Source organism: Cyclopterus lumpus, chromosome 12, assembly GCF_009769545.1.
Source record: "Cyclopterus lumpus isolate fCycLum1 chromosome 12, fCycLum1.pri, whole genome shotgun sequence".
In the NCBI taxonomy this organism is placed as follows: Eukaryota; Metazoa; Chordata; class Actinopteri; order Perciformes; family Cyclopteridae; genus Cyclopterus; species Cyclopterus lumpus.
This window is the reverse complement of record NC_046977.1, coordinates 9,045,373-9,189,551: the sequence shown is the minus strand read 5'-3', so window position 1 is coordinate 9,189,551 and position 144,179 is coordinate 9,045,373. Positions and strand designations below refer to the sequence as shown.

Here is a 144,179-nt window from a genome sequence, read left to right as displayed (position 1 = left end):
CGGCAGAAGAGGAAGTCCATTTCCGCAAATACACACACTTCTGAGGTCAGAAGACAGCACAAGCACCTGTGACATTATTGTCAGTGACTGCACGTGTTTGCGAATGAATGTAGACGACATAGGGACAAGAGGTTTTCGAGGAGCAAATTGGATTCATGTCGGACCTTCTGCTTATTGCTAAAGATGACAGATGCTCGCATAGGCATGGCGGGCCAGATTCAGACGTTAACACAGTTAGCTGCTATTTGCTCACAGTGCTATTATTCTAAATGGCATTATGGTGGGATGTGTGGCTGCAAGACATGCTGGTGTGCTGCTGGTGTGTGTGTGTGTGTGTGTGTGTGTGTGTACAAGTCTTAATGTCTGAACTAGGAGCTGCTGGTTTCGATATTGAATGGGTATACAGGGCAAATGGAAACAGTGGCAGCTGATTGAAATAAATGGTGTTGAGGCCTGATGTCTCAACTGGGAGAGAGAAAGAAAGCAAAAGATGGACACACTGTGTAATGATATCACGCTTGATAAATGCCACATTAGGGCTTTTGTTGCCTACAAAGACATACTGAGACACACTTTAAAAAGATAGCTAATACTCATAGGATCATCGAAAAAAAGAACATAATTACTTTGAAAATGTAACCTAAAAATGTACATATTTCACTGATAGAAATCCTCAAACAAATAACGGCACAATCAGATAAAATAGTTTGCGTCTGGTCTTGTGTCTTCGGGGCAGATCAAGAGATGTCTACCATGTTTACGTGGAGTGACCCTCATTCTTCTCGTCCATCCCAAGGGCTCTCCCTCTCTGTCTCTCTTTGTGTCTGTCTCTGCCTCGCTCTCTCTTATCTGACTGTCTGAGCTTGTTGACCCTTCCTGAGTTGGTTAGTCATCCTCTCCAGGCGTCACTAAGGCAATTTCAGGGATGACCATAAATCAGCTGACAGGCTCCCCTATCAGTGAGTGACACATTCAACATCCAAGCAAAGTTTAATGGTGAGCTATAAACATTTATTAGTATACCTTTTGTGTGCATTGCTCTGCTCGAGTATCTCTTTGGACCTGTATCAGTACCTCCTTATCATGCACACGGTGTCACAGATACAGTGAGTAGAGACAAAATGGGCTCACCTGAATGCTTGGACCCACGTAACCTGTTGGTTAAGATCAGCGTCTTTTCAGTGAGTATTGATTTTGTCTGCCTAGGTGATTGAATTGTTGAATACTTGTGGGTCGAAAGGCACTGATAAGGAAACAGAAAGGTGTGAAGACACTGCTTTTTGATAACAGAGAGACACGCGGGTGCATTTGTTCTGACTAAGAGAAATATAAAATAATCACAGAAATCTGTTTTTACAACACTCCCACTTTGTAAACACTGTAATCAGATAAGGGTGAAGAAAAAAATGTTGAGTGGTGTGGACTCCCCTCCCCTTGAAACTATTAACCAGAGCTGTCAAAGGCACGTCTTATTGTAATATGGTTGCTGAGTAGCAATACGTCAGGATTTTAAAAAATGTTTTATTGCACCAAGTAACAGCATAACAAATATTAGTTTACAAAATTAAAACATTTCAGAATGTATAATGTAACACACAATGTTTATTTTATATATAAAATATTTTTAGCACGGCTCAAGCCTTTTATTCAATATTACACTAGTTACTCCTTTTCAAGGTCCAAGAGGAAATTGGTGGATGTTGCAGAGAAGACTTTTTTTCCAACATTATCCCGAGATGCTGAAACAAAAAAAGAAAACAATAATGATACAAATTCTACAAAAGATATGTCCAAACTCAAATTACATCCGTACAAATTGAACCAAACCTAAAGATCCATACAAATTCTGAAACACAACAATACAAAATGTATATATACAATTTCTAACATTTGAGCGAAGGCAGAGGGAGATTGTATAGAAAGCTCATCAGTCCATCAGAAATCTACAGACCTGCTGACAAACATATCAACATATTCACACCTCAGGGCCAATAGACTATCATGGCAAAAACTGCAAACAGATAGGACACTGGTAGTGAGGCACTGAGCTAATCACTGATTTGAGTTACAACCTTGTGTTTCTTCCATTTCTTGAACTCCACTGTAAACAATCACTGCACCTATATGGCTTGCTGTTTTCCTTGTATTTGAATTAAATGCTATTATAGTATGTCTGTCTTATTGTGCTTTATTTCCCGGCCTATAGTGACATTGTGCACAGTGCAGTACACCAACTAGTATACAATTACAATAATACATGGCCATTTTGTGTTAATAGAAAGCGTGAAGGGAAATAGTTCCCTGTACTGTATAGTAGAGAACTTAGTGGAGTGACAATGCTAGGATATGGGGGGGGGGGGGGGGGGGGGGGGGGGCAGCAGGTGTGACCGCGTGGGTTTAATTAGAGCGTCAACACCACCACGCTGCATCGACTAGCTGATAAGGACAGCAGACAGATGACAGGAGGTGTGTGCAAGGCCGGTTGGAGACAGTCTTATCTCGGGGCGGAGAGAGACTGCAGCCGCCCTGGCTTCCTCACGCGATGGAGGGCGGGGCGGAGGAGGAAGATGGGGGAGAAGTTGCGATAGGCCAATTACCTGTGAGTCATCGGTCTCTTCTTCCCATGCTTTGCAATAGTCGAGGCGAACTGGCACATGTCATGTCGGTGTCAAAGGTTTATACTCAGTTACCTACGAGTTCTTAGTGCCACCTTGCGTTGTGGGACTGTCTCTTTATCTGCTGATTGAGGATTAGCTTTAACCCACAAGTGTCGAGGAACCTTGAATTTGAGGTAAAACCCAGCCTGAGCACCACTGTTCTTGTTATCTATTGAAACGGCCCTGAATCAAAAAGCTTGCTGCTCCCTTAAAAAAAGAACATATTGTATTCAAAAATATATTTATAGACCTACAGCTCTATCCAGGCTGATTACAGATGTTCAACCTCATATCAGAAGGGTCAAAGGGTTATGATGGGATCTTAGGGTGGGGAATAAGTGAAAATAAAAAGGTGAGACAGATGGTGAATCTGTTTTGTATCTATTCTGGAAGAAAGGCATCAGATGAAGTGGGGGTGAGTAGATGACCATCTATTTCTGTTTGTGTATGCTAACGTTTATGAGGATATTAAGTCTGTGAGTGAGATATCCATAAAAGAGAAAAAAGAATCCATAGTGTGCCGCTGCTATGACTGTGTGTGTGTGTGTGTGTGTGTGTGTGTGTGTGTGTGTGTGTGTGTGTGTGTGTGTGTGTGTGTGTGTGTGTGACGCTCTGGCTCCTAGCTGTCTGCGCCTTGCTCCCCGCCGCTCACTGCACACCACATTATTTTTAACCCACTGCCTCCGAGAGGAAGCGGGAGACGCTTGGGCCTCTGAAGTCCAGCACAATGAGGAATAAGCTCACACACATACAGTCACCGAGTCGCACACGTGTGCCCAAACACCTAGACGCACACACCAGCTTCTGATATCTGCCGACAGACACTGCTAGACACATACTGGTACCTGCTCACACACATGTGCACACAGCCCGGCGTTACACACTTGCCTTCAGCACCAGACATCCATCCATCCATCTGCTCTTCGCAGACGCACACGACAACACACTCTAACGCAAACAGCCCGCCTCACCTTGCACCCCACCCGTCTCCACCGTGGCGCTGGCTGTCCCTGTTGACCCAGATCCAGCAGGTCACCCTGGGTCAATAGGCTGTAAATGAACTGATGCTAATCACGGTAAACAGCAGCACATCGGAGCGTGTCTTCCTGCGTGTGTGTTTGCATGCATGCATGCGAGTGGTTAGACTGGAATAGCTTAATTCACGGAAAAGGGAGGTCCGCACATCAGCCCTGAGCAGGCAATCAAGAGTGTTTAATTGTTCATGTTGATCATCTCGGGTGGGGGCTGTTTTGCTTTTAGGCTGAGGCCTCCCATATATTTCCTCACTTCCTCTCCTGAACGCTTCATCATCAGCGTGGTTTGTATTTGGGTGCCGTGGGCTGAGGTACCGGTAACTTAAATATATAAAATAGATATAGTTTCAACACCATATTCTATCCTTATGCATACTTGCATTTGTGGTTGCCGTCACCTGATATATTTTGATGAAAGCCGTGAGCCACCTGTTGATTTGGCCTGTGATTGCATGATTCCTTCTCTTCTTCACCCACCGTCTCACATGACTCCATGCTGTCTAATTGACTCCACTCTCTGTAACTCACCCAATCAAACGCTCCCATGATGCCTCACTAGGAACGCGACTGACTGACTGAGTGGTGCCTTGTAAGTATTTAACCTCCTGCCATGGAGACACACACACACACACACACACACACACACGCACACACACACACAGTCACTCAGTCAAGGCAAAATCAGATTGACTCAACCTCTAAAGGCAGTGCTATTGAAATCAGATTACAGATGAGGGAGCCCACAATTTCCAGAGCACCGCATCCACCACAAACGCTTTGGCCTTGAAAATGTACACCTCTTCCACCTTCTCTCACACACATATTCACTCAAGCACACACACATTCACTCGAAGGGAAAAGTGATCAACGGGGAAAGTGATGGCTGGGGGAAAATTGAAGGTAATTAAGCCCAGCCCTGCTTGTCTGAATCGATGAGATGAGGGGTCGCAGGCCCATCTCATGTTGCACTTTCCTGTGAGACCCTTTCTCAGCCCCTCTCTCTATTTCTATATACCTTTCTATATAAACTCATTCATGGATGCATTACATTTGTATATCTATACATAAGTTCCTCAAGTGTGCATCTTGCCTCGTATGCGTTATTGTAGCAGCCCTCAGTTCTCTCCATGAGGGTTGATGTTGACATCCTGCTTCACAGCCTGTCCAGCCGCCACAGTGTGTAGCCAAACGCCCTGAAAGTGTCTGCCACATTGTTCTCCCACTTGAAAGTCAGCAAAGCTTTGTCAGCGTCCTCTAGTGTAGTCCTTTATCGTATTCACACGCTGTGCTGTATTTTTAGCCCATCCAAGTCCGTTCCCTTTGTTCCGGCAATTCTTGAGCAATCTTTCAGACCTCCCTGCCTCCTCCATTGTATTTTTAGACAAAGGTGAAAAATGGCAGACCTGACGGGGAATTATGAAGGACCTTTCCCTTGATGAGGGCTGGGTCTGTCTGAGGAGATGGAGGGCGGGGGACTAGACATCATGGATCCAAATATTGTATATACAGATAATGTAGAAGATTATTCCATTTATTTCTAAGAATTGATTCAGACCAACATTTGTACTCCATTCTTACTTAATTATAAATGTGGCTCCGTTTGTACTGAATCTACTGGAAATGTTTGACCTTTTGGGAAATAACCTTGATGAGAAGACAAATACGTGTACTGCATATAACAGTGAGCTTAAATGGCACAGGTTGGAGGATTTTGTTACATTTTGACAGAGCCAGGCTACCTGTTTTACCTCATTTCCGGTCTTTATGCCAAACAGAATTGGCATGATTAGTGTACAGACAAAAGAGTCTTATCAATCTTCTCATATAACTCTTGGCAAGAAAGTGAATAAGTCTCCAAAATGTCAAACGTTTCCTTAAATCACGGACACCGAATGGCCGTTGTTAGCATGGACACCGGCAGCCTTTACATTAAACAAATATTCAGTTTGGTAAGTGGACTGTTTTCAGAGAGATGTCAGAAAACATATATACATTGATTACCAGAACCACTATTGACACTGAAGCAGGAAATCTGAGGTTCACCCAAAATGCACTTGCCTGGATGATTTTTGGCCTTTTTGAAGACTTCTTTTTTAGACTATTTAAAGTGGGATGCATTTTGTATCCCAGTAATTGTGAAAGTGCATCAACAGGTTGGGTAATGACATATCCACATCATTGCTAAGATATTAGATATAAAGCATGTCCATGTCAGGCCTGTGTTTTCTCAAACAACTAGCATAATGACAAAAACTACTATTGTAAAAATGGCACCCAATAATCTGGCAAACCATTAAAGAGTCAATGGGGCTTGGCCTATGAGCAGGCAGCCTGCCCAATTAAAGAATATGTATGTGCTGTTTCGAAGCTGTCATTGTATTTGTGCATATGTGTATGGGCATTTGCCCATATGGATCTGAGTCCACTGGTTTGCTTATTGCATACATAGTCACGTGTGTCCATGGGTTCAGGTCCAGCCAGATACTTTCCATTGAGAGCATTTTACTCACAGGCTTAATTATTATATTTTTCGTTAGCCATGGTCCTGACTTGAGCGAAAGAAGGAGAAGGGGGTGTGGGGTATGGGGCATGGAGGCAGTCAAGCCACTACTTCAACAATCCATGTTAAGGCGACCGTGTTTCATTTCCTGGTGCCTGCCTTAGTTCCCCTTAAATAGCATTACCTGTTGAAGCCAGTTAAATCACCGACAGCATGATTAGAGGGCCACTGAGGACCCAGAGTCTGGGCAACAAAGCACGGACTAGCCTTTAATTCAATTTATCTTTATAAACATACACATCTGCCTCTGATTTACCACAAATTTTCAAAATGTTTTTTACTGCTTTGACAGAAAAGTTTGGGCTCAATTTACTTTCATACTGAAAAACACTCTCTCTTTCCAGAGCCACCTTTATCTGGATATTGATCATTGTGCTCATAATAAGGTCTATGGTAGTGAGTGCTGCATAAAACAGTACATAAAGTATAGTCCTAATGGTGCATTAATGACTAGGATCAAAAGACAACTGTATTATCCAGGATGATATAAATTTCCTGGGTCAGTTCATGGTTAATGAGGATATATGTGTTCTGAATTTATCAGAGCAAATATAGTAAAATATAATTGTGATGAATTTGTGCTCATTGCTAGTTCATGATATTTTTCAGAAAATCATATGAGCAATGGATTTTTATATAATTGTAGACAAAGGTTATTGCATGCCAGACTTTTTATCCACATGTACGATCACAACTATTATGTGCATAATATTCCAAATTCACTCTTCCATTTGCATTTGAAGCATTATCCAAATGCTAATTCGCTTCACCTTGTGGTCATACCTTTAAAACAACAACAAAAAAACACTTACAGCTAAAGAACATATTGTGTATCTTGTTCATGGGGCTATGACTTAGCTAATATATAATTTACCATGTAAATAATACCTACATTCTGGCCTTGTTGCTACATCCAAACATCTTCACCATATGGGATGTGTGTAGGTGAAAGAAACAGATGTGTGCTGGAGGACATCAGCTGTGGCCCGTTAGCCAGGTCACCACGCTCGCCATTGTCACAAGCAGACTCAAGCCTCATGTCTACATTCCCAGGTCATGTTCTGGAAGTGCTGGGTCATGCCCCTTCACCTTCACCCCCACCAATGAATTAGGAGCCAAACACAATGTAATTACACCCATTTGGCTGGGGACTAGTCGTAGGACTGGCAAGTGGTCTGCCTGTCTCCCTAGACAAGGTTACTCAAACAAGGGACATGACCTACCTTTGTCCAGCACCGACCTCTGAGACTATTGGGTGATCAGACAGAACTGCATCCTTTTATGTCATACAAATTTGATTTATTTATTGTCCTGCACTTTTATCTAGTCTAAAAATAATTCAAAGCCTCACAAAAATGCACGTTCTCTAAAAAACGCTTTTTAAGAGATAACATGTGGAAGACAGTTTTTTGATATAACACCACATTGCAACGTGCATGGTGAGCCGCAGCAATGCCACAGATCATAAGGGTGTTATCAGTGGCTGCATCAAAGGATGGGCAGAGGGAGAAGTATAACAAATCCTTGGTGCTTTGAGTATGATAAGCATCATTTATCACTGAGAGTGCTGCTGGCCCATTAACAACCAACGCTCCATTAGCACTATCTGCAAGGCTTTTATAATGCCTTGTCTGCCCACATCTTTACGTTTGTATGAGGAAATCATTAAACATTGTTTGTGTGAGACGGATGCAGCTTTTAGGCAACTAACAGCTAGGCCGTGTTCTCTGGGGTCCTGGTAGGTGGAGATATGGAAACATTTTGTATTTATTTTCACTCATAATAGCAGTGAAATAAGTTTTGAGTTGATGCTAATTTCCTTTGCCATACACACCTTGGTCCAAAGACATGCAAGTCTGATGGTCCATAACTGTGAATGAGTGTGAACTGTGAACGTATAGATTACTAAATTACTAAATACTGGAACACAAATGATAAAATATGACCTATGAAAGCAGCCTTCACTGATTCTGGGATTTAAATTCCAGTAGGGGATGATTGCATCTCCAATAATAACTGAATCAAGGAAACCGAATGTTAAAACTAAAATAAATTGTTACCTCAACACCATAGACATGGGTAACCTTCAGTTTCTATTCTTTCCATGTTTCTATACTATGTGTCTCTGTTGCCAATATGCAGCCTGCGTTTGGCTGCATATTGTGTGCTTGTGTTGGTTTTTATTGCATGCTTATTCTTAAATTGCAGTGTATTAAGCTCACTGTAAGATAGTGCAGTGTAGAGAAGTCATACATTTTATTATTGAATAATTGTGTAATAACTTTCTTAGCCACGTGTGCATAAAAACTGTGTTTGAATTGCGTCCCAGGTACAAAAGGTAAATAAATCTGTCTGGTAATGTAAAAAGGTGCTGTTTTGCTCATCACATGATAGATGTGCAGAAACAAAATCATAAACTAAAATATTGGCTTATAAAAAGTTACGTATTTCACCTTAAATGTGAGCTGATAGAGAGAGAGAGTGACTTCAGTGTTTCATTTTCGGTGGATGAGCCCTGGGATCTGTGATCAGGTCCTGTCCGTGTCCTGAAGGAGTTGAATAGGTTTTAAAGGGAGGGGCTGAACAGTAATTACCATCTGACCCCTGCTCTGGCTAATGGGGCAGTGGGGGTGTGGGGTTTATAAGTAATGGGTGAGGGCTGGGGATTAAGGATAGGGGAGGGGAGGCCTCTCTCTCAGACCGAAGATGAAGACAGTTATGTTTGTATGAACAGACACTGGAGTTCATTGTCCTCCACACTTCCTGCACCCCCCCTCCCCGCCAACATAAAATGACCCCCTATTCAATCTGGTGAGGTATCTTCACCCGTGGATATATGCACAGACACACACCCACACACACACACACACACACACACACACAGCATTCTGTACACACAAATACACATAAACGCACACATCCTCTTCTCCTGATCAGATGACATCATTAACAATCATTACTGGGACACCAGGAAGTGCAGAGATCTCCGGCTCGGCGTCTGGCTGCACGGGATCAGGTTAGCCTGCTTGAGATGAGAGATTTGAAAAGGAAAGCAACCACCAAAGCTATTTTACCTCACATTTCATTAATACCTCTGTGCTAACAGAAGACTCGAAGGAACGATGGTCAAATACAAGAGAAATTCCAACCCACCATCGTTTCCTGTGTTCTTTGTCCACATGGATTTCCTATGAATTTGTTAAAAATGCTGTAAATAGGTTTTCTTCTGTATTCTGTGTGAAAATCAAAAACATGCTTGAAGCAGTTTGTTTCTGATGGTTTTAAACATGTAAGCAAGACATCCAGATGGCGGCTTGATCAAATATTAAAGCATGTTTATAGTATTACACAAGCTCAAAGTTCATATGTATTACCTTTAGGGCTCCTCTGATGTTGAATATTGCATTGAAGTTGGATGATCAGTGTTTTCTTATTCTGTCAATTTAAACTGGATACAGGGCTTTGTGGTTCCTGTGGCCAGGTTAGTGATTTGGCCTGGGGCTGGTGTTTGGTGTTTGTTGGAGCCATGGTTCCTCGGAGTGAAAGGACTTCCCTTTCGGGCCCAGGGAAAGCTGACACGCCAGGCCTGGGTTAGTCAGTGACAGGCCCCTGGCAGGAAGTTTGTCTGAGTCCATGGACGTCTCAGTAGCGGTTCTTCTATGACACTAACCACAGCTACCACAAGACAAGAAGTACTGCTGTTGCTGTCGGAGGCCATGTTACCGTGATTCGTTGCATGCAGATCTTTCCGTGGTGGGACAGGGGAGAATAGCGATTTTAATTTATGTTTGTGGCAGCGTGCATGCATGCATGCATATGTGCGTGCAAAGCTGCAAACACATGTACATGCGTGTGTGTATGATTGAATCTTTGCCTGCCAGTCTGTGTGTGTATCAGGACTCTGATCTAAATGCTCCACTAGGGAGGAGAGAAGAGTGACCCCTACTGTCAAAGAAACTATACACCAGGTCCATAGTGTGCGGGGTACATGATAACACCACACTGACACAATGAATTACACTAAAAATAATCTATTGAATTAAAGGTCATCATGATTACATATTATTTATAAACACATAATTGCACTATTAATGCAATATAACAGTGTGCAAATGTTGAATCGACGTCCAGAATTTCCAAAATAAATCACAGTATTTTTAATGTGGGTTGTTTTCCTGATAGCCTTTACCTGAGACAACAATCATCAGTAAACATCACAGCCAGAGAAGGACTTTTATATGTTCCATCACCAGCCACTTGAGCTTTCAGTTTTTTTCTGAATAGGGGCTATGATTGGAGCACGGAGTGCTGGAAATCCTTTGAAAAGGGAAAACAAAAGGTCTCCTCTGCTGTGATGAAGCATCCCTCTCAAGAGACCGGACCTGGGCCTGACTCAACCTTTCACACAATCGCCGGCCAACAATGCAACAAACCCTGCCCTCGCAAACCTGCTATTGTACCGGAGCACGCCACAGCTGTGGAGAATCACATTTAGGTGTCAGAGGCAACAAATGTTTCTTTAATTGGAATAGTGGTATTAGCTCATGTTTCCTCCCGGTGCTTTATGAATCCCCTGTGCCTATTGTTTGGAAGTTCGCGTTGACGTCGCCTTGGCGGCCCCGGCAGCCCCGGCTAATTGAGAGAATGTGTGTTTGGACCAGGTTCAAGAGGAACAAGCGTCTCCTGGTTGTGTGCGTGGGTACGAATAATAGTGTGTTTGTGTGTGTGTTTTTTTTTTGTTGTTGTTATATCCAAGGTTGTGCCTGTCAGCAAGTCTACGTGCAGGATCCTGGTTCTTAGACTCTCTTTGTGTTCTCTCACTGACAGTGAATGTTTTCCATTGAGTTTATTTTAAAAGAGCCTCCACACACTGTGACTCTGACCCTGATTAAAGTCATTTAGTCATTTCACTCCATTTGAAGAAACACCCCCCTTTTCACCACCGCCACCTAATCTGGTTTTCAGACAGATTAAATCAACAGCCGAACACAAACAGTGACCACATTTGAATCCAAGTGTTATTTGAAAAGATCCCGGACAAGACAAGATTAAATGGGTTGTCAGTTTCATATGCTTAATATCCAATATAAATATTTGAGCATGGTCATCGATCTTACCGCTGAGTTTTGAGGGGCACAATCAGTGTTTGATTTACAATGCTGAGAAAAAGCAAGTATAATAGGAAATGACCATGAAATATTCCTATGTATAATTTGACCTGAATTTTTTAGGACCTTAGTTTAAAGTCGGGAGCGATTCCCTATTGGCCCGATAAGTACCCGGTTTTTGCACTCTCCTGAGCGTTCCTAATCTAAAGTAGATACGATTACTGTTAATCTAGGGCATCAAAGACACACCAATCTTTTTACTAATATGGGATCTTAACACTGGATCGAGACAATTTGCCACAATCCAGGTCACATGGATTGAAAGATTAAGAAAAGGAAGAGCTCTTGATTTTACAACTTTCACTTATTCAGTAAAAGTGTTATGTGGAATGTTTTGCTAATCTTTCTGAATCCAATGCTTTATGATATCATAACCATTATACTGTAACCACAATGAATGGAACACAACATTATTACAATATCTGTCAAAATATCATATATATATATATACTCATTCATTGTTAAAACCATACATTTCACACAAAGAAGGTCAGGGTTAAAGTAAATTACAATAAATTAAATGGTTATCTCAAGCCCTCCAATATTCAGTCCAAACCTAAACACTTGTTTTGATATTAGGAGCCAGAAATAATAATATGCACAGAACAACAATGTCACTGATTAAAATACTGTACTGTTTGATGAAGTTACTGGACAAATCACATAATCCACATATTTTGTCCAACATTACATTTACAGCATGCATCTTTAATCTTTTGTTTCAGATGAATAACAAATTCAAGTCATCACAAGTCTGCACTGTGTGTTTTCTCTCATCTTGAGAGGGGCCAGGTGCTGCTGGCCAAGATTGGTGTCAACTGGGGCTTACAGCATCGCGTCGGTCGCGGAGGGACTGTAAACGCAACTCAAGGACTACTGTCGTAGGAGCGGAGATTACAAATATGGATTAGGAGCAGAATAAGACGCAAATAGTGCTAAATTCACAAGATAATCTGTCAGCAATGTCTTTGACGAAAATATTCCTTATGTGAAAACAGAATTAAGACGGCTTTAGGGGTGTGCATGTGTGTGTGTGCATGTGGACTTTTTCACATGTTTGGGTGTGTGTTCGGTGAGGAGTGGTTGGGATTATTGCAGAAGCGGATGCACTTGAAGGCAGTGCTTGAAGTGAATGTCTATCCTCAAATTACAGTATAAAAGTATTTTCTGAAATACACAGCAAATCGACCTTTAGGCCTTATTAAGTTCTTGATCTATCTGTGTCGATCTGTGTGTGTGTGTGCGTGTGTTTCACACATTCTTTTGACTGTGACCAGATATCTGAGGTTTGCTTGCCAAAACTAATGTGATCAGAGCATAGAGAGAGTGTGGACTGAGTATGTGTGCATGCAGCAGTGGGCCCAGAAGTGAGTGGTTTGGAGAGAATTCATTAGCGTGTAGACAGGTGGCTAGAATTACACTCCACCAGTGAAAGTCAGCAGCCATCCTGTATCTTTCTCTCTCTCTCTCTCTCTCTCTCTCTCCTCTCTCTCTCTCTCCTCTCTCTACATTTTAGATAGAGATACACCAGCCTGGATGACATTTCCAAAGACAGCAGGCCACTGATTAGAAAATGGTCTGCACTGAAACAACAGCCTCCGATCTTTATCAAAGTGTAACATCCCCCCACACACCACCCTCTCCCTCTTTTTCTCTCTCTCTCTCCCTCTCCCTGTCCAACCTTGCTTGCTATCTATCCGTCTCAAAGGCCTGTCTCTCTTGGGAGCCAACTATAAGTACTCCATCAGGCAAACCGCATTAGTGTAATTTTGTCCCAGGAAATTAGCAGAGCAGAGCGGCGCCAATTAGAAGTCAATAGCTGGCTTTATTAATCGAGCTAGCCATCGCACTTGATTAGATTAAGCTGGGGCTGAGCTCTGTGTGTGTGTGTTTGTGTGAGGGTGTCTTTGTGTGTTTATTCATCTGTGTTTGGGTCTGTCAGTGAATTGCTCGTGCATCCTTGGCTCTGTGTGTGTGTGTGTGTGTGTGTGTGTGTGTGTGTGTGTGTGTGTGTGTGTGTGTGTGTGCGTGCGTGTGTGTAGGTGTGTGTGTGTGTGTGTGTGTGTGTGTGTGCGTGTGTGCGTGTGTGTGTGTGTGTGTGCGCGCGTGTGTGTGCGCGCGCGTGTGTGTGTGTGTGTGTGGCCTCATGCAGAGAACGGCAGGTGCTGCTGACTTGCTGATCCTGTCTCATTGTGACTGTCTGCGGCTCTGTCAGAGCTCAGTAATATGTTGATATTGACCCTCTTCGACTGCCGGCTCTTAGGAGACACACTGCAAAGGGGGCCGTAGCTATAGAGGCATCAGTTAATTCAGAAACAAGCCAGCCAATTGGATAAATTAAATTGACATTATTATATTCACTGCTGTAATCATATAGCAGCAATTAGCAGGCCACATAAGGAGCACAATATCATACTATCACTGTGTAAACCATAGCGAACACATGGATTTGCTTTGGCACTCTATTGTACATGTATACCTGTCTGCTGTGCTTACGAGTCAGTTCCTGGGATGATGTGCGAAGATGTTTACAGTTAGATCAACAAAGATCAGTGGATTTGACAGCTTAGGTGGCATATCTTGAAAATGTGGATATATCTCACTAGTATATCCCCTTGGTTGATCCTCTACATGCAGATTAAAGTGGGAATTTCCTGTTTTATCACTGCCTATGCCCATGTGTGTAATCTCAAAATCTGAGGCCTTACAGACTATCCTTCACAAATTTGTCCTAATCCGTCTGGCATATCTGCTGGCTAACACCTGTTCCTGAAGGAGCTCAAAGTGGGGAGAGAGGCTGTAGAGAACAGACAGGATGTGGGAAACAGCATGTATTGAAATGTTTCCTTAAAAAGCATAGCCTTTTGTGTAATTTCTGTCAATCTATATATTTCAACTTGTACTTGTGTGTTTTTTTCTGTCAGTCTGTTTACGTATCAGTCAGTCTTTTGTCAGTTTGCCACTTTCTCCCTCTCTCCTAAAATAAATCTTTACAATCCATATCCTGAGAAACGCTGGCCTAGCTTTAACCAAACACACTTCCGACATGTGTGGTGAAGTAGCTTGTATACAAATTATACATTCAGAAATGGAACGGAAATATACATTAGAGTGACAACATTGTAATTTGCTTTTAAAACATGAGTCTCTTTACAGAGGTAAAAGATCTAATCACAGTTCATTGCAGCCACTGAGTAAAAGGCTCAGAGTGTTACATTTCCAGCTGAAAACACTTGGAAATCCAAGGCCCCTGTGTGTCTTTAAAACATGGAGTTAGGGGACCACAAAATGGTCTACACAACCAAACCACCGAAACCCCACTCCCTGTACACACACACGCACCCACACCCACACCCACACACACACACACACCCACACACACACACACACACACACACACTGGCACCACCACTATGATACGGCAACGGTGAAGCCAATCTGTAGACGCAGCGATCATCAACTTTCAGACACTCTTATGTTAGAGTTCATTGCAATCTGTGCTAGAAGAAGGTGAAATTAGTCTTTTTACACCGATTCAGCCCATCATTCCATCCAGCTACAGATAATGCTAGCATAGCAGAGGGCCCAAAACAACATCAGGCTTCACTGGCCCAGAAAGCACAGCTCCCTCTGGGCCCACGTCAGAGAGGCTGGTGGCTAAGTTGCTCTGACAGCTACATGCTTTAACAGATGCAGTTCCCATCCAGTGAAACAGCCTCTTTGGGAGCAGATACGCTAAAGAGAGTTTGTATGGCTGTAGTTGCATGGGTTAGGGAGTAGCAAGATGTGACTGAGGGTAGCTAGTTGCTAACTGTAGCTACTGGACAGAGCTTGTCCACTGTGATCGAGCTCATGAATATTATGGCCGGAGACCTCGCAGAACATATAGTGTCAGCAAAGGGGGTCACTGCAAGCGAATTTCAGTGCAAGTTCAACTGCTGATCTGGGAGGACATCGGTAATTGTATCATTGCTGTAAGTTGCTGTAATTGAAATTAAAGTGAAAAGACAAACTTAAACATAGATGGTCTCATTACAACTAAACTACTGTATTCTATTAAAGGGTATTAATTGCCACCGTTTCAAGTCTTAACTTGCTGGGACATTTAGGACATCATCTTTTTGAAACCACACCAATCCCTTCTGTAAATCTCTTTTGCTAAAATGGCTCAGTCAATATAAATGCCAGCTGGATCCATAGGAAACACATGCCAGCAGCTATAAACTCAACTGCAACAGCAATCAATTGTGCATCATGCCAAGGTACTTTTCTAAAGGGTGGCAGTCTTACACCCCACCTACAGATCATCTTACGGGGCACTTCAATCTCAAATCTAATCACAGAAGCAGCAATAGCTGTGAAGGGAAACAAAGCAAGAGGCATTTCATATTCATCTCCCTTGTGTCAGGTGGACTAAGTGCCAGCTGGACTGAAAGGGGCTGGCGAGGATGCAGGTAATGTTGCTGACTACAAAACAGTCTTAGGTTACCAAGCAAAATTATCGATCAGTGCCGCCACAGGGGAATTGTAACGGTGCTGTCTGAAGACATAGAATTTAAATGTTTCTGACAAGGGGAAGTGAAAGAATGCAAAATGATTTTCAAAAAGGTCAGTAATGAATAGTTGAAATACTGAATTATGGCAATAAAGAAACATACCGGAATTGTTTGTATCCACTCTAAAAGCAAAAGGTTGCCTCTAGAACCAGCTGTTAAGGTGTACAATGTACAATTGTATTACAGTGAAGTGTGCAAAATAGCAATGAAATACATTTAACATTTAGTTTCTTAGAATATAAACAACACACGTGCCCACAGAGCATGTCAAATAAAAGTCTTGAATGATTTGTTAATCTCTTTTAACCAAACATTACCACCTCCTCTCGTAATTTTTTTATTATGCCAAAACATTCCTATTTGTTGCCTTATCCCAAAAATCCCCCAATCCGGCCAAGGCCTATTATTAACCCATCCCCAACAATCAGCGGCATTCATATTGGCTAAATCATGTGAAGCATCGCAGATGTGACCAGCTGCTAACCTCATCTGTGTAGACTCAAATGTGCCTCCGGACAACAATGTGAATGAATAAAACCCAGCATAAACAAACAAAACCATAATCCAGGGTTTTTCAACACGATACCCACAGAGTTGTTGATATTCCCAATTCTTTCCTTTCATTCATGAGGCTCGGTGAGGACATGTAAATATAAAATCAAAGAGTGGAATCAGATAAAATAGAAGTCTGTCAGTGAGGCTGACTGTTTAAAAGGATCATGCAAACAAAAATGACGAAAGCCAAACTATTTCCATGCTACTCAAAACATTACAATATGGAGGCTTGAGGGAGAGAAACTTTCCGATGCTTTCACAAACTCCTTTTTCATCTCTTGCCACCAAAAACTCTCCTTTCTGTTATTATTTTTGAAACCTTTCGGCCTCATGAGTGTTAGTGTGTTTGTTAGAGAAAAACACCACTTATTAGGTGTCACGTCGTGTTAGAAGCCGTGAGCTGTCGGGGCTCGTCTCGTTACTTATCTGTCACCACCAGCCTGTTCAGTGTCTGCGGGTGGCTTGGAACACTGCACCTCAATACACATATTTGCTGTTCAAGCATGACCTGAACAACAGAGAGGTCAGCCATCAAGATGACCCTAGTTGTCAAACACCAGAAAAGACAAAGACGTTTTAGAAGCTTTCCAATCCTCGGGCTGAATGGCCAGACAACAAGTATCCTGCATTTTAACGCAAATGACTACAACCCAGTAAGTGAAGGACATTGTGATGACTTAAGGAAAGTCATTAATTTTAGCATGAGTCAGTACAATATGAGGTTGCCTAAGAAGTAAAAAGTGGAGCCCAAGTCATTTTCCAAGCTATAAATCATGCTGGAGATGGGGCCTTGAGAAACTGGAATTTGAGAGTGTGACAGTGATGGAGGTGAGCTGCCAGACGTGGCGTCAGGTAGCTGCCACACGAGGTTGATCAGCTCTGTGACAAGCCAAGAGGCCCGGCCTGTGACATTCTGTGCTGTCCAGCAGGTTATGAAGGAAGGCAGGATGGCGTTGGGGTGACAAGAACCAGGGGCTGTCAAGAGGAAAACGCCAGGACGAGATGTCATGTTCAACGTGTCGACCGGGGCTCCACCATCTTTGATTTTGCTCAGCTGAGACAGCTGTGAATGCGTGCGCATTGGCGCTGATGGATGTGTGTGTGTATATTGCATCTCAGGGATGAGAAGTGTGTGTGTGTGTGTGTGTTTTGAACTCTTTAAGAAATGTTAGCAGAAAGCGGCTCATAACAATGTTTCTCATACATAAGAATACATTTCTTTCTGCTAAACAGTAGCTTTGCTGTTCTATCCAGATATACATAGAGTTGTGTGCTTGCCAATGATTCTCATGATGTTGAAACATTTTAAAAGACGCCTTTGTTTTCCTACATTCAAAGGAAGCATTCAGAGTTTGTTGTGTTATTGTGTCAGGCCAGAGAGGTTATTTAATGATTCTGATTCAATGACTACATGCAGGATATGTGGCATGTAAGCTGATCCTGCATGCGTTTATCCTATGCATTACTAGGTACTGTACTTGTGTACTAGTCTAAGTAAATTAAAACAAGTGAGTTCAAAGCCCAAACATCTGTTAGTACAGAAAATATAATTTTTTCATTGAATTCCATCCTCAAAGTTTAAAATGTCTTTCTAGCTTGTTTCTGTCTCTGGTGTGCTGTGTTGGATGATTCATGAGCCAGGATGAATGTGTGCACATTTACACTGTCAAAAGTCATGTTAGGTGTGATCCAGCTACCCCAGGCCTCCAACAAGACAACCCAATGCAATCCTTGGCGAAAGACATGTTTGTGTTATCAGGACCATCTGTTGGACATACTCCAGACACGGCAGAAGTAAAGTCATCAAGGGCCCCAACTGATCACAGCACCTTAGGGCCATGTTTAAGGCGACGTGTGAACTTAAGGGTGAGGGCGTCTCATTCCAGAAATGTTCTTTTCAAGGCGCGCACTGGTAAAGACCTCACAAAATGTATCTTAAATGGATGAATACTGTACAGCCCAACCATGCACAAACAGACAATACACCCTGAAATTTAGGGTCAAATACAGAGCAAACCCCACCCTCTCCCAGCTCCTTCCGTTTATGATAGTGTTTACCCAAAAAACCATCCTATGTTAAATCGCAGCCTCCTGCTAACTGAAAAGTTTAATGATAGCTGCAGGGCCTTACGCATCTTCTATTGGCAGTGATTAATTTCTCTCTTCTCAGTCTTTCCTCATCCTGCCTCTGAAGGATCAGGGTTGAAGTCCCGGTCAGGACCTCTAAATGGGGCTGTCGTTCCTGTCTTTCCACCAATCACAAGACCTGCTTTCAAGAAGGGTTGGTCAGATGACATACAGCAGAGGCATGACAGTGCTCTGTGCCAACAGTGCAGCACACACACACACACACACACACAAACACACACGCATGCACACACACACGTACGCACGCACACACACACACGTACGCAACACACACACACACGTACGCACGCTCGCACACGCACGCAGACACACAAGCACACAAACGCACACAAACTAATACTGTGCTCTAAATATATTCGCTTTTATTTAAGTGATACAGCATCATGTCATGTGCATCATCGTGTCGTATTTCACATTCATCTACGCACTGACAGTACTTGTGTGCAAACACAAGCACCAGTTGGGCAAGTTTATCCATGAAACTGCTTGGATGATTTAATTGATTAGTGAAACATGCATGCCGGAAGTATTCACTTTAACTAAAGAATCCTTTCAGGACAATTTTGAGACAGCCTCTGGGTTCTTTTTGATATTATTTCAATAAATATGTCTTGTATGGAAGCATTTCCTCATTACTAAAATGGCCTTTAGATCTTGCCTGTGGCTCTGTATACTGTATGTCTCATCTTGTCATATTTGAACTGTTGTCTCTATGTCAAACAGCCCGATGAATAGAAGAGGAGATGAACAGAGAAAAGCTAGAGGGTGAATTAGTCTGCGGCAGACTGCTTCATGCAGCAACACACAGAGATCAATATTTACAGACACTCCCCTGCTTTAGACAGCATTCATGTCAGAACGAACAAACAATCCTCACTGCAAAGGTAATGTCCAGCCCACACACTACACACTCACACTGCGTACATTCTCTCTCTTACCTCGCCGATACCTCCCCCCACCCCCATACAGAGACACTCCACACTGAGACAAAAGCACAAGTAAAGGTTGACAAAAGGTGTCTATGGATCTTTTGAGTCACACACGGCGCAACCACCGTCTACATTCACTCTGCAATTATCTCCTTACAGACCTAATCCTGGCAGTTAAGTGGCTGGCTAAAAGCATGTGTACACAAACAGGGCTGGAGAGCACGGTGGTGCATGCCGTTTATCTGCTGGCTCCATCAAACACCTGATGTACGGCTATCGGCAAACCTGACAGGAAGCCACTCAGTTTGACCTTATGGGAGTGCACATAATGCATGCTTACATACACACACAAACAAACTGGATTAATACATGGCAAACTGGTAAATCTGAATAATAATAGACAGCTGAAGGCGAATTTTCATGTTGTGATTTTCTGTAGTTTGCCGTTGGCAATGTTTTTTTGACGTGCTAGAATCAACAACCTCTTAAACCAATGGGAGTGTTTGTTTAAACACTGAGGGCAACTTGGTCGATTTGTGGTCCGATTATTCCGTTAAGCCCCAAGCGAAATCCTCATTGCAAGTTTAAGCTGCTTTTGGAAGGAAAATACTGGTGTGTTGCGTGTCTGGGCATTCAAGGACAAATTGGTGTAACTGAAACGATTTTTACCACCTGCTTTTATACAATTCATCAACATCCTTAATCATTTGGATACATCCCAGTTCCCCTACTTGTTCATTCCTCGCGTGACCCATGAATTGTTCAGGTCGACCATCATGGATGTTATTCTAAATCCCCTATTTTTGCCATCTATCCATCCATCCATCGCTGTCTAGCTCTATCAATCCATACCTCTCTTTATATATCTATCTCTATCTAAAATGAACAGGAAGTTGGCAAGATGGCTCCGCAACATCCAGCATTCAATCTGTGCATGACCCTTGCTAAAATGAGCAAAACCAGCACTAAAGGGAAGGGTGAGAGAGGTAACTTGAGCCAGTGTGAATGGACTCATTGTTGCTTTTGGCTTAATTAGGCGTGACAAGCGAGGCGTGAACAGATTCCCATCATTAGGCTCTCTAAAAAGCCCATTAGAATCAATGGGCCACACTCCGGTCAGACTTTCTGTCTACCAGCCAGCCAGCCTCCTGCCCCTTTAGCAGGACACTGGATTTAGTTACAGCCACCCGGCCACAGCTAACTCAAACAAGGCAATTCTATAGCTGTGGCCATAACACCCAAGGTAATGCAATTGACGCCACGTTCGAGAGAAAAGGGGAGGACGATGAGAGAGGTAGGGAAGTGTGTGAGTGGTGATTTTGGGGTAAAGTGCGAGGATGTGTGTGTGTGTGTGTGTGTGAGAGAGAGAGAGTGTAAGAGTAAGAATAAGACTGAGAGTAAGAGTGAGAGTGAGAGTGCATCCACAAGTGTAAGCCTGTCTGCTTCACAGAGAACTGGACCAGCCAACAAATCCCAGCAGCCAATGTGGCTGATAAACTACGGGGATTAGCAGGCACTTCTGGAGCCCAAGTGGCCCTATCAATACAGGACTGGGCCCATTGATCTGTTGTCTGGACGGGTGCTGGGGCTAATTCCTGGACCTTGGCTCTGAGTGCTTCTCGCTAGGGAGGTGGGAGGAGGGCAGAGGTGGGGGAGAGACTGGCTGGCTACTGGTGGCGCCATCCACAGACCCTACTGGATTTGAGGCTCAGTGCTTATCATATACCAACTCAATGGGCCCATTACACAGCACGGCTCATCAGAAAGAAACGGACAATCCAACACAGGTGATTTTCTAAAAGTTACAAAATATTTATTTTCCATAAACATTTCCTGACTAATGACCTTAAGCAGAAACATTTAAATTGAAACAAAAATATATCTACTTAACTTTGAGTCAGCCTTGGCCATAGAAGTTATATCAGTTGTCATGTGATTCCGTATTGTGTGTAATCCAAACAGCGAGGTTGTAATTTAGGGTGAAATAAGAAAATAAACGTTTATAGATGAATATATTTGAATTACTATTTAATAGTTATTATCTAAATTAGTTGTTACTATGTCAATCATTTCATTAAGTATACAATTTGTTGTTTACTTAAGTTAAAATATAAGAGATTTAACTTAAAGTAAGGTCCGATTACCAGTAATTAGGTTTTTACTGTAAACAAATTACTCACTCAAACATGTGTCAGTGTCTGGTATGTAAATTGCAGCATGTTGACAAATGGAGCTTATCTATCGTAGAGTAGCTCGCATTAGCACCTCCATGTAATCCCTGTCCGTCAAAGATATGGCCAGTGGAGGAGAAAGAAGTGAGGAAGGGAGAGTATGCTAAGAATGGGAGCTAGAAAGAGAGAGCTAGCCATACCTGCTGTATTAAGTGAGTGTCAAAAAAAGATGGGGGGGAAAGAAACAGAAGTTAAGTAAGGATTGAAAAATAAGTGAAGAGAAAGTGTTGGGCAAAAAGGATAGGAGATTCTGCACAGCAACACGCTCTCTTTTAAAATTCACCTATTTTAATCTGCTTTTAACCTGTGATGCTATGTATATCTTTCTTTAGTTTCTGTCTGTTATAATGTCACTTCTCTCTGCTTTGTTTATACATGAACAAAACAGGCTGCTACTGATATTGCTCAACACTCACTCATCACTCATGAATCTGTGAATCTGCCTTGCAGCAGAAGAAAAGGGTGGTGGGAGTTCTTTTGTGCAAAAGGGAGCTGGACATTAGAAAAAGAAAAGAAACAATGAAACAGACGTTAAGGTTAACGTAATATTTTCACTTTGGAAAAAGAGACTGGGAGAAGATTGAATGACAGACAGGGTTAATAGTGCTGCCTCCTTCAGTGGTGGTGAAGCCAGAAGATAGAAGCACCTACTGCTGAATATTTCATGGTATGACTGTCTGCCTGCCTATTGAGTGACAGTCTCATTCTGGTGCTGAGGAGCATGGCATCCTCTACAGCACCCTGAGATACTGGAGCACTCCCACATACAAGGAGGAATATACTGTATTGATTAATACCCATAGCACATGTGCATGCACATAATCTGATAAACAAGGCTAAAGCCTTGATCATACTTAATTGCAGAAACAGACATAAATTGGCCTTAAAAGTTAATAGCCACAATATTGAGGCACTGATGCTGAACTTTGCCACAACAGTGCTTTGGGCTAATGTAACCATACACAAATGGGCACAAAGACAATGCTAACGTTGCTGTGCTGTTAAGCATATGTTTACCATAGTCGCCATCTTAGTTTAGGTTATTTAAATTTGGGCCTCATGATGACATAAAAAAGATTAAAGGTTAGGGGATCACAAGAAGAAATTGTTAATGTCTCTACAAAATGTGGTGACATTCTAGCAAATAGTTGTTAATACTTTTACTTTTAACTCAAAAACAAAAATGCCAACCTCCTGACAGGAAACCCCTAAAAAAACCCAAAGTGGGTAGGATTCATCCTCTGGGGACCATCTATGTCAAGTCAATCCATTTAATAGTTGTGCAGCTATTTCTGGACCAAACATTTGTCGTCCTTAGGACAATGGCTAAAGAAAGAGCTGACAATGAAGTGGCCCATGAGATAAACTCAACACCTAAAGGGATATTTGGGGCCACGCGTGACAATATCACTTTGGAGAATATGTGCCGCGAAAAGCAAAATGATACACACAAAATAATGATTAAAAAAAGAATCAATTATATGACCAAAACTTACTGCCTTATTGGCCAGAATCCTGTCCAGTCCTCGAATGTGACCGTAGAGCCTTAATGTGCTGTGGTCTACCTGTTCTTCTTCCAGAGCTGCACTCACCTGTGCTCAGCTGCAGAAAAATAGCGCCTTATTTTATGAAGTGGAGAGTATTGACCTGTAATTGCTAAAGGTTTGACCCAAATGTGGGAAACATCTTTATGAGACCTGACGAACATAACATGTATGTTTCCTCATTAGTAGATCTGAGTGCGACAAATAGCACTACACTGCTAAATATGCCATGTCAATTTTGTTGAAATATTTATTATGAAAGACAGAATTGGCAGTGAATTATTTCTTGTCACACGCTCTCACACACACACACACACACACACACACACACACACACTCACACGCACACTCACACACACTCACACGGGAAGATTTATGTCCGTTACCTCATGTTTTACCGTGAGTTGTGATATCCAGATATCCTTATTGATATTTCAGCATTTGTGAACGGATATGTGGCGAGTGAATTTGAAAGTTACATTCTTTAACTATTACAAGAGGTGTTGCTTTGATATAAAGTCTAACATATACTGCTGAATGTTACTTTATGAATAACCTTTAGTCAGAAGTTAAGTGTGTGTTCTCTTATTTCAACCCCCCTTCCTCCATGTCATCACTTTCCCCATCTCTGCCCTAACTGGGGCATCTCCATCGTCTCTCATCTTTCAGTAGAACGTCTCCCCAAAATCAACTCAAAATAACGTTTCACCTCCAAATTCCTTCCAGAGACATCTGTAACCTCGCTGTGCCCTTCAGAGAAAAAAGTCATTCATATTTGATACACGTCTGAGCAGAAATGTCAGTAATGTCTCCTATAATCGTGACGAGTGTAATCAGGCGGGCTTTTGATGGGCTAACGGTTGGACGCGCACTCCACTACTGTGGCAAGAGTGATATTATATTTGGCAGCTGTGTCACATTTTCCTAAAAAGCTTTTCTTTGATTTCCAGACAAAAAGCTCTTGAGATTCCATTGACTTTTAGATACATTTTCTTTTGTTTCCCTACTTTTCCGTCAGAGAAGTGGAAAAGGCCCAGTCTCTTTTAAAAGGCAATTTCATAGATTCCTTAAATTGATTGTTTTTATATATTATCTTGAGACAAGAATTGCTGATTGCTCCCTCCAGGTGGGGGCAAACTGCCTACCCCAAGCGAAGGAGTTCAAGTATCTCGGGGTCTTGTTCACGAGTGAGGGTAAGGTGGAGCGGGAGATCGACAGGCGGATCGGTGCGGCTGCAGCAGTAAAACAGGCGCTGTACCGGTCCGTCTTGGTGAAGAGGGAGCTGAGCCGGAAGGCAAAGCTCTCCATTTACTGGTCGGTCTACGTTCCAACCCTCACCTATGGTCACAAACTCTGGGTCGTGACCGAAAGAACGAGATCTCGGATACAAGCGGCCGAAATGAGCTTCCTCCGTAGGGTGGCCGGGCTCAGCCTTAGAGATAGGGTAAGGAGCTTGGACATCAGGGGGGAGCTTGGAGTCGAGTCGCTGCTCCTTCGTGTCCAAAGGAGTCAGCTGAGGTGGTTCGGGCATCTAGTCAGGATGCCTCCTGGACGGGCTCAGCCTTAGAGATAGGGTAAGGAGCTCGGACATCAGGGGGGAGCTTGGAGTCGAGTCGCTGCTCCTTTGTGTTGAAAGGAGTCATCTGAGGTGGTTCGGGCATCTAGTCAGGATGCCTCCTGGACGCCTCCCATTAGAAGTTTTCCGGGCACGTCCAACTGGTAGGAGGCCCCGGGGAAGACCGAGGACACGCTGGAGGGATTATATCTCCCGGCTGGCCTTGGAACGCCTCGGGATCCCCCAGAATGAGCTGGAAAGTGTTGTGGGTGAGAGGGAAGCCTGGGTCGGCCTGCTGATCCTGCTGCCACCGCGACCCGACCCCGGATAAGCGGGTGATAATGGATGGATGGAGACAAGAATTTATTCAAATATACTTATTTGTATATATTTTGTAAAGCAGGAGCATTATTTATATATTCATGTGAATGTGGACATTTAAACGTATTCAGTCAGGCTTACATGAAGTGCATAAAATGCTGTTTACAGACCTATTTTGGGGTCAGAGTGTTTTGACTGATATTTTTATTTTGCGTTGTTGTTCCAAACTATTTAAATGACTCATTGTAATTTTTCATAAATTTGAATCTCATCTCAACCTGTATTTCCTTTTTTCCGCTGAAAATAATGTGAAAAACGTTGCACACTTAGGTGCCTCTAATTTCCCGGACTGTACAAAAGAGAAATGAAAGATTCCATTGAATTGCATCAACAAAGAATATTAGTGAGTGTGACAGATCGGGTTGTAAGATGGCCGAAAAAGCATAACATGCTAAAAGTAGCAACTTCCGACAAACAAGTACAGACTGTTGCATTTTTACTTTTTTTACTTTACTATTTATGACCATAGTCTAACCATTTTTACTGTCTAACATTGTGTGTGTGTTTGTTGTTAGCATACCCTCACTTTGCCTAGCTGCGCTGGATGGAGCTACGCCTCATTTTAGTCTTATGCAACTTTTTAGTATCAAAAAGGAAACCTTCTGCAACGACAGCGGGTGAAAAAAGGGGGGAGAAGAACATTTCCGAAATGGCTTTAATGTGTCATGTAATCGCGACAAGTGTGAGATCAAGCGGGTTTTGATGGGCTAACTGTTGAAGTGCTCTCCACTCACATGTCATGAGTGAGATTACATTTGGCAGCCTTGTCACGTTTTCGCGTAAAAGCTTTTTCCCTGATTTGCCGACAAAAAGGTGCTCTTGAGATCATGACGACATTTCCTTCCATTTCCTTTCCCCTCCTATGTTAGGGGAGGGGGCCTTCACAGCCTTCAGTTTAGCACATTTTCAGACACCAATGTGTATTAATTTGGGGATGGGATCAAAGGTAAATCAATGAGAATTCCTTCATTGGCCTCATCATGCATCATCTTCCTTTGACTCCGGTTGCTTTGAGACAATCCTTTCAGCAGAATCGCCGATACTCTTCTCCAAGCAATGTTCTGAGACAAGCTCAATCTCCGCAGATTGCTTCTCCATGAGGCCCTTGGCACCATGTCCCGTGTACATGTTGTGCGCATCTGACCATTCTAGCACATGTGTACGTTTTTGGTTGCACGCTGGTTGCAGTGTGTCAGGGGCCCAGGATCCTCCTAATCAGGCCTGACACTGTACCAGAGGCCCCTCATGCTACCCCTCACTAATTTCAACCTCACCGGTAACCTCTCTCCACTATCCCTCCACCGGGCTGACAGGAGCCAGACTGTGGCTCCAATCAATCCACGCTGATGGCAAATAGCTTCCAGAGCTGTGCCAAGCCTATTATTTCCCACCCAGAACCCGTGCAGGCTCAGGTGAAATTAGCCAAGCTAAAAAAGAAGGACGGGGGTCATCCTGGGGCTGACATGTTTTTTAACAAAATACTCAGAAACACACACACACACACACACGCACACACATCAGAGCAATCACACAACCACTCTTTGATATTCTGACAGCATAAGTGCAGTCATAACCATATACGTTAATGCTATCATATGTATTTAAATTTACACAAGAGGAAGTGAGGGCTCCGGCCTAAACAAACTCAGGATGCCAGCGAGTGTGGGTCTTACAGCACACTTCCACAACTTCCACAAGGGATCAGGTGACTTCTGATGAGAGCTAGTTATGGTCTTGGATATCCTCCTCAAATGCATCCACATTGCCTGGATAATCATGCAGGGAAGTCAACCAAAACGTTGAGCGAAATATTACGTCAGTTTTCTGTGATTAATATCAGTGAAAAAAGTCAAATTGACTTAGGAATGTGGTTATTTTTTCTGCACATGAATGATGAATTCAACATTGCTAAAATGCCATATGAAGTGACTCAGTAGGATAGCCATAACAGATCATTTGACTACTGAACTTCAGGCTCAGGCTGCATCCACACTAATATGTTTTGTCCACATGGGGAAATTTATCATCCACGTTGAAGTGAATCACTGGTAGACATGGCTGTTTGTTTTCTTCCGGAAAAGGGTCATGTGATAAGGGCGTGACAAATCAGGGAAGAACACGTGACTGCTAAGACCCAATCGAGTAGCGAACGCGGATGTCTACGTCATTGTTTTCAAACCCATCCATTTACGCCCGTCCACACTAGGACGTAACCCCAGTTTCCAAACGTATATGCCCTTGGGAGTGTTTCCAACCGTATCTCTAAAACTTCGGCGTGGTGTGGACGCCCAGTGTAAATATGCATTTTAAAATGGAAACGTCGTCATGTGGACATGGCCTCACGGCCAACAGGAGGATGATTGACTATTCAGTGTTCGCTTTTCCATCTCTGAAGTGTTGAGGCATTTGTCAAAAACACAATATGTGCCTGCAAGCAAGACTCAAATTGACCCCGCTATGTCTTTTTCTCTAAATTATCATCTCAAACTCTGCTCCCTTGTCAGAATAGACTGACATGTTTACATGAAGAGGGAATGATCGTTAACCCCCCCCCCCACACACACACACACACACTCTGCTGAGTCTTCCTCTCTCTTTGCTGCCTTCTGCAGCCTTTTGAAGAAGATGCTGATGAAGAATTATGTTTTGTTCGTAGATCATAAGGCAAGTCAAATTCTATGTGGTGAGGAGAGGAAATATGAGCCTTTAAAACTCTTCAAGTGATTCCCTCACTGTCTTGGCCTCTGGGCGAGGTTGGACTTGTTGCAACACACCCAAACCGAACTAGGCCCAAAGCTGACAGGTTCTGATTTGTGAGAAGTTGTTGGGGCAACATGTGTTCACAAATTGAAGAAGGGTACGAAATTCTCACTGGCTTATTGTAAGAGATCAAACAATGATCAAGGGACTCTTTTTGTTGGCATCTTCTTCTAAGTCAAAATATTGTGAAGTAAAAACATGCTTCCACATCACATTTATGAAACCCTCTTTCTGTATGTCCCTCTGACACATTCACAAACCTACTGTCTCCTGCTCCAGCCTGATCAGAGTCTGAATATGAGCCAACCCAGCTCACCTCGACAGATGCCTGTTGCCAAGTACATGATGATCTGTACCAACCAGAATCTGAATCTGAATAGTTTTCTTTCATTATCTGCTACTACAGAGTTAATTTTAGGGACGTGACCTTCTGAGTGATAAACCACCACTATAACCTTACTAGGAAGTCTGGGAAAGCACAGTTGGGGCTTTCCTGCTACAGCGGTCAGAGGTACACAAAAACTGCTTCAGAGTTGTCAAAAGACAAGAAAATTATACAAAGATGTGGTTAAAGAGAAAATATGTGACTGTTGTGTGTGTGTGTATGTGTGTGTGTGTGTGTGTGTGTGTGTGTGTGTGCAAGCAGAATCCCTTGTGCCCATCTTGGCACCCCTCCAGTTCAACTCAGCTGAGTTCTTGGACAAATAGGAGATAATTGCCACAGTGATCACTGTATGAGAGAGATTTAGTGTTGCTAGGAAGCAACAAATGTCAAAACAACCCTGATCCGTACAACCCGTTAGTTGTTCCTCTTCTGCTCTCAACTGAGAGCCTTGTGGTCAGCTCATTAAGGGAGTTCACACATGTGATTATACAATATGCAAGGGAATCTTTTCTGAGTATGAGCGCAAAAAAGTACAATCACTCTCTCTATTGCTCTCACTCCCCCCCAATTTCTGCTCTGCTCTCTGTCTCCTTCACCTCATCACCTTTCAGTGTCTCACCACTGTGAAGGAAGGAAGCCATGAAGAGCATCACAGCCTGATTTGTTTAACGTACCGACTCCTTCTATGTGGTGCGCGTGTGTGTGTGCGTGCGTGTGTGTGTGTGTGTGTGTGTGTGTGTGTATGTGTGCACATGTGGGAGGCAATGAATCAGTCAAAGGAGAAGAGAGAAGAGACTAGATATCTTTAATAGCGCAGCACCATTTGACATGAGGTCTTGGTGAAGAGGCGTATAGGCTGGATGAAGTCCATGGCATATTGAACGCATAGACAAACACACATGCACACACTGGAGTGTGCCCCTCCTTGTCAACCAAGTGGTGCTACGCTTTGATCTTGACACAGTGGGGCAACCCAAGCCCCCATCTCTTAGATTTCTTTTTTTTGTCAGTCTCTCTTACACTTTCTCTCTCTCTCTCTGTCTGTCTGTCTCTTTCTCTCTCTCTCTCTGGCTCCGTCTCCCTCCCTGCAGCCGTCTGGATGGCTGGCCCGACAGCCTTGGGGTGTTTAGGCTCTGGAGGGATCCCAATTTCCTCTTCTAATCATGACATCATCCTGCTTCAATAGGTTAAAGATGTGGCCAGAATATTCCCTGCTTCCTTGTTCTCCAGCCTCCCATAAAATTACACATATTACACATTGCCAGCCGCGGCAATATGAGTTTCCAAAAAAAAGCAGGAGCTCATGCAAATTCTGAAGGAATGCATGCAAATGTTGTTTGGCTGCGGGTTAAAGTCATGTGAACATAGTTGTGAATTTTGTGAGTGATGCGGAGTCCAGAAATTTCAGTGCACCCCGTATTCAGGTCATGAGGTAATCCAATAGGGCCGTTCATCAGTAGTTTGGAGATTGTGTCCCAGGCTCAGACTTGATTAAAGGCAAAGGATGATTGGAGGTGAAGAGTAGCCAGAGCCTGCCTGGCCTGTCAATAGCTGTTAACTTCACCTCCACCAGCTACACTAATCACACCAAGTGTGGCTCATCTGGCCAACTCTCTACTGAACTGTGAACTCTTCTGTTCTCTTCTGTTCTTTTCTATGTTTTGCTTTGTTTCAGGTCTTTGCTTTAACACTTTACTGCATTAAGTGAGAAATAACAGAAGCGCAGATTACAATCAAACTCTTTATTTTCTGCCCGGCCGGCATAAGCCCAAAATGACACAATATTACTGGAACAATTCAGGTCAATATCAGAATTGTCATCAGGAGGGTATAGCTCCAGTCATAGCAGCTGTTCAAAATGATGTAACACTTTTTTGAAAAACGTTTTTATCTGTGTCTGGACTTTATTTTACACCATACTGGTATCGGTGCATACCTATTTGTAATAATGGATTTTCCATTCTCTATTAGATTTTTGGCATATGCTCTTTAATGCAGACAGAGTTTATGTTTATAACAAACAGATCCAGACTTTTGACCAGAGGGTCAGTGGTATGATAATTGTATCTTTGCATAGGAAATGCTGTTAGGGAAAGTAGAGTGAATGCTATTCCTTATCTACAACAAATCTCAGTACACTTAAAGGGTCAATCTCAATTACACTGGGTAAATAACTGCTGTTGCACTGTACTTTTTTACTTTCCAACTTGTGCATGTTGCACTTGTCGATTCAAGAAGAAAACGTTTCTGCCTTGCCTCTTGCACATCCAACAAAACGAATAAATTAAAGTCTAGCACAGCATCTCTGTCACCTGCTGCTGTTTTATCGTCAGCTCGTAGAGAGTTAAACGCAAACCTATTTCCTCATATTCTGCAGACACAAAAGTGGCACAACAGCACGACCAAATGGAGCACTGTCATGGAAAACACCTGCACTGATGCAATGTGTCCTCATACAATGGTTCATATGATAAAAGTTCTCCAGCAACACAAGCGGTCAGTGCGCTTATAGGCAACTAACTGGTTAGGTTGAGGAAAATATTGTGGTTTGTGTTCGAATAAGTATATTTGTAATGTAAAAAACCTACATTCGTAAGGGTAACTTACGTAGCTGCAGGATTATGAACTGCTGGGTGAAAGGCCTGTTTTTTTTCACCCGTCCATCCACCCCTGATCGTCTCCCTAAATGCCTACGTTTCACCAATCCGACTAAACTAACTAAAGCAATGAGTACTAGTCAATCAGAGGCAGAGTAGGGCACGTCTTGCCTTCGCCATCCAAGGAATTGCAAATTAGCTCCCTGCAAGTCCTAGCATACGAGTATGTGGTTTATATTTTAATTACACTGCAGTTCTTAGGTACAAGTACAAACAGTGGATTAGAACAGCCTGATTCACAAAACTGTTGAAGGAAATGTTTAACACACTTTGATTTATTGTGGTTTCCCTTTCAAATGTGTAAATGTGTGCCGGTGGTGCAATGAAATGATATGAATATTCATTAGAATTGCTTAGGGGATCAACAGATGCAACCACTTCTCAAGATGAATGCCAAGTGCTGCAGGGATGATGTATTTGTGTTGGCCAACCCCAGAAGTTATTATCTGGTTCCGTCAACAAAAAGTCAATGGGACTTTTTCATTACATTTTGAATTGTGCAGAAAATACGTTTTTATTCAGCGAGAAGACCACTTTTAGGATTTCTGGGTCTACATTTTGTAGTCTACTTCAACCACTTATCAGCAACTAACTTTTTTAAGACACGTAAAACCTTGAATAGTGTTTCACTGATGCATTTTATATCGTAGATCAAAGCGTTAAAAACTCATAAGCATTCGTTAACCACAGACCTTATTCCATGCATTAAACCAAAAATCCATAACAGATATATTTTTTTAATTGACCTCGAGACGAGGGAACCGTAGTGCAAAAATGCATTTCTGGGTTTTAGTACACATTCCTGTTGCACTCTATACTGCCAAGGTCAGCTGTAATGTATCCTTTCTAACACTCCTTCTATCATTAATCTTTTAACAAGGAGTTTGTTGAAATAGTTGACCTATCCTGTAAAAGAGAGACATTGCTACTGTAATGGCTGAAGAGTCACCAACTATAAAGAAAATATCTACTGACTGATGTCACATCTGCTGCAAACGTTACAACGCAATCCTTAATATCGTATTCACTGTAATAATTTACTCTCTTGTGGTTTTATTAATTTTATCCAAGATAGTGCTGACTTTATCCCTGTAAACTTATGGTGGCTTAGCTATAGGGCTCTGATTTCAATGAGAAATCCACCCACATTTTAATGACATTTAGTGGACAATAGTCTAGAAGCTGCTGACACAGCAGTCTCCCTCTGGTTGCTGTTTTGGTAGGATTCAAAAGATTGCTGGGATTTGGCATCACATTTCTATTCGATATCAAACTAAAGACCCCTCATTTTAGCTAAAACCACGCAGCCTTCGTACGCAGCTGTAAGGCTTTGTACGTAGCTGTAAGGCTTCGTACGCAGCTGTAAGGCTTCGTATGTAGCTGTAAGGCTTCGTATGTAGCTGTAAGGCTTTGTACGTAGCTGTAAGGCTTCGTACGCAGCTGTAAGGCTTCGTACGTAGCTGTAAGCCTTCGTACGCAGCTGTAAGGCTTTGTACGTAGCTGTAAGGCTTCGTACGCAGCTGTAAGGCTTCGTATGTAGCTGTAAGGCTTCGTGCATAGCTGTAAGGCTTCGTGCATAGCTGTAAGGCTGTGAGGCTTTGTGCGTAGCTGTAAGGCTGTAAGGCTGTACGACTTTGTACATAGCTGTAAGGCTGTAAGGCTTCATACATAGCTGTAAAGCTATACAGCTTTGTGCGTAGCTGTAAGGATGTAAGGCTTCGTACATAGCTGTAAGGCTGTAAGGCTTCGTACGTAGCTGTAAGGATGTAAGGCTTCGTATGTAGCTGTAAGGATGTAAGGCTTCGTACATAGCTGTAAGGCTGTAAGGCTTCGTATGTAGCTGTAAGGCTGTAAGGCTTCGTACGTAGCAGTAAGGCTGTAAGGCTTTGTGCGTAGCTGTAAGGCTGCATACATAGCTGTAAGGCTGCAAGGCTTTGTACCTAGCTGTAAGGCTGTAAGGCTTCGTACGTAGCTGTAAGGCTTCATACATAGCTGTAAGGCTGCAAGGCTTTGTACCTAGCTGTAAGGATGTAAGGCTTTGTATGTAGCTGTAAGGCTTCGTACGTAGCTGTAAGGCTGTAAGGCTTTGTGCGTAGCTGTAAGGCTGTAAGGCTTCATACATAGCTGTAAGGCTGCAAGGCTTCGTACGTAGCTGTAAGGATGTAAGGCTTCGTACGTAGCTGTAAGGCTGTAAGGCTTCGTACGTAGCTGTAAGGATGTAAGGCTTCGTGCGTAGCTGTAAGGATGTAAGGCTTCGTGCGTAGCTGTAAGGCTGTAAGGCTTTGTGCGTAGCTGTAAGGATGTAAGGCGATGTAAGGCTTTGTGCGTAGCTGTAAGGCTGTAAGGCTTTGTGCGTAGCTGTAAGGCTGTGAGGCTTTGTGCGTAGCTGTAAGGCTGTAAGACTGTGTACATAGCTGTAAGGCTGTAAGGCTTCGTACATAGCTGTAAAGCTATACAGCTTTGTGCGTAGCTGTAAGGATGTAAGGCTTCGTACATAGCTGTAAGGCTGTAAGGCTTCGTACGTAGCTGTAAGGATGTAAGGCTTCGTACATAGCTGTAAGGATGTAAGGCTTCGTATGTAGCTGTAAGGATGTAAGGCTTCGTACATAGCTGTAAGGCTGTAAGGCTTCGTATGTAGCTGTAAGGCTGTAAGGCTTCGTACGTAGCTGTAAGGCTGCAAGGCTTTGTACCTAGCTGTAAGGCTGTAAGGCTTTGTACGTAGCTGTAAGGCTTCATACATAGCTGTAAGGCTGTAAGGCTTTGTACCTAGCTGTAAGGATGTAAGGCTTCGTATGTAGCTGTAAGGCTTCGTACGTAGCTGTAAGGCTGTAAGGCTTTGTGCGTAGCTGTAAGGCTGTAAGGCTTCATACATAGCTGTAAGGCTGCAAGGCTTCGTACGTAGCTGTAAGGATGTAAGGCTTCGTACGTAGCTGTAAGGCTGTAAGGCTTCGTACATAGCTGTAAGGATGTAAGGCTTCGTGCGTAGCTGTAAGGATGTAAGGCTTCGTGCGTAGCTGTAAGGCTGTAAGGCTTTGTGCGTAGCTGTAAGGATGTAAGGCGATGTAAGGCTTTGTGCGTAGCTGTAAGGCTGTAAGGCTTCGTGCGTAGCTGTAAGGATGTAAGGCTTTTTGCGTAGCTGTAAGGATGTAAGGCTTTGTGCGTAGCTGTAAGGCTGTAAGGCTTTGTGCGTAGCTGTAAGGCTGTAAGGCTTTGTGCGTAGCTGTAAGGCTGTAAGGCTTCGTACGTAGCTGTAAGGCTGTAAGGCTTCGTACGTAGCTGTAAGGATGTAAGGCTTCATACATAGCTGTAAGGCTGTAAGGCTTTGTGCGTAGCTGTAAGGCTGTAAGGCTTCATACATAGCTCTAAGGATGTAAGACTTCATACATAGCCGTAAGGATGTAAGGCTTTGTGCGTAGCTGTAAGACGTCCTGTGCCCTATAACTAACCATCCAATGCAATGGCACTAATATTGCAACCGTTGCCATCCACCTGTTACTGCATCAGCTAATGACAAGGTCCCATGGGCTCAACTTAAGGAAAGGTTCATTCCACACTCCTACCCCAGAAACCCAAGCCCTGAATTTTAAGTCCACGGAGGGAGGCTTTCAACCCAAAGCGATCCAAAAAGGATCTACAGCTCTTAAACTGATTTCAAGCTCGGAGGAGGAAGCATGCTTGTCAACCCTCAACACTTCCACTACCCACTGGCCGGTCTTGCAGTCAACATTCCTGACTGCTCAATATATATATATATATATATATATATATATATATATATATAAGGCGATTGGTACATCGAATATAATTCAAATTGCAACAACACGCATGCTGGCCACAACCAGAAAGTATTTATCACACCGGTCCTTTCCATTGAAACTGATATGCAATTACATTTCCAAATTGAATGTAATTGCATATCTCTTCATCAGTGCTTTGGTGTACATGATCAATGGTTTTTTTGGTCATTCATCATTTGCACATTGCGTTGGTTATGAGTGTATCTGTTCACTTGCCATAATTTCAGCCAAGGCTCTCAAAATAACTTTTATTTGCATAGTGGCAATAAAGGCTTTACAGCTCTTAATTAAAAAGCAATTTGCAAACCTTTTTGGAATTGTTTTCAGACGATATTGTAAATATAATTAGTTTAGCTTCAGTGCATGTTTGTACTGTAGTGGACTGATTTCATAAATTTATTGTCAATATTGTTTTAATTTAACAGTTGATAGTTGCAAACTGTATAGTTGAACGTTGACTGTTAGATTTATAACAGAATAATCAGTGAACTAGATAACTTCAGAGGAAACTCAAGCTCCGGACAGTTTCAAAGATGACTGGAGAAAGCCTGGGACAGTAAGACCTGTAACGTTTAGGAGGCTGGCTAGAACACAGCCAGAGTGTGTTTTACATTAGGAAATAAAAGAGTGATACTGTGCTTGAACCTGGCAAGTAGTAACCTTTATGATGGTACGAGAGGCGGTTGAAACTCACACAGCCGTTTTTCATTCTTTTAACTTTTAGGTTTGCTCTCAGGAGATTATGTTTTTCTCACCATTTCCATAAAGTAAAACATCTATCACCTGACATTTGTGAAGGAGACATTATACTGACAGTTTTTCGAAAACATTCCCGTCCAACAAACAACATACCTTGCATTTGATGACCGGTTAGCATGTGTACTCAAGCACTTACGAGCATATCTCCTCTTTTATTTGCAAAATGAGTAAGGTGGGAGAGGTGGGGAATTGGATTCCTCCAACCCTGCTGTTCCTAGTCAGTGCTGCTGTAGACAGCTGGGCGCCCACTACAGTTAAGATCAGAGGCCTTGATAACCTGGGCTCTGATTTATGGAGAGCAAGCGGCCTCTGCAATCACCTAATGAGGTAGAGAACGCAGAGTGTTTACATGTTTATTAGATAGCCAAAAGCAGCTGGGGACACTACTTTCCTCCACCTCTTTCTCTCTTTTTCTCTCTCTCTCTCTCTGTCTCTCTGTCTCTCTCTCTGTCTTTCTCTCTCTCTCTCTCTCTCTCTCTCTCTCTCTGTCTGTCTGTCTCTCTCTCTCTCTCTCTGTCTGTCTGATGAATGGATGGATAGATGGATAGACAGACGTCTGTCCATCTATCCATCCATTCATCCATTCATCTATTCATCCATTCATCCATCCATCTTTACTTAAAGTTATAAATGATCGTATGCTAAGAAACTGTACAAAAACAGCAAACTGTGAGGAGTGAATGCCTTTTTTCAAGGTAATATCACAAACTATGCAAAAATAAAAACTATGCTTCAATTTTAAACTTTTGTACAGTATATATCAAAAATAAAATGTTATATATCTTGAACCCTATTAATTAAACACTCAAAGCTCCATGTGTGCTACTAGTACCACCTTTAAAGATGTTATACTGATTTTGGGTAATCTTTTTAGTTCCAAAGTTATTTTCATCTCCATACTTTCCATGTCCATTCATTCTCTATTTAATTTGCTTCACCTTCAAAGATAAAAATAATAATAAATCAATGAATACAAATAACAATTAAATAACATACAAACACCATTCAAAAGTCCTCGCCTTTTCTTTATATCTCGGGCAAGATTGACTCCATACAAAGATATAACATGTTGATCTTAAAACCCTTTGAGGTCTCAGCCGTTTTAGCTATTTTTGGGCAGCCTGGTCTCCTGTTGTAATAAAGCATATATAACCTCAATGCTGCAATCATGTTACCTGCATTTCTTTTTTCAGGACAAACTGAGCTCATGAATGCTTCAGTGATGTCACAAGACTATATACATAGTTATATTACCATGAATACAAAAGACAGACGGAAATGGAAATGGAGAGATATGTATTCATGTATAGTGTCCTATATGATCAAATTTTTATGAAACACAAGAGAGAACAAAAATAAATGAACATTGTTGCCAACACATATCAGATAATTGGCTTTACAAAAGCCAAATAGTATAATATACAGTATATCCATAGATTGGGTGGACGCCTTACAATACCCAGATAATTAGTCATTACACTCAAGAAATGCAGTTGCTGACCACCCAGCACTGGTTTACATTATAGGGGTGTCATGTAATTCCATTGTGCATATAACTTTTTTCAAAACATTATTATTTGTAACTTTTTTTGACATATATTATGGCTTTTTATGACTTTTTTCAACAAAAGTAATAGCATAGCTTGTTGAAAAAAGTCAATAAAAGCCTTTTTTGTTTTATTAAAAAAAATGTCTACTACGTAGAAAAAGTCACAGCATATATAGTATGTCGAAAAAAGTAATCGCGAAGTATGTATAATAAAGTCATATATATTATATTTTCGACATACTATATATGCTATATATTACTTTTGTATGACTTTGTTTGAACTACTTCAATCACAACCCTAGAGCTTGGGCCAGTGCAACAGTCCAGCTGCCACTGACTGAAGCTAAAGAATTAATACTTTTAATGTATCCTCTGAATAACAAGTTGTATTTGTTCCAAATACTGAACTGATATGTCCTTCATACTTGAAGATAAACAAATGAGAAATTAAGGATACATTCTTTTCACGAGAAACATAACTCAGTACAGTTGCTGAATTGGTCCAATTTGTGAATATATCCAGCAGGTACGACGAAGCTAAGCCTATAATTTAACTTTTAGTCGATACTTTGAAGCTCTCTGTTAGTTTTTTTCTCAACGGAATGCCCCCTGGAACTTGTAAATGACTCACACATGTATTTCTTTGACTATTTTTATATTTTGTACTGAGGGTTTAACTTGTACGTCTTTATTAGTGTTAAAAATATCTGTAAAATCGGACTAAATACATGTTTTTTTGCTTTCATGCTATCAGATTCCTGTTGTGATACAGTGTTAGTTGAATAAAAGTCATAAAAACCAAGTGGATGTCTATATTTTTGTGGCTTCTTTTACATGATTTTGTATGAATGATTTGTTAGGGAGGATAAGGATAAGGAATAGAAGTAATTTCCATGTGTCTTCTTCCTCCAACATTGTAAGGATGTACATTTCTTCCATGAGACAATTTAGATTGCATATTGCGTCATTGTTTCACCCTTTCATTCAAACTTTTTTCATGAATTTTATCGCAAAGGTTTTTTTGCTAAACTATGACTTTTTACGACATGCTATAATCTAACTTTTTTTGACATGCCAAGTCTTTGCTATGACTTTTTTTAGGACTTTTTAGATAGGCTATACTATAATTTTTAATGGACGTTTTTCAACATACTTTACTATAACTTGTTTTATACATACTAAACTAGGATTTTTTATGACTATTTGAAATACTATACTATGAATTCAAAATAACTTGTTTTCACTTGGTTATGACTTTTTATGACTTTTTTAAACATGCTGTAATATGACTTGTAAGCCTTTAATCGAGATACCAAACTATGTCTTATTTCAACCTGCTATACAATGACTTTTGCATTACTTTATTCAAAATGCTATACCATGATGTTTTTACATAATACTCTACAATTACTTTGTTTTAACATGCTATTAAATTACTTTTCTACATACTAGTATATGACTTATAAACAACTTTTTTCAACAAACATACTTCTTCCACAAAAGATTCACACATGCTATACTATGACATTTGATTAAAAATCTTTCACATATTTTACCATTACTTTTTTCATTACTTTTTTTGACAGCCTATTCCTTTACTTTTTAATTACTTTTTCAATCTAATATTTTAATCACCTTTTTTAAAAATACTTTACTATGACTATGTTAAATTTATGTAATTGCAACTCTATAATTAACGTGGTATGGTCAAGTGGCTCAGGTAGTTAGTGGACTGCTCAGAGGACCTGATGTTGTGGATTTGATACTTATGTGCTGTTTAAGTTCCAACACCCAAAGTGAAGAAGTCAAAGAAGCAACAAAACAGCAGGCAAGCATGTCAGATCTGTTGGTCAGCGTGATAGAAGACAGTTCTGAGGAATGGAAGTTGCGGGTTTGATATTTATTATAATTCATAAAATGTTTGAGGTGAAATACCCGAAATGAAGAATTCAAATATACAAGGAGAATAGTTGTGGTTTTGGTGGCATGGTTGGTTAGTTCCCATTTATGAGTGTCTCCGCCCATTGTTTCTGATAGATAGAAGGGAGGAATTAAAAAAACAGGAAACACCAAATTGTACCTGTTTTTTAAATGTGGCAGACATGACACTGAAATGACTCCATTGAGTACATTTACACAGTGAAAGAAGAAGACGTGGATGAAGTGAGTGATGAAACTCGATCATCCGCATTTTTGGTTTGGAAACTCTGCAATCATCGGGGTGAGAAAAGAAGACAACGACAAAATCAGAATTTCCATCATATTCACATTCATCTGTGCCTGCTACTACAACTCTGACAACAACTATAATGACTACAACTACAACTACTACAAACTGCTACTACAACTATAACAGCTCCTGACACAAGCTTTCTCAATGTTTTGAAGACTACATGCTAATTTATTGAGCTAGAATAATGAGGGTTGCAGAGGAAAAGTGTCCTATATGATCACATTTTTATGGAATATTACAAATGAGTAAATTATTTATTTTGCCAACAAGGTGACTATGACTATTTTAGACATACTATTCTATGACCTTTTTGTTATTCTTGTAAATGGACTATACTAGGACTTTTCACTTTTTCCATCACTGTATACTATCACTTTTTTTCAACATGCTATACTATGAATTTGAATTTATATTTTTCTATGAAAGAAAATAAGACCGTTTATATATACTGACTTTTTCTACATAATATACTCTGACTATATTTCAACATATGCCACATAATGGCTTTTTAATATTTGACATATTATTTCTTTTGAAATGTTTTTTCCACATACTTTGTTATGACTTTTTTGACAAACTATTCCTTGAGTTATGGATGATTTTTGGAAATGTTTCACAATTTTATACTGTGGCTTTCTTACTTTTTAATAAATCTTTACAACAGAATACTATGGTATTTGTGTGCCTTTTTAGAAATACTAAACTATAATTATTTTACGTATTACAACATAATTATTTTATTGATATTCATTTTTATTTTTTATTTGTACCCTTCACAGTAGCTTTTATCACACTGCAAGCAAAACAAGAGACAACCATTAGCAAAATCACCCATTTAAGATCAAGCAGCTTTGTTATTCAAATAATTTTTAAAATCTCACATCATTTGGGTGAATTGGGACCGCTGGATTGTTTCTTCATTTGCCCCAAACAGCCAATGATGTTAACATAAACTAGCTAGCTATGGACGCAATGACAGATATGTCAAAAACCAATGTATCCGTCTGACAAAATACTTCAGGGACTTTTTGTCCACGTTAGTATTGTGAACAGGCCAGGGACCAGCAGCAGGAGAGACTTGGCCAAGGGGGATTTGTGTTAATCTGCCCGTAAGTGTTACTCACATGTTCTTGCACACACACACACACACACACACACACACACACACACACACACACACACAGTACGGTAAGGAGGTGTTAACCAAAGTCTTGTTTGTATCTCGTAGGTCGCCATCAAAGATTCCTAAGCATTCATTCCCAGAGACACAGTTTTGAGCGACCACAAGGTGAGTTAGCGACCGCTGCTGCTGTTGAGATCTGCTGTATTCAACGCTCTCTTTCTGAATGTATTGTGGATGAATCATGGTTGTCTCTCATCCTTTAACTCTGTTGTGATGTTTTAGGACAATAATGGGAGGCAAATCTCCGCAGAGGTCGCCGTCATGTCAAAACTAGGGGCTGACTCATAGGGGCCATCAGCACCCGTGTCCCTGCTTGTACAATCTAGACCAGGAGATGATCCTGGTGATGGAGAGACAGATTCCTAGCGTAGACCTTTGGCGCTACATTGGAGTAAAGGGAGGCTGCTTAGAGGAAGAGGAAGCCAAGGTAAGCTGCTGTACTCGAGTCTCAGCCATGAAAACATGTCAAAGCATACTCCTCTCTGGTCAGATTATACTGAAACAGCTGGTTGATGCAGTAATTGATCTTGAGGACAGAAACATTTTCCACCGGGCTATTAAGGCAGAAAAAATCCTAATTCAGACCGACTCGGACGTTCCGCGAGTTCGCCTAATTGACTTTGGTCTGAGCTCCTTTGCCAAGAAAGGAGACTCTTTTCGGAGGTTCATTGGTAAGATGTCCAGCTTTACTCCTGCTCTTCTCTAATTTACCCATTGAGGACTTTTACAATGAAGCAAAGCTCCTCTTCCTCACTGTCTTTTTATTATATTTGTATATTCTAGGTGCTTACGTCGCACCAGAGCGTTCTGATGGATAACCGGATCCGTCGCCCTCTCAACTTTCTTCTCCTTCTTTCTCTCCAGATTGCAAATAGTTCTTAGTTTGACTGAGGACCCGGATCAGCGTCCCACCCTGGAGCAGCTCAGGGATCACCCATGGCTGGGATGAAATAACACCACACACACACACACACGTAAACACATCTACACAACTACACACAGGTAAACACACTTACACACACACACACACACACACACACACACACACACACACACACACATCTACACAGATACATATATCTAAACATAACTACACACATTTACATTTAACATCTTTAAATAATAACACATTTAAATACATTAATCCCAAACTGGACCTTTGCTGTTCTCTCTTTGACGGAAGGAGGACGTGAGGAACTCCTGCTGGACAGATTCAAGGACTCATGGATTATTTAGTATCTACAACACAGGTATGACGAATAGATAGATAGATAAATGTTTTAATTGGACACGAAACATGATCTAATAATTGTAAATTTTTCAGATCCTGTAACACGCCCAGCCATCCGAGGAGAGGGGATCTCTCTTTGAATTGCCGTTCCCGAGATTTCTTCCACTTTTCTGTCTTGATTTTGGGGAGTTTTTTTTCTCGTCTTCTTAGCGAGCTTGGGCTGGGTCAGGAGCTGCTGCTGATTTGGGCCAATAAAACCTAATTAGCATGTATGTATGAGATGAAGTTATTTTAAATTGTACACCATAATACATAGCGATTAAAATGAGCTGAGGACTGGTAGAGTGAAGCTTCTCTCAACATGTGGCAGACATCTGAAAAGACAAAAATAACAATGTTATATTACGTGTACAAGTAAAAAAATCATTCAACAATCACTGATCAATACTCACATCAGCAAGAATCAATTGTTCATCATCTTGAACACACATGCCTTTTAAATAATCTATAATAGGTCATGGTTTTATGATAGTACCAGTAAGCACCAGTTATGTTACTAACGTTACATCTTCACTTGTAATTGGTGATTAACTTTAATTCACATTAACTTTAACCTCTACAGAGCTAGCTACGCCAATTTTAGAAACCTGATGTAACGAAACAGAACCAAAATAATCTGATATGTTAACATTTCAATAATCATACAGACAAAACAATACTGGAGTAAATAGTCGTAACTTTACCTCTGCTCAAATGTCACCTTCAGGAGCAATCGATCACGGCTTGTCACTCAAACATTACTCGTAGGCAATGAGCGGTTTGAATAATAAAACTATTATATCGTAATAACAGACACATTAACCTACAATTATGCTGATAAATTACACTAGTCTGCTCTTATGGTTAATTGACAGTAGTAAGCTGTTTATTTACATACGAGGGCTGAATATTTAACTGTATGTTACAGTTATTGCGAAATACTGTAAGATACTGTTTAAAATCACCATCATATTTACAGCAATTTATTTTTAGCATTATATGTATGCCAGAGAGCAAGTTAATAATGTCATAATGCAAAAGAGAACATTTATATTACAGTGTAGGTTCCAAATAAATACAAGAATATACCAAACACATGTTTTCAGCACAATCAGTGGTGCCTGTATATTGTAGATGTCATGCCTGATTACTAACTGCAAACACTTGTTTGGCCACAATTGTGATTATTCTGTAACGTTCAAGTTTCACAGAGGCATACTTTAGCTATTACTACAGCCATACAGATATGTGTATTTTCATGTCTTGGGTGTTCGGTCCAGATAAAAGCAACTGTAGACCATAAACTGGGTAATACATTTTAACAGACTGCAAACCCTCAGCAATCACTTTTTGGCAAGACAGAGCAAGCTGTTCCCGCTGACTTACAAATGCAATATGTGATTTCCAAAAGGTAAAAAAACCTTCATGAATGCGTTGAGTGAAGCGGCACAGTGGTAGTCTAAATGTGCCCGTTGGAAATAATAAAGGGGATGCCAATATTCCAACAGAATCTTGTTTGAAAAGCATCTGTGCCTCGTTTCTGATCCTCACTTCAATTGTATGTGTGTGTATCACATACAACACTGCTAAAAACAGCTGATGCCGAAATTGTGTTGAGAAAAAAAAACAACCTTTGTCTACTCCTGCCAATAAATAGTAGCCGGTTAACAGAGATACACCCATGAGCATGTAACAATGAATTTCTGCTTTCTTCCTAATCAGTCCGCCACAGGCTATGATCCCCAGCAGAACCGATTGTCTGCTTCCACAACCAAACTGCACCACATACTTCCCCGTTCTCATTACAGGGGGTCATAAAAAGTATCCTCATGAGGGGCTCGTCTGCCTCAGGGCTTTTTAATTTTTTTCAGCTATAGCAGACTGGAACTTACATGGCACTGCAGCTTATCGGCGTCATACACTGCACGTTTAACAGTTTTATTACCACCATAAACAAGCAACTTACAGTATCTTCGCCTATCTTTGTGCTGGTAATTCAGTAGATGTGTTTGTGTATGCATGCATTCATATGTAGACATTTTACAGTCACCCGTGCTCGCTGGAAATTAGATCTTACAATCCTTGCTGTTGGCCAGCCTCTTAAAAACTAAAAGGAGGAACAACTTATCCTTTCACATATTATGTCCGCTCGTTTAACAATGTTCTCTAGGTTACAGTGATAAATTATTGAATAACACACATGTACGCACACACATAGACACAAGCACAAAATAACACACTTTCCCATCAGCATTTCTGGAATCCCTCAGCACCTGGGAAAAACTCTTTGTTGTCTAAAAAAGTTAATGCATAACAGGCCGCTTTCTCTCTCTGTCTCTCTCTCTCTCTCTCTCTCTCTCTCTCTCTCTCTCTCGCACAATCATTCTACATTTGGCGTTGTAAAACCTTTGCAAATCAAATCAGCTTTCCATCAGGGTTTTGTATTGTTGTTTTTGTTAGAGAAACACTGGTTGAGAGGGCTTTCAGAGCTTGTCTCTTGTAACTTAACTTGGTTCTTGTTATCTGCTGCTGCGTACTGGTCACATTGTTGTCAGAACCCTTGCTCTCCAAAGGAGGTGTGTAGCTCTCCTGATTGGTGACCACAGCTGTAATATCACAGTTTCAAGGTCTTCTGCTTTTCATCTCTCGTTCTGTTGCCTTTTTCCAAAAAAAGAGGGGAACATAATCAAGCATAGTGGCTAGAAAATGAACTTTTATCAAATATAGGTGTTTATTATGCTGAAGCAAAGGCACTTTTTATGTGCCACTACCTTAAAGTCACAATCCTCTGTTTGGTTTCTCGGGACATGTATGGGTTGTACCAGCATAAAGATGCACAAATATAAAACATTAGACACGCAAAGACATTTTGTTGCTTGAATTATGCCGAACAGCTGAATTCCTTAAGGAGTTCACAAACGCACTTTAAGCAGCAACAGATTTGCGTCCCATTCTGGTTATGCACAGTTGCAATAACACAGGAGCTCTTTATCACAAGTCACTGTCCTCTCAACTTCTATCTTTACTCTACTCCTTTGCCCTTAAATGGTGAACGGCCGGTGCTCCTAAACAGCCCCGACCTCAACAAATCACTCATTTTCATACAATTACCTCTCGCTCCCTTCCTGCACATGGCTGGGTGCAAGTGTCGCCCGTCTGCCTGCCATTGTGTGCTTATTTTAGATCCATTATTTGCTGTAACAAAAGTGCAATGGGCAGAGTCACTTTCACATTAATAGTTTGCACCCAGAGGGGAAGTCTTCCCCCTCATCATGGATCAAAGGTCTCCTCTATTGTATCTAACTTCCTGTTTCCCTTTTTAGCTCCTGTATGTTGTTTTTTCTCACTCTCTCAACCTGGACTGAACTACACGGGCAGTTTAGGGCATCACATTGAACACTGCTGTGAGCGACAAGCACGACAAGGAGCCCTTTGACCCTTTCTGTGATTACGAGAGAGCCGACAGGTGATGTGTGGAACTTGGAGTAGGATCAGAAGAGATGCGTTAAGTTAAAAAAAATCACGCTCTCGATATCACGTGTCGACAGATGGGAGGTGAAATCTGTATTCCATTGTTGTACTGTCAGCAGAGGTGTCTGGATTTGATAAAATGCCTCATCACCTTTCTCCGGTTCCACTCCCATGGGTGGTAAATGATAGAGGGTGAGCAGGTGAGTTTACTGTAACCTCGGTCTTCCAAAAATAAGCCTTTTCAGAGTAGAATGGGCAGTTGTGTGCTCTGATGATCCTAGCCCTTTGTGCAAAGGGAATGACGACTGCAAAACGGTTTCTGCTTTATCTTAATCACCTCCAATGATTTGCTACTTTGGATGACTGATGAAACTATGTATCACAAGAAGCTGGCCATGTTTAGCACACTGAGAAGACCCTCGTGTCACAAAGCTAAACAAATCACATCTCACTATTGAACTGTGAACATCGTGGTCAACACATGTCTCCTATGAATTGGATGAACACGTTCGTAGGGGAGATAAAAGACAATAAATAATCAGGCAGGTAAAGGTCACCATTACTGCGTCTAGAAACACACTTACATGTAAAGGATCATTCTAGCGTATTCATAATAACAGGACAAGAAAGACAAACAGTCAGACTACAATACATTTAAACAAACTTTTAGCAAAACATATCAAGTTTGTCAGGTCAGGTCTATTGCTTCAGTATTGTCGTCATCCATCTTCAATAATCAATGATTATGGTGTAACCTCTCTCAATGTTGGACCATTAATTAATGAGGCAACATCTTTGAGATCTGTTTACAGCATGCAGCATTGTTGTCTGATGAGTAAATACTTTTAGAAAAAAACACTGCAAGCTTGGCTAATGGATGATGTCGAGGCGCACTACTCTTCCACAGACCCATCAGTACCAGTTTACACTTGTTTCACCGGGCTTTTTCCTAAAAAATAAGCCTTTAATAAATAGAAACTGTGGAAGCACACACACACACACACACACTCAAACATGCTTTACACACAGTATTCCATAACCATATACACTCACAGATGTGATCTGCAGAACACACAGCAAAGCAGTCGTGCTTTCTGATTTAGTCATAAACAAATATTAGAATAGGACTGAGCAGAAGTTCCAACTTGGCTGAGTGAGGAGGCATTTCCCTGAGCCCAGTGATCCTGTAATTATTGCCACACAGAAGGTGAAATGATTGCTGATTGCTGAGGGGGTGACCTCTTGGTGGGGGATGGACAAATATAGTAGCTGAGGCCAGTTCCGCGGCTATTGGAGTGTGTCATCGTGCACCATATGACGTGTCTATGCTAATGCAGACTGTCCCCCGTGGGACAGCAGAGGGACTGAGCCCTGCAGACTCACAGAATGAGCGGTTTGCTCATGATACCTTAGGTCAAATATTCTCCAGCCAGCAGTCAAGGCTGATGATTTCACAGAAACTGTTTCGAGAGCCACAGCTAACGCTATGATGTACAATACAGACAAACAAATATTGATTCATATCATCAGTGTTGTGTATATATAATACTCAGAACAAAATACAAAACAGTTTGCATTTCTCCTTCAATGCTGCTTCATCGTGGCATCTGAAGCAAATTAAAAGTATTAAATTATAAGGAATAGAATTTGTTTCGAACATTTTTGAGGGATTCTGTTAGTTGTGGTGACATTACTAGCAGAAACAATGTTGAACCTGCTGTACTGCAATCCAACAACAGACAGCTCTTTTCCCCCTCTTTGGTAGTTTTAGCACCGCCTTCCCCTGTGCAGATAAAAATACAGCTCTCTTTTTGCAACATCATCGAAGTCACAGCCGATAATAATCAGTCAATCAATCAAACTTTTATTTCAGACTCAAGGTCCAGATAGTACAAAACATTAAAATTAAAAAACATACAAAATCAAAAAATAAAATACATAGAACTACGAATGCCTTATAAATGGACAGCTGTACCAATGTCTCCACAGCTGCGACTGATAGCGCGTAGAACTAAACTTTATGTTTGCTAAAACCATGATTATTTCATTTTCGGAGTCATTAACCCGGCAGATAAATGTATACATAAGATTTCTTAAAACAGCTTGGAAAGTATTAACTCCTGCAGCCACAAACATTTCACTGGCACAACTCCATCTCGGCCTCTTCAATAATATTCTCATGGCATCATTATGAGCTACTTGAAGTTTCTGTAAGTGTGCATGTAGAGAGGTGTACAATAGGCTCTAAACAGAGACATCTTCACTCCATCTGTACATATACTAAACCTGCGTGAGAGAATGTTTGCTTGTGCATACATCATACGACATTGCCTATAGATATCTTCATCATCAGTCATCTGTGCTGTAATAAAATGTCCAAGATATTTTACCTTATCTCAGACACTGAGGTAATTATCAGACAATTTGAAGTCAGGGAATTTTAAACTTTTGTCCTCTTTGGTTCTACAGATCAGGATAGCACTCTTACTGGCATTGTATTTGATGTCATGTTCCACACCATATACAGTACATACAGTAAGGTGCTGCTGTAGACCAGCACAACAATTCCAAGTATTTGGGATAGTCGTTTGTTTGCTAGGAGCTACTCTGGTTTCCCCAGTGAGCAACTGATCCATCCTGTTTCTCTTTGCCTACTTTGCCTCTACAGAGAAGGATCTGTCTGCTGATTAGTATGAAGGGAGTCAAACCCATGTGGATCGAGAGAATCCCTCTCCTTGTCAGTGGATTTTCCTTAACTATGACCATGAATTGAAATTCATATGCTTTGACAAACCACTGAACTCCAAGTGCTGGCTGGATGTTTTCAGAGGGCCATGTCTGGACCCTTAGTTTGGGCATGTTCTTCAAGCGACAATCACTTCTTTGTCTATGGATTCAAACTTGTGCTGCAGGTGGTTTCCCAGAGGCATGGCTGCATTGCAGAGCAGGTCATCGTCATAGTAAAAACTTCTCTGGATGAAATTGATGTACACCGAGGGTTTAGAGTCAAGATCCTCTTTGTCCCACCAGAGGAACCTCAGGAGATTTTAGCGACTTCAAACTGAGAAAAGTCCACTTCTCATAAATTATTCTATACTGATGTTGTACACGCTTAAGCCTTTCTTCATAAAGTTCTCTTCACCTTCTGTTGGGGTTCCTTCACTTCTCCATAGCCTTTGCACTTTGCACATATTCGGTGGTCTCTGTGCTTGAGACCAGGGCTGCCATTAACTAATGTTCTAAAGATTAATCTGTAAACTATTTTTCAAATTAGTGAAAATGATTCAATTGACCATTTCATTTAAGTTAATAATTGTATTTTGACAAAGGTCATTGTGTAGGCAATACAGCCCAAAACAAAAGGAAATACATTAACTCTGAAATTTTAAATAATGATATTAAAATTGCCTATCAAATCATGCATTACGTATTATTACAGTACACTTACCCATTTGTAATCGAACTCGATAGACTGGCTTTTTTTCGACGAACGAGCAGAAAACACCAGCTCTGTGTCAGGAGCTTACATGAACGACACCAGTCGGCCTCAACATAAGCTTATCTGGGACTTTTCGGCAAAAATTAAGAACATTTGAAAAGTTCTCTTTAAACAGCACTTAGTAGCAGGAAGATGACTTTGTAACTTGTTACTGAGTGTACTTTGCTGTTACAGTGTCAATGTCATTGATTATGAGTATTCGAAGCACTGCGTGAGACGGATATTTTAAGATAACCTAAATGGCTCAGGACATTTGTGACTATTGAGCTTGAATTAGCTATGTGTAAACGTAAGCTACAGTAAGCCTTTTTTTTGATTGGCCAGAAAGGTTGTTAATCACTGTAGGAATTCTTTGACCTAAGAAAAACTATGAGGGAAGCCCAATTTCTAATACTACACCATGTTTATACTTCAATATTGTATAAAGATAACTATAAAAGCATTTCAATTTATCTAAGGTTAAATATAAGTAGATTATAAATTACTTTGGCACACATATTCAAACACACCTGTCCTTCACACAAAAAAAAGAAAATGCACTTCAGTGGAGTTACCCTTTAGTTTAAAGGTATAGTTTGGGTTTCTTGAAGTGGGATTAAATGAGGTACTTATCCATAGTCAGTGTATTACTACAGTATGTGGCAGTCGGAAAACCCCCAGTTTGGAGAAACAAGAGCAAAGCAATATACAGTAATCCTGTGGACAGGGACAGCAGCAACATGTATTTTAGCCACCAAAAGATATATCTGTTGATGTGTATACTGTTGAAAGTATTGTGGTTTTGAAGAAAGCATAGAGATAACTGTTCCATAGGACAGGCCTGCCTAACAGTAAGATAAAGCAGTGAAAATAATCTCTAATGTGTTCACTGCTTTAGCGTACATTTAAACAGATATTGATTTTTTTGTACTAATCTTAATTTCCATTCATGTCCTTTTTACAACATTGCTTATGTGCGAGTAATATGGAGTAATGTTGCTGTTTAAACCTTTATCATCCCCAAACATGGAGGCTGAGTACAATAAGCATGTTTAACAGTCCTTAGTTACAGTTTACAAGTTGAACAACTTCTCAACACCACTTTAACTTGGAATTGGCCTGAAAACTTGGTTTTCAACACAGTCTAATCCCCATTGCAGTCCTGGGCGATGCTGATCAACACAGACACAGGTCAGTTCTTTGAAACGGGCATTTATTGCTTTGGGACATCTTGTGACTGATGCTTTCCACGCCTTAACTCTATAGTATGTAGCATGAAAAAAACTGAAAATACTGCATCGGTGCGAACATGACATAGATGGCATTTACAGGTAGTTAGAGCAGAATAGCTTGTTGGCTGCTTGTCATGAAGAGGCTCTTCGAAGTTTTTCAAAAGTCTCTTTGACAGTCTGCTTTGAGGCTGCTTCAGAGGTCAAGAATGATATCTTTGAATACATTATAACAGAGGTGCACACGGGAGAGGTTTGCCTTCAGGGCTTTCTGCCAGAAAGGAATTGTCTAAATGGTCTCAAATGTTATCTTTTCTTAAACCTAACCATGTAGGTTTGTTTCCTACGCATAATGATATTTCTGTCAGAAAGACAAACTTGTCCCTTCTGCGACCTCAGTGAGAGGCATCCGCCTCTTCGTTCTCGTTGGGTTGTTTACAGTGCATCAACAAATTCCATTGTATGGGTACTAAACACACATTATTAGTTCCGGGATGGAGCGTGATACACAAACAATGCATTAATGCATTTTAATTTTAATTTTAACTCATCAATTAGATTATTTATGTGTTGCTTATGGAATCAATTATCATGCATCATTAAAATATTAATGCAAACATCCCTTGCAATGTGATTATTTCAACTGAACTTTATAATGGTAGCTTGATCAATATTATGCCAAACAAACACAGCAGCTTGTGTAGCCCTTATTTTAAATGACACCTGTCCTACTCACACTATTATCTGGTGTTCTAGGTGTGATGTGACTACTGCAACACATGTCTTTAGCAGGCGCCATGAGCCTCATTTAAAGATGGACCGGAGATCATTCCAGCCCAGTGTACCCATTAATTCATCATTCATAATATTTCTCGGTTGCCACAACTCCACTGAAAGGGAGATTTTGGCAAATAATCCACACCTTTTTGTACACAAACTATAATAAGCTGTATAGTTAAAGAAGCTGTATTGAATCCACCTGGACCTGCATTTCTTCCCCCTTTCATATGCTATAAGTTGTCTCTGTGCTGGACACTGCCGGCCTCCTTCGGCCCCGGTGCCAAAGACTGCATGTCGTTCTCTGTTACACATAATAAGCTGCGCCTGGAACGAGCACAGACAAATTGACTTTATCCTCTTTTGTAAAGTTCAGGGGTCTGACAGACAGACAGAACACACAGATGGGGAGGACTATCTCTGAGCATCTGTAGGCTATGTCAGGGAGTCATGAGGCATCTCGTGGGGCATGTTTAGAGAGTATAGAGTGGGGTTGAGGGGCAGTGGGGGTTAGTGCTGTGTGGAATGGAGCAGGCTGAAGGGGGGCAGGTCACTGTGCCTTCAGGCAGGTGGGGGTGGGCTCAGGAGTTAATTGGTAGTTTGGGGTTTGATGGTGAACTCTGCTGACAAGTCTGTGTGGCCAGACCCAGTGAGCCCCGCTGCATATTCACTGTGTCGCAGGGTATTGCGGCAACTGTCACAGCTCAGCAAGCCAGAGAGATAGAAGTAGAGAAAGAGACAGTGAGGGGAGGAGAGGGAAAGATGTGCAGGAAAACGACTCGAGAGTAAAGATGATTCACTTATTTATTCCTCATCTTTCTTTTCTTTTTTACATTTTCCTTCATGTTATACAGAAAGTGTCCAACGCTGAAAGCTGGCATTTGGTTTATGATAATTATAAACTGTTCACTGGGACAGCTATGGCTGTTTCAAAGCCAGCTATAGCAAGTGGGAGAGGGGGAGAGTTGGGGCCAGAAAGAGATGATGCTGAAGTGACTCAGTGAAGCCCTGGTCCTAATTGTGGCCCAGGGAAACTATTGTAGCCGGGGTGCAGGTCACTCCGGGCCCCAGGAAGGTTACACTGGCCCTCTTAAACCTGTTGTTGCCTGGCGCTCACATAAAAATTACACCTCGTAAATATGTACAGCTAGGGAGTGTGCGAGGCAAGACGGGGTCAGTTACTTTTGTGAACCTTGACCTTTAAACTTGCAGTCACCTTGGTCTAGTTGCTGACTGCCTGTTAGGTTGTTCTCTCACAGCCTGCGTGGCAGAACGGAGACAAGCAGCTGTGTATTTACTGGCTTGTCTTTTTACTCAGTAGTTTTTTTGGCACCTCACGTTGCTCTTGAGTTGAACCGCACTGAATCATGTCTCCTGTGTCTAGGATTATGTTTGTACATATCAATTATCTCTCATACACGCTTATCAGACAAAAATACTGTTGCTTCCACCGTCATGTGAATCCATGGCTCAGATACTCTTCATATTGCCCGCTTCTCATGTTGGTTCATTTATACCAGTGGCAATGGGAATGAATTGCCAGGAGGATATACAATTTTATACCAATTCTGGCTACGGTGCCAATAACGGAGAACTCAGCCAATTTAGCGTTCCACTTTTTTCATATTTGATGCAGCTGGACCAGATATATCATCTCTTTGTTGCTATCAGTGTCATTACACATAAGACTAAAGTTGCCGAGAGTTTTTACCATGCTGTTTTTGCATACACAAAACATCATATGGTAGTCTTCAGAAGTAATTTACAATATAACGATTATGTTGTTTGCAAAAATGTGTGATTATGTCTAATAATGTTATTACGTCTGTAATGCTGTGGTTTTATTTGATGAATTAGAAAAAGCATAGCATGCAAAAAGTTAAGATAATCACAAACTATATTGGTTAATCTTGCATAATAATGCAACAGCCTCTCCCAAAATAAATCTCTAAATTAACATTATTGGATGATATTCGTAAATACCCATATCATTTTAAGTCCAGAGGGGAAATCCGATGCCGTCAATGAAGTTTCCCCCGACTACGGGATGGACTACTGTATGTGCATACATGTATAATATGTGTAGAGCAGGCTTGCTGCAATATGGCCGCTTTTGCTATGAAGGGTGAGTAATGGGGATACAGGCACCAGAGAGCCCAGGGGAAGGCATCAAAACCTTTGTCAGTCTGATATTGTTTTAGAACGTATTAATCCAGCCTGAGCTTCATTTCTCTCTCTCTCTCTCTCTTGCCAATGTTCCCCTTCTTTGGTTCCCAGGGACCTAAGTGGGAACAATAGATGTATAATTAACCTGGGCCAGGCACGGGAGAGCAATCGTTTGATGTTCCTTTGGAGTGGCCTCCTTGCTGAGGGTAGAAAAGCAATGTTTGGCTATGCTCAGGCTTTACTATGTGTTTTCTGAAGCATATTAGCTCCCAGATTATTAAAATTCAGGCCATAAATAGGCTGATGGAAGCTGCAATATGCCAGAAATAATGTGTACAAAGGCAAGGTCATCATTATCTCCCCAAGGACCTAAGTAGGAAGACAAGGGGTGGCAGAATAAAAGGAAAACAAACAAAAATGCTTTTAGCACCCTTGATGTTCACGTTTATTCTGCTCTTCTTCACTCTCATTTCCTCATGTTCTCCTTCCTCTCTCATGCAGTGTGACGATCAAGACAGATATAGGTCATGCCAACACCTGACTAATGCTAACAGCAGCATTGGAAATCAACCACACTAGTTCCTGGTGCATATCGGTCAAAAACTAAAACCGATAAATGACAACAATGAGGACACCAATAGGAAGGAGGCGACGGACCTATCTGTATCGTGTCAAGACAACAATCTCTTCCTCAATGTAGGGAAAACAAAGAAGATAATTCATAATTGAATTGATTTTATGATGGCCAAACTGTACAGCCATCAGTTTAAATCAAACATGTGCCCGTTGAAATTGTGGATAACATCAGAATCGTAAATATTCAGATCTCTCCTGGTCTCTAAACATCCGTTGTGTCATTGCGTCATTCAAAAAGGCACAACAGAGACTACACTTTCTGGGATGCCTTGAAATATATTACATTTAAAATATAAAAGGAGATTCTCATTCCTTCCTATTAGAGCTCGGACCAGCCCCCTAAAAAATGGTTTCTACCCCAAGGCAGTTAGAGTACTTAACAGCAAGCACTTAATAATACAAGGATTGGTTTAATATTGTACAATTTCTTGTTGTTGTTGGATCAGAAAACAAGGCAGATGCATTTCTTTGCATTTGAACTTTTTCAAATCTATGACAACAACTTGAACTTGAACTTGGACACAGCCCCATGAATATGTTGGACATATTCTCACGAAGGAAGAGTATATTTATAGTTTACATTTCTACAGCTAGTTGAGTCTGGTCGTAAACGTAACCACGGAGCACTAAAGTGTAGCAAATCGTCACTGTCAACAATGGCAGATAAAGAATGATTGTTGAGTCATGAATTGGTTTAGGTTGGGAGCCACGAGAAGTGTCAAATGACTTTTCCACAAGCACACACTTGTCATTACTTATCATTACTCTCATAGCTTCAGAAATACAAAATCACATGTTATGGGTAATTGTTTAAGTATTCATTTAAATCAGCTGACATCCCGAATGGGGATGTGTGTCATGGCTTGAGCTGCTGCAACAATGAGAAGATGCAATTTGGGCAACACAGAAAACACAATGTATCATATGTGTGCATAGTAAGTGCAACTCTCATAAGCACACGCACACACACGCACGCACACAAAATAGTGCAGAGCACACTTGAACACAAACAAATCATGAAACAAACATGACGCATACACTTTCGACACAGTGGTGGAAAAACAGATGGAATGAAGACTGAAGTGTGAAGTAATGATGACGGTGTTGAATCTTCTCAGGGAAAGAAAATGTGAATCTGCATTGAACCAACAGCGGATGGATTGAATAAACAATCTTAAATATGTACAAAATAGGTTGAGTTAGCACTCATTTACACTTCAAAATAAGTTTTGGAGGAGGACCCTTATTTTCATTTTTCACATTCCAGAAGTGCAACATCCCAAAACCTCGGAGAAAACATAGCAAGGAGTTCAGAGGTTGCTTGGGTGTCCAATGCACAGGACTTTTAGTTTAAAAATGATACACGTTAAACATTTGGTTAAAGCTTAAGTTTGACATTTTTGGGAATACACTCATTTATTCTGTGGCCAGAGTCATATGAGAGGATTGTTAGCACTTTCATGAGAGTGGTATCAATATTCTCATAAAATGCTAGTACAAAACATCCAAGTCTGGCCACCTACAATGTCACTGAGTCAATGTAGAAGTGTTGCTCAAGATTTCGTTGACATAGTTACGTTGTTAAATTGCACTGGCTGATAACAAGAATAGGATTTTCTTCCATTTTTTAGAAGGAACAGGACATATATTGTGGGGAGAGAAAAGGGGATTGGATATGGTGAAACAAAAACATATGGGGATGCTTCACCGTGTCATTGGAGCGCTGGGGGAAAAACAGAGAATAATTGAAAATAACTTAGTAGTGAAAACTCAGAAAGCAAACGCGTGAATATAACAAAATGTTGAACTATTCTTTATAAGGCAGGAAAAGATTGTGGTTGGGGTTGTATTATGAAAACATCAATGCATAACCATAAAACATGCATATAGATAGATAGATAGATAGATAGATAGATAGATAGATAGATAGATAGATAGATAGATAGATAGATAGATAGATAGATAGATAGATAGATAGATATACTTTATTCATCGAGGGGAAAATGTGTTTGTAACAGCAGCAAGCAAAGTTACATAGTATAAGATAAAAATATTAATATTAAGTATGAACAAATGCACAATACATACAATACAATAACATGCAGGACATATTACATTTAAGAAAAATTAAATAATAAAGAAAATGAAAACATGCCTAATATATACAGTGTATACAAGTGTGTATAAAGTGAAAGTGGTTATTGATGTTGATTCAATTGTTGATTCAATTGGAGGAGGATCTGGCCAGAGGTGATTTATTTAGTATTCAGGAGCAGATATTATGAAGAACGCTGAAAGTCATTTACCGGTTGGCAGATACAGCACTTTAGTGTAAAGATGTGTTGTTAGTTCACAAATGTAATCAAATGATTAATTAAAATATGTAATCTAAGTGGCAATGTGCCTGTTAGGAGGGCCACATAGAGGCTATAAACATACGGGTGAATGGAACATTATTTGTATATGAATGTAAGTGAAGAGCTTCATGGCTGCGGTGAGATGCTTTCTCCATTGTAAAATCAGAATTGTACAACTTTACAATGTTAACGAGAGGGATTACTTTGAACGATTTCTTTTCTTTTTTTTTAAAACACAAAAGCACACAAAGAGTGGAATTTCATAGATGTAAGGATTTTTTCCCCCTTTTTCTTTTGCCGTGGTCCATGTTTTTAAGTGTGTCTAAGACTTTCCATTTGGCTGTCACTTTAGATCTTCTTCTTATCTTCTAAGAACTCATCTACTCCTCTTGGCAGCTAATGGAAGTGGTGTGGATGTGTGGCACTAAGATGGCATAGCAGGGTGGCCATAGCGTCACAATGGAGCAATACCTTCCAGTGATGGCTTTAAGTACCACAGGTCAAAATAAAAAAGAGTATCTTTAAATGAGGGTAGCAATGTAGGTCACAATGTAGCAACGTTGCTAACATCTGTGCATCAAATGACAACCAGCGATATAATTATTCATTCATAAAATATGGTTGCTCTGACAAGGTTTTCATATTTATAATAGTGTTTTTTTGTATTAAGGAAGCAGAAGTAAGAGGCAAAGTGTTTTCTCCTGTAAAACAAACAAACTGTGTTAGAACGATAACAGTACAGAAGAGTGGTGACATTTATCTTTATGGTGCCGAAAGAAATTGCCGAGATGGAAAAACTCCAATATACTTTGCATGGGATTTAATGAAACGGATACCTCTCATGGAATTGCTGCCAGCTGCAGAGCACCATTTACAGTCGAGAGGGAGAGGGAGAGGATAAATCAGAAGTCAAATGCCAATACGCCATCGGCCAATTCTCTCAACCTGATGAAACACAAGGATAATCAGATTTGGAGACGGTTTTTGGGAGTGGAAGTTCTCGGGGAGTGGAAGAGTTGGGTGATGATAGGAGCAGAACGGACAGAACAAGGAGCGCTTTTTTCTGACTGATTGACAGTCCCAAACAAGGCTGTTCTAATGATGGGGTGAATGGGGTGGGGGGTGGAGCCTTCAAGCTTGAGGAAAAAAAACACAGAGGAGATAACATGTTCTTTGTGGAGGGCTGAGGATGCGTTGGTTGATTTGTGGGTCAGATAGAAATTGAGATGCTGACGGATGAATTATTCTTGTTATACAAGGTTTTATGTGCTTCTTTGTTTGCTTTTTTTTGTCCACGAGGTCAACTGAATGTGTGTTTGTGCACATTTATGTTCTTCTTTTAGTACTTTTATTTACATGCATGATTATATGATTATGAGTTTTTTAGTGTGTGTGTGTGTGTGTGTGTGTGTGTGTGTGTGTGTGTGTGTGTGTGTGTGTGCGCGCGTGTGTGTGCGTGTGTGTGTGTGGGTGTGTGTGTGTGTGTGTGTGTGTGTGTGTGTGTGTGTGTGTGTGTGTGTGTGCCTGCAAACACATGCTTGCAGTAGTTCTCTGTGTGGTTGTTCGCCCTGCTGACAAACTTATGTGTCTGAGTTGCCTGTCGCAGGTATTTCATCACCTTGTTCATCAGTTAACAAAGACGTGAACAGAAAAGCCCGAAAACAACAGCAAGCTTCTTCTCTGGCAAGCCGAACACGAGACACCGTTGTGACGTTTTACAAACTCTGCATTTGCTCTCTTATTGCCATCACATGGTCAGCTGTTTGCATACTGTTTATAGTGGCATCCATTTATCTGTTAAGAGTAAATGAAACATGAGATTGGTCCTGAACCGGGTGTGTAAGAATTCATCCATCACAGGCAGAGCATGTTTAAACAGGAGACTGTGTTACACCAGTCATAATATTCTCTGAATGCAATAAAGTTATTCAAATTGATCATGCAATATCTGTTATAAATAACTGGCAAATATGTGCAGTTCAAACAATAAAGCATAAAAAAAGCCAGCTCACACACGTTTTAACTGTAGGTGTTGTCTATGCTTGTTAATCTCAAACATCTCAATAGAATCTGCGCTATACCAAACATTTTAGTATTTGCTCGAATACACTGGTTTAATGACAATAAATAGATCATCTTATCTAAAAGGAGACCACATATATTAATCTATAACAAGATGATACATTTGTTTTCCTTCATTAATTCCTAATTATTTACAATAAAACATATTAAAGATGGACTATTTTGGGTGTATATTACAATTTACTTTGTTCAAAAACCTTATATATTATCTGGGTTAATTATTAATTATTGGCTCCAACTTTTCGTTAAATGAATACTTGTATCAATTGACTTTCATGTATTCGTTGGTCTTGTATGTTTACCTGGAGTTATTATTTCGTCTACAGTTGAACTGAAAGCTGTTACACCTCATCTTCTGATAGCTTTATGGAGTGATTGTTATTTTTACTGGAAACCCAGTGTCACAGCGTCACGCCGTTGGGGCTTTCAGATGATGTCAACGGGCCGGTTGTTTGTGTAACTCTTACTGATCCATAATACTCAGCTCTCTGGTGGAGAGAGCAGCAGTAGCCGCGGAGAGAGAGAGCGAGGGCGAGAGGGACAGCCGGCTAATGTACCGCTGTATTTCCAATAAGGGACGTCACTTTGCTGTGATGGTTCCTTCCTCAGTAGATCTCTGATGTTTTATTTATTTTGAATATGGTGTTTGGATCTGCAAATGCTTGTGCGTGCGTGCATGCGTGTGCGTGTGCGTGTGCGTGGGAGCATGTGAGCCATACAGTATGTCATACTACAGCAGCGCCATGACGGCAGCACCCATCCCTGTATTTCCATGGAGCAGAGACAGACAGCAGGCCTGAACCCAATAGAGTAAGAACATTTAAACTAACAGCAGTATTCCTTATTTAATTTGTATGATTTGAAAGACTTACTAAAAATAACCTATTGTATAGCCGACTAGCTCAGAATATTCAGAAGGGATTGTTGCATGCGTACGACTGCCAACGCGCCGTTTTTAGTAGTTATTTACTATTAATTAAACTTGAATTATTATTATTTGAAATACAGCAAATGCATTTTAATATTTAGCCTAAACTTAAACTGCACGCATGGCTTTATAGGTGTGACAAAAAGGTGTTTTACAAATTAACTTCATATATTTTCAAATCAAAAATCCAAAGACAAGAAAAACTGAACTTATTACTTATTACTTTGCCACTGGCTATGTTGCGTGTAGAAAAAGTTAAGTGATATAAATATAAGTAGTATTGGTATCCTTTTAAATTAAAGTCAAAGTAAAGAAGAAAATAAAAGGCATTTTGTCTTAATTATACATTGTTTATATTATGACGACATTTATATTTTTAAATGAGTTGGCCTCTCTAATTGTATTATTATTATTATTATTATTATTAATAAGAATAAGAATATGAATAATAACATATCCAAACTATAAGTCTAAGTGCTGTGTGTCCCTAGCGCCATGCAGTGGCGGGGGGGATATTTTCACTGCTATTTCATCTCACTTTGTGGGATCCTTTTTATAATATATGATTCCTTTTTTTTCCCACCTAACAAAAATATGAATACATCCAATTCTGTTTCATAGCATTTGTTATTAGTGTTGTCGATTGTTAACTTAAATTATTAGACAGTTATACGATATATAGCTATTATCCTCCGACTTAGACTATATGCATTTTGTCAAAAACAAAATAAACTTTAGTTTGAGTCAACTTTGATGTCTAGAATCAAAGGCATTTTAGCCCAAATCCGTCTCAGGAGGAAAGGCCTAATAGCCTAATTGGGTCTATCAAGTAGCCCACAATTGATAGAATAACATCCCCTCGCGCGGCCCAAAGAAAACTGTGACACTCTTTCTTTCTTTCTTTTTCTGGTCTAATGACCCCTGCAATTTTCTTCCACCCCGACTCGTTTCCCGGCCAGGGGAGTAAATATGACATGGGTCCATGAGAGGATGCTTTTTCTTTGAAACGGTTTCTGCAGGTCGCTCCTGAGGGGAGTTTGAAAACATGTCTGCCCTAATTAGCGCTTCAGACATCACGCTCGTGTCCAGCAGTTTTTCCTTTTTGACAACAGAATTTTACCTCTTTTTTTTAAAATGTAAAATGAATCCGTTTTGAAGAGTAGATCATTTCTGAACATGATTTCTAACGCTATTTTACAAGCCTATATGTCTATTTTAGTATTGTTTTATTCTTAATTTCGCTTGACCTTTATTCCCGGCATGGTTTAAAAAACTAATTTGGAAATGTTGTTGAATACTTTTTTAGTGTAATTGATTATGTATTATTCGTCCTGCCCAAATGTCTATTGCTAAACATTTTCTGAATGTATTTTGAATCTTCTAAAAACTAAAATATAAAATATTTGACGAAGTTTAACACCGTAAAACCAAAATGGCATAATGTAGTGATGAGAGTAAATATGACAGAGCTAAGCTCTAATTAATATTTCCCCGCTGATCATTTAAAAGAAGAGAGAGAGAGAGCAGAATTGCGTCGCTCTTTATTTCTGTCTTTTTGAAAGTGTTTTACCAGTTTTCTTTCTTTCTGTCGTTTATGTCAAAATAAATAGTTAAAAACTATGCTTAGCCCACAGTAAAATATCATTAAAATGATTCTAAGTATTATTATTGATCTAAATATGTTTTTATTAAAAACTTTAACAAGCAGGTCTGGTAGTTATTTAGCTTACATTTATAAAATAGTTTTTTTAAGTGAATATCAAGGCAAATTTAACATAAATTAATTCTCAGCAAAACACAATATTTCAATACCAGCTATATCACAGCGATGTTTGCTGTATTTTACACTTCGTATTCATCCCTGAGCAAAATGTTATTCCTAGGAAAATGGAATAAACAATGCGTAGTGGCCATTTCAGTCGCATCAGTGATGATACCAGTATCATAGCAATCATTTATCCGAGTTGCCTATTAATCACCTTCCATTAGTGTCTTTTACTGGGCTTTCAGAGAGCTTGCAGTCCATGTTTCAGGATAAATGACTGAGTCATCAAGCAACCACAAACATACTATACTGTAACTAACTGCCTTTTGTTCTTGTGTGTCACTCAGGCGTATTTCTTTCATTTGGTTTCAGAACACAGGCATCGATTAAAATATGTTTTCCCACCATCGGGATTGGACAAGGTACGGTGTCCCATGGGATCCTGGAGGGGGGTGTCGGCGGAGGGAAGGAAAGGGGAGAAGGGAGACTCATGTGCAACACTTTAAAAGAGGAGGGTTCTCAATCTTGCTTCGTCAGGGGGGCTTGCTGACACGGGGAAACATCTGCTGCGTCGAAATAGAGACTGATGACTCGAATCATATGCTTTCAGATGGTCTGCCAGCTTAGATGGGGAATGTAATGGTGGAGACTATCTGGATAGACCGCATCAGTTTGACCCCTTGGCCCAAAAGGTACGAGCTCAAAACACGGGCTCAAAACACACACAGTATAACCTGTCCTCGTTCATACGCTTGCGTGTAAAGGTGAAAGTTCAAAAGATAAGCTATTGGTTAAGTTGATCCACACGTGTCAAAGTGTACCTCACCATGCATGTGCTTGCAGGGACGACCACAACAACAACAACAACAACACATAAGCAGGGCTGTTTGTTGTCTAATAATCAGCCTCTCTGCCATTTGATCTGGCAGCTGAGAAGTCGGTCTCTGGCTGCTGCATGTTCCTTGTTGTGTTGGTCCACTTGAGTGAAAATTGAATTTTTAGGGGCACGTTTCACCTCTTGGTTTACTCTGCAACAGCATAGCTCACTGATGCTTTTATGATTAGGACAACTAAATTAGAATCAGAGAAAGCAAAGCAGCTCAAAGACGGACAGACACAGCTCGAGCCGCCAAGCGAGGATCACTTCTGCCCCGCTACCTTTTCTAGTATGGATGCACACAGAGCGAAGAAACCATGGCTTCAAAAAAAGATGAATGTGGTCATTGTTATTGTAATGATAATCACCGTGCACGGCGGTGCTCACGGCTCGGGGAAGCACACCATCCCTTGATGGCACGCCGGTTGTTCTGATCATCAAGGCGGACAGGCACAACATTGGGCCTACGAATGTTTCAGCTAATGTCTCCCCCATAATAGTGTTGATTTATATGCAATTGTGGATCCTCCATGTGAATAAGAAAAGCAGGGAAAGAGGAATGTGTGCTTATGCTCTCGGTTTCAGTCCTGCCAGTAAGCTGATTTATTTTACCACAAGAGGCAGATCTTGAGAATATGCAAGGGAAGAAAGATAATGGATCATTATTATGTGTTCTTCACTCCCCTATCTTTCTAATGACTGCAGGGCTTTGCGATTCTGGCTTTGATTTGGATCCCATTCTCCAATGTGAGTGGACTAGCTGAGCTAAGACACAATTTTCAGGAGATTGCAGAGTAAGTGCCTTTGGCAAGACCTTTTTATTTATATGGCACTTGACTTTCTCTATCTCCCCCTCTCATGTTAAGAAGAAAGAGAGCGAGAAGGGGAGAGGAAGAGGGTTGTTCTATCCGTTATTGATTGGGTTTTAAAGAATGAAAAACACTATGGAATGCAGGTCAAAACAAATATTAGTAGTAAAAGCAGTTTGCAATAATGTCTTTAGTGAACCTCTAAAAGCAGAATGAGTAGAGTGAGTGTGGAGTTTTTAGGCAGGTGACTGATGTGTTCGGGTTCTTCCCCCAAACTGCCATCATCAAGTTCCACACCTGGGATTTCTGCTATTTCTAATGACGAAATGTGATAATATGTTTATCAGAAGGACATGGGAAGAAATACATTCTCGTCCTCTGACAGAAGGTATTTATATTTACTCCAGATGTCCCAGAAATAAAATAGAATACAAATTAATTTCAAGAGGAAAGAAAAGACATGTGTCAAAGTTGACAAACAGCCTTCGGTATGAATAATACACAGAGATTGGATGAATTTGTTTTATGTTCACATTTGCATGGCAATCACTAAAATGGCACTTCTATGTATTTGTAGGTGTTTTTCCCAAAAGACGCAATAATAAGGAGTTGTACATACTTCTGTTTGAATTACTGTATATTGCCTCCATTATGATGTTTCATAAATAATGCCCTCATAACCATTTTAACCTCTAACGCTATTTCTATGCCTGTCCATTATGTGTCTTTAGTGCATGCTGGTTTATGTCACATGTGTTCTAAATGCCTCCTTATGACAAAGTGCATTAAAAGATTATTAATTAGTTTGACTGGTCTTAAGTTAATTAAAATGAGAATGGGAAGGTGGTCAAATGAACGTTATAGTGAAGCTTCAGTCATAAGCATATAGCAATATGCAAATGCTTGGTTCATCTGTTGACTAACAACTCTCCCTTGTGGGCATGAAGGACATTGCACGAGGAAGGAAAACTTAGAAACTCACCTTCACCTTCTGTCGTCACTTCCAACCGCATTCTGTCTCCCACGCAAGTTCCATCAGCAGCTTCTCCCTTTTTTTTAAACACTAGTTTTCCCTCCCAGAACGACTCATTCGGAAGTGCGAGTACAAAGAAAACATTACAACATTTCTTGATTTAATGTGTGGTTTCCAATTACAAACATTCATTATACTACACCAGAGTTGAAACAAAGCTGTTATAGATCTGTAAAAAAGTGTCGTGAAATTCCAATCATTATACGTTTGTAACAATTAAACAGACTAATAGGCTAGGATCATAAGCAAAACAATTGAACAATAGGGTGTTGCTTAACAAAACACTACAGTTGCTAACCAACACAAAAAGGGGTGTATAATTACCTGCATGAGTGGCTGTTTCCATCAGCATACTTGCATTGAATTCACCGTGATAAGGTCACAGGTGTGCTGAGTGTTTTACAGCCGGAAATATGTCTCAGCCAATCACAACAGCAGACTGGCACCTCCTCTTAATAATTAGGTTAAATAATTCATGAATTAATGTAACAATGAGCCTGGAGAGGCCGTGTTTTACATCTCAGAGGCGTTGATAGGCCTCGTCATGATACCAAGCAAGGGTGAAAGTGTGCGAAGAATCAGCAGAAACACACAATTATATATATAACAAAAATGTCTATTATGAATCAATAATTATATTGTATTCTCAAGACAAGATCTACAGATCGTAAGCCTGTACGTGGATATTTTGTTTTAGAATATTAGTAGGTGTGTCCTTTAATTGACAGCACTGCTGACGGTTAAGTGATGTGATAATTAATGATTAAGAGCTGGTATGAGCTTACAGTTAGGCTTCTGCTGTCAGCCTTCTCATGGGTTCCTGCTCAGTAAGTAAATAGACTTCACAGTGCACGCCAGCATGGCATTTTAAGAGTTAATATGAAGGTAGTCAACACAAAATATTTAAGTACAGAGTATACGCATTGTCTCTTCAGCCAACCGATACCAAACAGGTCATGTACGATATGCAGTGGAAAGCAAAACTACATTTCCCAAATACCTTCAAACTAACTAATATGCATTTTTTTTCTGTTTACAAATGTTCCTAACTAGGACTTGCAAGTCCCATTTGATCTTTAAACTAATTCAAATTATAATTATAGTACATTTATATTAAACACTATGATGAGAAGAATCGGTGGGAAATTCTTTGATTGCAAGCAGGCGATCTTACAAGAATAACTTTTCAGCTAACAAATCAAATGTGGCCAATTAATATGTGACAAGAATATTATTAGCCACTGAGTGAAACTAGTGCACTTCAGACCTGTAGACTCCTTATTGCATATCGGTGTCACTGATTACAATTTAATAGTTCCGGTTCACAGTTTTGCTCCACTGAGAAACATTCCAGTCCTCATCCTCGGGTTTTTTCTCGGCCTACGTTCCCCACTCAGCCTTCCTGGATGGCTTGTGGCATACAGTCATCAAGGGGATTAACGTCCTTCAAACTTTTATATTCAACATAAATGAAGATTGTTTTCTCTTCTGCGTTTTGATGTTTCAGAAGAGGGGCTCACAGGGACCGCTTTGAAGTCCGCAGAGCTTTTATCTTCCTCTATTTACATTGGCTAAAGTGTTAAGTGGAGTTCTCGTTTGGCCTGAAGGATGTAATACCGTGCAATGAGAGATTTACAGGAAGGGGAATCGCAAACTCTGTGCGCTCCTTTCGGCGGCCCCCTTCTAACAAAAACTATTTATGCAAATGCAGAGGCTGTGGATGGAAAAGCACTCCTCGACAAAATCAGATGTTTCCGAGCAGGCGGCCGTGCTGAGTTGGCAGATGTTCTGTCGCTTCAGCAGGGACCCTTTAAACAAAAGCTGTCGATGGCTCTCTGCGTAGAATGTGAGCTGAATTTCCTCGGAGCCATCTGGAAGATGGCGGAGGATTTGTTTGGATGGAGCTGGCCTTGCACAGGAGCACCAGGACAGTGAGGGCCCTGATGGAAACAAGTACTGATGACTAAATAACTGCAACTGACCTCTTCTGTTTATGTGAGGGGAGGAGATGATATTTTGCATATATAGACAGAGAGTGGTACTTTTAGACCATATTTAAGATGAGGGGGGTGGGGGGGATACACATGTTTTTGAAGGGTCTGATCACCCACTTCTGGTTATTATCTACAGTAATTGCGATGTCTTTTCAGAAAGAATCTGTTAAGTTTTAGAAATATATCTAAAAAAAAAAAAAAAACAGCGACAAAGACAAAGGTGGGCCCTTGAAGAACAGTAATAATAGAGTTGTTTATTTGTAATTGCTTGGGAGTTGATCGTCTATGTCACTCAATGGATGTTGACTTAAGGATGTGGTGCACAGGTGCAAATTGGGATCATTACGCCTGAAGAGAACCACCACACCCCTATTGAACAGGTATAACATGCTCTGCAAATGCAAACTTAATGTTATATCAAAAAGTATATCAAATTAACATGAATAATTAATCCTTTTAGAAATAAGTACTTTTGTGCCAAAGGAAATGCGATATAGGCTTGTGATGTAAACATAATGTGTTCTATCTATTTGACGTGGACGTCAATCATATCATATCTGAGCGGAGTAAACTGCTTTCAAACCAGTTAACACACCGATCTCAGTGTGTTTACGATATGTATCTGTCTGACAAATTAAGCGTGGCAAACCTGGTGAGAACGAGTTCATAAACGAGTCACGTTGGAGGTCACGTCAAATTAAAACAGGAGCCATCAGTCCTTCAACCTCCCAAACTCACGGCTCTCACATTCGATGGTGATGACCCTGACCTGTACCACCCACAGCTCTCGCAGGGCGCCTGAACCCTTGCTGACCCGGCTGGTACATCAGGGGTCAGGCGGAGATAGGACCTACCACGTTGTCCCCCCCCCCCCACCCACCCCCCATATGACCACCGCCATGATAGACACCAGACAGTCTGTGTGTGCTGGATGTCCTCTTTCCCCTCTCTCTTTGAAGTTCAGCAAAAGCAGCAGTGTTCACCAGCATCCACAAAGCAGTGTGAAGTTACAGCCCCCAGCTGCCTCCACTTCAGAGGGAGAGGGCATGTCAAAACAGCACATGGCTCTGCCCTGCCAAAATCACGCCTGCAAGTGGAGCACTCTCATGGGTCATCTGGAGTGACATAAGGGCTCTGATCCTTCACACACCTCTGCTCCCTTTTGGGTCGAGGGGACGGGGTGGTTGATTCTGTGAGGATCTGCATTCACAGCAGCATTTGAATCACACCAAACACGTTCCTGTGTTCAGTGGAGTACACATGATGATCCGCCATTTTGGTGAGATGTGAGGTGTTCCTCTCTCTTCAAATAAAATCATTGTTTTCAGTATTTCCAGCGAGTGCAACTGTGAGCGAGCTCTGGCCTTTATGTTGCTTTGAATTCTGCTCTTTGTGTGTCGATTACATTCACTCTTATAGTACATCAACTAATATAATTGAGACTTATTTATTGTAAATTAAAGTTGTTGCTATAACACCTTATAATCTGTTGAGCTGGTATTATCTAAATGTGACTCAAAAACATTTACATTATAAGTCACTATTCAGTTTTAACATTCTTTTCCATGACAATTAGCCGGAAATGTAGTGTTAAGCCGACCTTCTCGCTCGCATTAGAGGTCTTTTTTGAACAACCTTGTCGTCTTGTGTGGTGCACTGTTGGCAGAAAAGCGACATAAAACGTCATTGGCTTCTCATTGTGTTTGCGCTAAGTTACGTCTGGCCTCCTTCGTCCAGTCTGTCATCCATTCGGCTGCAGCAATGCACTTGGCAAGCACGACAACAGGTGAATGGCCATGGCCTAATAGGCCATCTGTGGAAAACACATTGCAGTCAATTAAGGGTCCACTGCCTCCAGTTGTGATGGCCATTAGACAGCCTCGCCACAACAAGTGACTCTTCAGCTACCCGGCCTTTTTAATTCATGGTGTCCTCGAACTGCCCAGTCCCTCAAAGACTGAGTTTTGTCTTGTTTTGTTGTCCACCAGGCTTTAGGCTCTTGAGGCAGTTTTCCATTTAAGGATTTGATGTGACCCTGATGGTCAAATATAACCTGCTCCACTGCCTCTTTATCTCTGTTGTCCTCACATATTCTAACTCACCCACTTCACCACACAAAAGCAGCATATCTCTTAATTCCCCTCAAGAGGACAACCTTTAGAATGATTACATACACACAATAAACTCATTTAGTCCATAACATTTCTTTAGCAAATGCATTTACTATATTTCATGTCTAGTCCTTCACAATGTCCTTCCCTTTAACACACATGCACACACACAAACCTTAAAGGACAGTTGACTCCTACATTTGAGGCTTTCCCCAAGTTCACTAATATAAAAAGTGTGCAAAAGAGCCATAAGAGCATGCCCACGACATACATGTTCATGAAATTAAGCTACAAACGCGCCGCTGTGGCGTGGAGCTGCCAGCAGCATTCAGTTCTCCTCATTGGGATTAGAGTAAGACAATAATGTGGCACTCATTGGTTGTTGTCATTTTGCTGCAGTTTTAATATCTCTGAAGGAGTTAACACAGCTAAGTGGATGGAAAGTTTCTAATAAATACATTAAATTTAAAGTTAATTCACATTACTCCATTTGTCTCTGCCCTCTCTGACATAATTTAATCAGCTCTTATATATTTGCACGATTGAGCCCAAAACCCTATATATATCTTTAGATATATATAGATATATATCTTGTTAAACAGGAAGGACAACAGCCGGGTGAGGCAGCTGTCACTTAACAGTATCACTCCGTTTAGATTTGCTTTACAGAACCAGTAACCATCGCTTTACTTTAAAGGTCGGAGTCAGTCATTCATGATGACTATTGTTCTGAAGAAGCCTGAGACACTATGTCATGTGATATAAAAAGGTGTGTGAAAACAATGGTTCAATGCAAACTGCATTTCATCTCGGAGCTGTCGAGCTCCATTTATAGCCAACCAATTTGAACTACTGAATATCTTTATGTGTAGTTTATACTTGGTTTAATTGAGTATAGAAACGCATTATATTTAAATCAGATCATATGTTTCCGATAACATTTTAACCTGAACATTAATTCGTAGCCGTCAGATAAAAGCTGTGCAGTAAAAAGTACATTTGTACTAAAGTGCATTACTTGAGTAAATAGATTTGGTTTCATTTCACCACTGATTATCAGTATTAGATTACCCAAATAAACACAATTAAATAAGAACATAGCACATCCGAGGGTTTTGCAGTCTTTTGGATCAAAAGAGAACACTGAACACAACATAATTTTCAGGAGTTTTAATAATTTACTAAAAAAGAGTGTAAAAGTAACAGATCTGGATCTGTTTGATATTCAAAGTGATGACAGATGTAACATTTTTTTGCTAACTTGCCCTCATCTGTACATTTGTGTACACTTACTTGGCAATTCAACCTCTTGGCTGTAATTAAATGACTTTTGTACTGTATACTGTATATCAAAAAAGCTCAGCAAAAAAAGAAAATACTTTGATATGAATCACTTGAAAGTAAACCAACCAGCATGAAATGTACAGCTTTAAGAAAATTCCAAAAAACACAGCTGAAAAGTGTATATACAAACATGCTAGAAATCTAACAAAGAGCAGACTGGGTGAAGCTGAAGAGACAGGCCTTTCTATTGGTTTGCTTGACATCATTTGGGAGAGCCAATGAAATAAAGCATCGTTCTTAAATATTTAATAACCTTGCAATGTTCAAATATCATGGTCTTCTACTGCCTATTTCAAGTTTTTTTTAGCAGAGGAGGAACACTTTATAAATATAGAGTATACTGTATCTCCTGCATCAATTAGTTTAATTTAAACTCATTAAATAAAAAGGTAAAAGGTTCAGTATCTGTAGAAAGTAAAAAAAAGATAAATGTTCAGACTGTGTCCACTTCTAAAGAGATGGTTGTGTCCATCATCTTTATCATTAAGTGCCTGCTTGGAAGAGGTAATATATATATATATATGTATATTCATATATATATATTTATATATTTATATCAAATTCTATGACATGATATAATTTGTATAAATATGGCATCTTTACAATTGCATTAAAATTACTTTATTTTTTTTTCAGATCCCAAGACAATTAACAGTCAATTGGGAAAAAGGCCTTGTTTAAGTTTCTCCTTTTCTTGTTTTAAATATTAAAAATAAGTTTAAATTCTTTGCAAATGTATGTCTTACATTATAAACAACACTTCTGTCTTTAACTGGTCAAATATTTTTCCATTGTGTTCATATCTACAACACTTTGGAAGGTGAGGAAAAAGTGCCCCTTTCAGAGTAAAAGTAGAAGGTTTATCGACCGACTGCAAGTCCCAAGAAGCTCAACAGTGCAGTTTTATACAAAAATGTAAAAGCATCATTGATGTAACAAAGCCATGTGTTTGTGTAGTCATGCCACTTTGCTGGTTGTACAGTATGGAGTTATGTGGCCCTGCACAGACGTCCTTTTTCACAGGTGAAGGTGGTAAGAGACTCGTAAATAGCTTCTCTGTAAATATCCAATGTGTCATCAAATGCCCGAGTGGGACATAATGCGATTTTGATCTGGAAAAAGTAACTGTAATTGTGATATGTCAATAATGGGCATAGTTGGATAGATCCATCTGTTCTCCTCCTCAGAAAGTACCATAACTGACACAGGACCAGTCGTGAAGGTACAAACTGTACTGGGTTTGCAGGGTGTCGTGGACCACAAGATACGTCATTGTTCAGAGCATTTCTCTCTTCTTATTAATTACATTCCAGGCATGGGAGAGTCTGACTTGCCCTGTCTTTTATTCAGCCATTTATTCCATGCCGACCCAAAGCAACAGAAGAGCTCTGGTGCTCTCTGGTGACCAGAAGGAGGAAGCATAGGCACAGAGGAAATGAAGGTAACCATCAGCCCCCTAGAGCCGTCCTTGAAGTCTCACACGGTTAAAGCATGTTCAGGATGGCGTTGTACATTTGGATCAGTACAGCCAGGTGGACAGGCAGGCAGGACTGCCGGTCCTGGGTGGCAGGGGTACACGTCAGCCAGGAGAGGGCGTTGTACTGCTCCAAAACGAACCTGTGTTTGAAAAATAAACAATTTTAGCAACAATTTCTGACTTTTTAGAGGTATTTTTATAAACATATATATATATATATATATACACACACACACACACACACACACACACACACACACACACACACACACACACACACACATATTCATATTTAGAGTTGTAGAGAGGCAATTACAATTCTCTCAATTTCACATGTTGCACTTTTCCAAGTATTGGTTAAAATACTACAATTCTGTGGCATTTAATCACTATTATACAAAAATATGTATATTCTATTGTGATAATATCTTTATCATTAATCAATTAATCAATTATTATTTTAAATTGTTCAAGATCATTGCAACTTTGAATACAGGATTTTTTTATAATGGTATATGAAACAACTATGATCGTGCTTTTCAGTTATGATACATTCTCAAATTATAAGATGTTTTTACTGATAAACAAACAACTTTAATCAATCTGTTCTTAGCACACATTGCAATGTCAAGAAAAAACTATTTGTTGTCCATGAGCTAATTCACGTTACTTAATGAAAATGTAACACTTGTAAACACAGATATTTTAAATACATAGTTTTGTATCAACTACTTGAATAAAACCACTGGCTAAAGACTTTGAAGGCTTGAACCTGCCCTGTGCTCTGCTTTCTACACAGCAGGTGATAAAGAAATCCAAAAGGGACAACATGTGTCATTTACCTGAGCACATCCGAGGTGGTCTTTGAGTCCAAGGGGTGAGGGGGCCTCTTCGTCTTGTCGCACACCAACTCATCTGTTTGAGCTATGGAGATGTGGTGGTGGAGGGAGGCCTGAAGAGAAGAAACAACGTCAAGCATTCCTGACTATACTGCATTGAACAGCCGTGTGTGTCTTTAAAGTTTAAAAACACAAATAAACTATTTCTACACAAATTCTTCTTCTTCTGTATTGATTTCTCTCAAATTAAATAGGCTTCAACAACACGAACTGTGTGACACACACACACACACATACACACACAGTGTTGACTACCTTGAGGAAGAGTGGACACTGGCTCTCAGCCTGCGGACAGGAGGCCCAGAACCAATGAGGAAGTCCATTTGCTTGTGCAGTGGAGACGTAGTAGCCCAGAGCAAGTGGCTGCTGCTTCAGCTCTTCTGGTGGACTGTCCCTGGACAGCAAGCGCTCTCCCTGGTTCTATACACACAAGGCCAGTTATTAATTACAAACCTTTATTGGGATCCTTTCAAATCTGGGGACATTTAAGTTTCCCATCTACATCATATAATTCGGGGCCTTTGCACTGGCATGAGTGGGTTGTCCTTCTTTCACTTCTTTAATAAAAACATAATTTTCATAGGAATGCATGAGAACATGAAAAGAGTACCGACAATATATATTTTTATTATTCTAAAGAGACCTCTATAGTTCAGCAATTGCCATATATATATATATATATATATATATATATATATATATATATATATATATATATATATATATATATATATAATATCTGCTTATTAGTTGGTTTCACATGTTCTGAGCTGTGCTTAAACGCATAACTGAATATTTCTAGGTTATAGCATGCCATCCTTGTAGATCAGAAGATATATAGAATATTGTAGTATAGTTTAAGTTATACATAAAGCTCTAGCAACACCATTTAAAATGGAATTTAGAGTAAAAATAATGATTTCAATCAACAATTATTTAATTAGCTATTATCTTTTCCCCATTGAGTCAAGGTTTTTGGAAAAGAACAACCGACATGTTGTCATTTGTAGCCTGCAGGTCTATGCGGTAATGACACAGCGAACATAAGTATGTGTAGCAGTTACTTGAACCTATAACGTCTTATTGTACAGCTACACACTGTTCCCACAGTGTGTCAGCACTAAATGAAATGTTCCGTAATATAGGTTGTCAACATGTCTCTTCTCCTGTGCCTCCAAGACAAATTCCTGTGCATCTATTATACTTAAAAAACCTATAATTCTGCTTCTTGTTTGATAATGAGTGTCAGTCAGCAAGGACTGTACTAAAGAAGATCCCATGCATCAAAGTACAAAATCAAATCTGAACCTGAGGAGGTATGCATTATAATTCCAATAAAACATTTCTGTAATGAACAGTTGTACATAGCAATCAAGAGGCTTATTATAATGTATAGGATTTACTCTATAGGCTATATAGGACAGACGTTTTAGTTTTTAAATTGTTAAGGTATTTTGAGGTTGCCAAGCTATATTTAGCAAAAAGATTAAGGCTGATCACACCCTGTACAAAGTCAGACCAGCACACAGCCTTCATTCAAAATCAATGTCAAGTTGTAAGGTGTAAATACAGCAGCAAGCTTTTTTTCACGTCATTATTTTCTTTTGTGTGAGGGATCGCATGCGACATCTCGGGTCACTGCAAGATGATTTCTCTCCACTGGCTCATGACTCACCTTGGTGTGCTGGAAATGTGAACCCATTCCCATCCCGGACGGAGAGCCAGGTGAGGCCACAGGAGAGGTGTTGGGGGACGGGTGGAGGTTCCCTGTGATGAGCATCATGTCATGGCCAATGTCGTTCTCCAGTTCGTCAGGAAAGGGCAAATCGAACATGTCGTCTGAGGGGAAAAAACAAGAGATAAAAGCACAGCCCCAAAATGTTTAACTTTAGTCCTTAACGATGACATAATTAAAGTTTATTGTAATTCCACAGCAACACAATTAATGTGCAAAATAACAAAAGGGGCATGTCTTTAGTAAGTGGCTAAATTGAACTAAAACATGTTTTGCACAAGCCATCTGTGACTGTGGTGAGAGATGTGGTAGGACAACGATGCCACCTGTTGGTACAAAATGATATCGACATCCTTTTAAACAAGGGTTGATTTGTATTTGTTCCAAGACAAAACAAGAAGTCTTACAATAATGACACAGTATGTAATTGTGCCGGTCATTACCATTATTGTCCTCAGTAGGGTAGGAGCTGGGGGCCAGCTGGGTGGTGGCAGAAGTTGGGAAGACGAGGATGTGCGTACAGGAAGCATCCTGAGGTGTGTTCAGCTGCGAGGTCTGCAAGTTTAGAGCAGTGCTGCGTCCGAACACTGAGCCCATGGTGACTGCATCTAGAGACACAGAGAAACACAGCAATGGGGAGGTGTCTATTACTATGTCTTTTTTTTCTTCTTTTTCACAAATGTAACAGCCTAATATCACATTAATATACTATTTTATATTTCATGCTGTCGCTAATTTACAGTTTTTCTTATCTGCAAAATACGTAGCGAGTTTTGTGCCTAATTTGTGTTTGTTTTGTTTAGTAAAACTATGCAACCTATTTACAGTGCACTGCAATATCTGAGATAAAGACTTAAAATAAATAAAAAATTGAAACCAGTATTAATCTTATTACAATTAAATTCACAGAGTGGACAGGCTACTAACCGGGCATGATCACAAAGGAACCCTGTGGCTCCATGGCGACCAGGCAGGCACTGAGGATACTGGGGGAGTCAGCAGCTGAGATGCCACACATTCGACAAGCCTCCTTCAGCTGACGCCCTATTGAATGGAGGGAATGCTCCCCGAGGAGTGAGCTCCAGTCTGGTTGAGAGAAAGGGTCGGAGAAACATGGGCAAATGAGAAAACAAGATAAAAGATATATTTAGAGATATGAAATATGTCTTCGAACATTATTCTCCAATTAACAGAAAGCAGAACAAAAACATTTGGTGACACTGCGTTCAACCATTACGCCGTTGGAGCAGTCTTCAACAGAAACTAATAATCCATATATTCAATCTGGGAACTTTTCAGTGTCAGAGAAGTCACATAAGAGTAAAGATAATAAAGGCCAAAGTTTATGCTGAATGAATGGCTATACTTACTGCACGTTTCCAAATGAACTCTCACTCATTTATATTTGTCAGTACGTGCACTCACAGCGTGATTATGAAGAAATGTTTTATCCATGTTAGGATGAAAGAAAAGAATGATCTTTGCAACAAACAGGTACTCATTAATTCCTTTCCGACCATGACTCATCAGTAAGTTTTATTCATCAGAGCCCGGTTTTCCTGCACGAACGCCACTCACCCTTCAGCTCTCCATGCCCCAGCCTGCCTAATCGACCGATCACAACCCTCCATGGCAGTGAGGTCATCTGGATGATGCCAATGCACCATTCCCAAAGCTTCTGCAGTCCCATCTTTCTGGCTGAAACCTTGGGACGTCGCGCTCTGAAGTGAAACAAACAAACAATCAAATACGTTGAGAGATCAGTGCCCTATCCAACAGTAACATAAGAAGAACAATTTAAAAAGCCCAACTGTGAATCATAGAATCAGGCCCATAAACCACTTTCCCACACCTGTTGGGTACATCAATGTTGATAATACTGGTCTCCAGGAGCTCCCCCTGCTGGTCAGTGCAGGACACAAGGATCCAGCGCTGGTCATGTGATAGGCAGTATCCAACAAAGAGCACATTGTATTTGGGAGGGAGCTCTGCCCATACCTCCCCTGGTTCTGGCTGCTTGGAACGGGTCGGACCAAGGATGAAAGGCGGAGTGTACAGCTGCATTGGGCTGGGATGCTGGAGGAGGACATTTAGATTGTAAGAAAGAAAAGGAAATTCATATACGCATGTGTATATTTCAGAGGCACATACAGTATATTACGAATGTTCAGTGTATAATATGACATAAATTGCTCAATTGTCATGTCTACCTCTGGACTCTTAAGGACAGAGTTAACAGTTGACACAGGACCAAAGCCAGTCAGGGACTTGATGTGTGTATGTCGGGGCATCAGACGTCTGCATTGGGAGTAGCAGGAGAAGGACAGGGAGCGCAGATGTTGCAGGTAGAAATGGCTCTCCCCACTGGCCGGCTGGAGGAGGTACTGGCACGGCACCACCTGAGCAAGATGGAAAGAACAGATGATGATCACAAGAGCAAAAGTGAATTATATCCGATTCTGTTCAGTTTAAATGTGAGACTTCCTACCTGTAGTACCAGTGCAGGTCTCATGGTCTCAGGCAGAGTCTGTAGCATCTCTGTGTAGCAGCGAAGTAGCCCTAGTAGCCAAATGCTACTGGCCTCCACTTCGTCACCCTCTTCTTCCTCGCCCCCTTCATTTCTCGCTCCGCTTGAGCTAAGAAAAGCGTCCACTATGTAAATAACAATAGCTGGTGGGTTGGCGAGGCTGTCCATTGATTCGGCCACAGTGGGGATGCCGATCCTAGACTGCTCAGCAGTGCTGAGAGAGCAAGACAAGGAATAAGTTGCGCTATAATTCAAATGTGTGGGTCAAAAGTTGAGGTACTTTTCTCATTAATGTGGGTCTTACAGTTCAGGGTTTTCTGCTGGTGTGCTGGCTGGGGGTGTGGCACTGGAGGGCCCTTTGGCGTCGCAGGGTGCACCTTGGGTCGTCTCCCCTGTCTGGTTTGAGGTTGCTGCAGTCGGGGTCGAAGCATTTCCTGAACTGACGGCCCCTGGAGCTTGTTCACCATCAGGGCCCCAAGCTTGAGGCCGCCCCGAAGAGGCAGGCTGTGTTGAGGATGTGGGGTTTAAAGGAGGCTGAACTTTGGGAGGCAACAGAAGACTGCTGTCCAACGGAAGGGCTGACAGCTGGGGACCTGCAAGAAGAAAAATAAAATAAAATAATGATTTAAAAAAATAGGATAGAGCGCAATAGAAGTATCTGGATGATTTCTGATTTATTATATTAGCCCGTTTCAATATTCTCACCAAGCTGCTGCTTGCAGGCATAAGCGTAGAGTTTAAGTTTGCTGAGGTTGTCGGCGTGCTGCTGTCCAGCCCAGGGTCCAGACACCCACTGGTCCACATCCAGCTCCTCCAGCTTTTCTGGTTCCACTTCTTCTCCCACGCGCACCAGGCCGTCCCTGGACACCTTGGCCAGAGGACGGTGCTTCCCTAGACGGCACGTCTGGAAACGGAGTCACGGCTTCTTTTAATTCCCTCATTAGAAACACTTATGACATTATATAAAAAAAAAATATGTGTTGACATTCTACAGTACTTCTGATTCAGATTTTAATCTCTTACCTCATAAACAGCGCTGAGGTCCTGGAAGAAGGCGCGGGCTGCACCCAGCAGAGAGGGGCTATTGGGACACAGCACCACATAAGCCACATCCCGTTGCCCCCCATACGGCTCCAGCAGCAACTTCTCCCAGAAAGGTAACGCCAAAGGAGACAATGCCAAGAAGTCCCTGTCCCTGTCATAGCCCAGTAACACTTTTGGGATGGGCAAGGGCTCTGGTGACTCCTCCGAACCTTGAAAAAATAGAAAAAGTTAAACGTTTAGTTAGTTACAGTTCAATTATGACTTTTCTGTGCATTCCAGACTACCACTTCAGATGTTTACAGTATTACAGGTGACATACAGTAAAGAAGTGAGACAGGGGAGTTGTTTTCAAAGTAAAAACAAAGAGTGTGTTGACTCACCGTAGGAGCCTCTGCCGGCCATCTTATGGAACTGCTGCCAGGTGAGAGGACCCTGAACATGCTGGATGTTTTCCCAGGTTCGTCCTGATCTCTTCTTCTGGATTGCATCCTGCAAGAAAGGCTGCAGAGAAAGCAGCATACGAACCATGTCCTGGGACGACAACATGTTCATGTCCACCACTGTGGAGATTGGCAGACACACAAACAAGGATGAACAGATGCACATAAGTTAAGATGATTCTATACACAACATAATCAAATTAACACACACAAAATGCATAAATACGTAGTTTAGATAACACAAAGGCAGGTGGACATACATCAAATAATATTCTCACTAAAGATCTGTGAAGTATATTTAAAGGGAGTTAATCACAGTTATCACAAGGATGCATTAAATTAGTTGTATGTTGTATTTTTTTTCAAACCCCTTCTTACCATTTGTATGAGGCCAGGAGTGAAGAGCTGTACTTCTGACAACAGCTGGATCTACTTTCCCTCCTGTGGGGTTATCCACATACTGCAACCCCTGCTCAAAGGCATTGTAGCAGTCCACACAGGCATCACTACCATCTGCCCACTGCTTTTCCGACATCCAGCTTTGGAGCAGTGCTCCCTTGCGGCCATGGCAGGAACAGCTGAGGGGAAAATGCAGGGACGCCAGGGAGGAAATAGGCTGGGAACAGTGCTCCTGCAGAAGGATCATGACTAACGGAGAGGCGGGGGCTGTGTCCTGCGCACGCTTGGCCCTGGGGTCACCCATAGTTGGGTCCCGCCGGCAAAGAGCCAGCCTCCTCTCGGCCGCCCGGCCTACCTCAGAAGTCCGGCCATAAATATCCAGCTCGTCCTCCAGAAAGAGGCCCGTGCCATGGGCCAGCCGCCTGTTCACAATGGCACTGAAGCCACACATACAGCGGTACTGATCTTCACAAGTGGAATCAGGGATATACACCCCCACATCTGCTCCTTTGACATTCATATTGCAGGCACAGATACAGCAGCTGTCAAAATTGCGATCCTTGAAGACGTTGAGGACGGAGTCTGAGAGCAGCAGGATAGCGTACAGGCTGTGGGCCTCAGGAAGGGAGGGCCCTGGCCGAGCTAGGGGATCTACAGAGCTAAGAGGCAGGCTGGTGCAGGGCGTGGAAACCGGTGAGCTGAGCTCAGTACCATCCTGCTTCACGGAACCCTGCCCAGAGCTCGCAGCGTTAATACCCCTGGGGGTACGAGGGGTTCGTGGAGTGGGCACAGAGAAACGGGGAGTGGCAGGAGATTGGAGGATGCCAACGGAGGTGCTCACAGAGGCAGTGGTGCCACTCATCTGGCCGTACTCCTGGTCTGAGAGGTTGGTGACACTTGGCATGTTTCTGGAAAACACACACATTGAAGGAAAGACAATTACTTTAGATGTCTAGGTGGCTGCTCTAAGAGGCTGTTCGTTACATCCAAACAGAGCATCCTTAGAGAACATCACCCTTTCTAGTGACACAAAAAAGCTAACCTCACATAGCGCTCCTTCAGAAACCATAAACCCAAGCACAACACTGTTTTTTTTTAATACAATAGCACAATCACATTTATGGACATTGAAGATCTCTTATTCATAAATGCTCGTCATCGCTGACTACTCACGTGTATCCATCTCTGATGAAAGTGGTATTCTGGGAATGCATGACCGGGAAATGCTCCATTTTGGGCAAGAGGGTCCAGGAAGGACGATAGTAACATTGCTCGGTAATCTTGAGTTGTGGTAGAGCCCGGCTGGGTAAGCAGGAGAGTGGAGCAAACATGGAGGAGCCGATTTGTGGCTGGATAGAGAAGAGAGGAGTGGAAAATATAAGTTGATTGAATAGCAACATAGACAAAAAAGATAAAGAGCATATAGGAGGGAGTCTATCATTTGATTACTGTCAACAACTCCAATACCATAATACTAACTGTAGTCAGTAAAGATGTCTGTCTCAGAGATAGATAATTAGCAAGCAACAGGTATTAGTGAAACAATTCCAACAGGATGTGTGTGCCCGATGAGCTGCTCATGATCTGACTGCCAGTCAGTCAACAAGTCCTTGTATTGACTTCCTCTTGATAAGAGTTTTTAATGGATAAAAGTAATAAATAAAAGTAATTAACTCGTCCAAGTCACGATTCTCATGCTAAATTGTAATTTTCTCAGTTCACACTTGACGATGTCGCTGTATTGGCTGTTAATTGGGGATAAAATCCAACTCTCCCCACCTTGATATCCTCCTGCCTGGGACTGTCCATGCCCTCCTCAATCTCCATCCTGTACTCCGTGAACTGGGAGGAGGCTAAAGGCAGCAGGTGGTCAGCCACTCCGCTGGGTGCAGGGGGCTCTTGGCTTGGAGTGTCACGATAGGTTGTGATGGGAGAGAAGGCTGGGTGTTGCTCTAAGGAAGGAGGCGTGGGAAACATCCTCTGGAGGTCTGCTACTGCTGAAAGGAGACAGATATGGGTAAAGTAGTAGGGAGGTAAAGATGTAATGGGATAAAACATTAAAACTGTTGTTAGATAGAAATGTATTCAACTAAATACTTATCAAAGTGACTCACTTGATGGATAAGGTACAGCAACTCTCCCTTCTTTCCCCAGAGGACGATCTTCTGTTGATACTGGGAGCTTGGTTGAGTGCTGGTTGGGGTCAACAGTAGTGTGTTAAGACAAATTATTACACATAATATTGGAGGATCGGCTTTAATTGATACAATGTTTTCAGTCTCAGAATATTGGAGCATAAAGCATAATTATACTAATATCAGTGCCTATAGTTTGTTAAAAAAAAAAAATACATATATGTCAGAATATAGTACATAAAATCAAGATGCCTCACCCCCAGCTCTTCCTCATCTTCATCAAATATGTTGTCTAGATCAGAGATGTTGACCACAAGATCTTTTTCTCTGGTCAGAGAAGGGTTGGCTTTGGCAGCTCCATCATCTTGACTGGATTCATCTAAAACAACACACAAACAACTTTAGGACATTGGCTCCAAGTTGTGCATCAATAATTGCAATTTGAAATATCAATTGCTCTCATTATAATGTAGAATATATATATATATATATATATATATATATATATATATATATATATATATATATATATATATATATATATATATATATATATGATGCTGATGGTGGTGGCTCTATGTCCCACCTGATTTTGGACCAGAGTTAAAAATGGACATAGCATCTTTCCCATCAGGCAGTGCCCCATTGCTGGTGATTTCTTCTCCCTGGTGAATACAATTGAACAAAATAAGAATATCCTCAGATGAATTCCAGCTGTAGGTCTTCTGAATCATGCATTGTGTTTTTAAACTTTTTTAAACGGTGTCCTACCTTGCACTTCTTGCTGGGTTCTCGTCCTTGACCCTTTAACCTCTTGGAAGAGGAGAACGTGTACTCGATGTCTCCTTCCTTAAAGTCGTAGGGATCATCCCCAGGCTCCCGCAGTGCCTCCACACCTGGCTGCTGGAACAGGCCCAAAGTGTGGATGTGGTCCCTCACCCGCTCCTCTGAGATCTTAAATCTCTTGTGAGTCTGTGTATATAGTCTAGAGGAGACAAAGAGACAAATGCAATCAAGTAATGTGTAGTAGTTGTTCATTATTTCTGTCGAACTTGGCCTTGTATCTTATCTCATAAATAACTATTCTCATACATGATAAATGCTTTCATTGGATATGTCAATCCCCCAGTTTGTATTGTTGATGTTTTGTGTCTAGTATGAATCTGGCTCAGGTAGCACTGTCCCCTGTTTCCAGAAGCCTAGAATATTTGGATCTGTATTCTAAGCTAATCTTTGTTCTTATTTACTAACTTCCTGCTTTGCGAACCCTGCTGTGGTTTCTCTCTCCTACCTTTTTAGCAGAGCTCCTTCAGTGGCAATCTCTGTCCTCACTTCTTCTAATTTATCAGTGGGGAGTTCACAGGGTCTGTAGTCAGTCTGATCAGTCCTTGGAGTCCTGAAGCCTCTCCACCAGCCGGCCCCATTCTCCCTCTGCCTCAGCACAGCTGTATACATTGCAGTCTCGCTGGGCATCAACCCCAGCCCTAAAGCCCCGTCCTGACAGACAGGCATATCCATAGGCCCATCCAGGATCTCTTGATCCTGCATTCGGGGGTGTGGGCTGAGTGTGGGCGGAAGTGGAGACATTGGCGAATGGAGAAGAGACTCAGGGGCTTTTCTGCCATTGGAGAGGGGTTTGGGATACTTGCAGCTTGGCAGAGTTGCCAGAGGCTCCATGGATGGCTCCAGACCCCCAAGACCCCCAAGCTGAGGCCCTCCCGGTGAGTCTTGTTCCAGAGGGGTCTCCTGATTGACAGATAGACGGTGGTGGAAGGGGATCATGGCTGGCCTCTTGGACTGTTTGTCAGCCTTTTCTGTCTTGTCACTGGTCTTGTGTTTGGGCAGGGAGGGAGGGTATAATGACGGGCCAGAGGACTGAGTGGGGTTGGCACTGGTCTGGGGGTTGGCAGTGGATGTGGTGGTCAGATTCAACTTCTGCTGCTTCAACCTGCAACAAAGTCAAGGTTGAGGTTGAGAAATAAATACAAAAAGGAGTAAAAACCTGGTTTAAGTTCATTAGTACAAAGATGTAGCTTTGTGTTTCCAAATTTCTTTCATTACCTTCTTTTTGACAGTTTCAAAAACTACTCGGTCTTTTTATTGTCCTCATCTCTCTTTCCCACTCAGCAGTATAAGTCTCTGGTTTTAATAAAGTTTATACTTGTGATCTGGCACTTATTTTACTTATAGTTGTTGTTTTTGTTCACACTGTATAGTATGGTATAAATATGCTGCTGATTGAACAGCTTGGGTGCAGCTCTGTGGTACCTGGAGCAGCTGCAGGACGCTCTTGCTCCCAGATCGCTGAAGTCCCACGTGGTTACTCCATTAGGCACTTCTTTCTTAAGCGACATGTCAGTTGGCGGATTCAATCTGCAGGGAACAAAACGATCCATGAGGGCGGCAGATCAACCGCATCACCGAACTCGCACAACAATCACCCCAAACAATGGAAACTAACCCAGCGACGGTTGAACTTACTCATGCTGAGGCTGGTTGAGATAGCACTCCCTCCAGGCCTGATGGACTACCTGACAGGTTAGCTTCTTCCCAGAATGCTTTGGGCTGATGCTGGCGACCCCCATGCTGTTGTCTGGTGTGGGGACACTGGAGATGGAGGTCACAAAGCCGCTGTCCGCTGAAACGATTAAGGGTGGAGCAGATGTCATTACGCAGGACTGAGCATGGGATCATTGTGTATGTAATGTCCGGTTAGGTGTGTGTTTTACCTGAACAGGGCTGCTGCGGTGACGTTGGCGGTGTGAGCGGCACACTGCAGTGGTTTGGCTCCCTGCTGAGGCCTTGAGCTGCAGGAACCGGTGGAGGCTGCTCCAATGGTAGGTCCACCTGGGCAATCAGCACTAAAGCAGCTGGGTAGGTCATCCTTACTCCACCTAAGAAGACCAAAAGGAGAAAGAAGCATTTGTATTATGCAATACTCATGGAAAAAATATTATGCCTAAAATATCTTCAGCAACCGATCATTCAATAATATTTTGATGACGAAAAGGATATATACGAATATATAGGCAATCTACTTGCTCCTTATCCATTAATGTAACCAACACTTTCACTGCTCTGGATCGTGGTCCATGCCGACTAATTATTCATACATTTCTGTCATATTCATTGAATGTGTTGTAACTCTGTAACGCTGTTCATCTGTACACATGACATCTATTGCTTGTGTCCATCCGGGGAGAGGGATCTTCCTCTGTTGCTCTCCTGAAGGTTTCTTTCCTTTTTTTCCCTGTGAAAGGTTTTTTTCAGTTTTTTGGGGAGTTTTTCCTGATCCGATGTGAGGTCCTGGGACAGGGATGTCGTATGTGTACAGATTGTAAAGCCCTCTGAGGCAAATTTGTCATTTCTGATTTTGGGCTATACAAAATAAACAGAATTGAATTGAATTGAATAAAACGCAGCGTCTTAAATCCCTTCACACTGGCTTCTTCACTATCGTTTCAGGCAGCAAAGACGAGGCAGACTATCTGTCTTAGATGTAAAATCTATTGGTATCCATATGAGGTTTGATTATAATCAGGTCAAACCAACACTGTGGGATCAGACTGATTAGACAAAGCTGTTCGAGTAACTCCCCGGGGTTTTTTGCCTCGACTTGCCCTATCTTTCCTGCTTCCTGAGATGTGACAAATGACTGTGAGGATCATTGCAGCCACTTCAATGGCACCCCATGAAATAATAACGCAGCTCAAACGGCCCGGGAGTCAACATGGAGACAGACAGCGCTCTTTTCAAATCGAGCTAACGTGTTGATTTTTGTCCGTACCCACGATGACCTCCACTGCCGCGTGACAGTGGCGATCATAGGCCTGGCTCGCTTCTTCTTCTTTTTCCTTTTCTCCACTTCCCTCTTTCTGCGGAAGTACCACGGGGTAGAAGTAGCTCCACTCCTCCATCAGCTTCCGTGCCGCCGGGTCACTCATCTTGTAGGCCTGACCCGTGAGAGTGGCGCTCAGACCGTACGGACTCAGGATAACTGCAGGTGGAAAAAAATTATTGTGAGAATGGAAAGCATGGCGGAGGGCTGGACTCAAAAGTCCACTAACTTACATGCGATTTTGTCGACTAAACGATTAGTTGATGAAATCGACAATTCTGTAAAACCGAATTTCCCCACAAAGAATCAAACATCAGCACCACTTTAGATCTTGTGTTTACCAGATATGTGTTCATACTTTTCTTGGAAATAAGTCCTTCAGCATGAAAAAGCCCGAGCATGGTGTAATCAGTAACCCAAATATTGACATACATGTTGCTGTGTTTCCTTATATTGCACAGCAAAGATACACACTGAGGTGGTGGATATGATAAGTTTGCATCATTTCATTTAATCAATTTATTGGCAGTACTTATTTTAAAATCAAGAACCTGATGACTGTTTTGAATGTACATTTACTCAGGTATTTCAATATCTTACACTTTTACTCCACAACAATTCAGAAAGAAATGTTTTATATTTACTCAGCTACATTTATCTTGAGTCAATAATAAACTACTTAATACATCAGTCATCATTTGATCATTTAATCAGTATAATACCATAACTTGTATCTCAATTGATTACTTTTTCTTTTGATACTTTAAGTATAGTTTAGTAATAATACATAATTAAACATTTTTCAATGCAAGTCTTTCAATTGCATTGGAGTATTTATATAATGTGGTAAAGCCACTTTTACGAAAGTAAAAAGATCTTAATAGAACTTCCACTTCTCCCTATTTGATTGCAACATTACACATCATGTTCCATGAATGATGGCGTGTTGTATTATTATAACTAATGTCTGGTTGTACTTCTGTGCAGTGCATGCGTACTGATCCGACGTGTTGTTTTGTTTCCGTGTACAATATCCATAAGAATAAAGCATTACCTTGCACTGGTGTGATGGAGGTCTGTGCGAGGCAGATGTGGTGCTCTGTGATGTGGTGTGCAGGCTGGTGCTGGGCGATCTCCACACTCGTGCACACGTTGCTCTCCCCGTGGAGGAAGAAGGAGAAGGAGCACGAAAGGTGTTCACTGGAGACAGGAGACAGTAATGGTTTGGACTGTGAGATCACATATAGGCAGAAACCGTACAGGGATGTGGTGGTGCATATATGCTGTGTGTGTGTACAGTGATCATAAAAAGATGTGAGCAATATCTCTCCCACCATGACATTTTTTATTAATTGGCAATAAGAGTGTCCACTGTAAAACAGAATCTCGTTTACACGTCCAATTACACGCTCATTTCCCTTCACAACTGTTACCGTTATTGAATTTGAGATCTAAATGTCATCAAAATCACATTTCATCATGTTAAATTTGAGATTAACCCATAAATCACGTGCAACACAAACGCACGACCTGGATATGCTGATTTTTCGGGCAGCGGCATGACAGATGATGAGAGCTCTTCTCCAAACAGTCATTTGGAGAGCAACACTCAGAATGTGTCTATGCAAGAGCCTCGCTAAGCTCCACCCACATTGATCATCTGCATCATTTCCCACACAGGCTCCTTATTGCAGGTATAAATCCTCATTTGCTTATGACTGATTGTGGCGACTACATGTTTACATATGCAGCGCTCGCTTTATTACACAGCCCAGGCATAGTTCATCATGCATTGCTCCTTTTTTTTTTTTTTTTTTTTTTTAAATCACAGAGGAGGAATTGTTGGGGCCTTATTGCAATCTACATACCAGTGGGCGGGCAGCACATCATTAACAACCAAGATGGCTTCACTGATGTATATTTTGTATCTATAAAGCTCCTTACCACCTTGGTTTATATATATCAGACTGACTATAACGTCAGCAGGTACTGTAATCTCCTTGTGATTACCCCGCTGCCTATGCAATATCTCCTTTGCCCGAGGGAGCGGGACCTTCTTCTGAGCTTTAGTCATCAAATTCAATAAAATGTCGAGTTCCACACAGTCACTCATGGGCAGAACTGAACACAGTCTTAAGGGAGCCAGATATCTTTTGATGTTGGCCATGGCAGCCTCCAGATGGCGCCGAGTATACCCAAAGAAAGAAGAAGCGGCCAATTTCTCTGCTTCGTAAACATTCCTGATGCTCCCGGAGAAAAATACACCCTCATAACAGGTGGTTTAAACACAATGATGCACAATCACAGGAGGAGGAGGAGGAGGAGGAGGAGGAGGAGGAGCAGAGCTAAAGTGCAGACATTGCATACACAAGCACAAGTCGCCTTCGCACCTCCAGGCACACATTCTCTCACACTCACAACAGCACTGATCTATCATCTCCACAACTCACATCTGTGCAATGCATGAGTCAAAAGGTTCTCAATGCCGCTGCTCTCCAACCTTGCCCTCAGTGCATCATTACACATATGAAGAGCTATATATAGCTGCACTGGGAAGCTCAGGGGAACAGCTGTAAGTCAAGAGTGCCACCAGTCCAGCTAACTGACGTGCCGATATGCAACAGTCACAATTTACATTTAGAATGTTTAAAGAGTCTATTGAAAAGCATAAAGACAAATGGTCCAAATATCCTGTGTTTGCAGTGATTCTTTATGAAGTCATTTACCGATATGTGTAGCCACGGCCAATGGCACTTAATTAGGAAGTCACTTTATGTTTTTTTCAGAGGGTTTGATTGATTGAATAATTGTATGTATTTTCACTGTGTCTTTCCTGCTCTGGCTGCCTTGTACAGATTAAATAAGGCTGTGAAATGACGCATCCATTAGAATTTATTTCCCTCTTGTGATGATAATTCTGTTTATACTGTTATTATATATTTTTATGAGATGTGTGTGCACTGATCGGGACTGATGCAAGTACAAAAACACGACTCCCTCAAGACCCCTCATAAAAACGGCAGCTCTTGCCAAATAACGGGGAATCGCTGTTGAAAATCCTCTGTTCTCTTTTCGTATCGTTGCCTCTTCCGCTTTCATAAAATCAGACAGCGATCCAGAAGAATTAGTGGCTGAATACTTTTGATTTCAGGAATTATTTGGAAATATTGTGCCCTGTTAAATAATTGTTCACCTTGAAGCTCTCAATTAAAATCTACCGTACACATTATATAGCACAGCCCAAAAAAAAGCCACTGTTGAATATTAAAATAGGTTTTAAATGAATATTGTGTACAAAGAGGCAATCGATCTTCATTAACTAATGTGCAACTATTATGGCCATAGACTTATTATAGCTGCAATAAAGTGCAAAAGGAGCATCAAACTGCAGGCTGACGCCGCTGGTAGATTGATGCTCCCTGTCCTTTTACAAAGGGCATTTTTCTGCACAGTAAGCGGGTGCGAGTGTGTGGACACACTGGGTTTCTCGCATCCTCGGGGGACATTTGTGCACTCGGCAAGCGCGCGTGTGAGTGTGTTTTCTTTTTGTATATATATGTGTGTGTGTAAGTACAGTGGACAGAGATGCGAGGCAGCTGTGTGCAGGGCTGCATGAGTACAGGTATTAATAAATGAAGAGGAGTGATGGCTGAGACTCGCCTCAGGGCTGACAGAACTAGAGAGATATAGAGAGAGGAGACAGAGAGAAAGAGAGAGAGAGAGAAGAGACAGAGAGATAGAGAAAGGAGACAGAGAGAGAGATAGGAGACAGTGAGAGTGAGAGAGAGAGAGAAGAGGGGGGGTGGAGGGGGATTGAGAAAAATAAGTAAGAGTGAAAGGAGGAAGAGCAGGGCAGAAAGAAAGAAAGACCGCAACAGAAGAAGATGGAGACAGAGTGCGCACTAGAGGTAGAGCAATTAAGGAAATGCATGAAGAAGAGACGAAAAGGGGAAAATAGAAGGATGGAGAGGAAATTAGGAAGACAAGGAAGGAAAGGTACAGTGTAAGATGAGCAGTGAGAGCAAAACGAGTGTGAGAGAAAGAGGAGGAGGTGAATAATTCAGTGCCACGCACTACAATTGCTGCACACATATCGATGAGATCAGAGCTTTAATGGGTGGCTACTGAGGACAATTTTATGGTGAAATCAATCAGGGAATGTAGATTAGGGAAAGACAGACACACGCACAAACTCTGTGTACGTCTGTGTGTCTATTTAATTTGGCTTCATATGTACGATAAGTGTCTACGCTTGTATGCAAGCGTTAACAGCAACAAAAAAAAACTGTAAAATATATAATATTATATTTGTGTGAATGTGTGTATATATACACACACATGGTACGCATGTAGACAAACGTGCATCACACTCCTGTTTGAAAGCCACTAAAAAAAAAAGAAGGTGAAGCGACTGTGTTCCTTTCATGTGACGACATGCGTCTTTGCACCTCATCACGGCGCCACCAGCCAGGCAGCCAGCAGGGGAGCCGGTTAATGTCCGACATGCATCATGGACTTGACATACACACACACACACACACGCACCCACACGCACACACGCGTGTACAATCACAGGCACACAAAATAGGAATGGTTATCTCGGGTGTGAGGGGGGTGTTTCTCATGTCTAACCCCGTGGGAGTAGAAAAATAAAACAAGATTAGATTAAGTGTTAGAGAGCAATGAACAGTTCAAAAGAACGCTTTTCTTTTACACTGTTGGAGGCATCTAAAGCTCAGAATGTGATAACGTTGTTTAGATATCATTAACAGCCATACGCACTAAGCAGGCATGATAGCATTTTCTTAGACTCTCAAATCAGGGGGATTAATCTCCTTAATCTGCACCTTAAATGCTCCGTCTGCCTACCACCGCAGCACTTTCAGGAGTTATCTTCATCTTTATTGAGCTGGATAACTCTTCCTACATATTCTGAACAGATCGCTCGGCAGCACAAGAAAGTCAACACTGAACACTGTGCATGTGCACACACACCCTCTGTCCACACGCTTGAAACGTCCGTCCATTGCACCGGCACAATGACTCCATTCCATACAAACAAATCCGACCAAGACACAAACACTCTCAGACCCGCTGGTGCACGCACGCGTGACACACCAGTATTAACACCAGCATAAGGGAGATGCAGTTGGCTTGATGTATTATTCAGTGGCTCCCCAGTGGGTGGTTTTAGCCAGTGTTGCTCTCTCAATGCGTGTGCTCCAACTATGTATATGGTTTCACAATGAATGGTGCTCAAGGACACAAACTGTGCACACGCACGTCACATCGCCTTCTCTGAGGGCACGAGAAGCCCTGAAAAAAATATCAGCCTATCACGGTCGAAATGACATTTTTTGTTCGTCCAGAAAAACAGCAAAGAATAACTGTGAATACCGGCTTTTACCTTCATGTCTGTGGTCCTAATTTTTAAAAAAAAAAGGAGGATCTGTTGGAAGGCTGTTGCTGTGATGTATCACCATGCTCTCTATTGATCCGTGTGTTTTTTCTCTCTCTTTGGCTTCCTTTTCTCTCTCTCTTCCCCCCCTCCCAGTGGTTTTACCTGGTAATATTAGAAATCTGGAGGATAGCGCCTCACGTGTTCTCTGCTTTCCGTCTCTAGAGACCCCAGACACATGTAGAAACACACGTTTCAAAAAGGAGAACACGCAAATTTTGCAGTAATGCAAATATGTATCAAGGGTGAATGAAGGGATTAAGGGATGACCCCCCCCCCCCACCTGAGCTTTCATCTTAAAAGCACAAATAAATTATATAAATAACACTGAACTCAACAGGACATCAGATGCTGTCTCAGTCTTCTGGTGCATTAACATTTGAACGGCTCCAGAGCAAAAGTAGTCTGCATAGATCTCATCTCTCTCTTTTACTGCCGACTGAAGCACATATTATAGGAACAGTTAAACAACAGTTCAATTATTAAAAGACTGCACAAATAGTGCTATAGTTGTTATTGTTATTTTGTCGTACACACATATTTCAGTGTCATTTACATCGTCGTGGCTTTGAGCTGGCTCCTTTGAAAAAGAAAAGCCTTCTGTGAAGAGAATCTTCCACCTGCAGAAAGTGGAAATCTAATATTTACATTTTCTGCAACACCTAAAAATGATGTTAACTTTTACTGACGGAGCCAGATCATTGTACTTCGTATGGTCACGGTGACCTGAATAATCGACTTTCATTAAAAACATGAGCATCTAGAAGCTTCTGGCTCTAAAGTTTGCCGAAGACGTCGATTGCAAAGCAAAAGTCTGGACGGCGGGATAATAAAGAGCAAGAGGAAGAATTAACGAGATGTCTTCTCCTTAAGGGTGCAATAACAAGTATTTACTGACCGAAGTATTGAACAACTAATTATATATTCCTCACTGAACACTCTCTCTAAATCATTTCGCTCTAAATCCAAACCCTGAGCCTTTTTTCACCCCTTGTCTTTATTTAATTTTTTATTTTAGTCACTCCACCATTCATTGAGTCAGTTTCCTTTGTAACGAGTCAAATAATCAGCTGACCACCAGTCAACCAGTAAGAAAATCTAAAGACAATACGACATGTCGGATCATACACCATTTACCCATCAACAATTTTACATAAAAACACTGATAATATTTTCCTGTGATGAAAGTAAAAAGTTGTCAAAAATAAAAACATTCTATCGATCTTCTTGGTCTTTTCTTATCTTGATTACGACACGTCATAATAATCTATTTATTGAATTACCAGTAAAAAAAATGTTTTGTCTTTTTGAAAAAAACCCAAGGTCAAGTCGATTTGTGTGCTGTTTAAATACTACAAATGAAAAGTAATCCTAATTTTATTAAGAACTTAAGTGCAAAATGATTAGATTGCCTGAGAAATTTGAATTAGTAGGGCTTATTCATTGAGGCCAAATTAATGTGTATCAAGATATCTCAATATAAGATTCGCAATATGATTTAATTGAAAGAGGATAAATGATCATATTTAATTATCCTTAGCCTTACATTCTTTATTACTCTTCAAACTATTACTAATGCATTAGCATCATGTTGCATACAACACGTTTGCAGAAGCATGAACACTTTCTTTCTCTCACTTATAGCAACTGGGAGTTCAAGTGTTTTTTAAGCCCCTGAAATCTCAATTATATATATTTTTGTTTGTACTTACTAATTATTGTTGTTGTTTTTTTCTTATCTGTCTGTTTATGAAACTTGATTAAATTACATTTTCATATTAGGGAAGACTTTGTACAAAACACCCCGACTCCCTGTCCCCAGCATATATACATTCACCATGCTATTACAATTGTGCCAATTAATAAAAAGTAAACAATCTTGACATCAGTTAATATATAGCACAGGTCTAATCAGAGATGCATGCCCAGCACATTGTTGGTAAAATGTGAAAGTGTTATGAGAAAAAAAAATGTTTTTGATATATATTTTTGTTGTTTTGTATTTTTCTGGAGATTCTGTGACCTTGTGATGTGGCCTAACAGCAAATCCTTGTTGCCTTGGAGATGGATAATATTTCATTGCCATTGGTCCCTGGGTATGGTAGGAGAGGAGAGGTGAGGAGAGGAGAGGAGAGGAGAGGATTTTAGTGATTTTTTAAAAGAACAACTTGCTTCTGATTCTTGGTCTAGCACCAGAGGACAGCTCTGTTACACAGTAAAATATATGAATATATTATTTATGCATGAGTATATGGTCATTAATGCCAATAAAAGCACCTAGATTAACAAATATACTGTGTAGTGTATTTACCACGCATCGAATTGACTGAACTAATGAGAGGGACAGTCTTTAATACATCCATTCAGCTGTCTATAGTAATGATTAATTTACGATCCCCCACCTCCCCACCACACACACCGAGTTCTCTCTCTCTCTCTCTCTCTCTCTCTCTCCCCGTCTAACTCTCTCTCTCTTGCTCCCCTCAGCGTCTGATGCAATCCGTTACCAACCCAGAGTGCCTTCCTCTCATTCAGACACAAAGAGAGCACGAGTGTTGTGCTAAGAGAGGAGGGAGGGGAGGAGGAGGAGGAGGAGGAGGAGGAGGAGGAGGAGGGTGGATTGGATGTGTCCTGAATGTGCCAATCCTCACCGTGCCCCCGGGACACATACGAGATAAACACCCGATAAGCCTGACAAAGGTGGTGGCGCCAAGGCACAGGAGTTGGCACGGCTAAGGGGGCATTGATATATTAGCACTGAAGCGCCCCCTATTGGGGATAAAAGGCACAGTGTGGGAGTGAAGAAGAGACAAAGGAGCTGGTTACAGCTGAGGCAGGAGGTCAGTGTATGCCTAACTGAGCAATGTACCCTCATGGCATGAAGACACTGACGGCCAGGGATCTGCAGGGGTCCTTAAGGCTCACACTGTCAATTGTGGGGCAACACTGCTATTCTGGGAACGAGGGATGGTGTGTGTGGCCATTTAGGACAGCATGTGTGTTTGCAATGTGTGCTGGAAGCAAGCAGTGGAGACATGTGGAAAGGAAAAATGCCATGGATCCCTTAGACAATGTAATACATGCAACACCTGCAGAATGCAAGCATGCAACAGCATGCATGGCTATAGTGCTGCAGACATCTGCATACGATTTGTATTTGTTTGTGCTCGATGTGCTGGAGAAAGCGTCTCTCTTTCTCCCCTTCTCCCTCTCGTTCTCTCCTTCCAGGATGCTCAATAATTTACAGACAGAACAAGTCAGGATTGGCTCAGCAGGGGGCGTACCAGCTGACAACATATTCATACAGAGCTGTCAAAATGAGGAGGATTTACATGATGCACAAAAGAGACACACTCGCATGTAAATCCCTGCACTGCAACACTGAGTGTAATTGCAGTAAAAAGACATGTGCTTGTATGCATGCAGTATGTATGCATACACACAACCACCACTTGCCACACTAATGTAATTGGCTGATCACTGTCTCTATATGCTTCACTACCATTTGGTAGCTTATAATGGCGGTTATATCTGGTATATTATATATTTCTCTTCAAAGTAAACCTTTTTCAATCTGATAATCACTGTGTGTGGCCAGAGGGTAAGAGATACTTTTGCTCCTTTAATTCATCACATGTATGTGCCATATTGTTTACCATGAGAGTGCTCGTCAGACTTCCTCCCAGTATTTATGAGAACTCTCTACGTATGCAGTACAAGTGACACACACGCTCTTGAAATGACACCAGGTGCGTCTCACTGGGAGACTTTCACCTGAACAACTGAGCCCGAGTTGCCGAGAGCGCATCACAGCGGACTGCACTTGTGTCAGCAACTTTCTAAAGCGAGAGCTTTCTGTGCATCTCTTCATTTGCACCACAGCTGCATGACAATGCAATTTACGGCCATCTAATTAAAATACTACAACTATAAATAAGAGGATTAGAGGACGTTTGCTCCCTCTAAGCGGTATACCAACATATTTCTAAAGTAAGCAATTTGACAGCGAAGTGGTTTCCTGCTTAAATGCATTTAGGCGCCGTTAAGTTAGAGATGTAAGGAATGTTGCATCCTCACCAGCAGGAAGACGTAGAAGTGGGCCGACGATAATAGCCGAAGCAACAAGCTGAGCAACTGTCATCACACCCACCCCTCTTTTTTACTCAGTTTCAGTCTGTCTGACTGTCTCCCACATTGCCTACACACTTACACAGCTTGACATTGATACACACACACACACACACACACACACACACACACACACACACACACACACACACACACCCTCTCTTCACCCAGAGAGAGAGAGAGAGAGAAAAACTCAGCTCGGCACTCACCTCTCTCCACCATTCACTGTCCTTTTTTTTCCCCTAACAGTCTCACACCATGAGCCAGCCGTAGGAACATCAAGGAGAGGGGACTCGACACACACTGAATCACATGAAAGCCATTCATGCTGCCTCGCTGTGTCACACCCGGTCACACACATGGACCTCTGTAGTGTGTATTTCTCACAGACTAACACACGGGAAACCTTGTGGCACACAAGACATGCTGAGGAAGTCCAGTGACTAAATCTCAATGAGGTGTGTGTGTGTGTGTGTGTGTGTGTGTGTGTGTGCATTGAAAGTTCTTACCTGTTGCCCAACAACCTTTCTTGCAGTTCGTGTGGCTTGAAGAACCACTTCCCGATCCTCACAAAGCCTTTATCCATCAAACATCTGCAGCAGGAAAGAAGAAGAAGGGAAAGCCAACAAAGGAGAGGAAGAAAGTTATTCATTAGGCAAGGAAATGGAGAGCTGTCAAATGGTTCACCATCTTGTATAATGCACCTCCACATATGAATCATGCAACAGGTAGTATTCTTGAGAGGCTAAGAGAGGTATTGATTCAACGCGATTATGATTTTTTATGCTTCTGGTGGGGTTGAATAGCATTTCATTAAATTACAGACGGCTTCAACATTAGGCCTTCAAGCTTATATGAGTAGAAACTGTTTAACGTGGTTTTATATGTTTCTGACCGAAGAGAAGTTCATAATAATGATAATAACTTCTTTTTTGTTAAGCCACAAGACATGCAAAACAGAATTATTCTGACCACCTAAACCAGAACAAGTAATCAAGACCCTAGTGTATAAGACAATATACCAACAATATTTGATCAACTTTATTGTCCCCTTTAGGAAATTTGTCTTGGACTCAAATGTTGCACTTATGATATGACACACGACATATCGTCTCCTCATTATAGCTGCCTCCATAGCAGTAAAAAAACAACGAGAGACAAACAGATAAATAAAAAAACCATACATTGCACATATTGCATTTATTACACAAACAGTGATAAGAACAAGTGACACATTGCATGGCCCCTCGCATCGTACCATGAAGCTATCGTACGACCCCTGCAGCCTCAAGCAACATTATTTCATATTTTATTGAGGGAGGCACAAATGAGTCAAGAACCAGACCGAGTCCCACACTCGATGACGCACTCACGATCAAATGTGTGACATCCAACCAGAGGCACTCCTTTGAATGGATCTGAAAGATCCACATTCCCATGAAAAGACCCACAGAAAAACGAATCCTCTTCATTCACCTCTATTATTGTATGCGCGTAAGTGATGACATGTCTTGATAAAATAATCAAAAGGGCAAGGCAGAGGTGAATCGTATGCGTGGGGATTTCCCTTTGTTTTCCCATGAGCAATTACAGCAATGGTGCAAATAAATAAATCAGGCAATGACAGGCAGTTTAGTGATATGCCCGATGTTGAGGTCTTAAAATAAAAATCCTCTTTGTCTGAGACGAGACCGAGTAAATATGCGGAGGACTCGGACGACAGTACTGCTGCAAAGGAAAAGGAGAGGTAATCGTCTGCTAATCTGCGTTGCCCCAAAGTGGCGTGCACTTTAACACACAGCTTTCCAAAACCCTTTCCTCTCACCAGATCAAAATGTGTTCACATCAAACGGTTCGGTCATGCTCCCTATTTGGCTATCCGGCCATCTGTGCACTTCTTCACCTCGTGTCGGCCTCCTTTCAGAGACAAAACTCAGCGCTGGAAGAACTTTGACTCGTCTCTGTGTGCAGGTGCCAGTGCATTCCCTGCTGGATCCTCTGACCCGCGTCAAAGGAATTACAAAATTATTTGTATGGACTTCTCTGCACTCAACTGAGCTTAGCTTTCCAAAGCTTTTAGCCTGCAGCTCGACCATCTTTGGTACAGTCGACCACAAACAATTCATTATAGAAGAACATTTACAAAGAAACTGTACATTTACAAAGAAACTGTACTTAAAGTGGATTGGTTACATTATGGCAGATACCCAAACCGCTTAATAAAAGGTCAGTATTTGCCCCCGATACCAATTTGGTGCATCGGATCAATGTGCGTGGTCACTTCACTGAAGCCCTTCCAAAGAAACATGCTGCGAGTATTAACAGCAACACTGTGAGTAAATACTCAAACTGATGCTGAAAAGCCTCAAGATACAGCTCCTTCAAATGCTGGCTCAAAAATACTCTTGGTGATATAATATTAGAATTATGATAATAAGCTCTTAAAGGCCAATGTTGCTTCTTCTAATGCATGTCTAATTGTGTATATTCATTTATCTTAAACCTGCCTTTTGTTTAAGCCACACAGGAAGCCTCACAGAAAGCTGTTCACAAAACATTGAGATATTATCACCGCATGAAGTTGATATGAGGACATTTTACGTTTGACTTTACTCATCCAGCATATGAAAAGCAACATTTGCATTCATTTGGAGTTTCCTCTCTTCATAACTCTGTTTTGGTCTCCGCTGACTTTATCTGCCGTGTACGGTGTGTTTTTCATACGCAGTGCGGACATGAAGCTGCGGTAACACTGAACCAAGCGAGCGGCGTGCCGTCGTGTGCCAGACAACCAAAACAAGAAGCTAAACCACACTGGTGAGGAGGAACAATTGGGAGATAATTCTTTGTGAAATTCAACTCCTGTCACGGTGCATATCATCTGACCCGTTGTTGATATCAAAACATTGATTAGAGCAGCTTTGAAGATAAATATGTTTGTGAGCATGATGCGATAGGCGTCTCAAGCTATCACACTCCAGCTTCTACAGAGCACATTTCTAGAAACCTTTTAGCAACGGCATGCCCTTGTTTTTTTTCCTCTCATCTAATTGTTTCCTATAGTATAGCATTTTAAAAAGGTATTTACATTATATATAGTTTGGGGTTAATTTGATTGATATATATCTCTTTCATTCTTTTATTTCTGTCCCACTCAAAACGTTACATTGAAAACAATGTGCAAACCTCTGAGTTGTGGAAGACAATTTATGTCCATTCCAGTCTTTTCCCGAAGATAATAACGAATGTCAAAAGGAAGTCTGGTCCCTGAAGCATCGACAAACTAATTTAGCCGTCGTAAATCTTAGTACAGTTAGTACATAAAGTTTTAATCATAGAACTTAATTGACTTATTCTTTCCCCGACTTTGTTTATTGGATTATTCATGTTTTCTTTATTTGTAACAGATTTTTCTTAAAATTCCGTTCGTAATTTTTTTATTCCCGATAATGGAAATAATTAAATATTAATAATAACAGTCAGTGACAGAGGTCAATTTTGGCTGAACGATATAAAAAAAGAAAGTGTTGAAATAGTGAGCTATAAAAGGAGTTAGCTTCAAGGTAATAGGAAGGTTAATTCAACCTGCCCCCTCTGATGATCACTGATGCTTAACTTAATAGAGAGCAAATATGTGCTGCTTCATTTAACAGATGGCTCTGACTCAGAAAGGAGAGCTTTGGGTACTTGAGCAAGTGATTCAGCGCTCAGATTATAATTTCATTAAGTTGAAGCTGCCGGGAGAAAAGTAAAACTGTCTGTCAATACGACACAAAGTTCTTTTGTTTGGGGAATGTTGTGTTCAAAAGGGACATTCTTGCTCATTTAACAGAAAAAAAGTTACTTTCAGAGTACACATTTAATTACGGATGATATTAATGTTGAATATCTATGTTTTTTATGCGTTATAAAAAGTACAACCATAAAATTGAAGTATGCGAAAAAGAGTGTTAAAGCAATTTGACTGATTATTCTTATTGATCATATATGGGTGCTTTAGCCATCCCGAAGGAAAACTCACTTTCTTCACATTATGCTCGTCTCTCTGAATCAAACCTTCCCTGCACCAAAAACGACACCCTACTTTTCAGATTATTAAATTAGTGCAAACAGATAATTTTGTACTTATTTTAACTTCCTCATTTAGCATGTATAAGCTCTTTATTAACACTATAGCACTAAATAAACCTTTAATAAATGTGGTATATGACCCTAATATGCGGCTTTACGCAGCTTTAAATACATTTACGGTGTTTATTAATGTAGAGCATTTGTCGACAACATAATAACGAGGCAGGTCATTACAACTGTGATTTCTTATATTGTCCCTTATAATCTGTGTATACAGTAGCCTCCACTTGTTGGTGTTTTGACAAATACATTAATAAAAATGATATCTGCTTCCTAAACTACTAAACTAAAACAGGGTGTGATATATACAATGTATTACATGCTGCATATAAATAAGAAATGAAAGTGCAAAAACGTCATAATACTGCAACTCATATACTTCATAAAATATTTGTACATTCTATGTAACTTTTCCAGTTATGCAGCTCTCGCTGTGCGTCTAATGAAGTGCTTCTTTACCTTTCCAGCAGGTTGTGTATGGCCTTGAATAAGAGGGTCCTGCACTCGTAGGACAGCCCGCACTCCCAAAGACCCTCCTCAGCCACTGAAAGGAAAACAGAAAACAATCATGAAATTATGAATCTCACTATTTCATTATCTCGACAATAAAGAAAAGCAATGATCTTTTCTGTGACAGCGAAACATCTGCAAGCACCAGCTTGAGGATAATAAAACAACACATGATTCAGCGTTTAACTGCATGTGTTTACAGCCCACAGTCAAAGCATGCTGCATGTGCTGATGAGAAAACCTGCACATCATATCAGAAATTACACTGGAGATGAAGTTGTCTGTGTGTCGTGTGTATGTGTGTTGTATGTGCGTGTGTGTGTGTGTGTGTGTGTGTGTGTGTGTGTGCGCGCGTTGTGCAGAGGGTGCTTGGCTGTGCAGCTGTCAGGTTGGCTGCAGCGACAGCCCAGTCAAACCCCATGCAGTTGTCAACAGCCGTTAGCTGGAGAGAGAGTGTGGCTGTGTCTGTGCAGGCTGACACACATGCTTGCGTGCTCAGGTTTGTACATGCACACAGAGTTTTAACTCAACCCTCTTTTTTTTTTCCTGTGAAATCTAGACAGCCGGAGAGCAAACGTGGTCAAGTCAGCTGCACTTTGCCTGAGCTTCTGACATGTCAGCAGCCAGTTCACATGTGTCAGATTGTGAACAATCGAGGGCCCTCTTGATTTCTTTAACCCCCTAGACACCAACCCCCAATAACCTTGTCCCAAAGAAAACACACACACACACAGTGGCCGGTTAACAGTGTTTCTCTTTGTTCTTTGCCATATACCTGCAGGGCTCCTGGAAGAACTGGAGGATTGTGGGTGGATGTTGTGTTTGCTTATAGGGTGGTGGCAAACAAACCAAGCATCACAGAAATACACAAGAAAAAAGCAAAGAGAGACAGAAGCAGAGGCAGATCGCCTGGGGGATGGGTGGCATAAACCCCAGTAGAGGTTTTCTCTTTCCTCCTCTTTCTCTTCCCTCAGTGTGTGTGTGCATGTGTGTGTGTGTGTGTGTGTGTGTGTGTGTGTGTGTGTGTGTGTATTTCTCTCTTGCTTTGTTGATTTTCTTCTTCTTCTTCATACCAGAGTGAATGAAATTTCCTTACTCGCCAGAATTACCCTGTAACCATGGAAACGCTGGCGGTGAGAACATGGCGCCCTGGCATTCAATTTCAACACTGGTCCCTCCCGCCCCTCACCCTCCTCCTTCCTCTGTTCTATTGCTTCCAACACCCCTCCACCCGCACCGCTACCCCCCCCCCCCCTCCCCCTCCCCCTCCTCATCCCCCTCATCTACTCCTGCTTCAGGGCTCAGACAGGAAGCTCGCTCGAGCCAGCTCCTCTACAGAGGAGAAAGATAGAGTGAACACCACGAGCAGAATGCCAAGTCTCCAGCAAATCCAGCTCATTAGCTCTAACTGTCTCTGTATCTCTCCCTCTCTTCAGAATCCCACAACTTTTTTTTCTTCTTCTTCCCCCACTCTGCCAAACGTCCACAACCCATCTTCATTTACTCTCGTCATGACCGACCCACAGCCGGCTCTTGACCCCCTATGACTCCAAAACTGTCACTGACACCTCAAACCTCACATCCTCCAAAAACTCCCACCTATAAAGTCAAGGAAACTGAACCACACACACACACACACACACACACACACACACACACACACACACAGCAGAGAAATGGCCGTAAAGTAACTTCTCCCCTAATCCCTGCATGTGGCAGTGCAGCTCCTAACAGAGCGGGTACAATGTGTTTTACAAATCCCAGTGGCGGTAATGTCACGTCACATGCTCAGAAAACATGCAATCCACATTGGCCGCTCCTGTTTGTATTGCCGCTGTCAAAGAGCCAGCTCACTGCACCATATCAACACACGGTGTGACAAATCACTCCGGCGAGCATACAAGGTCGGGTAATCCGCACAAGCATGCACACAAAACCTCACACAAACATGATGAATATAGAAGAATTGAGTGTGAAATAAAACAATGACCTGATACATTAAAGAGGGATATTCTGCAGGGATGCATAAGGAACACCATAAACCTGTCGTTTCATCAGCAGTCAGTCAGTGACCATCATGTTTTGAGTTTTTACTGCCTGTTAATCAGGAGGAGGAACACAGATGGCCCAAGGGAAAAGTGCACTGTGGACACTAAATGCACAGCTAAGTGCAATCGGGCTTTAAAGCATCATGATCCATCATTCATCAGTCTGAGCTACAGGGAACTGCATCATGCTTGAAAGATCTTTAAAAGGATGTAATCAGCCTCAATTAGATTAAACTCAAAGCTCATCATTTTAGTTTTTTACTGATTTTCACTGATAAGCCAGCTTATTCTTTTTGCTTTTTTTTTTTCAAGAAGCTTCCTGATTTTTAAAGTAATGATAGAAAGTGAAGAAATAAATTGGGGGAAAACATAATTGGACTGACTGAGTGATTATGCATCTTGTTAATAAGTAAGTAAAAATACAAAATAATAACAGTTAAGCAGCAATGTGTGTTGCAAAAATCTTTTTAAAATACAATCCATGCCTTTTAAAAAAAAAAAAATTTCCAGGTGTGTGTGTCAGTGTCAGTGTGGGAGCAACATCAGGCATCAAAATTGCACCACTACGTCTTACTGCATGCAGCGTGTGTGAGAACTGGTTCCCAAAGTGCCTTAGTGCACATGCAAGCTTTGGACTTGACTTTGCATGTATGTATATGTATATATATATATATATATATATATATATATATATATATATATATATATATATGCATGCGAGTGCACACAAATGCATGTTTATTTTACGCATCCTTCCTTGCTTTTAACAGCAAACACAAACAAGCAGTGATGGAACTGGGTCGCCACTACCCCTTTCTATATTTCCACCTCTCTCTCATCCTCTCTTTCCATCTCTCTTGGTTTTGTCCATCTCTCTTTTCCTAGTGTGTCCACCCTCTCTCTCACTTTGACAACTCTTCTCCCCCTCTCTTTTGCGTCCGGCGACTGTGTTGGTCTCACACCACTAGAGGGAGTGACCCCTCACCACGACAATATCGTGCTAACAAACACAATGATGGTATTGATCTGAGAGGGAGAGAAGGCGAGAGTTGAGGTGTAACGCCACTCTGTCTTAAACACGGTGACCCCTCTTCACACATATCTATCTTTCTCTCTCTCTTTCATTCATTTGTCTTGGATCAATAGCACCAGCAGTATTGGCGTCCGGTGGTGTCTCTGCAGTGTGCAGGCTATGAGCTATCAGTGAGCTGTGTGTGTTTGTGTGTGTGTGCCTGTGTGTGTGTGTGTGATTTCACACAAAACCCCACTGCCACTTTACTAATTAGCTACCCTGCTGCATGTCTGAGCAGAGGTTGGTGTCTCCTAGCTGTGTGTGTGTGTGTGTGTGTGTGTGTGTGTGTGTGTGTGTGTGTGTGTGTGTGTGTGTGTGTGTGTGTGTGTGTGTGTGGTAGTACCGGTACATGTGGTGTTGGTGCATAGCAACATGCTTTAGTATGCTTATGTGTTAAAGTGTAAAAAGAGAGAGAGAGAGAGAGAGAGAGAGATTACAAGGCAGCACAGATGGAGGCACATAGAGGGACAGAGAGGTAAGGATGATGAGTGTGTGGAAGTGGACGATGAGGGCACAATTAATATTGTGATAATTATGAAAACATTATCTCAGCTCCCAAAACGTTTTATCAGTATTGATTAACAACGCTATCAAACTGCATGTTACGGTTTGGTTCAATTGTTAACCCCTTCCATCCTAACAGGCGATTCGGATTTGTTTGTATATCACTTGAATTCTCCACATAAAAGGGGAAATTCCCACCAAGAACAGGTATTTGTGTCAGACTTCTAACGGGGCCCATTTCCAACGCAACACTCACATGGACATCAGAATAACAAAAAGATAAGTGTGCATGGGAACCCAAGAAGCCCGGGGTATTACGTATAGCAGTTCACTGTCTTTGTTTATGCTGTTAATACAGCAGTAGCATGCTGTGTCTCTCTGGCACTGAGCCAGAGTTAATGCAGCTAGGCCAGCTGAGCCACAAAGCCCTCAATACCAAACAGAACATATATATATATTCTAAATTCCCTCATGTAGAGACAGGGAACAAAAACATGTTGAAAGTGTGGCCCGTTTTCCAATGCAGGACTTTTTGTCTAGAAACCAGGATGTTAGGAGAACCTCTATTATCCAGGGGCTTTACTCCATTTCCAATTGACAAATCTGCTCCCAATATGGGTTCTTTGGCAAAAGTTGAAGCTTGAAATGTAGTTTGAATCTTTGTAGTTCCTGTAGATCACATACTTTAAGTTGATCGGCTCTTGAATATCTGCAGAAAGATGAGTGAAGAAGAAAAGTTCTTTTCATTCACAATTTCTTAAACCATCACATCTGCCCATTCGTCTTTTTTGTCTCTCTTCCTTAAGCGAACTAATTATGGGATGCTGCTCTTTGGATATAATGGTTGTTCAAGAGTCAGTCTACTAATGGACCATTCTAACTAAGTGAAACACTCAAATACAGCCTGAGCATCACCGTCTCTGGCCATGCTGCTACGTGTACAGCGTAAAACAAAGGGAGCACCCACAGCTCAGCTCCATCCAGCGGACGGGGTTTTCCTCATGTTATACACAACTGTCACTGACAGCCCTGGACCAAAGGCCATTCTGTTTACATTGTGCATACTGATGTGAATGCTCACTGCCTCTTTGTATTCTTTACACACACACACACACACACAGAGGTAATACATATGTTCCCAAGGAAGAAGATACGTAATATGCTTGTTTAAATATGTAGCCGGCTGTGAGATGGAAGGTCACAGTGGGACAGTCACCTACGCAGCCTCTTGCTCTGGTGACACCGTTCCCTAAACTTTTCCCCTGTCTCTGCTGTGCCTCTTAACACATTACCACCACGTGCATCCAGAAGGCAGTAAAGAGGAAACTCTGCAGACTTTTTAATTGAACCCAATTTAAAATCTTTTTCAATCTTTAGACTGGAAGCAAAATGACTCGCAGTGGCTTCATTTCAACCCGGACACAGATTAGATTGACAACTTTTGGTTGAAGTCGGGGATGTTGGCAGTCTGCATATCAAATCCAGTTAGTCCCCTCAGGTGCAGGCATTCAAACATGAACTTTAACTGGCTCTCTTATTAACCTATTTTTAGGCCTCCGCTTGAAAATTGCATACCCAAACTAAAAAGGGTTTATCTCTGCAACCACAAGGGCTATTTTAATAATGTTGCTGTTATAATAAAGGCTACACATGTGATCTTTTGTTCAGATGTGTAAATATCTATATTGTATATCGTCTATATGTTACTGCTTAAGTTATCTTACCGAATGATGGCTATCGTATTTCAATAAAGATGGAATTTGTGTGTCTCGTTTTTAGGAAAATAAATTGATTTATGCATTATGTTAAGGTAAGAAAAATGAGATTACGGAGAGGAGCCCTTGCACAATCGTACTTTAAAACTCATACATGTATGTAATAGCAAATAAGTTGAATGCACACAAGGCAGGCACTAAGACCCAGAAAGCCCAGAAAAATGGACAGAACGAGGAGCAGTGACAGGGAGGAAGAGGAGGAGGAGGAGGAGGAGGAGGAGGAGGAGGAGGAGGCGGCTCACAGAGAGTGAAGGGATGAGGGGAAAGTCTGGAATCAATTAGGTGACTGAGCTGTAGCTGCTTGCATACTTGTGGGAGTGAGTCAGGCAGAGGCAAGAGAAGGGACCAGGGTGTGAATGTTGTGCCATGACCATATGTATTCATATAAACACAAGCGCATGAAAGCAACAGGGTACGCTCGCTCACTGACTACGTGACGACATTGTACGTGTGAGCATTGACTCAATCTAAGAGGTTTTGATTGTCTCTTCATCTCGCCGACAGCACCAAAGGAGTCAAGTTGCAGCCAGAAAAGCCCCCCCCCCCCCCCCCCCCCCCCTCTGAGCTGAGGTCAAAGTGGAGGGTAAGAACGGGTGGCCAGGCCATGTCAACGCAGCAGCTCTCAATATTCCCTCACACAACCTCCCCCTCGTTACTTCCTTGCCCACTGAATTCAAAAGCACAGAGTTATATATCGCTGGCTCTGAAGATGGGGGAATTTGACTTTGAGTTTGAGAAAGCATAAACCGGAGCGCACATGTTGTCGAAAGCTTACATAGCGCTGTGCATGGAGCCGAGCTCTGCAGAGCAAACCTGAGTTTGAGGACGTGACAACAAGCCCAGAATATACGTCACGTCACAACTTTAAGTGACACACATTGCGGTTTATTCACATGAGCTCTGCTACACATCTGCTGCCGGCGATGACCTGGTGAGAATATTAGGAGCCGAAAGCATTTCTGCTGCTGGCATGCATAAGGCATACTGATGAGAGGAGGCCAGAGAGATGCAACATAAACTAAGTGTTACTGTATGCGTGTCTGCAGCTTGTGTCAAATAGCAAGATTAACAGGGGGTTGAAAAGACAATATACACAAAGAGGCAGAAAGATGAAGTATGAAGGTACTAGGTGTAACTCTCTGAGGAGTCGTCCTCTCCATGTGCAAACAGGGATTTATTTCATAGACAAAGATGCACATTTTACACACTCAAAAAAGGGAGGCAGGAAATAATGAGGGAAATAAATAATTGAAGCAACAAAGAAGAATCACTGAATGCACCATGTTAACACAAGAAAACACCAGCTGCCCACAGCTCAAATCTTCTCCTCAAGCCAACAAGACAGGCAGCAGATATCACTGTAGGCCAAATTCAATATGTGGTGTTCCACTTTTTAGAGATTAAAAACTTTCTTTGGTATATTTTCACATTTGTCAGCTTCTCATTTATTTCTTATTTGGGAAAACATAAATGACACATTAGCGCCTTAATTTATTTTGCATCGCACCAGTCAGTCCAGTGCTGAATTGGAGTGATACTGTGTGTGATTCATTAGTAAGAGCATGTTGACAGTGTCATTAATAATTCACGGGGTATTTACAGTAAAAATGCAGAGGCGATGGTGTAATTAGGGGGACTAGAGAGGATCTAGCTGTGGCTTTAATACCAACAGCAAGAGCAAAGCGAGAGGGCTCTGTAATAGAAACTGCTATAAAAAAGCATCTGTGTGTGATTGTGTGTTTAGAGGTTTAGCTACATGAAGAGAGGGTAGGCAGCGTGAAGGAGAGGGAAACACCGAAATAGAAACAAAGGATAACAGAAATAGAAACAAAGAAGAAAGAAAAGAGGTCTGAAAAGTCATGACAGCAAAGGTATGGGAATAAAAATAAGCTCTGTATGATGCCGACAGTGGAAAAGGAGTGTGTTGGTGTGTGTGCATTGGCCTCTAACTAACCCTGACGATCAAAAATATGATATCAGTCAACAGAATTATACCACTACATAAATAATTTGACACTCGGCTCATTCAAACCCAGCACACACACACACACACACACACACATTTCTGATGGATGGATGCTAAGTGCCAACTGTTTTCCCACAAGTCAAGTGTCTGAACTGTTTTGTACACATTGTCATGAAAACACATTTAGTCTCTGTGGTCTCACATAATCACTACTTGCGTCTTGGATTGTAGCACAGAATTAAAAGTAAAAATGAATAACACAACGGGAGTAGGAAAGAAACTCAGCATTCATTTATCTGCTGAACAATATTGAATTAATATTGATCAAGACAGCAAAAATACAGTTATTTACAAAGATTGTATTATTTTAAGTTGATGTGCAGGTGTTTGACGAGTGCATTAACCTTAATTATTATGGGTGTATTTGTTCAACCAATAAGATAATTATTAGTCAAATGTCTTATTATCATATTCCTTTCACATTTTGAGTTGTATGGCTCTCAAACTGCACCATGAATGTATTGTCTTGTCAACCGTTTCCTCAGAATTAATCCTGTTTGTACGAATAGACAGGAAGTAATAGCAACTGTTTAAATAGCTGCATGTGGTGAGGATGACAAGTATTTACAGTTTGCTATTAATGTAAGCAGATGTTTCTGAGAAACAGTGGTGGTCTGTATTCCCGGACCCATCTACACCTGGACTTTATGCCTTTCCCTGCTAACTTGTATTTCCCACCCTCCTCTTTATTATTTTTGTAGGAACTGCAATAAGTGCATTAAGTCAAAATGTTTTTGTTTTTTTCAATTGATGAAAGTGTGGACGATGGAGACGAAGTTTCTCAAATGTGTGGTAGACTTGAGCGGCACCAGTGTCACCTCATTGTGCCCTCTTCTTCTGCAACAGCCTAAAGGCAACAGGACAGACACTGCTCATCTCGATGCACCCAATCCCAATATTTACATGACTGTAGTGGATGGAAACATGCATTCATTCGCATTTTCTCCTGCTGAATTCTTGGAAATCTGTTTGAAATTTGCTGTAAATTTGCTTGAAGACGACAGAGATCTTCAGCCAGACAACTGATTAACCACAACGATCCTTCTTCCTTTAGATGCCGACTGAAGACAAACAAAGTGTTAAATATAGGGATGAATAAACACACAGATACTGAGACTGTTCAGAGGAAAGCCAGTGACACTATTTCACAAAACTATGCTCGTAGGAAAGATTAAAAAACATCAAAAAGGAATAGACCTGAAACATTGGCAGCTCCTCCTCTTTTTGTTCTCACTTTTACTTTATAGAAGTACTTTCATCTCCTTCTAAACAACCGTGACATCAACCTGAGACTGAACTCTGCCTGAGCCTGTTCATACTGGGAAGCTATCCATGTCCTTAAAGGAAGGTGGACTGGCATCATGTTCCCTGGCAGTGGAAGCATGCAGCCTCAGTTCACACCAGAGCGCCACATCAGGGGAGGTTATTGACGAATGATCAGAAACAATACTTTTGACTCGTCGTTCCAGAGGAAGCATTCGTGAAGTTGTAGTGACTGCATTTCAAAGTGGCTTTGTGTTTGCTACCTGCGAGTGAAGTGGCGCTATATGAATTCCCATTCATTCAGCTAATTAATGTGCCAATTGTCACGCACCTAGTAGTGCCATGCACAGGCCAAATATCTCACAAATTACAGCACAAAAGAAAAACACTTTAAAAGTACAACTTGAGTATTTAATGTGTTAATTTTTCTAAATAATGTAGGTACGCCATTGTGTGAAGCAACAGAGAAACATAATTCATATTTTTGTCCGATGGTCAGATTGTGTGGTGCACGATGTTACATGTTGCATTGTACTGAAACAATAGCGGATTCAAATATAAGAGCACGATATCATTAATCACCTTTGTCAGAGCGGTGTAAAAGGGCACATTTCTGTGATGTTGACCCTCATGTTAAGCCACAGATACTTGAGCACCTCATTAGAAGTGAATGGGCCTCGAGGTGGGAGGCAGGGCAGCTATTGAGAGGCTTAGCGGGACTCCACTGGGCTCCCTAACTGCCACTAGAGGGGAGAGGGGAGAAAAGAGAGAGAAAAGAGAGATTGACAGCAATGCCCGTTCTCTCTCTCCCTCTCTCTCTCTCTCTCTCTCTCAAGGATGAGAGAAGAACGATAAGGATGAGAGAGAGATGGAGAGCGCTCCTCTCTTTCCAGGCTGCAGTTCATTCATGGTTGTGCCTGTGTCGGACCCCAAGTCTGGTCCTTAGAGCACTTATAGTATGAGCATATATTTTTCAGTTCAAACAAGTCCTTAATATGTAGTAGCCAGATATGGCTTAATTGATAAGAAAGATGTCTGGCATTACGGTTCAATTGTGTACTGTTGTACAAACAACATGTTCAACACAATCTAATGGAATGAGCACATTGGATGCTTGAACATTGCTTGTTCATTCAGTTTTATCTCTATTGTCTTTCTTACCGCACCACACTTGAGTTTGTGTATATAATTTTCTACATAATTATGTTTGTGTAATTTAAACTTTATCTAGCAAATGTGCCTTTTCCAAAAAGGGTTTCCATAGCGTTGTGTGGGAATCCTGCTTCAGACTCAGCAGTGATCATTTCTGCGTGTTTGGACTCACAAGGTCTCATTGTCAGGGTTTTTATGACAAAGATTCCTCAGACTTCACTGGCAATTGAGAACAGCCCATGTTAAAAAGAGTGTGGGAATTCATTTCAGTGGCATCACCAGGCAGTGCTTTTGATCCTAACTACAATCAGTAGCTAAAAAGTAAAACTTCACTGAACAATCCAAAAAACTACAAGTTGTACTCAGTATAAAATATGGACGTATTGCGGGTGAAGTCACCCATAGGATTCTGAGGAGCCATTGAGACGCTCAAAGGACAGCTAGCGGCGAGAGACCTGAGACAGCACCCACCTGTCACTCAAAGAGGCCACACCCTCAATGATCCCTAACTTTAAGACCAAAACGTTCTTTGTACCAGCCTGTGAACATGTTTATTTCTGCTGTGGAGTTGGACAAATACGGGGATTGACTTGCTTTTTGAGCCAGCCTCAAGTGGCCATTTGAGGAACTGCGGTTTTGGGCACGAGTGCGTTGGCTTAATTTCTCAGCACCGGAGTCTGCGACTTGGATTATTCACTATTATGGCCTGTGTTTGAATACAATCTATTCATTATGGTACATATTGAAGAGAGTGACTATACATTCAGACTCTGTCATGTAGCGTTTGCCTGCAGAAATTTGTTCAGAGGCTTTCGGTATCCAAAAAATCCATCTTTAGAATAGCTAATTGTTTTAACAAACAGCTGAAGTCCCTATAGCTGGCTATTGTGGAAACATTGATTGTGCGGGTAGTGCAGCACAAAATCAGCATTTCTATGCTGCTGATAAAAACGCCAGGGGAGAAAATCAATTTGGCCGTTGTAGTCACTTGACGCCGGCTGAGAGGCCTCACAAACTGCAGATATCAAAGGCAGCTGGCTCGTCTTCAAAAAGGAGGATCAAAGAAAACAACAACGCTATTCATTCCATTTAATCCTCAATCATTTATTATACATATATAGCTGAGATTGTAGAGTCATTTTCGGTGTTAAACTAATTTGGTTTTAGTCCTTTTGTCCTGCAGCAAAATCTTACGGTCTGAAATAAGATGTGCAGGGCTATTCATATCTATCTTCATAAACAACATGTTTTATTGTTTGCTCTTGTTTTGTAGCTCAAAGTACTTTTGTTTTGAACAGCTATCTGTTAGTATTGTCTCTGTAAAGATATAATAGAGTAATGAGTTAAGTCACTCTCCCTCTGTGTTAGCTTTGAATTTTTACCTAATGCTGCATAGTATCACATGATACATATCAATTGTATTCATGTAGCCCAGAATTAGCATCAAAGAGCTTTACAAACTCTACAACACAGTATCACACCTGTTGTCTTTAGACACCACAACAATCATTAAAGTGATATAGCACACAGCAACATGTTTCAAACTAAATGAAATGAATATGTGCCTATATATATATATATATATACACACAGTATATTATCTTATTGTATGCACAGAAGGTTTTAAGTGTTTAGATTATTGTGGAGGAGAGTTCTCTCATGAATAAATAAAAGTTACTTGCACTTACAATTTAAATGTGAAATAAAAATGTATAACCTGAGGCTAAATAAATATTGGCCCCACTATCTATACAGTATCTCAAACACTAATCTTCCATGCATGGAGACATATCAAAGTCGGAGTTGAACGACTTCTGTGTGCAGCACATTCATCTTTCTTTTGGTTCCAGTTCCCCAACAAAAGATGGAGAAAGGATTCCTTCTTTCTAACGTAACCATGAAGCCGCAGAGGCAAACGGAAGAAAAGTACATCAACAGAGTCACTTTGTTTTAAGGCATTCTTATAAACCTGTATTATATATCAGCACTGGGTTGTTGATCGTGTTGAATGCCAAACAGAAATGTCATACTCTCCCTCCCTTGTTCTTCCCTCCACCCTCAAGCTCAGTTTGCCCCACCCTTCAACTTTTGCACTATTTTCACCACTTACACCGATTCGCTTCACTTCCTAAATCCCTCACAGCTCTCTTCTTCCTCCGTCCACTTCTTCTTACACTCCTACTCTCCCTCTCTCGCCGTTGCTCTTTTAGTCTCTCTCTCTCTCTCTCTTAGTCTCTCTCTCTCTCTCTCTAAGACATACACACACAAAGCTCTCATTCTTTCAGTTTGCAGCTTTTCTTTCAAAACCGAAAGCTTGCAAAGGAAAAAAAGCGTACACCCCCACCCCTTCTCTGTGCAGCTGGGAAACTTTCTCTCTCTCTCTCAAACACGGTGCAGGGTCAGGGGGGTCACAGGCCACCACGCCCTGACAGCCCCACAAGGGGTGGAGAGAAAAAGGGGAGGCGGGAAGGAAATCAGAGATTCTCAGTCCTTGCCCCACAAATTTACAGACAAGTAAACATGACTGAGGCAATTTTTTCCTCAGCTCTCAGTCTGCTTCCTTCAGTCCTTGTTTCCTAGCTCACTTTTCCTCCTCTCTTTATGCATCCAGGAAAAGATCTCCCCCCCCCCCCCCCCCCCCAGCAAATCTTTCGTATTCTGAAGAACATCTGTGACTGCAAACTGTACATGTGTCCATCCAGCCAGAGAGTAGACCTAGCCGAAGAAATCACTGAGCCTCTCACAGATTTGAGATGAGAAGGATGTGAACTGGAAGTGACCAATTTTCTAAATATGTATATGATGTTTATTTTTCTGGCAGGATGGCAAACAAGGAAAAGAGGCGTGCAGAACAACAACCCGACAGCATCTCTAACTGCCCAAAGAGAAATCGCAGATGTTCTTCTTTCCCTCCAAACAAACCACTTTTTTTTCCTTCTTTTTGAAGCATGAATTCCCGTCATACGCACCCCTCCCTTTCTCCCTCTCACTACATGCATCTCTCCCTTGTCCGCTCCCCCCCCCCCCTCCTTCTTCTTCTTCTTCCCGCCCCTCCTCCTCTCTTTTTTTTCTTGCTCATGTTTTCTTTTCTTTTTTTTGCTATCATGGAATCGCCGCTTTCCACATGTGACTCACTTTTTCACCAGCCAAAGCCAGACATGAAAAAAAAAATGCTGAAATGCTTGTGTCCTTCTCTCTGACTCTGTGTCCCTCTCAGTAGGTGAAGCAGCTTTCCTTTATGGGGCTCTTGTAACCTCCATAGGTCTCCTTCTTTCAGTGAGGTTGTTCACTATTGAGACATGTGTCAGCCGGGCGACCTAGTTCCCGATTCAAGGAAAAATTGGGAGGCTAATTATTCATTCCCGCTGTTGGAGTTTTGCTTCTGAGAGCTGTTCCTAAGACAAACCCTGAAGGAATAAAAAAAGAAGGAGTAGGCCTTGATTGGCAACCGTACACCCCCACCTTTTATTTGCCAAGGAACTGAGCTTGCTCGCAGACATTCGCCACCCTAACATCACAGAAAGCAACCCCAAAAACAAGGGAGGAGAGTAAAAATAAAGCACAACAAAGCCTGAAAAGAGGAGGAGTAGCAGGAGGAGGGGGAGGATGGAGAGAGGGATGGAAGAGGCGGGTGTCAGAGGAAAGAATGAATGCCAAGTAAAACTTGTTGACAGAGAAAAAGGGATTGAGAATCATTTTTGATCAGGGATGGACTTTGTTTTTTAATTAAAATAAGATTATCAGAGGAAGCTCTTCCAACATTATTACTCTATTTAAATAGTACCATCTAGGTTCAGCTGATCCAATAAAAAGGTTAAATCCTGAGATGTGCTTTTTATTTCATCAGTAAAGGGATACATGCAGTAAAATCATATCATTGCTTCAATGGAAAAGACCAGTGGTGATAAATATCTGCTTTGTACGTTTCTCAACAATTTCCCTTTGAGACAACCCTAAAGAAATACCTATATAACATGGGAGTCTTTCACTTTCATTTACTCTCTTTTATTCACTTCCTGCCTGCCTTATTTCACCCTAATTGACCCGCATGGCCCTTCGCTTGTTAATCTTTAACGCCTTTCATTCATTCCCTATTCACCGCTTTATGACCTCAAGTCATAACCTTAACGGGCTTCCTAACTAAACCCGTGTGCAAAGAAATGACCACTTTACCCACAGTATCAGGCCGGAAACACACTTCTCTGTCTGCTCACTGGCACCTGTTCTGTCTGACGGTATTCAGCGTGCATTCTGGGAGGATCAGTTCAGCGTGTCTGCACACCCCTCGCCATTTCTGCTGCGCATGCAGGGATCACGCTGGCACAATGCTAAGCAGGGAGAGCTTTTGGAGCTTCGCCTGTGACAATCTCATTTGATTTTCTTCTTCGCTTGGTAATTTGCCGTTGCACGGTATCATTTTGATGATATCAGCAACACTGGTTGCTGGAGACGGAAGAAGACTAAAGGGGGGAAATAACAAAGAGAAGTAAAGGGGAGAGATGGGATCATAAAACACATCATAACTCCCGACTACTTCCCAGATCCTAAAGTTTTACATATTATGATGGCCCTGAGAGTGCGTCCGCCCCAGTATAACCGTAAAGGTCAGATTTCATAGTACACAGTATATTCAGCTGCTCACTGTCACCATCAAAATGATCAGTTGGTTACAGCTCACGGTCGAAGAGCCGGCACATTAGGATCACCGGTTTGAATCCCGGCTGAGATAATCGGGAAGGTGAAATGGACACCGGTCTCCATTCACCTAACAACTGGAGCTGAGATGCACTTCAGCAAAACACTTAATCCGTCACTGATTCGAGGAGGGCCGTAAGTAGGAGACTGCACTGGATAGGATCGTGCCTTCAGGTGGACGGGTGCACATATCTGTCGCCGTGTGAGGAGGTCGATATCAATTGCAGCTCTGAAAATGTGCACATTAAAAAGGAATGGTTTGACATTTTTGGAACATGTATTAATTTGCATTCTTATTGAGAGTTAAATGAGAAAATCAATAGCATTCACATTAAAAACTACAAGCAGCAGAGATAGCTTGGCTTAGGACCAGAGACAGAGAGACCGGCTCTGGGTAAATCCTCCAACCAGCACCCTTAAAACTTTGATATCTATAGCCCGACCCATATTTGACTTTTGAAACTGACACTGTTCAGATCTAATAAAAGATCAAACTCATAACACTGATAAATAGTGTTGATACAGATGCCATAGATGTGTTATTATTAATCAATTCTGACAAAAATACAGAATGAGTGGGACATTTTACAGTGGTCAGTGCTCTCGGATTGCCAAACGTTAAAATGGTGATGAAACAGTTTCTGAAGGACACTTCTGTGCCGTTACTTATGATCGTCGAGGACAATGTTACAAATCTGGAATTAGCCAATATCGGCTGATATGGAGGTTGGGCTCTAGTTATAGCTCGTTTGTTTTTGCAGACAATTTGAAGTGAAAACATGTTTCACAGTTTCCTGACAGGGTGCAGGGGCTTCCTGGAGTTTTGTCAAAACCATGAGGTTGCCAGGCAACCAGCAGAGACAAGAAATAGTCCAGCACTTAACTCCCCATATATCGTGTGTTTACACTTTAGTATGCGTCTTATCCAAAATGTCAAACTATTCCTTTAAGGAGACAGACTTTGAATATGCTTTAATTGAAGAAGGATGTGCGTGTTTAAACATGTGTTTTTAATTGAATACTGCATCATATCTGGTGTCGTTCTGAAGGTAGACTGGTAAAAAAAAAGAAAAAGAAATAAATAAGTCGTTTAAAGTTCTCTGCTGCATCTTTTCTTTTGTGATGTGGAATAGTAACATTTCTCAGTGACTGTGACAGTCCACCCTCTTTTAAAACAGGTATGTGGTGTCAGGTGCACATAATTAGAACAAATCAAACACTTCTCTGGTGTAAACAACAAACAGGTTCCCAATAAAATACATGAAATGCTACACCAGTCAGGAATTCATTTCAGCTCCTGTGCACAGCAGAAGGTGCCCTGAATGAAACTTGAAGCCGTGTGCTCCAAGTGTTAAATGACATTGGTTTTGATCCAGTTTTGAATAATAAAAAGGCCCTAAAATAAACCGGATATGGACAGGAACAATTATGCACGGTACATTACTAATGGAGCATCCTCGCCAGCAGATCCATAACAGTAATAATCTCAATCTAACCTGTATTTCTGAAGCAAGTGGCAAGTAATGAAGAGGGTTTGTCTCCACAGGCCAGATTATGAGCTCACAGCCAGACGTGGACAGATGGAGGCAGAGGTTAGCCCTCCTTCCTGCGCTTTGCTACACATACACACATTTGGCAAACCTTTTTTTTTCTTTTCACAAGACAATTACCTTGCGACCTCTGCCAGCCCACACACTCACACTTGGCCTATTACAGACACACACAAGGAATGAGAACAGTCACAGTCAAGCCACACACACACACACACACACACATATATATAGAAACCTGTCATGGTGTGTGCATACACACCCCGCAACCCCTCCAGCTCCACAAAATATGGCAGCCAGCGCTGTTTATGAAGGACACAGCAGCACCCAGCTGCAGCCTTCGAACACAGAAGACAGACAGACTGACATGCTCTCGTACATATTTGGCAGAGTTGTTTTGTTTTTGTTTTGTTTAAACCCAGTGCCTGAAGTCATGTCCAATTCACTCCCTCTCTGTTCTGTTAATTCCATTATCTCTGATTATTTTCTCGTAAGCATTGCTGCTCTAATCCACTTGTTGGTCACATATCTTTGTTGCACCAGCCAACCGCTGGGCTGATAATGGGTATGCATGACATAGGTTTTTAAATCAGTCCCATCTCACTTGCTCTCATTTTGTCTGGTAGCTGAGAGGACAGCAGAAACCCACTGAATGATGCTGAAAAACATTTTAAAGTAAGGTTATGTCAAAGAGTGCTTTGCAGGTGAGGGATTTAGTAGGTGATTTAAAGATGTGGCGTTAATGTAAATCATCTCTCATCTGCCTTGCATCCCCTTGCTTATAGTTAACTATTCTTTTGTGGGTTCTTGAATTAAGTATGCACATCATTTCTCTGAGACAGTGTGGTTAAGACTCCCGACTCTGGAACAACATTCACCCCCAGCTAGGATTGATTCCAGTCACAATCTTTTTTTTCTGCTGGTTTTCCCCTACTTTGTATTCCTCTCAGCATTGCTACAGTTTCAAGAAAGAAAAGGAAAACTCAGGGTGGTGAAGGGCTGACTCTTGGTTAAAAACATATAGATATATTTCCACTGGGAGCATTTACTATGCGGGCAACACATCTTATATCCCATGAAAAATAACACTCACTAAATGTGATATGGCTCTGATGCACATGATTAATATACTTCAGCAACCTCACATGAAATGATTCTGATCACACAGCATAGATAACCACAGTGGAGAGCTAAGTGAATGGCTCTCTAACGCTTCCTCCTGCATTCACCTTGACCACACGCTGTTTTTGTGGCACACCGGAGTACCGCCTATGGTGTTATCAAAGTCATCAGCCCTTAGTTGTTCTGCTGTAGATAGTCCTAACTAGATAACGCTACACCCACACATTCGTTGGCAAATCCATAATCAATTCTATTATTGTGCTCTCGTCTCGTTGGAATTTGAGCGACAAACAAAACGGACATTTCCATTTTAGTGATCTTGCTGATGCTTTTTATTCAGAGTAATTTCAGATGAGTGCAACAGCAGAATTATTTGAAATGCTTAAGTCCCCGACCCACCAAAAGGGCTGCTGTAGGGTTCAATGCCTGCACAGCACATGTACCACGTAGTACTGACTGAGCCTTCATTTATCATAAAGGGCTTCTACAAATTGAATGAAAGCTTTGTGTGCGGATTGTTTTTTACACATTTTGGTATACTGGGAATGAAAAATAATAAAATGTGGATATCAAACTGAGCTTCTAACCATTACAACAGCATATTTACTTCCTTTGGAACTGAAATCCTGGGAGAATGACTGAACAAATCAATGGTTAGAGCTTTATCAAAACTAGACTATTTTATAAGCAAGTAAAAACTCAGAAATAGGTTTTTGAAGTTGTTATGGAGACGAGGTAATGACTCATGCTCATCTAACTCAGGTGGGAAAGTAAATCCTCCACGAGAAGGAAAGGAGGCAGCAAGGCCACTGCAAGGAGAGGGATAAATAATTGGACAACTGTATCAGAACAGAGCGAGTGGACAGAAGTCTCGAACATGGCATGAAAGTACAGTATGAGGATGTGTTTTAAAGTCAGCACCGCAGGAGCAATGCGACCGGAGAAATGCAGGAACACCGAGGACTGTGTGAGATGCAGGGATTTATGAAAATGACATAATGCGGTTGTGGACATCATTTGGGACATATGTTTGGTTCAGATCTTGGCTACGAGATGGACTCACAGAGCAGTTTTTTATAACAGTGTTGTCAGTATTGACAGGAAGCTCTTGCACAGGTTTTGCCAAAGAAAAACAGCAGCACAGTCGTGTCAAGGTGGAGCTAAAGGTGATGGACAAGCATCCGACTGGAGATGTCGGGGAGGCAGGAACAGATGAACACTGCTCGGCTGAGATGAAACTTAACCAGTCTCCAGATGTCACACTCCCAGCTGTCAGAGGGTAGACAGTTAAAGGTGGAGTGTTGCTGGTCTCAGAGCAGCAGGAAAAGCTATGTGATGTAAGGCGAGAGCCAAAGACCAGACACTAGAAAGAGAAGAGGCGGAGGCCCAGGAGTGAACCCTGGGGAGCTCCAGTGGAGGTGATGAGCACTAAAACAGAACTCCTCCTGGAGTCAATCATTTGGAAATAAATAAATGAAGCATATGGAAAAAAAGGAAGTAATGAATAAAATGCATTGTTTCCCATCGCTTTTTCCAACAGTGATTTGTCATTCACATTTAAATATTGATTATATTCTATTATTGCTTTTACATATGGTGCTTATTTATTTAATTTGACTGACATTGGAGTTGCGCTAAATGGTGATCCCGGCACACCTCCAATACAACAGATCATACGTCCAATACAAAGAAAAGACTAATATTCGATGGATACCACAAAGTGACTCAAGAGAAAATCCAGGCAGTTATATTAAAAGGAATTCCAGGATCTATTTTTTATATTTCATTCGAGGTGTAAAGATATATTTATTGAATGGACACTACATTCTAAAAAGGAGTTCATAGGCGTATATCAGTTCAAAACCCTGACTTTGTGTCTACAATGTGATATAGAAAGACACTTACTAAAGAAACAATCACTTAAACTACAGTGGTTATGATGCAAAACAAACTCAGATACTTAAGTGCAATACTAATATTGTATTCACTCTGTTGTATGAAAGAAATTGAGAAAATTAATCAAACAATTAATAAAAACAGAAAACCCTCATGTTAATCCCAATGACACCTTCATGCACTGCAAATGGTTCATCCTATACCAGTAGATCCTATGAGGCCTTTTTTGTTAATTTTAAAGTATTGTTAGATAAAATGAAGCTATGGATTTGTTAGCAACTTTGTTCCTTGTATCAAGCTCTATATGTTGTGTGAACTGATATTATTCATGCAAACATTGTAAGAATTTCGACAACATTTTTTTTTTAAAACAAAGTGTTGGCCACACGTGTACACCACACTAGATTTGCTTCAAAGGGGATGAATGTACATCTGTACATACAAAAAAAAAAAACATTAATGCAAGACCTTTTGTATAAGATGTGTTCATTGTCATGGTTTACTGCAACATTTCCACAGAACAAAGCCATCATTAATGTTATTATTAATGTAAGTCAAAATATCAGCCTAAAAAAAAGGCTTACACACCTACTTTGACAAGACAATAACTAATGTGCCTACATGATAGTCATCATAGAAGCAAGATGGTTGACATTAAGTAAAAGTTGCGGTTTCACCAGAGCCGAAATTGTAATAATTACATGAATGCAGTTGCCATGTTAGGAGATACAAAGCACAGAGCACGAATGCATACATTGTGTGCATGACAGCCTGCAACACTTATCACTGAACCAAAGACAATATCAGAGAGTGCTGGAGTACAGTGAGAGAGGAGCAGAGAGGTAACACCAGATCATAGCTGCTGGCATCATCTCAATGGCATGATTTATTTAGACTAGAGCGCTTCTACATGGCTGTCACACTGTAGGATTCATGGCTTCTCCATCCCGTCAGCCACCATAATCACAAGGTTTTTGATTAGATTTGAGTGTGGTTATTTCCTCTACTTGCAGCAGCGCTTGTGATGAAATCATATTAACTCAGGGGAGTCAGCAAAAGATCAAATGGCCCACTTGGTGCCGATGAAAAGCGGGTAGTTCCCAGGACTTCCAGAGCAGCAGCGGTCTTTGTTTCTATAAGGATGAGCTTTCAGTAATGGCCAGCAGCTGCCAAGCTAGAGCAGATCTAAAGAGGTGAAGCACTTGTCAAACTGTGCAACCATATTACTATGTTTGCATGACTAATAACAAAAACACATATATGTATCTCATGCTCTCATGTTCTAGCAGCCTTGATAGTGTCTTATCTACCAACCTGCTTAAAGAGCGTCTTTAGATTTTGTAATGAGACACATTCCCTATTTTTTATTTTTTTTGGATTGGATGGCTAGAAACAGTAATATGGGGCTGCAGAAGACTGTGGTTCCATACACACCTCCCCCACACACACACACACATATATATATATATATATATATATATATATATATATATATATATATATATATATATATATATATATACACACACATACACACACATATGTATATATATTTTCATCCTAACATTAATGTGGGTCCTAATTTCAGTGGATTTAAATAATATCTCAAAATATGAATGGCAGTTTTCACTCACAGCACTTGTTATGTACACTATGGAAACCTTGTTAAAAAGGTGGATTCCCCCCACTATCTCAATAAATGCCCTATAAGGTCACAGTATACGTCTGAATAGCTTTGGTTTGACAACTTAAGAGTTCTCAGCTAAAGAACAAGATAAACGGTACCATTTCTAAATGAAGTCATAGTACATAGTTTATGTGAAGGCCTTACTCTGTGTGTTTATTTCTCCTCTCAACTTCTATTCAGATCATTTCTAAATGGACCTCACGTCTGTCTGCACCCTCTGTCCTCCACATGAACTGGATTTACCCCTAATCCCACCTGTTGGAGTGCAGCCGGTGTGTAAACGTGAGACTCCTCTCAGTTTCACAGGTCACAACACTGTTTATAGTATCTGTATAATAGCTGCTGGCGGGTGTACTGAAAACTAATGAATGCACTTTAAATATAATGAGGTTGTATTTTTCTACGTTGAATCACTTAAAGAAAAAAACCTAAACAGCATGAGGGGACTTCACTGAGCTGATGTATTCTTTAATGTGTGTTGTGATTATCAGAAATAGCAATTAAAGCTGCTTGTTTTTTAAGCTGACTGTAACATTGTATTGTATGAATTGTCGTGTAAGGGATGTTAGGCAACACCCTCTTCTTTACCATTAGATAGCAAATACCCATTCACAGCTCATTTAAAACATGCCAATGCACACTGCTTTAACATGTTTTATTCAACCTCACACCAAATGTGCCCGACAAGCTGACCGCTTTAGCCGTCAAATGTGGGTGATTCAGCATTTCTGAATGGATGAGTAAGAAATAAAAACACATCAATTTCTTCTATGAATCTGTTCCTTTGTTACAACTGTCTAGGGTTGCAAAGGGGCGGAAAGTTTCCGGTAAATTTCCGGAAAGTTTCCACGGGAATTTTGAAGAAAAAAAAGTTTATTTGCAAAAGCATATAACAGGGAACTTAAATGTAGTTGAGAACAAAACTATGCACGCCTAGCTCAGCTGGACCCTGAATGCAGCTGGTTTGGAACATTGTCTGCCAGAAACATAAATGTTTTTGAGCGTTTCAGCCCTATGCCTGGCAAGTGTGAGAGCGCCGAGTGGCGTAGAGGCCAAGAGCGGTATTGCAGACAGATAGAGATTTCAATTATAGCTTGCAACATATTGAAAACTAGTTAATTTTTTGGAGCTGTGAACTTAGTTCAACATTTTGAATTATGAACTATGAACTGAACTAGTTCATTTTAAAATGTGAACTGAACTAGTTCATGTAGAAAGTGAACTTTCCCAACACTGTTTGTCATATAGCATATTGATTACTTGGTAAACTGAAGCCATGTTCATTTTAATACCAAATTTATTTGTATACAGTAGAGACTAACTTTTTACAGCAGTGAGGAGGACGTTGATGAGGTCCAGGAAGAAAGCATTTAGACCTGAAAGGATTCAGGGAAAAACACACAAAAACAATTTGGGTTGGGGGGGGGGGGGGGGGGGGGGGGGTGATTATAGGGAATACACCTTTTTTATTCAACGTTCATGTTTTTGTTGTTCGATGAAAGAATAAAGTTCTACTCACAAAATGTCAAAAAAGTCATTTTTAAAAGTTGTATTATAAATGTTTGCATGCATGTCTGCTTATGACAAGGTAAATACAGTTAAATTACCCCAACATTTCCAGTTTATTCCCGTTAATTCCCGTATATTGCCGTTTATTCCCATGGAAAGTTTCCAACTTTGAATATTCCCAGAATTTTGCAACCCTGCAACTGTCTGATTGGAAGATTATATACACTACAGACTGGGAACAAGGCCGGGGAACACCGTGACTGGGCGTACTTTTTGTTTTAAAGAGGACTGAATACTTTACATTGCGCCGAGTCGACTGCTGCATTTAACAAGCATTGTTTAACCTTTTGTCCAAATGGTAGAAAAACTATTTTCCACATGATGCAAACGCTGCCTTCAAACTGAAGATTGAAGCTCCAACATCGCATGTCTGCTTTCATACACCGCATCTAAGGTTACTTTGCTTATGTCAATAGATTTGTTCACGTGACGACCAAAGGGAGAAGTCACAGGAGGAACAGACTGACACAGGGGAGAGGAGAGAGGAAGAAGTCAAGGCGACATGAAGGAGAGGAATCTAACACATGAAACATTCCCACAGCAAAGAGAAAGTCAGGTGTGTAGCTCCTTAAGACTCATTAAAACACAGATAGTCCCTGTGTTACAACGGATTCTAATTTGGAAGAAATCCAGCTTTAATTAACAATTATCAACTTGTTCTCACACCCCAAGTGCTATTTCCACTGCTTAATGGGGACTGAACAGGGAAACCTCTGAGATTTTACAAGTGAGGAAGTCCTATCATCATAATTGTATGCAGCATGTGTGCGTGTGCATGTGTGTATTTGATAGTTAGCCTCCTGAAGAGTCCCTCCACACTAACATAGGCTCTCCATAGCAGCCCAGTATGATGTTAAATTAGTGGTAATATAGCCTTTGAATTCAAAGACTGGCATGTCCATTAGTCATATTGAGCCACTTTTCAAACCAAAAATGTCAAACAAGCCTCTCAATAGAGAGGTTAATTGCATATTTGGGGGTTTTGAGCAGTTCATCTGATGACTTCAACTTAACTCTGATATTTCATTAAATCGATTCATCGATAAAGTAATCCGCAACTTTTGAAAATACACGAGAAAACCAGCATCAGTGACAAAGACAACATCTACAAAAGTCAGAGCATTCAAATGCAATTGTTTCTTCTTAGAAATTATACTCCACCAAAAGAACTCAATGTAAATTAAGGTGAGATTCTTATTAACTTCATTAGATCTCAATGTGCTACTCAAAAGGGAGTTATATTTGACAGCTGTGACAGTCTACAAATTGGTGAGGCAATGCCAAAATATCCTACTGCTACATACTTATGTGGCTTCTTGTGATCCATTTCTGGCTCCAGATGCCCAATTCCCACCACTATGAGCTCATCATAGTGACGCTGTGTGTTTCGTGATCGCTATCATCCTCTGTGGTTCTTTTAAGATCAGTGAGCATTACAGAATAAAATGATCAAAAAGGACATTTCATATCAGAATCTGATGACGTTTGCTATTACATGATTAGAGACATGGTTTGGATGTTTGGCAGTTTTGGGGAAGCAAATAAATAAGTTATCCTAGCGTCTGTTATTGATGCAAAGAAAACTCAATTGAAATGTACACCGTATCTTTCTCTATTACACATCCTGGTGCAGTCCGAGTACCGGGCTCTCCCCAACAGCAGTACGAACATCTGTCAAATATCTGCTGCAGTGCCCGTGAGGCCTTTTCACATCAAGTCAGCTTTCAGAAGTAAGGACTGAAATTCTCACTATTGCTTCAACCTCTCCATCCAATATTCCAGCTTTTCTTTTCACCCCTCACTGTTGTTCTGCTAAACCAAACCCAATATAATCCCTCTCCTGTTTCCTCCTCTCCCTGTCTTCCAGAGGCTTAGTCAATATTTTAGACTTCTACACACATGCGCAGCGAGATAATGAAAACGTTTCTATAAATAGGGACAATAGTGCTGACAGTAGCACTCTCTCAAGTGAGATATCTCAGTGTAATTTTCATTCTCTCTCTCACACACACACACACACACACACACACAGACACTGTAAATACTGGTGAGGAAAAGCTCCTCCTATTGCTGTGTGCTTCATCATAGTGATAGTCTTGAAGCAGCATATAAACGCTTGAGTTGCAAAGCAAACTCAATTCAGATATGTGCTATATGCGGCCCAAATATAGGACTAGGTCAATGCCCCCTACACATCTAAAACAAACCACACGCAGCTTGAATCTGCAGCAGACTGAACAGCTGGAATCTGCATAATACTGAAGGCTGCTCTGTGCTAGACAATACAGCTCCTGTATAACATGCAGGCGCTTTGTTGAACTATAAAACACTACATCTTTTTGCCACTCGTACATGTCAGTCATGTTGTACATCTACACTCAACACACATGTCACGACTTCAGTCAGTTTTAGGCGACTGTATTCCAAGTAATCGCTCAGTCTATATAATCCAACGCAACGTGGTAAAAAGCAACCGTCAAATTAAACAGTCGGCACAAGTCTCCAAGCCAAACGTTCAGATCGAAAACAGAAGCTGAAGAGAAGACCGTCGACGGGGTGAGAGATAACCGAGCTGGAGAGAAGGAAGGAAGCTCTTTTCGTTTTCTTTCTCACCTTCCAGCTCGCGGTGAATGACATCGGCGAGGTTGGGCTCTTCGCCCCACCAGAAGATCCACAGCTCCTTGGCGTCGGGCTTGATTTTGCGGCGCCATACGCACAGCAGGTTGGCCTGCACGCAGCGCATGAAGCTGCGCAGAACCGGGTCGTCCTGGGCCGGGGCGGAGATCACCGGCCCGTACTCCCCGCTGCCACGGAAGCTGTAGCAACGCCATTTAATGCCCGTCAGCTCCGCCTGCGAGAGGAGGAGACAGAGAAATGATCAGAGCTGTGAACGGTCCATTTAACAAGCTTAAAAATATTATACAGCATTGTTTGTATATGTGCAGTGAGTAATGAAGTCATTTCACCGTCTTCACTCCAATCATGGTAAAGTGTAATGAAATGTCGAAACAATCAGTTGAGTCATTGATAATAAGCAATCATTTGGATAATCTATGAAGTCATTTTTCAAGCAAAAACACCAAATATTCTCTCACTCAAGTCTCTCCAATGAACTGCCTTTCTCTGTGTTAAATCATTGTAAAATTACTGTATTTTGGTTTTGTCCTGTTAAGTCATCATCTTGGGCATCTGTCTATATTTTGTGACATTTTACAACCCAAAAAATAATCAGATGATATTATCATACTATAATTGTAATTAATTATTGTTAATCAAGGACTTCAAGAAGCATGTTTACATTTCACTATCTAAACATTTCACATCCAGTAGACGGGGGGGGGGGGGGGGGGGGGACACACAACCCATTAAGTGATAGCAGCCTTATTAGTGCGGTGTTAACCTTGAAGTATTGCACTTCAGTAAACATAGATTTCTCTCACATGAAAGAGAGAGGCAGACAATGCTGGTTCAATCAATAGCTGCGCTGCTTCTGTCCAATTATGTTATATTTTCACCGGCTCCCTGTTTACACGGCTATGATCCTTGTGTAAATGTTTCAACACAGTTAACATCTCCCTGTTGTGTTGTTATTTAACTGAAACCTTCACTTGCTGCTGCTGATGCTGTAAAGATACGATAAAGTGTGTGGAGAGAAGAGGCGGAGAGTGGCGGCGAGACATAAAAGATGGACTTGAGTGAAATGCAGGGAATTAACTACAATGGGAGGCAGAGCATTGCAATATAGAGGGGAGCTACAGAGAGTGAGACTTGAGGAGAGGAACACATGTTGGGGTCCATGATTGGAGCCCGGCCGAACAGCTGACATCTTCCCCATGTAATCTAATGGGATGATAGGTGTTTAAATTTACTATGGCATGGAGGCTCTCTGCCATGACACATTTAGTGATGTGCCAAACTTATACTTCCATGATTTTACATTTTGTAAATGAGCATACATATGCAAACACACACACACCCACACACACACACACACACACACACAGGCACACGTCACCCTGTGATGCTCGCGTGTGCTTTGGAAACTCTTTTTCATGTTTGTTTGTGTCCTTGTGTTTGTATTTCTGCGTGAATGAGTCGAGCGCACAAAAGGCATTGTTGAACAGGACAGAGATTTGGCAGGCGGGGGGGAAATCTCTCGGTGCGTTGCGCTGCCCTCCTCTCCTGTGTTCACCCAGCTGTGAGGATCATGTTTGACACACTGGCTCGGGCGCCAAGACACCCAAGACAGCCGGAGAGACAAAAAATACTGACCCCGTTTTTAACACAGGTGCAGGTCGAAATAATTAAAGCCTGCAGTGTCTCTGAGCGGGTGAAGAAAAGGAGGCTGCGCAGCTTTAATGACAGGAGAGAGAGACCAACTACGATTGTGTGTGTTTTCAGTGTTGTTACGCAAGGGTCGCAGGGTTGTGTCCAAATCCAGAATCTAGCCCAAAGCATGCTTTTGAGGAAGCCTGTGCATATTTAAAAAAACGCACACCGCAGCATCTTATAAGTGAGTGTGCATCGAAGTATGCACATGACCCCACAGGAACACCCTCCTGACTGCAGAATGCACCCATAATTACAAGCGCGTCCCTCCTGTAATGGCAGCTTGTGTGTAATCGGAGATACAAACATTGGCGCTGTGATAAGCAAAGCCCTAAAATTATCCATGACAAGGTCAAGGATGCCGCTTCTCCCAAAGCAAAGGAGGAAGACATCTGCTCGCACTGCCTCGTCACTCCCAGTCAATGTCAAAGGTTCCTCCGCTGTTCGACACAGCTGTCTGCTGCTACTGAATCAGGAGCGGAGACGAGGAGGCGAAGGAGAAGTGAAATGTCAAAAAATATATATTCACAACAAAAGGGCAAACCAGTTGTTGGTTTTATGAGGCAACACATCTCGCATCACGCTCTCTGCTGAACTGGTTGTTAAAGATCCCCTCTAGACATGTTTTTTGTTTTTGTTTTTTTAAATGCCCTGCTTGGTTTCATCCGCCCTATGAAGCTGTACTCGTTGATGCTTTCAGCTAAAGGCTAACATGAGCAAGCCGACATCCTCACAATAACAAAGCTGCTGTATAGCGAGCGGGTGTGATGTTTACAATGTTTCACCACATTAGTGTAACATGTTAGCCAATTAACACTAAACGCACAGTGCAGCTAAGGCTCATGGGAATGAGCATTGGATTTGCAGATATTCAGTCAGACACACCAAGGTTTTGGACAGCATTGACATTTTGACCAGGGGATATTAGGAGATCGCCAGTGTTATTACAATTCATCCTGAGGGTGACATGAATTGCAAACCATCCAATAATACCACCAATGTGCAATAGAAAAAGTCAGGGTATCAACAAAGTCAGTAGGGTGCATCTTTTGGGGACCATAAATGTCACACATTTTGTCAACAATCAAAGCTATTTCAGTCTTGGACCAAATACCAACAGTACCATCCTTTTTGTAGCTATGCCGCTCCGCTCGCACAATTCATTCAGTTACATCTACTCGTTCTCCCTCATTGAAAAATAATCTATGACCAGATCTTTATTTAAAAGTGTTAAAATAGACTATTAGGTCTCCTATTTCAAGCAATGAAAAGTCCATTCTCAGTGTGTGCGTGTGTTTGTGTTCATTATGCTGCATCACACGGATGTGACATATCAGATCAATATCAAAGTGGCTGTAATGTCAGAGATGTACGGCGGGCACAGAGACACTGATATCAGCCTTCTAGTGTCGCACTGCTCGTACATCATTCCTCCCAGTGAAGGTCAAACATGCAAGTGCAATAACTATACCAAAAAAATAAAAATGTTGAGTGGCGGATGGCTTTAAGGCAAAAACTGTTCACTTTCTCGTGCAAGAAATATGGCCCGAGGTTTATTATTCCTCCAATAACCAGTTGTATATCCAGGTGACGTATTGTGCTGAATGTCTTTCAAACACCGGTGCTGTGTATTTGTTGCCCATGTGAGAAGCACTCACCGATTTCTCCCCCCCCCCCCAACCCCCAACCCCCGCTGACCTCCTGGGGAGGATTAGCTGTGGCACAGTTGCATGAAGAGGAGCGGGGCTACAGTCACATGCTCCCATGCAGATCCAAACACATGGCTGCACCCAAACACTAACACGCACACGCGCACACGCACATGCACACGCACACAGCAGCTGTGATGATGTGCAGATCAGAAGTGCTCAAAGACACTGACATGCATCAGGAGGCAGACAGATTTTCCGGCTGATGTCCAGTTATTTGTCATTGATGATAGCTCAAATCTGCCCACATGCCACCGCATGTGTGGAGACGGTGGCGTCGCAGTGATACTAGTGCTAAAATAAAACAGCCAATTCTCACAGTTGTATGAATAAATTATAACACGAGAGAAACAACCCAAAAAAAAAAAAAAAAAAAAAAACTGTCAAGCGTGTCCTTATTATCTCTGCAACTTTGGAGACAGTTCCTGTCCCACAAATAAATAGAACCTTTAATATTTGTTTTTTGTTCTTTCAATATTATTCATGAAAGAAAACAGCGGGGTGAACGTTGCAGAACTGCTGCTCATAATTTAGATGTAATAAATTCAGTGTGCGAGTGTAATATAAAATTATAAATAATACCAAGCACTGGCATTATTAAGTGGTGTTTTAGGTAGCGAATGCAGCAATATTGTAATAGCATAATGGAGAGGGTTAGGCAACTGTGATTGTACTCCCATTAAACTGTGAAAAAAAAAATGCACTCGACAGAAATATATTTTTGTGTCACTACATGTACGTTTAACTTGCAGAGAGAAAGGAAAGCAAACGTGTGCCCAAAGCAGCAAATCTAGGCAGAGGTCTCCGTCTCTTTTAAAAAGCTACCACAAGGGTAAAAGGGGGAAGAGGTTAAGGAAAAAGGAGGCGGATTTTGTTTCACTGTCAATAAAGCCGGCACTTCTCCGAGCCTCTTGTACTGTTGGTTAGCTGGTTCAATTTCTGATTGAGTGCAGGACCAAAAACAAGAGCTTTTTTCCTCCCTTCGCTAAGACAGACCAAAGCTTTGACCTCACCCTCACCTCTATTATCTTTCATGTCTTCGCTCTCCCTCTCCTCTCTCAGCACTCTCTCACTGCCACGGATGCCTATAGAACACACCCGCAGCATCTCACGCTCTCCCTCTCCACTTTGTGTTATTCCTCTCATTTATTCCTCTCTTTATGTTTTTTTGTCAAGTAAACAGAGAAAAATATAACAGCCAACCTTGTGTTTCCTGAAGATGTTCTGTGTTAGCACAGAGGAGGTTGGAAATGTGTGCTCTATTTGTAGTAATTTATTAAAACCACTTTTTCGGTTTCTAGCAGTAAGGTGGACTCTATTACTTTAAAAGCTGTTATCTTCTTTCGAACATTGATTTAAAATAGGAAATTAACCTAAAACCATCGGGTGAAACATCATTTCCTGTAATCTGTATTCCAACCAGAGGTCAACCTCAGTGCACCAGACATGTGCTTGTAATCAAGAGGAAATATGGAAGTCCGAGCTTTAATCTTTGGTGTACTTTGCTCAAACAGAAAGCACATGTGACTTCAACAGAAAGGAGAATCCAAAAAGGTTTGTCATTCTGCAGGTCTAAAATACTGTATATTGTTTAAAGCTTTACAATGCAGAGGAAACCAACGCTACTTAGATAGCGACGCGGAGAGGAAAACACACTTGACATGCACTTAGCATGAATGCTTCTTTGCATGAATGCTCCTGTAGACAGAACATATTTTCTCTCCTCCTGTTCTTTCTCCCAAAAAAAATTACAAAATTTTAAAAACTTGTGGGACCTTTTGAACGGACCTCCTAAACTTCCCAACGTGCAGCTGAACGTATGTTTGTGTTGGACTTCTTCCACACAGGCAAGGCGTAGCAGCTGCCCGGGACAGGCGCGTAATGACAGCACATCTAAAACATGACTTCCATTCACCTTCGAGACAAATCCCTCTTCGATAATACGCGACGCTGACGAAAAGAGAAATCACGAATCATGTTTTAAAGGAGACAGTAAGAAGAAGAAAAGTGTATTTAAATCTGGTTGTATGCAGATGTGTGAGCTTTATTAAGGACACTTTTCTTCCAGAATGGCAGCTTATGTGAAGATGTTCATCTAAGTGGAGTCGAGTGAGTGTAGTGCGATATCAAAGCTGACAGAGAGCGTATGAGAACGCCGTCTAGGAGCGACGCCGCTTCTGTAGGAATCTCACACCGGCGTAAGAGCCTCGCAGTATGATAGTCTGACAAAGGAGGCACTTTAGGCAATTGAGAGACAGCTTGTATCAGCAGTTTTACCCACTCTGTCACAAGTGAAACACTTATTCTGTCAGAGGGGCACAGCTTTCTCATCAACGTCAAATCAGTTTAGACGCTTGACAAGCTGCCAATATTTGGGGCGGGTTTTGTGATGCCAGCCGAGAGTCTTTCGATAAGACTCGTGCTCTTTATCAGACACGATGCGGCGCTCTCCGCCTCTCTTTGGTTCAACGTCAAAGAACAAGGGGTATAATTGATTGTATTCTAACAGACACTGTGAGAGAATTGACCCAATACAACTTATTTTAAGTTTGTTTAAAGTTACGATCCTTAAAATATTTAGAAAATAAAAAAAATTGGCTTTTTTCAACAATGTCAGTTACATTTTGTATTTACCCCTGTTAAAAATGTTTTTTTCTTTGTTGGTGGCGGGGTCCTCCATTTCAACGCTCAATTAAAATTGCCTTCCAAAATATATGTCATTCATTTTTCCAATTGTATCGCATTGATATCGGCCTCACTGTTTATTGTGAAGCAGGAAGATGAAGTGTGTGAGTGCGGACCACAAAATAAATACATCAACTCAACATGACAACTGTAATTATGGACATTTTTTAACAACAGACTCGTTTTAAATTACAAACAACTCTCTTCTGTTGTGTAGAAAATGACTCGCACTCTTCACTGCATGACATCTGATGGTGGATGCTGGAAAAGACAAGATATTGACTGACTTCTTTATTAAAGCAAAATGAGGTTTGTTTGGCTGCACTGTAAACAGATACAACAGATTGCTCTTCCATTATATTCCCGATAGCTGCTCAAGGATTGTTCTGTAGTATTAAACCACACCTGCTGTTACCACTAGACACCTCCAACCAGAACTGAAATATTAGGAATTTCAACAACTTGTCTTGAACACATCAGAGCTGGCAGCTTTAATGATGAAACAAGTGGGAGAACCCACTATGAACAAAGACAATGAAGGTGGCTGTGTTGCTAAGTCACCAGTTAGAAGAGCCAGTGGCAGAAATCAGAACCGGCAACGACTCCCCCTTCATCAATTAACCGTTGAAATCAAATTAACCCACAAGGAATCGCACTCCCCGCTGGCATTTTGCACCACAAATGAAGAGCGATGCACATTACTGCACTTGTCTGGGAGCGAGAGCAAACAAAAGCACCAAACAGGTGTAGAAAGAAGGCCTCTGGGGCTGCGGCCACTAAACAGATGCTTTTCCTCTGCCTTCTGCCGCCACCTTTTCAAGTCCCTGCAAAACAAGGGTCTGTCATTTGATCTGTGTTCGGCTGTAGCATCCAGCCCTGGGAGGTGAGCAAGCCAAGCGACCTAATTAGAGCCGCGCGAGTCCCCCAGGGCTGAGTGACGGATAGACCTGCCAATCACGCTGCAGAAAGCCTCCATCAAGCCATGACTTCTCACCTGACACAAAGAGAGGCGGGAGGCGACAGCGGCGGAAGGCCAATAAGGACAGCGAGACACTGTGCACTGCAGCATCTGAAAGAGCTGACAAGATCCCCGGCCATTTGGCAAATAAAAAACAGCACAAAGCTGCAGCGTCAGGATGCTTTTAAAGCGTTATGGGACAGGCTAAAGCAGTGGCCCTGCTTAGCCTAAATTATTAACGTGCAAATAAATAAACCAGTCTCTGCTTTACTAGTGTCTCTGTAACTTAATCAACCGTGACAAGCCACGGGAAGCTAGGAATGAGCGAAAGACACAAAGAAAGAAAAAATGGAGCATCAGAAAGAAGGAAAATCACAAGACGGGAGAGAAAAAGTAAAAACAGTTGCTAGGCAACATACAACATCTATAGGAATTCAGCAAGGTATTCAATTTTAGAGATTGTCTGTCTCCAGGGTTACAGTGGAAATATAATATTTCAAGCACTTCTGTGGTTACTTTACTCTAAAAATCACAAAGGAGGATGTAGTCTCTCCTGAGCACAACTACACCTCTGTGTGTTCCCTTACAGCTGCAATTCATGAGCTCAAATTGGGCTGAAGATATTATCGAGCACGTCATACATGCGTCAGGAAAATCCTGGGATTACCAGAAGCAAAAATATGAACATTGCGGTATAAAATTACTCAGACTTTCTTTAGTGAGAGACTGAGAGAATTCAATGCAGTAATTGTACAATTAGCACTGCATGGAGGCTTCTGAAATGCCTACAAGTAGTTAATAGTCTGATTGTTCCTGAAATTGTGCAAATGGAGCATAAGCGGTATGAAAAATATCTAATTTGGCTTGTAATTTCCTGCATTGATTTTTTCCACAGGGATGCCATTTCAGACCAAATGACAGCCGCGCATAAATCAGCACGACATCTCCTTGTTTCATTACACACCGGATAAACAAAAGATAAAGAAGAAAAACTGGAAAGCAGCAAGCAGCCTCAGTGCGTGTGTGTGTGTGTGTGTGTGTGTGTGTGTGTGTGTGTGTGTGTGTGTGTGTGTTCGTGTGTAACACCTGAACAGGTTTCAACCTGCAACTCACCTGGTTACTGTCTCTAATCTGTTTGCTTACTAAGTGGGAGTGGAAGTCAATCAGTACTTCAACAGTAAAAGTCCACTGCACTCCTGCTAACTTGTCCAACACACACACACACATTATGTAATGCCACTCAAGTCCTCCTTCCCTGTCTGTCCCCTCTTTACAACAGATACCATGCGACCATGGCTTGTTCATATGTTTGCCACCACTGCTCTGCCTGAACACTTAGCCCTGCGGCTCCATGCTCACTCAGTCATGCCTGTTAAACACTCCATCAAACCCTTTGTGTCTCACTTCTATACTGCAAAGTCCATTTATTCTATGAGGCAAGCCAGGACTGAAATTGAGCTGTACACATTTTCATTAGCATCTGAAAAATCATGGGTGTCTTGCCTAATTCAAGAAGAGAGAGAGAGAGAGAGAGAGCACCGTTTGGCAGGACAGGGAGAATCAATGCGCCACAAACGGCTGTGAATCAACAGTCCACACATAATGTGTTTGTTCTCATCAAGTACCGGTCTGATTGGTCGCAGATAATCTCTCAATGGAACATGAACACATGATAATTAGAATTTGCAACAGCACAGCAGCCAACATTAATGTGGTCTCTCTCCCCTTGTTTTGCATCTCTAAAAGACCCCCTTTAACCTAAGTGTGCTTTAACTGCAATTGAATCCCAGCCAACCATGTTATTGGCAAAGCCATCTGGCTTGCAGAAAATATTTGCCCAGTTACAAGCAGGTCAGTATCTTCTTTTTTAAGAAATTCTCTTTGTCAAGGTGTCTGCAGTCAGGTGAAGAGATTGCAAAGAGATCATGTGACGGCACAAAGAGCAGCAGCAGCAGCAGCAGCATCGAACACAAGCTGTATCCATTTCTGGAAGTTATTTACCAATCAGACAACAGGCATCAGAGGCAGCAACATACATCCAGAATGTAATAGTTTGGAGAAAAGTGGTGTTAATCCGTTGGGAGGAAAAACAGCATTTAGGAGATGAAATGTGTCTCGCTGCATGAGACACAACAACTATATTCAGCAGTGGTGAAACATATTTAGTCAAGTATTTAAGAACAATTCTGATGTACTAAACAATATGTATTAAATGTTGTGCTGCTTTAATACCTCAAGAGAAAAACGGTACAACTAATATTGTACTGCATTTTTTTTTTTAAGAGCTGTAATTCCCAGGTACTGTTATTTACATCGATCATTGAGTTCTAACAATCTGGTGGAATCTGGTTAACTGAGTCAAGTGTCATTTATTTTCTTGTTTATAAAGAGCAGCAATCTCTCTTAATCAGATTCCTTGAAAATTCATGAAACAAGTTTTCCTGAAAACTGGTTTAAATGACTCAATAACTAATAAATGATTCCTTTTAAAATGTTTTGCAATGTTGCAGCACGGAACATATAAATGATCATCACCCAACAGGAAGCGTAAAGTACACAACTAGCTTTACCTCGACCTGCTACAGTATTAAAATGCAGCTCACAAGTTAATGCACAGGTCTCATATATGAAGGGACAATTGCAAATAATAAATACTTATCCAAGTACATTTTGATGATAATACTTATTCATTTTCAAGTTTCAAAGTGGAGGACTTGTAATGAAGTATTTGTACCATGTGGTATTGTTACTTGTTTTAAAGGATCTACTTCTTCCGCCACAGAAATTCAGCAGCAACCCTGTTTAAAATATGTGTCCAGCAGCCAAGCAGTGCATATGACACCTAAATTGACGACTTTCCAGCAATCACAAGCGCTTGGTGGCACCAGCTACTGCCCATTCCTACCAATCCTCCTTCCCCGCTCAGCCTTCTGTCGCCCTGCACACATGCAGGAACACCAGCGGACGATAAGAATAGATCACAGCTGGCACTGCGGGGCACACATATTTCACACTCGAGCCACCGTGCTCCAAAATACTCCTGCCCATCCCGTCCCATTTCCAGCTCCAGCTCCGGCACCAGCGGTGCTTCCCTCCCTCCCCGTCCTGCCTTTGAACCGTTCTTCACCTCTGTGGCGGAGCCCTGAAGAGCCGACTGCTCAGAGAAGATCCATGACGACACTCTGGAAGAATTAAATAGAACAGAGACGTGTAGTAAAAACAGAGACCCGAGTGAGCGATCCTTTTGTCACGAATCACTCTGTTGTGGCAGCAAACTATTTGAGGAGCCAGTGTGTCCGTATCTCAAAAAACAGAAAGCTGTGTTCACACAGGTGGGCCCCCGCCGGGTCCAATCCTGTGTGCGATGACAAGGGATTCCCACAGCAGTGACGGGGGGGGGGGGCAGATTAGTGGGCGGCACCACAAACGGTCTCAAGGTGAAGCCAGTGCTGGCTGTCAAAATTGCAAGCAAGCGCAGCCAAAAGCACATGTTGGGCGTAGGGGGTGAGAAGCAACCAGATGGAGCTGCTGCATCGGGCACAAGACTAGGGGTGATGCTTTGGAAACCCGGACCGATCCATCCGCTCCTTGCGTAGGAGGACGCTGGCACGGCTTTCATGCCATGCTTAGATATCTCAATATGAACAGACAGCTCCTGCCTTAAAGATACCATATGTAACACTGTACATGTATCTTTGTATTGTATGAACAGAGTGTAGCGAAACTTTCAAAAACGGAGACATTCCTCGACTTTTGCGAGGGAAACCCAAAGCATGTGAGGTTTATACTTTGTCTTTCTTCAGTTCCCGTGTAGCGCCAACAGTGTGTCTTGAGTGGACAGCGTCAGCTAATCAATCCACCCATCCGGGGCTCATCGGGCAGGTAAATTGGTAAGCAACGAATGATAGATCCATGTAACATAGCCAACCTACTTCATATCAGGAGCCAGAAGTCTGAATAAAATATAGGAACATTGCAGATATTTATGTCACGTCAATGTTTTCAGGCATTTTAACCTTATTCTGTTTTTTTTTTTTTTTTTTTTTTTTTTTTAAAATGGAACAAATCTTTTTGGAAATTCCCCCCAAAAATGTATTTTATGACAGTTGTTGACGATAACAAAAATATATAATATCATCTGCCTGATCTTTTCAATTAAAACAATGCTAATTGCAAACTATTTGTATTGAGAAAATAAAATCCCAACACAACCGCTTGTGTTCAGCCTGACAGATAGTGGGTACAAAAAAATAAAATCATGATAATTTTGGCAAATACAAGTTTTCACAATAAAAAAAATGGTTTAGACATTTCACAGTTAAACTCTACTGGAAAAAGAAACATCATGGAAACAATATTTCTAAATTGCAGTGTGTTACATTGTCTGTTTCAACGTTTGCCTTGATATCAATATATATATATATATATATAGATATAGATATATATCCAATAGATCAGCCATAATTAAATGTCGCTTTCCATTGATTTAGCGGGCAGGGTCTATTTTAAGATTTTAAGAACTTCTTTTGTTGGGATTTCTCAAAGTAAGATGTTGAAAATAACACTCAGGAATCAGCAAAAACAAGAACCCACCTTGACCGATTCTATGGCCCAGCAAATGGTGACCTGCACTTCATCCTTCCACTGGCCCCTTCTCATCCCCATTAATAAAAAGGAAATGCAAACAGTGCATATTAAAAAAGGCACCGTCCCTGATTACCTGCTTCTTCTTACAAGGCACGGCCACTCACCTGCCATAAATCAAGACACTGCCGTTATTGCCATTCTCTCTGCCTCACCCGCACTCCATTTCCATAACAGACAGTGGCATCATTATTATACATGCAAGATCTCTATTGGAATACAGTTTGGCTAATGAGACACATTAGATCTCCACTTGAGGACACTTAATTACCAGTGTTGAGAGGACTTAGGATGTCCTTTAACTAAGGGTGCTGCATTCTACCTTTGTTTGTACGGGACTGCGTCCTTGGGATATAGGATGCATCCCAAATAAAGGGAGATGAAACATGAGAGTGTGGGTGGAAGATTTAGTGTGTGCATGTGTGTTGCATTTGCAATACAGATGTTTGTGTGGGTTCTGCGTGTGCGTGTGTGTGCGTGTATGTGTGCATAATGTGATGGGTGTTTGAAGTGTGTCTCCCGAGTCTAGATGGTTTACAGTGTTTATACACACACACACACACACACACACACACACACACACACACACACACACACAGGCTTCCTGCGTCGTGAAGCTCTCGACTGTCTCCTTGCATTTCATATTCAGGCTGGGGCTCTGGCTGGTGTCGGCGTCATAAGAACTGTCCCAGTCCACAGAAATCTCTCTCCCTCTCTCTCTCTCCCCCTCTCTCTCTCTCTCTCTCATAGGCTGAGGCGAGCAGTCAGGAAATGCCCATCAGTCATAATACTTTCCTAAAATGAAAACAGATTGGGCTGCAGTCTTACTCACTCCTTCGCCTGAAAACATTCCTCCGTTCCTCCTCCCGTCCTCCACCCTTCGCCACTTTCAACGGAGCACACCAGGATCTTCTCTTCTTACAAGGGTTCTCGTTTGCTTTTTGTCACAGATGGATGATCAACAGCCACACAAGACCGTTGTTTTGTGGGTTGTGCGATGGCAGCGATCTCAAGTATGTGACACCGGTCTCACAGAGCACATGACAGTAATCTGCTGCGTCCCCATAAAGTCCCACAGTATGGGCACTTATGCTTTCTGAAGGTACTCTTTATTGACGTGGGTTGAAATAACAGCCGGTGAATGTGCGTGAGGGACGAGGTTAGCGGGTGCTGGAATGCTGTTTAACAGGCTGTCAGACCAGAGCGCTCAGCGGTTAGCCACGAGGCCTTTATGCAAGAAGATAGTGGCATGACCTGGAGGAAAAGGTTAAATACATATCTCACATTAGAGGTCGTATTCTTGGCATTTATGGAACTCGAAATGTCCAAGTTATGCTTGCAACTCATGAATATTAGCATTATCTTTCTTTAACCGATTATTTTCTTATGTTAGGAAACAAAAGATGACATCCTTAAATTGCTGGAACACTAGCCAAAACCCCTAAAGACTATACATTTTCAATAAATTCACAGAAAGGCATGGCATTTCTTGCATCTTTCCTTGAATATAAATCTCCAATTATTAATAGATTATCAAAATTGTTGCCTGTTAATTTTCTGGTGAACAACCACTCAATTAATCAACTAATTGTTTACCAAGTAATAAGTGGCTAAATGCATGCAGAAAATCCTAACTACACAAATCCGGACCTAAATACAAGTCGTCTTTTTGCTGGATTAATACTCACACCTGATTCTAGTGATAATACCCGCGCGTTAGCCTCCACTTCTTCAGCTCAAATGTCTCGTTTAACATCGGGATGCAATCTGCATCCCCCTGTCTCCTTGTCTCAGTGGTATCCTCTAACCAGGATATTTGGTGTGTCATTAGTGTTTAGTTCTGTCTTGGACTTCCCTGTAGGAGGCCTGCCAGTGGGCAACCGCTGTGGCACCAGCCAGTCATAAATATTCTCAACAAGCCAGCTGATCGATGGTGCCTTTCTCCCTCCGTTTGAAAGGGATGTGCAGCACGACGGCCAACAACGCCACGGTGAGTGAATGAAAGCGTGTTCCACCTCGACTGAGACGTTGACAGAACCATTTTCAACTGTAGCATGTCGGACGGAGAGAATTTAAGGCGACCAGTGCAATGACATTCAGACAAGACGCTTTAGAATAGCTTATGATAATATTTAGAATGCATCTCTCCCTGCTTTCAGTCAGAAAGGGTCCTAAAATACACAAGAAGAAAGAACTGCCGCTGCGTTGTCTGAAATGTTAAGAGATTTCTGCAAGCTGTGTGTTAACTACAAAGTTGTTTCTCTCTTCGACACATGTGTTCTTTAGCTTAGGCGTAAACCTGTGTAGTGGAACAGGGGTCGGCCGCTGTAGCTGGTGGACAACCTGCACGATCACCTGAAAAGGCCCCAGGACCCCAATGTTGTTGTGGTTCTCAGCAGCCTGTGCCTGTCTACCGTATGGCCTTTCCACTTGGCTGCCTGTTGTAGTAGTTACGGTTAACTCGCTGATTGCAAGATGAAAACTGAAAATACCCTGTTCAATCTCCTCCGCCCTCAAAACCAGTGACTACTGCAAGAATTATACTGCCAGGCGAGTCCAAAAAAACATTTTTTTCAGATAAACTGAGTGTGAAAGTGTTGTTTCCACTGTGTGCCTGATGCACGCCACCGTCTGTCAAAATCTTATTAACCTTCCTTTCTCCGGGAGAAACAAATCAATTTGGATCTGAACATGTTGCTTTTGTGTGCTACTCAGTTCACATACACACACAATTATCCATTATCTTCCCATCAAAACCTGGTGAGATATGTTCGTAATATCCGCACATTAAACTATTATTCCCTGAAGATCTGAAACCCTCTTGTTTTTTTTATTCTCTGGCTTGAGACACATTTAAGAGAGGCAGAAGTCCACCTTGTCTCCAAGTAAGTTGCTTGGCAATGCAACAGAGTTCCAGCTAAATTTACAGTGAAATTATTATTTTTAAAAAAGGGGAGGGAGGACAAGGGCCTTGGATGGAGATAAATGAGTGTTAATCTATTGTTTATCTGCTAATAAAACAAAGTAGTACGTTTGTTTTGTTAGCATGTTCGACATTGTATTTAAGCGCTATGGGATATGTTTGGACTCAGATAACAGGGGTATTCCTTTTAACCAGAGATGTCTTATTCTAAACAGGCTCACGAGGTAAGATGCGGTGCATTTTTCTTCGCACCATTAACCCGTGTTAATGATTACCATATAACAACAGCAGCTTTTGCTTCACCTTTGTGCAGCAGACATACACTTACGCGTGCCTCCCACGGTCTTATGACTTGTCAATCACAACTGGCTCGCGCGCGCGCGCGTGTGCGTGCGTGCGTGCGTGCGTGCGTGTGTGTGTGTGTGTGTGTGTGTGTGTGTGTGTGTGTGTGTGTGTGTGTGTGTGTGTGTGTGTGTGTGTGTGTGTGTGTGTGTGTGTGTGTGTGTGTGTGTGTGTGTGTGTGTGTGTGTGTGTGTGTGTGTGTGTGTGTGTGTGTGTGTGTGTGTGTGTGTGTGTGTGTGTGTGTGTGTGTGTGTGTGTGTGTGTGTGTGTGTGAGACAAGCATGCTGCACGGGTATACTGTACCAGAGAGAAGATGTTGGAGTGGCAGTCCTCAAGGCTTGCCCCGTTAGCCACCCAATTCGCTGTTGTAGTCATACTCGTCCGCCGTTGGGGTCGTCCGCGCTGCGCATGTCGGAATCCTACATCGGTATAAACACCGAGCAGGGCTGACAAATGGGATCCCGCACGAGTCTGCCGACACGAGCCGGCGTATAACCTCACAAGAGGTCCAGATAATAGACTCTCGGGATGTGTCGGGCAAGAGGAATGGGCGTATTCAGAAAAGAAAGCCCCCAGCGGATGTAACGTTGTAATGTAAATCCGAGCGTGTGCGGGGATCAAAACATTGGTACAAAACCAGGTCAGGCGATTCCAAACGTGATCATTGTCCAAGGCGGGGAGCACGGAGACGTATCCATCTCAATCCACACGGAGAGGACGATCAGCCCCGTCTTCCCGCAGATAGTTTCATCATTAAATGAGCATAATCCATGAGGAAACGATCTCCTTTTTTTTCTCGAAGCGCCGAGGAGGAGCAGCAGCCACCCCCCCAACCACCACCCCCGAGGGGAAAAAATGCGAAATTAGGAGACAAAACTTCTTCAAAAAAAATAATCCCACGTTGTCCGCTGTGCAAAGCAATCGGCTGAACTTAAAGCCGAGCCGTTGCATGCAGGATATCGGGTTCCGTCCGCTCCACACGCTGATGCACCACTTGTGATAGTTTTCGAGAATTGCATGAGCTATTTATAGCCTTCTTTCTTACCCACAACCGTTCCTCTCGCAAACGTAACCCGGGTCCGCCTCGCGCGAGCTGGAATGTTTAATCCCTCTGTTGCTCTTCAATTAAACGGCCCGCAGACGAGGGGTCGCTGGGGAAGAAAAGCCCCCGGTGCTCCTCCGTGGCGGGGCGGACCGAGTCGAGCGGGCTCCCTGTAACCTCGAATCATGAGTCAAAAAGCGTTCAGACGAGAAGAAAAAAAAAAAAGAAAAAAAACTATTCTTACACTCCGCCGCCAGGAAAACGACAAGCAGGCTTCTGTAGACCGAGGTTTGAAACAAGAAGAAGAACAACAAAAAAAATCCTTCCTTCCTTTCAGTTTTATATCATTACGAAACGTCCTCTCGCGGCCACAACACCCTCAATCTTGCACACACACAACCCAAAAAAAAATCTATTTTTTTCCCCCTTTTTTTTTTTTTTTTTTTTTTAAATGCACAGTTTAAACAAAAGTGACAGTCGTTGTCTGGCGCCGATCACTGACGTGAAGAATATGCTGCACGCCGCAGATCTCTCTATAAACCACCACGACATTTACACACACACACACACACACACACAAAAAGCGAATCCTCCTCCTCGAGAAATGATTTGATAATTGAATTAAATCCTCCCAACATGTGCACGTTTTCTCCTCACTCCTCCGCCCGTTGTTTATCTCTCGGAGCGCGTTATTATATTGGTAAATAAGTGTGCGCGTAACCCGAGTGTGTCATCCTCGCCCTCGGTGTCGGTTTGCTTCACGCGTCGCGCCGCTGGAGCAGTTCTTCGCGCACGATCGTCCAGCCCACCAAGCATTGTAATGTAATGGCGGTCGGAAGCGTACTACAGAGACTCGCCTTCCCATTTGGCCAAGTTTGTGCTCACGTGATCAAAGTCTGGGATTACAGTACTGTTTTGTATCTTTGATATGAGACTAGATATGTATCTGCCTGTCGTGCGCGCGGATCGTCAGCGGTTGCTTTATTATTCAGACACGCTTTGTTGTCAGACGTGCCTTCGCCGTTTCTGCTCGTGTGTCTATTTTATATGGTGCTTTTTTTTTTCTTTCTTTCATGTTTCTGTATGGTGTCTCTTTGTGATGCATTGGTTACATAATGTAACTGTGATCACAGAGGATGTGGCAGAATAGAGGTCAGAATGACTATTTCATAAGAGGCTTCCATGTAGGTTAGTCTCACCAAATTCACCACATCACAGCATTTTATTAAGCTATTTGAATAAAATAAAAAAATTAAAAAAAATAATGAATCCATACATATAGGAATAATATTCAAACATACTGTAGCATTGATTTCCCCTACAAGTTATCCAAACTATCCATAAATCCAGGTTGTATTCATATCCATAGATTTTAGGGGCACTGGGTCATGATGAGGTGAAGTACCCCCCCCTTCAAATCACCAAAAATCCAATCTCTGATTTTGTATAAAATAATTTTGTTTGTTCATGTTATATTTGTTGGGTTAGCTGTTTGTTTGTTTTATTTAACGCTGCACTAATCACTATGTATGTGCTATCTGAAAGGTATCACTCATGATGAATTAAATTAATTACTGAGTATTATTACCAGAGCTAAAGTTCTTCTCAGCTCCGCGGAGCGTTTTTAGCCTTTTTCAGCTTTTGTTTTAGTCCAAAGGAGACTGAATATTGCCCTTAAAGTCATCCGGTGACCATAAACTTGACTCCAAATGAACACTAATGGTGCTCCGTCGCCGCTCTGTGTGTGTGTGTGTGTGTGTGCTGTGTGCTAGCACAATTGGCATAAAACATTATTAGGTGAAAATAGTATGTCATACAGGTTTAAATGGAGCAGGTCTTTACAGGAAATCAACATACACTCATCTAACTGAAGTCTAACTCAATGTGAACTTTCTCTCTTCCTGTAACTACTTCACCAAGTTAAAGAGTTGTTTCTAAGTATGTATTAGTGAACACTAACTTATTAATTTACTTATTTTGTTTGTTTAAATATAATGAAATTCAAATGCACAACATGCCCCACTGGAGACTTGATCGTCCTCAATGGTAACTCGTGTGTTGATAATATCCTAACTTCCTACTATCCAGCTGTGTGGGATGCATTGTTATGTTTACGTATTGTTGGAAGTTTTGTTTACACTATCTATAAAAGCTTCAGTGGTTCTCCAAGATGCAGGTGGTGGTGCCCTTTGAGGCCGAAGAACAAAAGATTATTATGAATACAGCCACAGTTTCCTGAGATAGACACAGGAGGCCATCCAAGAGTCAGCGCATCAAATATTGGTGTTATTATCAATCATTTATTTGATCATAAATATGGGCGACGTATGCTTGGATTGTTTGGGTAAAAGATTTAACAGGATTTGCTGGTTTCTGGTTTTTATTTTACCAATAAATGAAAGTTTATCTTCAATATAGATATAGTTATGAATAAACAAGAACATATATAGTCCAATTGCTAAAAACGTCTGCACACAAGGACTTTAAAATATCAAATAGTTTGTTTATTGAGTCAATACACTTTTTTATTCCTAAATCACATTGTCGCTCAAAATCACATCACATTGACTTGAATGGGTTTTTTCCATTTGCCGTCATAAAAGTGCAATGTTTTTTAAATGCCCACACTTCCTAACCCTTTATTCTTTTATTTATTTTGCGTGTCACTGTGACGTATGAAGACCGTGTTTAAATAAGTGATAAACAGTTACACAAGAAGTTTTCCTTGCGCTGCAGGTTTTCCACTGAGCATTGGAACAACTATCATTTAACCTCAAGATCCCCTCGTCAGGTAAATACATTACACAGGATTTCATTTTCTAAGTTGCAGCACTGGGAGTTTCACATTTTCTCAGAGAGACATTTGAGCATCAGCCCACCATCATGTGATGTGTATAAATGGCTGCATCTGGCAGTAGTTTGATTTCTGCTTTATAATTTATAGCCAGTCAGGCTGAATTTCTACTAGGAAGAGATGTTACCTCTAAGTGTAAATCTAAGAGTGCTATTTATAGACAACTGTGGATTCTCCTTGCTGCCATACATCCCTAGAAATCATCACCATACTACTGATGTATAAAATCCATTATGGTATAAGCACAATTCTGACATTAATCACTTTACAGCTTCACGTATGGGAGGAAGCAGCTTGCATCTGGAACGAGAGGGAGCCTTTAGTCCTTTGATTCCTCTTATATCTCAAAAGCAGGGGAGGAAGATATGAATCAGATGGATGAACGAGGGCTTAGCCTGGCAGTTATTGATCCCATTGCTCCGGGAATGATCCAGAACTCATTTGGAGACTTTCTTCCCCTTTTGTTCAATACATCTTTAAAGGCTTTCAAAAGACTGGCGCACACAGTTTGGCACGCTTGGTGTGGAGCTGATAGGATGAGATGCTATCAGTTGGAAAAAATCTATTTCAATATGCCACATAGTTCCCCTCACCAGGCCCCCACTGACCTGATCTGTGGGAGAGGAGAAAAGATGCATTACTGCTCTGATTAAAGATAATGTGTTTGTCTAGACAAGGTGTTCAGTCTTTTTTTGGGATGGAGTGGACAAGCATTTGTGTGTGTTTAATGTGTGTGACTCTGTTCAGTGTCATTTAGTTAAACTAGAACATCACATCAATATATGCAAACCTATATTCAAGCAATACATGCAATGTCATTTACGGGATTAATAGTTCTCCCTGTTAATTTTTCGCTTCGTTAAAATTGAGTTTCGTCTTTTTGTCCATTTAAACACAATTTATTCAATTGTTGAATAAACCTATACATTTGAATTGAAACTGGAGCCAAAAAGTGACAAAAAACTGCACTGTCTAAAGATTTTATGATTTTTGCTGGTTTATTAGAGGCTCTCAAAACGATATTACAAATCTTTAATGTGTATATATGGCATTAAATACTCATGATTAAAGCAACAATAAAAGCTAATGTTTGGGACATTTTGTAATTTGCTTAATCAGGAACCATAAGTTTACTACGGGGAGATGTGCACATTGCTAGGATATCAACCAGAGTGAGGGAAACATCAGACTTCATTCTTAATTGAAATGCAGCATAATGCAAACGTAAACTGGGACGATTTAAAGTACAGTTCATAAAATGGTGTTGGTTAGGTTAGCACAATTATATATTTAATGCAAACTCTGTCACACATATTTCTAAATGAAGTAATAACTACATTTACAAATGATTGTTGTAAAATAAATGAATATATCTTACAGTTTGTGATGCTACAGTGACTTCCAGTTTCCATAGTTGCTTGCTTTTATTGGGGCAAGGCTACAGATATGCTTACTGGATTAAGTAAAAACTAGACCTACTAGGAACTCACACACAAACGTGGTAATGAATTCATGAACAGCTGGAGCAAATCAATCAGGACAATCTGCATGTCATATGAATAGATTTGATTGACAGCTCACCACAACTGTTGTAATTTTGATTGGTGCATGAATGTGTATGTACCAGAGCCCCGCCTACTTGAAACTGGCATGAAGAGAACATAAAAAAGAAAATCTTTAATGGAAAACCACGCAAATCTGTCCCATTGCTTGTAGTCGAGGTTGAGAAAATAAAAATGTCATGGACTTTCATACATTGCAAATAGGTCATGTCGGGCAAACACTGCTTCGACATGTTTTGCTGCATGTTTTGCATACAGCTAACTCATTATTAATTGAGAACAAGCAATTTGCGAGGGATAATGCTTATGTGGACATGGAAGGCTATTTATTGTTCATACCCAGAGAGGATTGTGTTTCATTTAAGAACAAGCGGTAGCCTCGCAGTGTCTTCATTAGTGATTGATGGATCACCGTGTGCTACGTTAACACACACCTAGCAGCAAATTCTCTCCATAAAATCAGATGAGAGTTTCTCCTCTTCTCTCAGCGGCACCAATACTTCACTGGCATTTCCTGGAGCGCAGAGAGTCCGGCTGAGAAGAATAGATGGTGTGCATTATAATGAACATGGGCTGACACAGCCTCATCCATCATTCCACCCAGGAAAATTATAGCAGTGCCAGAGAGAGAGAGAGAGAGAGAGAGAGAGAGAGAGAGAGAGAGAGAGAGGGTGAGAGACTCTAAATCACGTCTATAGGTCTATCTCTTCTTGGACTGTCATACGCTCATTGTTGTGGTTTTCTAACTGTCCATTCCACTTTTGATTTTGCTCCCAGAAGGAGACGGTCAAACATTTACTGGACACTCACTGCAACTGTCCAAATGTATGTTACCTTAAATATACTTCTGTCTGTTTCCACAACTCAAATGATTACTTTGTGTCTGTGTTACACACTGGAGGGTGACAGCCTTAAAATGTCCAGGGTGCCACATCTGCATATACTTTCTATTCCTGTTACTGCGTCTACAGCTACAGATTATTTTCATCATCACATCTGTTGATTACAGTCCAAAAGATATTTAAGAAGCTGGAACCGGTGTTTGTTTGGCAGTTTTATTAGAATGGTTGAAATTGTGTGCAG

At 41.4% G+C, this 144,179-nt stretch overlaps 1 protein-coding gene across 3 annotated transcripts; it reads right to left on the bottom strand.

Annotated features, from left to right (window-relative positions):
* Window positions 1–68,779: 68,779 nt before the first annotated feature.
* On the bottom strand, window positions 68,780–139,488 carry LOC117740526 (mediator of RNA polymerase II transcription subunit 13-like). 3 transcript variants are annotated; one of them, XM_034546987.1, is made up of 31 exons: window positions 137,942–139,488; window positions 122,662–122,899; window positions 97,639–97,723; window positions 93,558–93,641; window positions 84,517–84,662; window positions 83,412–83,621; window positions 82,354–82,518; window positions 82,106–82,262; window positions 81,893–81,997; window positions 80,916–81,572; window positions 80,396–80,609; window positions 80,211–80,289; window positions 79,882–80,003; window positions 79,604–79,682; window positions 79,269–79,486; window positions 78,663–78,838; window positions 77,469–78,397; window positions 77,031–77,210; window positions 76,630–76,859; window positions 76,312–76,510; window positions 75,911–76,199; window positions 75,568–75,820; window positions 75,290–75,478; window positions 74,932–75,155; window positions 74,658–74,800; window positions 74,007–74,165; window positions 73,523–73,687; window positions 73,020–73,183; window positions 71,600–71,764; window positions 71,288–71,397; window positions 68,780–70,585 (listed from the first exon to the last, which is right to left on the bottom strand). In XM_034546987.1, the coding sequence occupies exons 1-31, from the start codon at window positions 138,011–138,013 to the stop codon at window positions 70,453–70,455; spliced, it is 6,339 nt and encodes a 2,112-aa protein (XP_034402878.1). In that variant the 5' UTR covers window positions 138,014–139,488; the 3' UTR covers window positions 68,780–70,452. The 3 variants fall into 3 exon arrangements, with proteins under 3 accessions (XP_034402878.1, XP_034402879.1, XP_034402877.1); XM_034546988.1 differs by having other exon boundaries at window positions 70,453–70,585; window positions 79,269–79,483; XM_034546986.1 differs by lacking the exon at window positions 137,942–139,488 and adding an exon at window positions 134,323–134,402 and having other exon boundaries at window positions 70,453–70,585.
* Window positions 139,489–144,179: the final 4,691 nt, after the last annotated feature.

Coding starts and splice junctions, on each gene's coding strand:
- LOC117740526 (XM_034546987.1), bottom strand. CDS start 138,013: ATGACTACAACAGCGAATTGGGTGGCTAACGGGGCAAGCCTTGAGGAC. Junction 81,573..81,892: donor GCGTCCTGCAGCTGCTCCAG/GTACCACAGAGC, acceptor ACTTTGTTGCAG/GTTGAAGCAGCAGAAGTTGA. Junction 75,479..75,567: donor GACCTGCACTGGTACTACAG/GTAGGAAGTCTC, acceptor CATCTTGCTCAG/GTGGTGCCGTGCCAGTACCT.